The sequence below is a fragment of the Pan paniscus genome, chromosome 16, assembly GCF_029289425.2.
Source record: "Pan paniscus chromosome 16, NHGRI_mPanPan1-v2.0_pri, whole genome shotgun sequence".
Taxonomy (NCBI): domain Eukaryota; kingdom Metazoa; phylum Chordata; class Mammalia; order Primates; family Hominidae; genus Pan; species Pan paniscus.
This window is the reverse complement of record NC_073265.2, coordinates 67,644,334-67,776,191: the sequence shown is the minus strand read 5'-3', so window position 1 is coordinate 67,776,191 and position 131,858 is coordinate 67,644,334. Positions and strand designations below refer to the sequence as shown.

General features: G+C 41.2%; 3 protein-coding genes across 7 annotated transcripts; all 3 read right to left on the bottom strand.

The window, feature by feature from the left end:
* Positions 1 to 14,582: 14,582 nt before the first annotated feature.
* On the bottom strand, positions 14,583 to 23,395 carry PSMA4 (proteasome 20S subunit alpha 4). Of its 2 annotated transcripts, XM_003813814.5 has the most exons (9): positions 23,244 to 23,395; positions 21,855 to 21,880; positions 21,566 to 21,608; positions 21,140 to 21,302; positions 19,521 to 19,598; positions 18,832 to 18,920; positions 18,025 to 18,155; positions 17,089 to 17,212; positions 14,583 to 14,998 (listed from the first exon to the last, which is right to left on the bottom strand). In XM_003813814.5, exons 2-9 carry the CDS (start codon positions 21,855 to 21,857, stop codon positions 14,844 to 14,846), a joined length of 786 nt encoding a protein of 261 aa, XP_003813862.1. In that variant the 5' UTR covers positions 21,858 to 21,880; positions 23,244 to 23,395; the 3' UTR covers positions 14,583 to 14,843. The 2 variants fall into 2 exon arrangements, with proteins under 2 accessions (XP_003813862.1, XP_034795133.1); XM_034939242.3 differs by lacking the exon at positions 21,140 to 21,302 and having other exon boundaries at positions 23,244 to 23,376.
* A 3,019-nt stretch (positions 23,396 to 26,414) lies between these two features.
* On the bottom strand, positions 26,415 to 56,438 carry HYKK (hydroxylysine kinase). Of its 2 annotated transcripts, none has more exons than XM_055098866.2 (5): positions 55,391 to 56,438; positions 49,678 to 50,019; positions 47,825 to 47,964; positions 36,189 to 36,372; positions 26,415 to 30,562 (listed from the first exon to the last, which is right to left on the bottom strand). In XM_055098866.2, the coding sequence occupies exons 2-5, from the start codon at positions 50,012 to 50,014 to the stop codon at positions 30,102 to 30,104; spliced, it is 1,122 nt and encodes a 373-aa protein (XP_054954841.1). In that variant the 5' UTR covers positions 50,015 to 50,019; positions 55,391 to 56,438; the 3' UTR covers positions 26,415 to 30,101. The 2 variants fall into 2 exon arrangements, with proteins under 2 accessions (XP_054954841.1, XP_034795131.1); XM_034939240.3 differs by having other exon boundaries at positions 26,415 to 26,488; positions 55,391 to 55,827.
* Positions 56,439 to 61,622: 5,184 nt separating this feature from the next.
* IREB2 (iron responsive element binding protein 2) lies at positions 61,623 to 124,727 on the bottom strand. 3 transcript variants are annotated; one of them, XM_003813812.5, is made up of 22 exons: positions 124,474 to 124,727; positions 122,950 to 123,036; positions 99,753 to 99,918; positions 97,456 to 97,593; positions 96,355 to 96,573; positions 92,240 to 92,309; positions 90,914 to 91,097; positions 89,453 to 89,592; positions 86,746 to 86,917; positions 84,713 to 84,813; positions 79,657 to 79,773; positions 78,171 to 78,330; positions 77,245 to 77,380; positions 75,273 to 75,357; positions 74,754 to 74,910; positions 74,319 to 74,443; positions 72,569 to 72,673; positions 72,334 to 72,476; positions 69,023 to 69,170; positions 68,815 to 68,937; positions 65,762 to 65,947; positions 61,623 to 65,040 (listed from the first exon to the last, which is right to left on the bottom strand). In XM_003813812.5, exons 1-22 carry the CDS (start codon positions 124,490 to 124,492, stop codon positions 64,930 to 64,932), a joined length of 2,892 nt encoding a protein of 963 aa, XP_003813860.2. In that variant the 5' UTR covers positions 124,493 to 124,727; the 3' UTR covers positions 61,623 to 64,929. The 3 variants fall into 3 exon arrangements, with proteins under 3 accessions (XP_003813860.2, XP_057155900.2, XP_063452936.1); XM_057299917.2 differs by lacking the exon at positions 124,474 to 124,727 and adding an exon at positions 123,974 to 123,992; XM_063596866.1 differs by lacking the exons at positions 122,950 to 123,036; positions 124,474 to 124,727 and adding an exon at positions 101,838 to 101,859.
* Between the last annotated feature and the right edge of the window lie 7,131 nt (positions 124,728 to 131,858).

The following is a 131,858-nucleotide window of genomic DNA, read 5'->3' as shown; positions in this document are numbered from 1 at the left end:
CGCCAATTACTCATGGTTGCTGGATATGGTGCTACGCCTGACTCTGATAACAGGCATCTTCACACTGCTAGGAGACATTAGCTGACCAAATGACAATGAAAATTGCTGCTGTTGCTGCAGCCACCACCTACAAAGTTCCCGTAAAGTGGCATCTATCTACCAACTTTCTGAGACTTAGCCAAAGGGACTATTACACAGTTCTTGCATCCCAGACACCACCTTTTCCTCTGAAGATTGTGGAATTTTTATTACACTTTCCTGTCTTCATTTATCCTTCCTTCTCCCCTCTTCTGAATATCCAAACCCACGCTTTCTTCAAGGCTCATTCCAAATGCCACCTGCCTTCTCTTTATCTATTTCTCCATAATTATGTTCTCTACTAGATAATGGGTTTCTCAGCCTAGCGGCTATGTCTTTTTTTTTTTTTTTTTTTTTTTCCCTAGTAGAGACAGGGTTTTACTCTTGCCCAGGCTGGAGTGTGTAGCAGTGTGATGATAGCTCACTGCGGCCTCAACCTCCTGGGCTCAAACTCAAGCGATCCTCCCTCCCCTGCCTATCAATAGCTGGGATTACAGGTGTGCACCACTACAACCAGCTAATTTTTTTAGTTTTGATTTTTTTGTTTGTTTCTTTTTTTTTTTTTTTTGGTAGAGACAAGGTCTAACTATGTTGTCTAGGCTTGTCTCAAACTCCTGGGCTCAAGAGATCCTCCCACCTCGGCCTCCCAGAATGCTGGGATTAGGAGTGTGAACCACCATACCCAGCGGGGCTATGTCTTGTTCACCTTTGTAATACCTACTTGCCAGTCAGTACCTTGCCATAGAAAGTAGAATTTAATAATTATCTTAACACTGCTAAGTAATGGGGACTGTAAGAATTTAAACACGTTTTAATATGCTAGTTCATTTAATATCAATATTACAGGAGTGGTACTTTTATTATCCTTGTTTTGGCCAACACCTTCTCAGTTCTCTTGGCAGGTTCCTCCTCTTCTACCCAGGCTTTGCATGTTGGAAATTCCAGAGGCTCAAATCTGGGACCTATTATGTTTCTGTAAACTTCCCCCCTCAGTGATCTTATCCACTTCCCTGGCTGTAAATACCATCCATATATTGATGATGACCAGATTCATACTCAGATAGGTGCTGATCTCAAATCTGAGCTCCAGTGTATTTGACTACGTACTTTACATCATAATCACTTAGTTATGTCACTTAAGATGTTCCAAACCGTGTTATTCTCTTAGCCTTCCCATCTCAATCAATGGTACGACCATCTGACTAATTACTCAAGCTAGAAAACTGGAAGTCATCCTTAGTTCCTCCCTCTGCTTCACCCATCAAGTCTAATTCAACTCTAAGTGCTATTTACCTGGAATTTATTTATTTATTTATTTATTTATTTTTATGTATTTATTTTTAAGAAGGAGTTTCACTCTTGTTGCCCAGGCTGGAGTGCAATGGTGCGATCTCAACTCACTGCAACCTCTGCCTCCCAGGTTCAAGTGATTCTCCTGCCTCAGCCTCCCAAGTAGCTGAGATTACAAGCATGCGCCACCAGGCCCAGCTAATTTTATATTTTTAATAGAGATAGTGTTTCACCATGTTGGTCAGGCTGGTCTGGAACTCCAGGTGATCCACCTGCCTCAGCATCCCAAGGTGCTGGGATTACAGGTGTGAGCCACCGTGCCTGGCCAGCCTTGAATTTATTTTGAATCCATCTCTTGTATCTCCTTTCCACTCCTAGTTTATTCAAATGCATCTCTATCTTAGACTCCTGCCCCAGCCTCTCACTGGGTCTCCTTTCCTGCATCCTCCAACACACTCTGCAGATGGCAGCCTGAGTGATTGTCTTCAAACAGAAACAAAATCCCAAGTCCTTGTCAGGATTCTTAGAGGGGCCCCCGCTACCCTCACAAACTCCACATCACACCCCTCCCCTTTGCATACTAAATTCCAGCCATATGGGCCCCTTCAGTCCAGGAACCACCAAGCCCAGTCCCACCCTAGGGCCTTCACACATGCTGTTCCCTCTGCCTGGACTAGTCTCTCTCCACCCCTCCTCCTCCTCTGCCTTGCCTAACTCCTACTCCTCCTTCAGCACTGGGCTGATTGTCACTTCTTGTATGAAAGCAATCTCTCTAAGTTGGGCCCTGTACTCCCTCTGCTCATTACTTTCACTGAATAAATGAATGTTAACTGGTTTTCCAAAGATCTGAGAGCTAGCGAGCTAGAAAATAGTGGGCAGGGATTCAAATCCAGGTGACCTGACTTCAAAGACTTAACCATTCACTAAACTAAAGTTAATCTCTTTAAGCCCTATTACTAACTTTTTAAACAGTGCCATAAAACCTGCCTCACAGAATGTAAAGTTCATAAAGTCCTTAGCACAGTGCTTGAGTGTTCAATAGATGGTAGCTATTATTATTTATGTAGCAATTATTCTCTGACGTACTTTCATCCTTACAAAACCCTTAAGTAAAGGGCAGTTGGTGCTTTGGAGTTAAAAAGAGAGTGCATGGAAAGGGAATTAGGAGGCCAAATAAATAGCAGACATCAAAAATAAACATTGTCATCTGTGAGTGGTATGGCCTAATGAGTTGTCTTTTATATCAATGTTGTTCACTTTTCTTTTTTATAATGGGGTCAACTGAGCTAAATTCAGAGCTAGGCAGCTTCTCTGAATCTTCCATTCAGCACTTCTATTATGGCTTGGTGATAAATTCTGCCGTGAGCCTTTAAGATGAAAGCCAAACTGAAAAGTTAATTAAAGATAAAAATGGATGCTGTCAATTTTACTGCTGAAATTAAATTCATTTTCACAGATTAAAAGAAAAAAGCAAGTTTTGATGGGATATTAAAATTCAATCCTTCATAAGAAATGATATAAGAAGTAAAGGTCTCTTTCAAGGGCTATTTCAGTGACTACAATCAAAATGTAAAAGTACAGACATATTTTAATGTGGAGAGTTTTAAAAAAGAAAATTAATTTGCCACATTTTTATTAGATTGTAATAACTAAATAGTAATGCATAAAATCAAATATCACAAAAATATAAGCCATATATAAAACTAAGCCTTCTCAATAGAATTTAATAATAGCGTATATATCACACAATGTCACAGGTTCAATTACCAATAGAAAAATGCATGTTAATAAGGAAATGGCAATTCAGCTACCAAACATTTTTTTTTTTTGAGATGGAATTTCACTCTTGTTGCCCAGGCTGGAGTGCAATGGCGCGATCTCAGCTCACTGCAACCTCTGCACCCCAGGTTCAAGTGATTCTCCTTCCTCAGCCTCCCAAGTATTGGCATTACAAGCATGCATCACCACGTCTGGCTAATTTTATATTTTTAGTAGAGATGTTTCACCATGTTGGCCAGGCTGGTTTCGCATTCCTGACCTCAGGTGATCCGCCCGCCTCGGCCTCCCAAAGTACTGGGATTATAGGCGTGAGCCACCACACCTGGCCTACAAAACATTCTTCTTAAAAATGAAGATACTGTTTTTTATTTTAAGAAAGTGCAATACAATATCCCATGTCCCCTAAATGTTGAAAGCTTTTAAATCTGGGAGTGATGAATTACGTTATAAAATAATTTTTCTTTTTAAGACAAATATGAATTTCCAAAAAGTCCTTGAGTAATAATTTTTAATATGCAAAAGTTCAACATTTGTCTACTAAATAAAGACACTTTATTAGGAACATATAAATGTGTGTAATATAAATATGTATTGTCTGTTCTCCATAGATGATATCTATTAGAAATGTTAAAATGAAACTTATGCTTTTAATTTGATATCTACAAGATACAATTACAAATATTCAATTCTGTGCAAAAGGTAGAATTGGAATATTTTTCTAATATCAAATATCTAGCCTCTATCTCTCCCTCAGGCTTTCTATTCTGGACATGAGAGGTATTTATAGACACTGCTATGTATACCAGAAGTGAATCCAAAGTACAATTTATACTGCAGGTTTAGACCACAAATGTTCCAGATATTTGTGGCTATAGACCAGGAGAACTGCCATCTTAGAATTTAATGTGTTGATTGCCAAATTATTGGTTCCCAGATTAATTCCCCTTCAGTCAAGAGATATTATAAAATTCTGATCCTCAAAAGCACAAAAAAATCCAAAATTAAATATATTTCATTTCCATGTGTAATTTGTAAAGTGCCATATATTGCTTTTAGGGAAGTAATGGTAAAATGAAGATAGAGCTGCCTCTCTGATATGGTTTGGAATCTCTGCTTTAATTATCATCTCTTCTAATTTATTTAGCAAGGGTTCACTTTCTCATCTAGCTTCATTTCCCGTGGAATACTAATTGACATCAAGGTTTCTATAGGGATAAGAAACAAGACCAGATGAGCAACCTCTCAGCAATAGAAAAAGCTCCTTCGGAAGATTATGTATGGCATTGATTGTTCCAGGGAATTGATTGTCTTTAATCTAATTCTAAGCCACCTGATCCAAATCTCTTAAAATTGGAAATCATTTGGTAATTTCCAGTTCCACAGCTGTCTCACACAAGACACAATCTTTCCTTGCTCTTCTAGAACATGGCTGATTAATTTTAGGTGTTTTAAATTTTTTGAAAACTGAAGAATACTTCAAGTCACCTGTATGGAAAAGGGTATTTTGATCCTTGATTGTATCTGATCTTCTCAGTCATTGGTGAACCAGAATTGAAACTGCTTGTGTTTCTAACACACACATGATCTTTTCAATGCTTTATGGGATAACAGATTGGGAAATACAGAGAGCTCTTGGCATATTGGGAATCGCACAGCCTTTGATTTGTGGAGTCAGATAAACATGAGTTCGAATCTTTGCTGTCACTCCCAGCTATTCATTCATTTGTTCAACAAATATTTAAGAAACAACTCACGTATATACCAAATTCTAGGAATGATGCAGTGAACATGATAGTTAATGTCCCTGCATTCTTGGAAAGTACTGCCTTGGGAAGGAACGCAAACAATAAACAAGTAAACAAAGCCGGGCGCGGGGGCTCACGCCTGTCATCCCAGCACTTTGGAAAGCTGAGGTGGGAGAATTGTTTAAGGCCAAGAGATCCAGACCAGCCTGGGCAACATCAAGAGCCCCCTTATCTCTACAAAAAAATAAAATAAAATAAAATAAATTAGCCAGGTGTGGTGGTGTGCACCTGTAGTCCTAGCTACTTATGAGGCTGAAGTGGGAGGGTCGCTTGAGCACAGGAGTTCAAGGGTACAGTGAGCTATGATCATGCCTGCTGCTGCACCCTAGCCTGGGCAACAGACTGAGACCTTGTCTTTAAAAAACAAACCTTGGCCGGGTGCGGTGGCTCATGCCTGTAATCGCAGCACTTTGGGAGGCTGGCGTGGGTGGATCACCTGAAGTCAGGAGTTCAAGACCAGCCTGGCTAACATGGTGAAACCCCATCTCTACTAAAAATACAAAAATTAGCTGGGCGTGGTGGCACGTGCCTGTAATCCCAGCTACTTGGGAGGCTGAGGCAGGAGAATCGCTTGAATCCAGGAGGTGGAGATTGCAGTGAGCAGACAGTGCGCCACTGCACTCCAGCCTGGGTGACAAGAGCAAAACTCCATCTCAAAAAAAAATAAAAATAAACTTTGCCTTTAAAAAAACAACATAAGACCTTGTCTTTAAAAAATAAAATAAAAAACAAGTAAGCAAGATAATTTCAGAATTTGATAAGAACTATTGAGGAGGGCTAGGTGCAGTGGCTCATGCCTGTAATCCCAGCACTTTGGGTGACCTAGGCAGGTAGATCACAAGGTCAGGAGATGGAGACCATCCTGGCCAACATGGTGAAACCCCGTCTCTACTAAAAATACAAAAATTAGCTGGGTGTGGTGGCGCATGCCTGTAATCCCAGCTACCCGGGAGGCAGAGATTGCAGTAAGCCAAGATTGTGCCACTGCACTCCAGCCTGGCGACAGAGTGTGACTCTGTCTCAAAAACAAAAACAAACAAACAAAACTGTTGAGGAATAACTAGAAATTGATGCAGTGGGGGGTAGGGGATTTTACTTTTAATCAGGTGGTCAGGAAATGCCTTCCTGACAAGATAACCTGAGTTAGGACAGAAGATGGAGAAAGTGGCAGTCATGCAGGATGGAGGGGAAGAGCATTCCAGATACAGGGGTGATCTAGCTAAAGACCCTTTGGTAGAAAAGAGCTTGCTACGGCCAGGCACAGTAGCTCATGCCTGTAATCTCAGCACTTTGGGAAGCCAAGGCAGGAGGATCACTTGAGCTCAGGAGTTCACCAGCCTGGGCAACATAGTGAGACCTCATCTCTACTAAAAATAAAATAAAAATCATCCGAGTGTGGTGGTGCACACCTGTGGTCCTAGCTACTTGGGAGGCTGAGATGGGAGTATCACTTGAACCCAGGAGGTTGAGGCTGCAGTGAACTATGATTGTACCACAGCTGTGGTGACAGAGAACATATCTCTCAAAAAAAAAAAAAAAAAAAAAAGAATAAAGAAGTTTGTGAGAGGGAGGGGCAGAGAGGAACCAGGGATACAGATTCTCAACAAGATAGGGGGACAATGGAAAACTGGGGCTAATTCCGGTTTATATTGAAGATTGTATTATTTGGGCAGGTGGGAAGGAGTCCTCTTTAAGCAAAGAATATGACAATACAAGCCAGGTGTGGTGGCACGGGCCTGTAGTCCCAGCTACTGGGAAGGCTGAGGAGGGAGGATCACTTAAGCCCAGGAGTTAAAGTAAAGACTCAGCCTGGGCAACATAGTAAAACCCTATCTCTACAAATAGAAAAAGAATATGGTAGTACAAATGTGAAATTGCGTGTGAAATTGGATATTTACTTAGAACAAAAAAATTTTCAACAAATTACATTATTTTTTGGACCACAACACTCAAAGCCAGAACAAATTTTGTAAAAGTTGACAAACATCACAGTAACTAGAAAATGATAGTTTGGGCCAGGCATGGTGGCTCACGCCTGTAATCCCAGCACTTTGGGAGGCCAAGGCGGGCAGATCATGAGGTCAGGAGATCGAGACCATCCTGGCTAACACGGTGAAACCCCGTCTCTACTAAAAATACAAAAAATTAGCCAGGCGCGGTGGCAGATGCCTGTAGTCCCAGCTACTCGGGAGGCTGAGGCAGGAGAATGGCTTGAACCCAGGAGGTGGAGGTTGCCGTGAGCTGAGATCACACCACTGCACTCCAGCCTGGGTGACAAAGCAAGACTGTCTCAAAAAAAGAAGCTGCCCATGCTTGTTCCCCTCCAACCTATTCTCCCCTTCACTGCTAGAGGGATCTTCTTAATATGTCAATCGGAGCACATGAACACATGTCTTAAACCTTGCATAGGTTTCCCATCAGAGAACTTCCCCAATTTACTGTGAAGCTAATGCAGCTTAAGAGTCAAGCCTCTTCATTTGCACGGCTCCTTCCAAGGCCCTGGGAAGGACCCTAATAACGTATTGTTACGCTCATATGCAAAATATCTTTTTTTTTTTTGGAGATGGAGTCTCACTCTGTCACCCAGCTGGAGTGTAGTGGCACAATCTTGGCTCACTGCAACCTCTGCCTCCCGGGTTCAAGCAATTCTCCTGCCTCAGCCTCCCGAGTAGCTGGGATTATAGGTGCATGCCGCCATGCCCAGCTAATTTTTTTGTATTTTAGTAGAGACAGGGTTTCACCATGTTGCCCAGGCTGGTCTCGAACTCCTGAACTCAGGCAATCTGCCTGCCTTGGCCTCTCAAAGTGCTAGGATTACAGGTGTGAGCCACTGTGCCCGGCCATGGGCAGCTATTATAGAAGTCCAGGCAAGGGATGATAGTGATGGCTTGCATGGAATGATGGCACTGGAGTTGTGTGACTTGGCACAAATTACTCACCTTTTCTGATCTTTGGTTTCCTCAACTACACAATAGAGAGATTGCCTCTAAATCACTCAGCACAGAGTAAGCCCTCAAGGGTTTACAAGGTTGTTGTGAGAATTAGCACTAACATTTATAATGTAGCTGACACTTACTGTTTAATCAACAAATGATAGCTTCTACTCTGCTGTAAAGAGAAATGGGGCTTTCTAAGGCTGCAAAATACTTTAGAAAAGCAATTAGAGGCCGGCCGTGGTGTCTCTCGCCTGCAATCCCAGCACTTTGGGAGGCTGAGGTGGGTGGATCACCTGACGTCGGGAGTTCGAGACCAGCCTGACCAACATGGAGAAACCCCATCTCTACTAAAAATACATAATTAGCCAGGCGTGGTGGTGTGCATCTGTAATCCCAGTTACTCAGGAGGCTGAGGCAGGAGAATGGCTTGAACCTGGGAGGCGGAGGTTGCAGTGAGCCAAGATGGTGCCACTGCACTCCAGCCTGGGCAAAAGAGCGAGACTTCATCTCAAAAAAGGAAAAAGAAAAGAAAAGCAATTAGAAGGAAAAAGTATTTTCACATTTCTCCTTTAAGAGTATTTTTAGGCTGGGGGCGGTGGCTCGCGCCTGTAATCCCAGCACTTTGGGAGGCCAAGGCGGATGGATCACTTGAGGCCAGGAGTTTGAAACCAGCCTGGCCAACATGGTAAAACCCCCTCTCTGCTAAAAATTCCAAAAAACAACAGCTGAGTATGGTGGCAGGCGCCTGTAATCCCAGATACTTGGGAGGCTGAGGCAGCAGAACTGCTTGAACCTGGAAGGCGGAGGTTGCAATGAGTCGAGATTGTGCCACTGCACTCCAGCCTGGGTGACAGAGCAAGACTCCATCTCAAAAGAAAACAAAATAAAACAGTATTTTAAAATGGCTTGCCTATAATTTGCTGAAGGTTACCAGTATGCTCGTTCAGCATCTAAACTGGGCCACTGAGATAAGTTAATAGTGGCTAACTCTGGGCAAGATATTATGGGTGATTTTTATTTTATTCACTGTGTATTTTTCAAAGTGATCATGCATTGCTTTCCTAATCAGAAAAAGTAAGTTATTAGATTGTTTAGGAATCAGAAGACAGTTTACCCTGGATTCTCCCATTCCATGTGATTCCTAATATTTCAGAGAAGGTTATTACATAAGGCTCTCAGGTACAGAATCAAAGACTTGGCCTCTCACTAGAGAGTATAAAGTTAAGTATAAAGAAACTTAGAGAAAACATTCTTCCTGCCAAGATGAAAGGAAGTGAAAATCCTCTCCAACTGTGAGACCTACTTCTATAACTAACAGATTCATATACATTTACTCAAATAGTCAACCCATTTCCCATTTCTATTGGGTTCTTATAGGAGAAAATAGGGCAAAGTAGATTCTTTTAAAAATCCATATCACTAATGTTAATGTATGGCATAAAGATGGATTTTAAAATAAGCCAAAAATTCTACTTCAAGGTGTATACTCAAAATAAATGAAAACGTATGTCCACACAAAAAACTTGTACATGGGTGTTCATAGCAGCATTATTCTTAAGAGTAGAAATAACTCATATTTTTGCCAATGAGTAAACAAAATGTAGTATAACCATACAATGGAAGAAAAATAATAAATCTCTGCTTTTTTTCTCTAATCTAGTAAAGAAATTACTGATGCACACTACCACGTAGATAAACCTTGTAAACATTACGCTAAGTGAAAGAAGCCAGACACAAAGGATCACATATTGTATGATTCCATTTACAGGAAATGTCCATAATAGGCAAATCCATAGAGACAGTAAGTAGATGAGTGGTTGCCTAGGACTGGGCAGTGATTTGGGGGTGATGTCTAAGAAGCGTGTGGAGTTTTATTTTTGGGGTGATGAAGATGTTCTAAATCAATTGTGGTGATGGTCGCACAACCCTGGGAGTATACAGAAAGCCATTGAAAAGTATGTTTTAAATGGGCGAATTGTATGGTATGTGAACTGTATCTCAGTAAGGCTGTTACCAAAAAATAACAAAAATAAATGGAGAAAGGTAAATAACTATCATTTCACGTAATTCTGAATTCACTCAAGAATGGAAAATTCCCAAGTAGTCTGAACAACTGAATTAAAGTTTCATGATTAATTTAAATACTGCTTTTAAAAATAGATTGACAATTATATTTTGCAAATTGTGTATTATAAAGATGATTAAGCCACAAATTTACTAGAATAATGTTGATGTACTTTGGCATGGGGAATATTTTTATGTGCATTGTACTAACAAGAACTTTAAATGATAGCTTTGTCTACGTAAACACAAAACAACCCTTCGGTACATCAGCATCAAAATCAAAATCAAAATGCAAATGCTACAATGAAAAAAAATGTAACACAGATGACAAAGAACTGTCTTTAAAAGAGCTCATAAATGAATTTATAGAAAGTTAAATTATCTGATAGAAATTGGGCAAAAAAGATGATCAGACAGTGCATGCAAGAATACAAATGAATAATACCTGGAAGAAGAAGGGGAAAAAAGCATTTGACATGGGTTTACTCCGATGTGTGATATACAATGTTGTTTACAGAATTCTTCCCTACTAGGGATATTAACTCTAACTGGTTTCAGGTTATAACAATAGTAACAAAAAAGACATTAGGAAATTTTAAGAGTAGTTCATCATGTTCACTGAGTGCTTTTTTAGATCAGATTGTGACTACTTGAATTTGATGCCCTTGTCATCCCTTCCTCTTTCTCTGTCCTCCGTCACTCCGTGGCAGCTTCCCTTCCTCTCTGTTCCCTTTACTACAGTCTTACACCCTCATCCTTCCTTGCCTATTTCAGTAGCCTCCTAACTCACTCTGTCTCTTCCCACCTAGTCCATCTTCTGGGCTCCCAGAATCATTGTTCTAAACAAGTCAGAGTAATTGTTCTTCTCATTCACTAAAAAATCTCAGCTGCCTCTGCATTGCATAGAGCACAAACTTCAAGACTTGCAAAGCCGTCTTCTCATCCTAGTGCACATTTCCAACCTTCTCTCTTATTTCCCCAGCAAGCTGTGCTCTAGCTCTGCTTAGCTACTGTGAAGCTTTCCCATTGCCAAGCCTTTGCACGTGCAGTTCCTTCTGCCTTTACTCCCTACTCTTCGGCACACAGCTACCTGGAGTCTAGCACTCCTCCACAATATTGTTGTGGATTATCTGCTTTTCCTGCAAGGCTGCAAGTTAAGAGCCGAGGACGTGTCTTATCCATATATCCCCACCACCTAAAATTATCAGGAACATGGTAAGTGTCCAATAAAGGAATTAATCAACTTTCTGGTTTTGTTTTTCAGAGTATGGAATATTTTTGCACTGCTAAAACAAATATTCTCATGGAACTTTCAAAGTGCTAGACTATACAAATTCCAGAGTCTTCCTTTATTTTCTGATTAAGAAAAAACACCAGAAGTAAAATTATACACAGGAATACATGATTTTTTTACATAATTTATTTTTAAAAGCATGATTTGAAAGCTCACCAAAATGAAATCAACTTGACTTTGATTTTAAAGTTTTGACTCAAGATTTAAAACTTAGCTGTCTTTGGTTTTCTACTTATTTATATCAAGGTGCTTCTGAGCTGGTAGGGTCCCTGTGAAAACCCATGAGTTTTGCTCAGATTAATGAAATGCTTGCTATTAGTGATGGGCCCCTGTTCAGATGTGTATTGCTAAGGCAGCATTTGGGATGCATCAGGCAACACTCTGGAAACCACCTGTCCTGCAACTCAGGTTAAAAACATGCCACAGAGCAGAGGAAAGTGGGGCTAGCGTGAGAATCTAGACTAGGCAGCCAAACCCCATCGCAGGGAAAAAAAACTCACAGTTAAAGAGTAGCCTTTGCCTCACCTCCTGTCTTTTGCTTTTCCTCACAGTATGAATTTATTTCAACAAAAAGATGAATACGTTGAAATTTGCCTGCTGTTAGGGTCAAATTCTGAAGACTTTCCTAATGTGGCGGCAAACTATACCAGGCTCTCTTATTCACTATTGCCTTTGAAGAAGTTGTCCTAGCTTTAGGCAAATGTTGAAGGGGTAGTCAGGATACAGAAAATCCACCAGTGCTACTGATCTGGATGGAAAGCAGGTATTTTTTAGGATTTCACACCAGCATATCCAGGGTATTTATTCATTCATCAGTACTTATTTGTTGCCTAACATGTGCCAGTTTCTGTTCTAGCTACTGAGACACAACTATTGAATGAAAACAAAGTACTGCTCTGGAAGTCTGTATTCCAGTGGGGAGAGACAAGAAACAAATATGCCAGCTGGTGATGGGTGCTATGGAGAAAAACTCAACAGGGTATGTACAGGGAATAGAAAATGTGAGTGTGCAGGGGAAAGAGATTGCTCCTTCACAGAAGAACCCCAAAAAAGGTGACATGCAAGCAGAGACCTGGAGATGAGGGAGTGGGCAATAGATACCCAGGAAGAGCATTCCCAAGGCAGAGGGATTGGCAAGTGACGCGAGGGGAGCTTGGCAAGTGACGCGAGGGGAGCTTGGCACATTCAGGGAATGATGAGAAGGCTCATTTGGATGAACGAGTGAGGAAGGAAGCACATGGAAGGTAGCACAAGGCCAGAATACAGGATACCTCATGAACCAGTACAAAGAATTTGACTCTTACTGAGCAAGATGGGAAGCCATTGGAGAGTTTTGAGCCAAAACTGTGCAGTAGTACCGTTTTACATTTTGAAAGGATCACTGTGGCTGCTGCTGGAGAATTGACTGTGGGGAATGAAGGAGACCAGTTAGGAGGCTGTTGCAATAGTCCAAGTCAGAGATAATGGTGAATTGGACCAGCGTTCCTGCAGTGGAAAGTGGCTGGATTATGGGTAAATTCTGCAGACAGAGTTAATAAGATTTATTGACTACCTCAACCTCTGGGTGTAGCAAGACTGGAGGGTGAAGACGTGCCATTCATCTTCACTACTTGCTGATTCTGTACTTGTGAATTTGCAAAATTTGCATTCTTATAAAATGTACATGTAACCCCCAAACCAATACTTGTGGTACTTTTAGTCATTTGTTGACATGCAGAGTGGCGAAAATTTTGAGTACCCAGGTGCGCATGTTCCCAGCTGAGGTTGAGCAAGGCGACACTCTGAATTCTTGTTTCAGCTCTCACACCGTGTAAGTGTTCCTGCAGTCTACCTTGTGCCGTTTATTTTTGCATTTTTCTTAGTGATTTTACTATTTCAAATGGCACCCAGGTATAGTGCTGAAGTGCTGTTTAATGTTCCTAAGCACAAGAGGGCTGTGATGTCAGCACTTTGGGAGGCTGAGGCAGGAGGATCGCTTGAGTCCGGGAGCTCGAGTCCGGCATGGGAAACATGGTGAGACCTTCCCTGCTCACCGTCTCTATGAAGAAAACACTGTTTAGTGTTGTTCCTAAGCATAAGAGGGCTGTGATGTCAACACTTTGGGAGGTCAAGGCAGGAAGACCGTTTGAGCCTGCAGTGAAATATGATCACGCCGCTGCACTCCAGCCTGGGTGACAGAGCAAGACCCAGTCTCAAAAAACAAAACAAAACAAAAACATTCACGTAAAGAGCTGTTGGCTGAGTTCTATGTTAATGAATCCACAATACACATTTAAAAAGGTGTCTTTAAGTAGAAATACACAAAAAACAGGTTATGTACTGATCAGTTGATAAAAATGTGACCAGTGGCTTGTAGGACCCTAACCCAGTACTTTCTCTAGGTGCAAGAGTTCAGTATTTTGTTAGTTTTTGTGACTTTAGAACATAACTACCAAAAATAACGAGAACCTGCTCTACAGAGTAAGAGAATAATTTAGAAGTTCAAAAAAGTGCTGCAAATAGGGCTTGGAAATACTTTAGCCTATACAGAAAACTGCAGGGAGCTGCATTAAGAAAATCTACAATGAGAAATTAGACTGGGAGCCCATATTTGATTGACAACAGCTGAGAGAAGGGTAAATGATGGCTCAATGCACGCACCCTGGCTGATGGAAATCACCTGAAGAGTTTAAGCAATGTTAATATCTGGGTTCCACCACAGAGCTTGAGTTAATCGATACAGCATGCTTACAAGCTGCAAAAGCTTCCTAGGTGATTCTAATATACAACAAAAACTTCTTAAAGTTTTACTTAGCATTCCTAAGAATCACATGCAGAGCTTGTTAAAACAGATTACTGGGTTTCACCCTCAGAGATTTTAATTCAGTAGATCTGGGATGGGACATCAGAATCTACATAGGTGATGCTAAAGCACCATGGCTACACATTAAGTACCACTGCCCTGTATCACTTCTGTCATGAAGCCACAGATAGCCAAGGGAACTCAGGTTGAACAAACCCCAGCAACAGAGCTCCCTTCAGCCAACACGTAACTGTTCTCATCTCTTGGTTCCACTTTTCCTCTGTGGCCTTAACTTCTACACCTCATCTTCCGCGCAGCTTGAGCTGCTGCCTGTGGGCAGCCTCAGTCCTAGCTGCGAGATCCACACCCACACATCAATTCTGGCTTTGTTCAGCTCACGTGTTCATTCTCAAACCAATTCCTGCAGACAGAGACGAATAATCTGGCCAGCCTGAGGAACGTGCCCATCTTTGTGAAAGGACTGTAAGCCACGATGTGCAAAAAGTAATCGCCCTGTCAGTTTTTGTATATTTAACAATTACTGCTACAGAGAATTTATTCCTTCATTTCCATTTTCCAAATTTTATTCCAAAAAAAGGGGGTGTGTGTGGAAGATTAAGATGTCCATGAAGGGTAACCATCATCGTTACAATAAAGTATTCAATTGGACAGAAATGACAAGGATCCAATTCAGTATGTAATGTCCTATTTTCCCACTGCACCAGTTAAAAAAAGCCAAAGCCTTCCTAGTGTGGAAGAGTAGGACAGCTTTTACACTGAAATGGTGCCCCAAATGAGTAATAAAATCTCTGATTCTATTTATCCTTTTCTTTCTGTTCTTTTTCTTTCTTCTCACGCTCAGCTTTGGCTTCTTCTTCCTCGTGTTTTTTGATCAACTGCTCCACTTCTTTTTGTTTGAGAACTCTGATTACTGTCTTTCCATTCTCTCTTGTTAGTGTTGCAATTTCCACTAAAAACAAACACATACATTTATTTGTATTGCAGGCAGGCAGGCATACTTAGCAGAGAAGCTTAATAGGCACTCATGGTTTATGCTCGCCACATCATTGAAACGTTAGTTCAGCACTCTCCTATGTTTTATACTTAACATTATTCCCTTTTATGAGAACAATATACTTTTGATCTTGTAATGTTTTGATTATAATTTTTACTTAAATATCGTTCTCCTCAGCCATTTTGTCACTCCCTTAGAAAAAGTATAATCAACCAATTGCTATTGCTGGCCTGCTATTAGCTGTGCTGATTAGACGGAACTGTTGGAACCTCTGAGGGCTCAGCCAGAATCTTCAACTGGTAATAACAGCTTATTTTTTATGGACTTTTCAAGTCTCTTAAAAAAATAAATAAATAAAAGGCATGAAATGGCCAAGAAAAGCAGACTGATACCTAAAGGGGAAGGAATTTTTTTGTACCAGGGAAACTGAGTAGTGCTTCCATGAAACTGGGTGAAAGTAGACAAAAGAGGGCAATCTACATGTGAATGACATTTTCCTTTTTTTTTTTTTTGAGATGGAGTTTTGCTCTTGTTGCCCAGGCTGGAGCGCAATGGCACAAACTCGGCTCACTGCAACCTCCACCTCCTGGGTTCAGGTGATTCTCCTGTTTCAGCCTCCTGAGTAGCAGGATTACAGGTGCGCGCCACCACGCCCGGCTAATTTTTTGTATTTTTAGTAGAGGCAGGGGTTTCACCATGTTGGCCAACCTGGTCTTGAACTCCTGACCTCAGGTGATCCACCCACCTCGGCCTCCCAAAGTGCTGGGGATTACAGGCGTGAGCCAATGTGCCCGGCCATAAATGGCATTTTCTAAGGAACACCAGGAGCTAAACTGTCCTAACATAAAGCAACATGTTAATTTACCACAATTTCTGAAAAACATTTAGAAATATTCTTTTTTTTTTGAGACAGAGTCTCTCTCTGTCACCCACGCTGGAGTACAGTGGCATGATCTCAACTCACTGCAGCCTCCGCTTCCCAGGTTCAAGTGATTCTCCTGCCTCAGCCTCCCAAGTAGCTGGGATTTATAGGCATGCACCACCATGCCTGGCTAATTTTTGTATTTTAAGTAGAGATGGGGCTTCACCATGTTGGCCAGGCTGGTCTGGAACTCCTGGCCTCAGGTGATCCACCCACCTCAGCCTCCCAAAGTGCTGGGATTACAGGCATGAACCACCAAGCTCGACTGAAATATTCTTTTATATAGTCATATAGCTTAAGTTGAACAAGGTATTTGGAATTGCTAACATGAGCTTAAAATAAAAGATTAGTAGATTAAGAAGAACAGGAGAGGGTATCACAACCCACGCAAATGTTGTATCTCTGGTAAAGTATACCAAACCTATGTATAAATATATAACTACACACATATGCTTTATCATACATACACACAAGCAAAGATATCATTGATGAGAAGACTTGATAACTGTTAACTAAAAGTAGCACAGTGCAGGATGTCTATCTGTGAGTAATGAGATTGTTCAGTATCAAGCCTTTAAGTTTGGAATACAGTGTGAGATTGTGACTCCACAATTTACCAATGTTGATCTTGGTCAACTCACTTAACCTCATTAAGCCCTAGTGTCCTCAGTTAGAAGACAGGGATAACATCACCTAATTCGTAAGGTTGCTGTTTCAATGAACTAGGATGACATGTTAAAATCTTAACAGTTGCTGGCTGGGTGCAATGGCTCACGCCTGTAATCCCAGCACTTTGAGAGGCTGAAGCAGGAGGATCACCTGAGGTCAGGAGGTCATGACTAGCCTGGCCAACATGGTGAAACCCCGTCTCTACTAAAAATACAAAAATTAGCTGGGCATGGTGGCGCAAGCCTGTAGTCCCAGCTACTTGGCAGGCTGAGGCAGGAGAATCACTTGAACCAAGGAGGCGGAGGTTGCAGTGAGCTGAGATTGCGCCACTGCACTCCAGCCTGGCAACAGAGCGAGACTCCATCTCAAAAAAAAAAAAAAAAAGAAAAAAATCTTAACAGCTGCTAATTTCCCTCACTCAGTCGAAAGAATTAAAGGAGAGGATATGAATTACCTTTTTCAGCAGAGAGTTTACTAACATCCATGGTCTTATTTAGTACTTTGATAGCTAAAGCAAGTGCTGACTTCAAGGTCATTTCTCCTTCTTTATAGTCTTGTTTCAACATTGACACAGCTGCCTATAAAACATGAATCAACATAGAATTTTAAGTTTTTACATTTTTTAGAAACATGAATTGGTCTAGAAGAAAAATGCCTGAATTATTATTGGCATTACAAGTATAAACAATTTTTTTTTTTTTTTTTGGACACAGGGGCTCACTCTGTTGCCCAGGCTGGAGTGTAGTGGCATGATCTCAGCTCACTGTATCTTCAAGTCTCCCCAGGCTCAGGTGCTCCTCCTCCCACCTTGGCCTCCTGGGTAGCTAGGATTACAGGCACATGCCATGGCGCCCAGCAAATTTTTGTATTTTTTGTAGAGATGGGGTTCTGCTATGTTGCCCAGGCTGGTCTCGAACTCCTGAGCTTGAGCAATTTGCCTGCCTCGGCCTCCCAAAGTGTTGGGATTACAGGCATGAGCCACCATGCCTGGCCCATATACATAATTTTGATGACAGGGAGGGCACACATGGCACGGGGTGAGAAGAGGGGGTACTAATGCTCTATAAAGTGTGTCTTTAACCTGGGGTCCTCAGTCTCCCAAGGGGTCTGTCATAGAATACAGGGGGTCTGTAAACTAGATGTGAAACAAAATCACAGCTTCTAATTTCACAACTCCTAACTGAAAATTAGCATTTATTAATGTAGTTAACGAACTCCAGTATATTAGCTATATCAGCAATGCTGTCACCAACAGAAATCACAGATATTTCCATATCACATTAAGGTTGTTGCAGCTATCTTAAAATACTGTTTACATTCATCACCATGGCAAAATTATGGCAGTTATTAGACATTCTGCTAGATTTTATAGCACAACAAAAATACTCACAGCGCTATTATTTCCAATGCATGTGGCCTTCCATCCCCCGTAATTTCCACTAGGGTCACTCTGATAGAGCTGAAAGCCATAGTGCTTATCCCAGCCAATGTACAGCAATGAAACACCAAAGGGACGTTTTCCTTTAACAAAGAAAAAAAGCCAAACATATCAATAATCTAAATTTAGTATCACTACAGTTACTTGAGCTCAGTGAAGGTAGCTAAACCCTACTCCGTGAACTTAAGCATTCATAAACTGTTTTGTATTCTGGCTACCATAGATAAGCTCCAATACAAATTCGACTTTTGTTTCTACGATTTGGACACAGCCAGAAGAGGGAACAGACAAAGGACCAGTGCTGAATTTCATTATTATGTAAACAGCAGTTAGTTTCCAGATTTGAAAATGTTGTTTTGGACTTTCAATATCCTATGAATAAAACGAGGGTAATCTACATGGTGGAGGAACACGTTCATTCATGAAGCAAGAATGTATGAAATTCTAGTGTTCTATACCACTGTAGGATTAATATAGTTAACCATAACATATTAGTTTCAAATAGCTAGAAGGATATGGAAGGCTCCCAACACAAGTGTTTGAGATGATGAATGTGCCATTTACCCTGATCTGATCATTATGTGCACTGAAACATCATTATGTACCCCATGAATATGTACAATTCTTATTTGCCAATTAAAAAAATTTAATTTAATTTAAAACAAAGGGTCTATTTTCAATTTTTTACTACCTCAAAAGGGTTATAACTCATAAAATGTCTTAACTTTTTCGAATAAAATTTTCAAAAAAATTAAATACCTCCAAATTGTGTATAAGCTTGTTTGATATCACACAGCGCTGTAACCAACTGCTCACAAGGTATTGGTTCCTGATACTGTAATAAATACCTAGGATAAAGAGATGGGCACATTAGTAGTTTTCTCTAAAACACAGACAGACTCTAAGGAAAATATTCTCTGAAAAGCAATCTATGCCATGGGGACAACCTAACAGTCATTTGTAATTTGAAGGGGAGGGAACAAGTCAACATCTGAATATTCTCATAGTAAATAATATTTTGTAAGTTTGGTTGAAAAAAATCTGTAATTTTCAATTCAAAGATTTTTAATGACTTTAATCTTTGCAAAAGTGAGCTCTCCTTAGAAACATCAAAACTAGGCCAGGTACAGTGGCTCATGCCTGTAATCCCAGCACTTTGGGAGGCCGAGGCAGGCGGATCACGAGGTCAGGAGATCGAGACCATCCTGGCTAACACAGTGAAACCCCATCTCTACTAAAAATACAAAAATTAACCCGGTGTGGTGGTCAGCTACTTGGGAGGCTGAGGCAGGAGAATCGCTTGAACCCGGGAGGCGGAGGTTGCAGTGAGCCGAGGTGGCGCCACTGCACTCCAGCCTGGGTGACAGAGTGAGACTCTGTCTCAAAAAAAAAAAAAGAAACATCAAAACTAATTTCTGTATCATCAGTTATGCTATTTATGACCATACCTTTGAGCAATGAGCCTTAGTTCATTAGTCAGAACATTAGCATCAGAAGTTATGCCTGCCACACTGCAAGCCATGTCCCTTGAAGAAAAAAAGACATTGATCTGTAAGCAGGGAAGATGCTTGCAAGGAGTGTTTATAAGTATTAAAAAAATTCTAATTTCTATTAGAAATTCACTATGTTTGCTTCACAACAGCTACTTCCTTCAGAAAAAACCTACAAGTTTTATCTTTGTAGGAGACGTTTACTTGATGTCACTCAACATGAAAGATAAACAAATGCACCCTTTAAGTTATTTAATAGATGTATTTATCATTACCACCCTATGATAGGATAACAAAATTAACGCCAAGAAGCTAATGTAATCTCAAGAAGATTCAGCAACAAAGAACAAAAAGACAGGCTTGCCACAATGGCTCACGCCTGTAATCCCAGCACTTTGGGAGGCCGAGGTAGATGGAGGGCTTGAGCCCAGGAGATCAAGAACAGCCTGGGCAATATGGCAAAATCCCATCTCAACAAAATATACAAAAACTAACTGGGTGTGGTGGTGCGCACCTATAGTCCCAGCTACTTGGGAGGCTGAGGTGGGAGGATCACTTGAGCCCAGGAGGCAGAAGCTGCAGTGAGCCAAGATGGCGTCACCATACTCCAGCCTGGGTGACAGAGCAAGAATCTGTCTCAAAAAAAAAAAAAAAAAGATTTTGCTAGACAGACTGCTCTTGAGTAATATTCATTTCCTAAGGCCTGGCTTGACAGAGGTGACAGGGGACAATGGCAGGAGGGTTTACAAGCCTGCTTAGGAAGTACAGGGCTAGGCTCCTACTAGAGGTGCATTTCATTTTTTTGGGCCCATTTCCTGAGGGCTGCCCTGGCTCTCTTATAGCTGAGACTCGCCCTGTGACTACGCCTAGCCAAGCCTGCCAGCTGTTGAGTGGTCCCAACAGAGGCTCTGTGGAGGGGTGACACCACTTTGGACAAGTTTATCAAAAGGCCCTGATAATCAGCATTTACCAAGCCCACCACCACTGAAGGGAAAGTCTCTACTTAGCACGGCCAGCTCTCCATGAGCTGCAAAGTTCTGCACACCCATATATAACAAACATTTCACACAGTGTACAAGGCTTGGCTAAATTCTTCGAGACCTCTAAGAGGCTTGTTCTTTAGTAAGATTCAGTGTAATTCAACAAAATCCTGCGTAGCTATTCTAAACAATACTTTGAGGGCCTACTAAATGCCAGATACTATACTGTTTTATTTCATTCATTTTATTTCATTAAACTGCCACAACCACTTTAGGAGGCTCTGAGGCCCAAAGAAATTAAATAATCGGTGCAAGGTCACATAGCCTGCATGGGTGAAGCCTGGAGTTGAACCCAAATCTGTGTGACTACTAAGTCTGTACTCTTATCATTACACAATGCTAGTTTCTCCACTAAGTGTTTGCCCTGCACTTAAAAGGAGTAACACATGGTACCAGGCCTCAAAGAGGTTTCAAGCAAAATAAAGGCACAACTTCAATTCTACCACATCGCACGGAAGAGCCCTCCCAAATTACATAGATCCCACTTATGTGAGAAAGTGAGATTTTTTTTAAACTCTTTCCTAAAATCTCACTTACTCATTGAGTTTATAAATTTTTTCAGAAAAAAAGACTTCATCAAGAAGCTTGTGGATGTTGCGTCTCTCTGCTGCAAGCAAAACACCATCATTTGCTAAAATTCCCAAACAGGTGCCTGCATGTCCAATAGCTTCCATGGCATATTCAACTTGGTATAAGCGACCTACAAAACAAAAGCAGTGAGAAGCCAAGACTCTCCTCTGTGCTCCTGCACCACTGGCCCAAAAGAAATCAGCAATGAAGCAAGCTAGAAACAAATTTCCACTTTCACTCTTCTATGGTATAATCAACCTGGTGACCATAATTGCTTCAAAGTACAAAAAGGATGAACTTTGCAACTACCAAAAAAAGTTTGTAATTTTTTTTTCTAAAAGTCTAACACATTTATTTTTAAACTTGAGGCAGATTAAACAATTTCTATTTTACCTTCTGGAGAAAATATAGTGGTCCTGGAGTCATATCTTCGAGACTGCAAAGGAAAAACACATGAGTGATTCCTACCCACTGAAAGTAGGCCAACTCCTGCAAGCCTACAAATGATCTTACAAAACCTATCCTGGTATACAAAGTTCAATAGGTGAGAGGAAACTGACAAGAAAAAAGGCACCTTCTCACTGCTTTCCTTCTATTTCAATTTTCCCACACAAGTCTGTAAACTGAGTACAAGCAATACTGTTTATCAGGCAACCGTTTATTGGCATGTGTATTAACTCACCATGTTTTCTGAACTTTATATAGTTCCTGTAAAAAGAAAATCAGATCAACATTAAAATAAGATTCACAAATTAAAAAGCATTTGCTGACTTTACAAATCTGTTTTATTTACTCCCTTTATTCAGCTAAGTGTCAGGCATTATGCTAGATGCTGGAATACCAAAATGTGTAAAACCAGTTCCTGTCCTGAAAAGCTAATACTGGCAGTTAGGTGAGAGAGGCAGTCATAGATTATAATGTGGAAAGAGGAACCGGGGGTAGGGTTGGAAAAGGGATGATGAAAGAATCAAGAAAGTATTTTTTGAGAAATCGATACAGAAAATGAAAGTAAATGAGAGATGGGAAAGGCAGAAATAAGGCTGAGAATCCTTGGGTCTAAGAGAAAGAACAGGGGAAGAAAGAAGGGCATTCCACACAGAGCAGAAAGTATGAACAAAGGGTACCGAGGCAGGATAGTTTAGTGGGCATGAGACAAACTGCTGATGCTTTTAAAATATATATAAATAAGAGCTAAGCGAGTATCCAAATCACGCAGAGCCTTGAAAGCCAAGGCAAGAGGCTGAGGCCTTCTCCAGAGAGTGATCTGGGTCCTGAACTTGGGGGTGGAGGCAGTTATCTTGGGCACCATCAGTACCATTCGTGCAAAAGGCAATACTAGGTGCTCAGTGTTATTTGGTAAAGCCTCAGTCCAAAGCCCACATTTCCAAATACTGGAATATAGGGAATCAAGACTGGAAAGGTAAGCTGGAATCAAATCCTGGAGAGCCCGCGTGCCCAGGTAAAAACAGAATTTTATCTCAGCCAATGGGGCTCCTCTGAATGATTCCCAAGGCCCACAGGAACTGACTGGCATTTTAAATGATCACTCTGGCTGGTGAGAGACCGAGGGCAGCGAACTGGTTGAGGTAATTGCAATAGGAAGGTGCAAAGTAAGGATGGCACAGAGCAGAGAAGCAGGGAGGACACAGAGACACTCGCCGGGGATTTCTGATTCGAGCGTTAAGCACAACTTTCTGTTGTCTCCACGCCTGACGCCGGGCACAGCACGATTTTGAGTTCACCGGCACCTCCGGGAGAGCTAACTTTCACGTACCGAACTCCCGAGAACGGAAGCCACCCCAACTCCTCGGTCCTGCCCACAGACCCCCACCCTCAGCCCGCCCCCTCGCGGGCCCCGGCGTCCAGGCTTGGCACTGGGAAGCCCCCGACGGCGGCCGGCGGGGGCCATTCCCGGCGGCCGGTCTGTCACAGAGGAGGCGGTGCAGAGTCATCGTGCCCACGGCTCCTCGGCGGCAACTGCAGGCCGGGACCGACTGTCTTGACGTTCACGACCCCCGCCCAAGGGGAAAGCGGCCAAGCTTCCGCGGGCCCCAAGGGGCCAAAGGCTCACCAGATGGAAGACCCTGAAGACTTGAGATGTCCACGGAGCCCTTAACTCCACGGAAGAATAAACCACCAGCGCTCACCGAATAACCGCTGCTAATATGGCCCCCGCGCATGCGCAGAACCGCTGGTGGGGGGGAGCGGAGCGGGACGGCCGAGGACGCGGAAGTCCTTCTTGCGGGGCGGAGCTAGAACCCGTGGCCCTCGTGGGAGCTGGGTCGCGGGGGTGCTGAGGCTCTGGGGCGCTGCAGCTTAGGCTAGGGTCCTCAGCAGGTGGAGGAGTTGCTGTGCCATGGGGAGGAGGGCAGGAAGACAGTAGCCAACCAGGAGGTGGAATAGCTAATTTCTTTCTCTTACCCTTGGCGCTCTCCTTTCACTTTCTCTTCACTATTCAGACCTAGGATAGCAAATAGTGTGGACCGGCTTCTTAATTGCTATCATTCCTGTCCTGTTTCCCAAAATGGTTCCAACCACATGAGACTTTACCCCTCTCATCACCTTCCTTTTTCATTCTGGCTTTCACTTTTACTGCTGATGCATACATTTTGGACATACACATTATGATGAGGAAGGCCGGGTGGCTCATGCCTGTAATCCCAGCACCTCGGGAGGTCGAGGCGGGTGGATCACCTGAGGTCGGGAGTTCGAGACCAGCTTGGCCAACATGGTGGAACCGTCTCTACTAAAATTAACAAAAATTAGCCGGGTGTGTGGTGCACGCCTGTAATCCCAGCTACTTGGGAGGCTGAGGAACGAGAATCGCTTGAACTCGGGAGGCGGAGGTTGCAGTGAGCCGAGAGTGCGCCACTTCACTCCAGCCTGAGACTCCATCTCAAAAAAAAAAAAAAATTATGATGAGGGTCGAGCATGGTGACTCATGCTTGTAATTACACCGCTTTGGGAGGCTGAGGCAGGAGGATGGCTTGAAGCTAGGAGTTTGGAGGCTGCAGTGAGCTACGATCGCAGCACTGCACTCCAGCCTGGGTGACAGAGAAAGACACTGGCTCTAAAAATTAAATTAAAAAAATTATGATCAGGTTCACACTTTTGGGGGAATTTTCACCTTGGTCTCTTTCTCTGCTTTTCACCAGTCAGAAAGGATTTCCCTGACCAGCATAGTTAAAGCAATACCCTACCGTCAGCATATACTCGCACCATTTTATCTTCTTTACTGAAATTGTCATACTTGTTTATGTGTTCATTATCCACCTCTCCACCTTTTTGCTCATTCAGCCTCGGTCCGTATGTAAACTATCTACTATTCATTTTAGGTTTTTTCAGGCTAGAAGGTTGACTAGATCTGGGTTCATATGAAGTCATCTGCTCACAGTCTCTCCCAAAAAGCAGCCCATTGGGCAGAAACTCTGTCCTCTTCATGTTGGTTGCAAAATTATTGGGGGATCTGGGCTTTGAAAAGGAGATAGCTTGGAAGTAAGTTGCATTTTGAGGTCTCGCCTATCGTCTCTACTTTCCAAGCACACAGGGAAGTGAGCCAAGGCAAGATGGCAAAGAGCCACACGCAGGTGGTGCTCTGAAAGCATCCTCAGGTGGTGTAACTTATGGCATCTCTGAGGGCCCCTGCCTGCCACCTTAGTTCATTCTGCGGAATTCAGTGAACAGTCACTTTTAAGTGAGAGGTAGAATTTCTCAGGTCAAAAGAGGGATTAGTTGAGAAAAAGGGCAAGAGAAGAATGAGTCTGACAAGTGTGGGTGACTGAGTAGTTCGGTCTGATCTGAATGGAGGAGATAATACAGGAAGTAAGGAAAGGCATTTGAGGCCAAAGTGTAGAGTGCCTTTAATGCCAGAATTTGTTTTGGTCAGTAATGGGAAGACAGGATTAAAGTGATGTTTTAGGATGACGAACCCTCAACATCTCTCATCCCGCATGTTCCTCTTACAATGTGCCACAGATGGTTCCCACTGAGAGGTTCTGTGTCCCCTTATTCTGAATCTGGGTGAGCCTGTGACTACAATGGAAGTGATAGCATGTGACTTCCAAGAGCAAATCACAAATGGTGATATGGTTCTGTCTTGTCCTCTTGGGATGGTCGTTCTTGGGACCCAGGCACTATGCTGTGAGGAAGCAAAGGCCACATGGAGAGGTGTTTGGCCAACAGCCTAGATGAAGTCCCAGTGTCACCTGCCAGACAGCTGAGTGAAGATTCCTCCAGATGATCCTAGTACCCAGTTGTAACCAGGCAGCTTAGCTTCAAACTGCATTAAAAATTTTTTTCCCCTTTTCCTTAGGTTTAAAGATATAACCTTGAAGCAAACTGCAGAAACCTTTTCTAGAGTCCACATCCCTCCCTTTCTCATTGTATATACTCCCTTCACATTTATCTAACTGTCTACTAGTATCTAATTATGTGTCTTCTTAGAAGTTCCAGGGGTCAATCCTGAGACACACAGACCAAGTCTGGAGACCCAGCTGCAAAGTTCCAGAGATTACTTCAAGGCAGCTAGTTAACAACCTGGCTGTTGTTGAAATGCCATCAGCCCAGGGTCCAGGTGGACCAGGACCCAGGATAGCCACCAGAATAAGACACACAGACACTGTACTCAGCCCAGTTCTTGCCTGCCTTCCTTATCAAGTTTTCCCTTTTTAAACCCCTGCCTTCTTCCTAAAAATAGAAGCCGTTAATTTGGATAGGAATCCGATTGCTTTCCCTTTACTATTTTTGGTTAATAAATTCTGTCTTTCTATTATACCTCACCCTTGTCAATTGGACTCTGTAAGAAGCGAGTGTTCGGTTACACAGTGATTGAGTCTCTCCCAGGCATCAAATCTCTCCCAGCCTTGAAGTCTTCCTAGCTGAGGCCCCAACACTGGGGGGAGCAGAGACAAACTGTCCCAGGGCCTGCCTGAATTCATGACTGCCAGAAACCATGAGCTAATAAAATGATTAAAGTTTTAAGCCACAATTTTTTTGGTCATCACACAGCACTATATGTAACCAGAGTTTTTATCTGCCTACATAATATGAAGTGCAAGAGGTTAGGGAGACTAAGAACACCAGAAAGTGAAGTTCTGTTGTAGTCCAGGGGCGCTAAAAGCCTGGACAGAAGAAGGCACTTGCAAGAGCAAAGAGTCTTTGCCAGACATATGGTATTGATTCCTAAATCTGGAACTGGGTTTTCTCCACGTTGTTTGAAAGGACCAGGACCTGGCACTTGTAGTGGTGTGTTCATTCTTACAGTTTATTCAACAGATCTTTACTGGGTCTTCTAGGGGCCTGGCATGGTGCTAGGTCCTGAAAGTAAAGGAAAATAAATATTTAATTTATGTATTATATTAGGGTCTTCCAGAGAAACCGATCAATGGGATGGAAGGATGGATAGGTAGACAAACAGGAGAGGATTTATTATGGAAATAAATTATGGAGGCTAGGAAGTCCCACAAGTGCTGTCTGTAAGCTGAAGAACCAGTGAAGCCAATTGTGTGTTTCAGTTTGAGTCTAAAGGCTTGAGAACCAGAGGAGATGATGGTGTAACTCTCAGTCTGAGGCTGAGGACCTAAGAACCTGAGGGGCCGCTGGTTAAGTCTTGGAGTTTGAAGGCCAAGAACCTGGAGTTTTGCTATCTGAGGGCAAGAGAACATGGCTGTCCCAGGAGAGAGACTGAATCCATCTTTCCTTTGTCTTTTTGTTCTATCCAGGCCCTCAACAGATTGGACGGTGCCCACCCATATTGGTGAGGGGGATCTTCCTTACTCAGCTACTGATTCAAATGCCAGTCTCTTCTGGAAACTTCCGCACAGACATGCTTAGGAATAATGCTTTACTACCTATCTCTGTATCCCTTAATCCAGGCAAGTTGGCACCTAAAACTAACCATCACAGCCACCAAAGAGTTTATATAAACCACATGAAATTGATTGATTGGAGACAAGTTAGAACAAACACCAAATAGTAAAATATCAATGTAATGCAGCATGTAAACATCTAAACAGTGGTCAGCAATATTTGCATTAGGAATTGAGTGAAAGGAAATCCATGTTAGCAGGGGCAATCAAGAGGGAAATCTATACAGTTTCATCAATTCAGAGGATCAACACTGGTCTGGAAGTGAAACCCAAGTTTCAGTCCTTTATTCTGGTTCCCAGTTTTTAGCTTGAGTGGTCAACCTAGATAAAAACCACAGTCCCTTAAATTTCAGAAACATAAGTGCTTTCATGTGAATGATCTCATTTGTTCCTCCTAGTGTGTGTGAGTGAGTGTGCCTGTGTGTGTGTGTGTGTAGCAGGGACAGGAGAGGAGGGAGAGGGAGAGAAAGTAGCATGGAACTCTGTGGTAGTGAAGAGCATGGTCTACATCAGAAAGGCCTGATTTAAGCCCTGGCTGTCTTTGAGGAAATTATTTTTACTTTTTCAGCTGCTATTTTCTTATCTGAAAATGACGATTAATTATAACAGTACTTGCACATGGGTTTGTTGTAAAAATTAAGTGAGTTAATGTGTATAAAATACTTTAGTGCTGAATAAATGCTGGCTTTTATTATATATTGTTAAAAAACAACACAGGCTGGGTACGATAGCTCACACCTATAATCCTAGCATTTAGGGAGGCCAAGGCAGGAGGATTGCTTGAGTCCAGGGGTTTGAGACCAGCCTGGGCAACATAGTGAGACCCTATCTCTACAAAATAAAATAAATTAGTTGGACATGGTGGCACATGCCTGTAGTCCCAGCTACTCAGGAGGCTGAGGTGGGAGGATTGCTTAAGCCCAGGAGGTAGAGGTTGCAGTGAGCTGTGATCACACCACTGCACTCCAGCGTGGGTGACGGAGTGAGACCCAATCTCAAACAAACAAACAAAAAAAACCCAAAACAAACAAAAAATCCAGTAAAGACAGAGATTCCTAAAATTCTACGATTCTAAAAACCAGTAGGGCTACTGAATATAAGAGAGGCAAGCAAAAAATTACTCCAATATTTTGAGTTTGGGTAACCTGGATTATGGTTCATTTATTGAGTAAATAGTTACTGAGTCCTAACTATGTGCCACACACTGTGTTAAGCACTTGGCACTGTTCTCTTATGAAATCTTCACAATGAACTCTATTAACTCTATGAGATAGGTATTACCCCAATCTCTACAAAAAATTTAAAGAATTAGCCAGGCATGGTGGCACATGCCTGAAGTCCCAGCTACTAGGGAGGCTGAGGTGGGAGGATCACCTGAGCCTAGGAGGTTGAGGCTGCAGTGAAACCCTGTCCCTGCCGCCCCACCACCAAAAAAAAAAAAAAAAAAAAAAAAAAAGAAAAGAAAAAGAAATGAAATGAAATGAAATTGAGAGACAAAGAAGTGAAAAATGAACCATAGAAGACAATTTAGAGAAATATCTAGTTTGGGAAGACTAGGTAGGTAGACAGAAAGATGGAGATAGGATCAATGCCTGTTCATATATATAGAAAGATAACTATTGAGTATTTGAATGGCCAGGGTTCTAGACTCGAGTCATCTGTAGACAATGAATAGTTGAAATCATAAGAATAGCAAACAGCCATTTACTAAATCATACTAAAGGAGACATGAAGAGAAACCAGTGAAGGAAACACAGTGGGATACCTTCAGCCAAGTATACAGTGAGCTTCAGTCTACCCAATCTACTTCATAGTCATCCAAAAAGAAACAAATTATAGAGAATTAAAAAATATATGCTTAAGGAGGTTCCTGGTATCAGTCTGAAAGGAACCATTATATTTAAGTAGCTCAGGGGTTAGTGGCCTTGCCTGGATGTCATTATTTGCTTCCTTGCAGTTCCCAGGGTCTTCCAGCATCTATCTCTGGAGTTCCAGTTTCAACCACCCTCTCAGACAAGTTAAAATTTTTTCTCCAAGAATGCTGTCTATGCTTTCTGCTAAAGCATCTTAGTGTGTGCCTTCTCCATCCCTTCTTCTAGCACCCATTTATTTTCAAATATTTTTAAAGACCTCTGTAGGAAAGGCACTATAATAGCAGGTGTGATAAGAAGGGATGAGGATGCCGGGCACGGTGACTCATGCCTGTAATCCCAGCACTTTGGGAGGTCGAGGCGGGTGGATCACAAGGTCAGGAGATCGAGACCATTCTGGCTAACACGGTGAAACCCTGTCTCTACTAAAAATACAAAAAAATTAGCCAGGCGTGGTGGTGGGCACCTGTAGTCCCAGCTACTCAGGAGGCTGAGGCAGGAGAATGGCGTGAACTCGAGAAGCGGAGCTTGCAATGAGCCGAGATCGTGCCACTGCACTCCAGCCTGGGCGACAGAGCGAGACTCTGTCGCAAAAAAAAAAAAAAAAAAAAAAAAAGAAGGGCTGAGGAGACAAAAATAAGTTTTACATGGTCTCCGCCCTCAGTAGCTCTCAGGCAAGATGACTGCACAACCACGATCCATTATACAAAGTGATGGGCCATGAAAAAGACACAATGCACTGGGATTCTAGGGAAAGGAGAGATCAGAGGAGGTTTCATAGAACTGGTAGTATGTTATCTAGGTCAGTATGTTATGTCCAGATATTTAAAATATGTCAATATATCGATATGTATATATTATTTTTAAAATTAAAAAAGTCATTAATCTCAGGGCTGGAATAGATCTTGTGAGATTATCTGATTCAAAATGGTATCCTTATATGTGTTTTATAGACATGGCAAGTGAGACTCACAGAAAAATATGCTTGCTTGTGGTACTTTTGTGAATTTTTAAAAATTGTCATGAGATTGCTTGAAGACCTTAGGGATTTCATGTGCTCTGTCATATTCAGAATTGATCCATTCCATCAGTTGATTTTTAACTATGCAGGAAAATCCTTCCTAAAATTTGATTGGGTTCCATTTTAATTACCCAAGTTAAAGTGAACTTTGAGTCACATGGAGATCTCAGTCACATGGAGATCCCAGATTCATAGGATTTGGCAGTTTCAAACCAGATTTCTTCTACAGCTTTCTGACCCATGTCAAACATTTGCTGTAAGTGTTTCCACCCGGTTTTTGCAGTAAGCATGAGATAGTCTTTGTTCTCTGGGTATAGCTGGCAAGAGTATGCAGCCATGACAAGTGACTGACAAAAACGACTGCATACAAGTAAAAACAAAGCACCCTTCTCTACAGCTGTCAGTGGGGTGATGCTTTCAAACCCTGCAAGGACATGGCCTCCTACTTGTATAGGACTCTTGCTTTCAATCATCATGTACATGATGGTAATTGCCACTTCAAACACATAGTAGCCATAGCTCATGTCACCAAAGTCTAAAATCCCAGACACTTGATATTCAGCATTTCCAGAGGCTGACTTGCTGGACTCTATTAAAATATTATGGTCATTAAGATCTCCATGATTGATACCTGAAAGTAGAAAAATCATGTAAAAACAGTTATTGAATATCCCAATTCATTCCCCTTCCATTTCTCTTTCATAGGCAAAGCCATAATTTGATGAGCAGTCAGAGATAAAGGGCCAGGCCCTATTTTTCTTGAAATAAAATAATTTCCTCTGAAAAGAATAAAAGCAGTTAATTTGGGGTGATGGTTTTGCTTTTGCTTCTCATCAGTACAAGGCCAGAAGTTGGAGACTGCAGTTACTACAAATACCTGATTTTGGCCATTAGAAGAGTAAAGTGAAAAGAACTGCTTAAACCCAGAAATGTTTAAAAGAATAGAAACACATTCATATTGTTAGAAGAAACAAAGAGTCCTAGAATGGACCAGATTTACCTTTATTTTCATCTAGGATTTTATTTTATTTTTTAATTTTTATTCTTTGAGATGAGTCTCACTCTGTTGCCCAGCTGGAGTACCGTGGCACAGTCTTGGCTCACTGCAACCTGTCTCCTGGGTTCAAGCAATTCTCCTGCCTCAGCCTCCTGAGTAGCTGGATTACAGGGGTGCGCCACCACGCCCAGCTAATTTTTGTATTTTTAGTAGAGACGGAGTTTCACCATGTTGGCCAGGCTGCTCTCGAACTCCTGACCTCAAATGATCTCCCTGCCTCAGCCTCCCAAAGTGCTGGGATTACAGGCCTGAGCCACTGTGACTGGCCTCAGCTAGGATTTTAAACAAAATTTTCTGATAACATGGTAATTCTAAATTTCCCTTTTTTTGATTACTAAAATAGGTGGTGATATTTTAAGTCAGTACTATTCAAAGTGGGGTCCATGGCCAGTGCTGGTCTACAAAATGTTACTAGTCTCCATGAGATAAGAACAGAGTTGAGAGTGTTTAGAAAATTTTACAGGGATATGACATCCAAGAGTGTGATCAGTGGCCTTGTCTCATTGAACGGAGCGTACACGAGTTCAAGTTTTGTCAAACTCCCATGGTTAGTTGCATGTGGCATGAACTGTACGTGAATCATGCACAGTAGGACCATATGCCAGACTGTAATGGGTTGGGGGAAAAAAACCCACACTTGTCTTTTACCATAGATAGTCTAAGAAGCACGGATTTAAGCCACCAACTAAAGATTAGTAAGAGATGTAAGTGTCCATGAGCAATGAAGCCCTGAGTCATATACATGATATAAAGTATATAATTTTAACTTTTAAATATAATGCTGACTTTTTCTATATGATTTAGGATTGTGTAAATCATGCTTAAGCAATGTAACATAGTGAGTGGGCACATAGAAACAATATTACTGTAAATCATAGATTTTAAACTACGTATTTCTGAAATTGGGATATATTATATAATTGACTCAAAAATATATAAGGTAAAATTTGACCGGGCCCAGTGGCTCATGCCTGTAATCCCTTTGGCCACTTTGGGAGGCCAAGGCAGGTGGATTGCTTGAGTCTAGGAGTTCGAGACCAGCCTATCCAATGTAGTGAAACCCTGTTTCTATTAAAAATACAAAATTTAGCCAGCGTGGTGGTGGGCACCTGTAGTCCCAGCTATTCGGGAGGCTGAGGCAGGAGAATCACTTGAACCTGGGATGCAGAGATTGCAGTGAGCTGAGATTACATCACTGCACTCTAGCCTGGGCAACAGAGCGAGACTCTATCTCAAAAAAATTTTATATACATATATATGGCAAAATTTGACAGAAATACAAGCAAAAATAGGCAATCTGTAATCATAGTAGGATTAAAATATACTTTAACATGTGCTTTACTCAATAATTGTTAGAAAAAGCAGACAAAAATGTAAGTGAAAGTTACAGAAAATTTAAAAATGATTAACAAACTTGACCTAATGGGCATATAACTTTATGCCCAACACTGCAGAATATACTTTCTTTTAAAGCACACATGAACCATTCATAAAAATTTACCAAATACCACATGATAAAGTACATTTGAATTGACTGAAATCATATAGAGCTTGATTTGTCTAATATGGTAGCCACTAGACATATGTGGCTATTTAAATTCATTAAGATTCAAACTGAAGGGCTGGATATGGTGATTCACGCCTGTAATCCCAGCAGTTTGGGAGGCTTAGGTGGGCGGATCACTTGAGGCCAGGAGTTCAAGACCAACCTGACCAACATGGCAAAACTCCATCTCTACTAAAAATACAAAAATTACATGGTGTGGTGGTGCATAATTTCAGCTACTAGGGAGGCTGAGGCATGAGAATCACTTGAACCCAGGAGGCAGAGGTTGCAGTGAGCCGAGATCACACCACTGAACTCCAGCCTGGGCAACAGAGTGAGACTCTGTCTTAAAAAAAAAAAAAAAAAAAACCAAAACAGGATTTAAGTTGAGTGCATTGGCTTATGCCTGTAATCCCAGCACTTTCAGAGGCTGATGTGGGAGGATCGCTTGCAGCCAGTAGTTCAAGACCAGCCTGGGCAACATAGTGAGACTCCATTTCTATAAAAAAAAAAATCTGCTGGGCATGGTAATGCATGCCTGTAGCCCCAGCTATAAAAAATTTTTTTTTAGCTCAATAAGGTTAAATAAAATTGAAAGTCCTAAGGAATATCCTTAGTAGCACTAGCCACATTTCAAATGCCCATAGCCACATAGGAGCTATTGTATTGAACAACACAGATATAGAACATTTCCTTCATCGAAGAAAATCCTACTGGACAGCACTAATATAAAGTATGTTCTCTGATCACAATGTAATTACAGTAGAAATGAACAATAAGATATAACCAAAAAAGTTCATCATATTTTGGGGAACAGGATTTATACTTCTAAATACCCATGAATAATAATACAAAAAAAGTAGCCAGGTATGGTGGCACACGCCTGTGGCCACAGCTACCTGGATGGCTGCAGCAGGAGAATCTCTTAAACCCAGGAGGTGGACGTTGCAGTGAGCTGAGATTGCACCACTGCACTCCAGCCTGGGTGACAGAACAAGACTCCAGCTCAAAATAAATAAATAAATAAATAATGGTTGAATTTCCTGGTTTGTGAATTATATCTCAGTAAAGCTGTAAAAAAATAACAGGGGCCTGGTGCGGTTGCTCATGTAATCTTAGTGCTTTGGGAAGCTAAGGTGGAGGATCGCTTGAGCCCAGGAGTTTGAGGCCAGTCTGAACAACATAGAGAGACCCTATCTCTACAAAAATAAAAATATTCACCAGGCATGATGGTGGATAGCTTAGTCCCAGCTACTTGGGAGTCTGAGGTGGGAGGATCGCTTGGGCCCAGGAGGTCGAAGCTGCAGTGAGCTGTGATCGTACCACTGCACTCCAGCCTGGGTGACAGAGCAAGACTGCCTCAAAAAAAAAATTTAGAATTATGCATCCAAACATACTGTACCATGAAAAGACAAGCCACAGAATGGGACAAAATATTTGTAACACATGTAACTAGTAAAGGACTCATATCCAGAATATATTTAGCATTTCTACAAATCAATGAGAAAAAAAAATTTCAATAGAAAAAAGGCCAAAGACTTGATTTGGCACTTCTCAAGAATATATTTCAAATGGCCAATAAATAGAGAGATGGATTTTAAAACCATGATGTGATGATCAACTATTATGTACAAATCAGATTGAGAAAAATTTTAAAAGTCTGACCACACCAAGGGTGTAGAACAATGAAAACGTTTACACTCTGCTAGCTGTAGTATAAATTCATAGAACCACTTTTGAAAACATTGTTATTATCCAGTGAAGCTGAATATAGACATGTCCTATGACCTAGCAATCCTATCCCAAGGTATACACTCAAAGACTAATGAACATGTATACTGAGACTCAAGCATGTTCACGGCACCACTGCTCTTAATAGCCCCAAATAAGAAACAACCCAAATACCTTTTAAGAGTAGAATAATGTGTGGTATATTAGTGAATACAATATTCTAAAGTTATAAAAGTTAACCAACTCTAGCATATGCAATGACACGAAGAATCTTACAAAAGTAGTATTGAGAAAAAAAAGGGAAGACAAGTGAATATATATGGTAGAGAGGCAGAGTAGGAGCAGGGAGACCAGTTATAAGGCTACTGCAATCATCCAGATCATAGGCTCTCCTTTGAAGAAAGAATGGATAGAATTTGACTGGATTTGTGACATGAGAGAAAGCACAAAGTGAAGCCTATGACTGCTAACTTTTTGTCCAGATTAACTAGGTGAATGGTGGATACAACTTTAATGAGATGAAGAAGACTGGGGGAAAAACAGGTTTGAAGGGAAAAAATCAACTCTGTTTTTACGCTACACCTTACACTGTGTTTACACGGAGTAAGGAAACACTGAGAAACATATACTGCCTATCTTAGGCCTTGATAGAAATGCCCTTCAGTTCCTTGCCTTTTTTTTTTTTTGGAGACGGATTTCGCTCTGTTGCCCAGGCTGGAGTGCGGTGGCACGACCTAGGCCCACTGCAACCTCCACCTCTAGGGTTCAAGCAATTCTTCTGCCTCAGCCTCTGAGTAGCTGAGATTACAGGCACGCGTCACCATGCCCAGCTAGTTTTTGCATTTTTATTAGAAATGGGGTTTCACCACATTGGCCAGGCTAGTCTCAAACTCCTGACCTCAAGTGATCCTCCCACCTCGGCCTCCCAAAGTGCTGGGATTACAGGCGGGAGCCACCACACCCAGCCAGTTCCTTGCCTTTGACCAGTACTTAATGCTGGATGAAAAGGCTGGTTATATCTAGATATATAGCCTAGAGAAACACTTGTCTGTGTACACAGGGAGATAGATATATACTAGAGCAGTAGTTCCCAACCTTTTTGGCATCAGGGACTGGTTTCATGGAAGACAATTTTTCCATGGACAGGAGACAGGGTAAGGATGGTTTTGGGATAAAACTGTTTCATCTCAGATCATCAGGCATTAGATTCTCACTTAGATCCCTTGCATGCGCAGTTCACAGTAGGGTTTGTGCTTCTATGAGAATCGAATGCTGCTGCTGATTTGACAGGAGGCAGAGCTCAGGCAGTAATGCTTGCTTTCCCTCTGCTCACCTCCTGCTGTGTGACCCAGTTCCTGGGGTTTGGGGACTCCTGTACTAGAGGGTTCATTGCAGCACAATTTATGTAGCAAAGAAATGGGAAGCAACCTAAAATTCCATTAACAAGAGAATGGACCAAAAATTATAGTACATGCAAATAAATTATGGTATATTCATACTATGGAATACTATTTAGCAGTTAAAACTAATAAACTAAATTAAAACTACAAATATTCATATGGATCAATCTGCAAAACATGTTGAATAGAAAAGGCAGGTTGCAGAATAATAATACACAGTGTGATACCATTGATATAAAGTTTGAAAAACACAAACCCTACTATAAATAATTTATAAATCATACATATGTAATGTGCAGATTTAATGGGAAGAAGAGAGGTAGACTCATGTAAAGTTTAGAGGAGGCTTCAAATGTAGCAATTTTGAGGAAAGTAAAAATATTATTATTTAAAAAGCAATAGGAGCAAATACAGCAAAATTTTAAGATTTGATAAAGCTAAATTGTACCTCCATACTTTTCTGATGATATGAAATTTGACAGTTTAAATATCAAGAAAAATACTTAATTGGGAGAATACTCACATTCTCGAAAATGACTTAATTTGGTCATTACTTCCTCCTTGAACAGATGAATGACATGCTCAACAATCTCTCGGTTTCGATTCTGGCCCAGGGCATACAGGTATTTCTCCAGAAGAGGAACATTTTTCAGATTCCAGATGAAGTTCTCCCGATGAAGACTACTTAACTTTGGGTGATGGAATCTCTAAATCAAAAGCGAGATATTCTTAGTCTCTTGACAGAGCAACCACTGCTGAGAGAGGTGGGAAGTGCTGCACATTTTTTTTTTTTTTTTTTTTTTTGAGACAGAGTCTTACTCTGCCGCCCAGGCTGGAGTGCAGTGGCACGATCTCGACTCACTGCAACCTCCACCTCCTGGGTTCAAGCGATTCTTCTGCCTCAGCCTCCCGAGTAGCTGGGATCACAGGCATATGTCACCATGCCTGGTTAATTTTTTTTTTTTTTGTATTATTAGTAGAGACAGGGTTTCACCATGTTGGCCAGGCTGGTCTCAAACTCCTGACCTCAGGTGATCCACCCACCTGGGCCTCCCAAAGTGCTGGGATTACAGGTGTGAGCCACCTCGCCCGGCCGGTGCTACACATTTTTAATCAACCAGGTCTTGTGAGAACTCACTCACTATCACAAGAGATCTGCTGCTTCAGAAGACTACCTGCTCTAGACTGGCCAGGGAGTCTGTGAGGGAGAGAGCTGGCATTCTCTCATGGTCATTGACTTGCCCCATTTACTTTAACTCACAAAACAGTAAGCCTTCATATCTGTGCAGGATCTCTCAGTTTGGGGAGCACATTCCCAGCTCACTTGGTCCTCATAATTATGTAAAGATAGGCATTATTGCCCACAGCTTACAAAAGAAATTGGAGGCAGCTCTAAAGAACTCTGTTCTCACCCATGCCCCTTGTAACCTCTCTGACTTCATCTTCTACTGCCTTTGCTCACCTACTCCAACCACCCTGGCCTCCCTGTTGTTCAAGGAACATGCTAGGCACGTTCCCACCTCACAGCCTTTTGCTTTTGCTGTTTCCCTTTTTGGGGATGCCCTTCACCAGATATCCACATGGTTAGTGCCGTCATTTCTACCAGGTCTTTACTCAAAAAACGCCTTCTCTGTGAGAATGTCCTGACCACTCCATCTAGAATTTCAACCCTCTCTCTGATATTTTGTACCTGTCGTCTCTGCTTACTTTTTCTTCTTACCACTTATTGCTAACATTTGTCATAGTTCACTTACTTATTTTACTGTCTACTCTCACTAGAATATAAGCTCCATGAGGGATAGGGCTGTTATTTGTCTGTTTTGTTCACTCCCGTATCCCCACACCTAGAACAGTGCCTGGCACATTGAAGGCACTGCTTGAGCAATATTTGCTGAATTAAAGGATGTTCTTAAATTAAAAAATTCTGGAATTGGAAGGGCCTTTAGACTTTGACCACTCTATCTAAAGTTGTAAATAATTTTCACTATCATTGCACAAATGGGGAAACAGGTTCATAGAGGGATAACGACTTGTTATTATAAGGCTGAGGGAGGACCTGGATCTTGTGACCCACAGTTGAGACCTCTTTCACAGAGTGAGCGCTGGAAGATGCTTTGATGGTCATCCAGTGGAATTGATTTCAAACTTTTTTGCATGACTTGCAGTAAGAAATATATTTTACATCATAACCCCAGTATACAGGCACACACATATAAAGAAAAAGTCTCAGTAAACAACACTTAGACCATTACATGTGACATATTCTGGTGTTTTTAAAAATTATATTCTGGCTGGGCGTGGTGGCTCATGCCTGTAATCCCAGCACTTTGGGAGGCCAAGGTGGGTGGATCATTTGAGGTCAGGAGTTCGAGACCAGCCTGGCCAACATGGTGAAACCCCGTCTCTACTAAAAATACACAAAATTAGCCAGGCATGGTGGTGGGTGCCTGTAGTCCCAACTACTTGGGAGGCTGAGGCAGGAGAATCACTTGAACCTGGAAGGCGGAGGTTGCAGTGAGCCGAGATCGCGCCACTGCACTTCAGCCTGGGCGACAGAGTGAGACTCTGTCTCAAAAAATATATATATAAAAAATAAAATTTAAAAATTAGATTTCTTTTAAAAGTTCCTCTAGGCTGGGCATGGTGGCTCATGCCTGTAATCCCAACACTTTGGGAGGCCAAGGCGGGCAGATCACGAGGTCAGGAGATCGAGACCATCCTGGCTAACATGGTGAAACCACATCTCTACTAAAAAATACAAAAAATCAGCTGGGTGTGGTGGCGGGCGCCTGTAGTCCCAGCTACTTGGGAGGCTGAGGCAGGAGAATGGCATGAATCTGGGAGGCAGAGCTTGCAGTGAGCTGAGATCGCACCACTGCACTCCAGCCTGGGCGACAGAGCGAGACTCCATCTCAAAAATAAATAAATAAATAAAAATTTAAAAAAAAAGTTCCTCTAAATGGATTTCAGTACTCACTATTATGACCGGGAGTTTGAGAACCTTCCCCTGATAATTCTCTTATCAGTAGCATTTTCTTGCTAAATAGTCATGTAGCCTGTTTGAATACTTCTTGATATGTTTTGGATCTGTGTCCCCACCAAATCTCATGCAGAACTGTAATCCCCAATATCGGAGGTGGGGCCTAGTGGGAGGTGATTGGATCATAGGGGTGGTTTCTTATGAATGGTTTAGCACTATCCTTTGGTGCTGTTCTTGTGATAGTGAGTGAGTTCTCATGAGACCTGTTTTTTGTTGTTGTTGTTTGTTTGTTTGTTTTTGAGGCAGAGTCTCTCTCTGTTGCCCAGGCTGGAGTGCAGTGGCGCGATCCTGGCTCACTGCAATCTCTGCCTCCCGGGTTCAAGCGATACTCCTGCCTCAGCCTCCTCAGTAGCTGGGATTACAGGCACCCACCACCAGGCCCAGCTAATTTTTGTGTTTTTAATAGAGACGGGGTTTTACCATGTTGGCCAGGCTGATCTCGAACTCCTGACCTCAAGAAGGCTGCAGAAATTTGCATAAGTAAAAAGGAGCCAAGCGCTAATAGCCAAGACAATGGGGAAAAGTTCTTGAAGTCATTTCAGAGACTTGTGGCAGCCCCTACCATCACAGGCCTGGAGGGTTAGGAGGACAAGATGGTTTTGTGGGCCAGGCCCAGGGCCCTGCTGCCCTACACAGCCTTGGGATATTGCTCCCCACGTCCCAGTTGTGCCAGCTCAAGCCATGGATCAAAGGGGTATGGTACAGGTATAGCTTGGACCACTGCTTCAGAAAGCGCAAGCTAGAAGCCTTGGTGGCTTCCAAGTGGTGTTAAGCATGTGGGTGCACAGAGTGTAAAAGTTGAGGCTTGGGAACCTCTGCCTGGATTTCAGAGGATATATGGAAAAGCCTGGATGTTCAGGCAGAAACCTGCTGCAGGGGTGGAGCCTTCATGGAGACACTCTACTAGGGCAGTGTGGAGGAGAAATGTGGGCTTGGAGCCCCCACACAGAGTCCCCACTGGGGTACTAGTGAAGCTGTGAGAAGAGGGCCACCATCCTCTAGACCCCAGAATGGTAGATCCACTAGCAGTTTGCACCCTGCCCCTGGAAAAGCCACAGGCACTCAACACCAGCCCTTGAGAGCAGCCACAGGGGCTGAACCTTGCAAAGCAACAGGGGTGGGGCTACCCCAGGCTTGGGAGCCCACCCCTTGCATCAGTCTGCCTTGGATGTGGGACATGGAGTCAAAGGAGATTATTTTGGAGCTTTAAGATTTAATGACTGCCCTGCTGGGTTTTGGACTTGCATGAGGCCTGTAGTCCCTTCTTTTGGCTGATTTCTCCCTTTTGGAATAGGAGTGTTTACCCAATGTCTATACTCCCATTGTATCTTAGAAGTAAACACCTTGTTTTTGATGTTATAGGCTCATAGGCAGAAGGGTACTTGTCTTGTCTCAGGTGAGACTTTGGACTGTGGACTTTTGAGTTAATGCTGGAATGAGTTAAAATTTTGGGGGACTGTTGAGAAAGGATGATTGTATTTTGCATTGCAAGAAGGACATGACATTTGGGAGGACAGGGGCAGAATAATATGGATTGGCTCTGTGTCCTCACCAAATCTCATGCCAAACTGTAATCCCCAGTATTGGAGGTGGGGCCTGGTAGGAGGTGATTGGATCATGGGGGTGGTTTCTCATGAATGGTTTAGCACCATCCTCTTGAGGCTGCTCTCATGACAGTGAGTGTGTTCTCATGAAATCTGTTGTTTAAAGGTATGCAGCACCCCCGGCTTGCTCTCTCTTGCTCCTGCACCTGCCATTTAAGACACCTGCTCCCACTTTGCCTTCCGCCATGATTAGAAGCTTCCTAAGGCCTCCTCAGAAGCAGAAGCCACCATGCTTCCTGTACAGCCTGCAGAAGCATGAGCCAATTAAACCCATTTTCTTTATAGATCACCCAGTCTCAGGTATTTCTTTATAGCAATTTGAGAATGGACTAACACACTTCCCATGGTAGGTACTTTTTACCCTTATTGAGATGGCTTTGTGTTCTTCCTTTTGTGCAGTTAAAATCTGCCTCTGCCTCTCTAATAGTATCCATGCCACTGGTTCCAACTATGACCTCTGGGCCCATCTGGAATAGGATTAGTCCTCCAGATTTTTGAGGATAGTACTCCTGCTCCCTCGGAGTCCTTTCCCTCTCTCTCTCTTTTCTTTTTTTTTCTGAGACAGAGTCTCACTCTGTTGCCCAGGCTGGAGTCCAGTTGCACAATCTCAGCTCACTGCAACCTTTGCCACCAAGGTTCAACTGATTCTAATGCCTCAGCCTCTCAAGTAGCTGAAATTACAGGCATGTGTCACCATGTCCGGTTAAGTTTTTAGTATTTTTAGTACAGATGGGGTTTTATCATGTTGGCCAGGCTGGTCTGGAACTCCTGGCCTTAACTGATTCACCTACCTCAGCCTCCCAAAGTGCTGAGATTACAGGCGTGAGCCGCCGCACCCAGCTTTGGAGTCTTCCCTCTTTTTTTTTTTTTTTTTTGAGACGGAGTCTCACTCTGTCACCCAGGCTGGAGAGCAATGGCACGATCTCAGTTCACTGCAACCTCCATCTCCCAGGCTCAAACGATTCTCCTGCTTTGGCCTCCACAATAGCTGGGATTACAGGCACACACCACCACACCCGGCTAATTAAAAAAAATTTTTTTTTAGTAGAGACAGGGTTTCACCATGTTGGCCAGGCTGGTCTTGAACCGGAGTCTTCTCTTTTGTATATTTAACATCCTGTGTGTTAAATGCCAATGCAGATCACAAAAACACTGCATAGTAAGCACTGAAAAAACACTGCTAGGAGCTATTACTTTTGGAGTGTGGGATTGTGGAGGAATGGAGATGATGGTGGAGAGAAAAAATCTTCATTTCATACCTTTCAGTACTGTTTGAAATTTTAACTGTGCATATTTATTATTTTTATTTTTAAAGAAAGTAAAATAGCTGGGCGTCATGGCTCATGTCTATAATACCAACTAGTTGGGAGGCTGTGGTGAGAGGATCGCTTGAGCTCAGACTACCCTGGGCAACATAGTGAGATCTCACCTCATTACAAAAAAAAAAAAGAAGAAGAAGAAAGGAAGTGAAATATAATATTCTAGTTGGGTTTCCAGTGGAGTGACAGTCTACTCGGGGAAGGCTCTCAGTCAGCTTCTGAAATGATGGCACGATTGACCCACGCAGCCATAGAAATTCTCAGCTCTAATATGGGGTACTGGGAAGAATCCTGGGGTTCACTCAGACAGATCTAGGTTTCAACTGGCTCTACCACTTAATATCCCAGATTTTAGTTTCCTTAGATAGCAAAATCAAGCTATCAATTACCAGCTTTACAATCAATTGTGGATTCACTAAGACATGAAATGAAAACTTCACACATATAGGTGCTCAATACATGTTTGTTAAAATCAGTGTTGTCCTTGATCTGCCTGACTTCTCTGGCTTTTCTATCCACTTGACTCCTTGCTACACCAACCTGAATTCTGATAATTTAATCAGTACTCTCTATTAGCCTATCTTAGCCCTCCTCTTGTTATTAGGTTGGTGCAAAAGTAATTGCAGTGTTGCAATTAAAAGTAATGGCAAACCCGCAATTACTTTTGCACCAATTGAATAACTCCCTCATTTTCCACCCCATACCCCAGCTCCCATTTCCCATGCATCTTGTTTCCTCTAGTACAAAGCTTTGACCACAATCATACTCATAAGCCTGTCCTATACTTTCTTCTTTCTTATAATTAATGAAATCTGAGATTGACTTCCAGCCCATCTGAGGACCAAATGGCAACCAAATTCCAGTACTAGTTGGTCCCTTCACTTGTTAACTCCTCAGTTCTGGCCCCTACAACCCCCAGAACTCCTACCTACTTTGGATCCCACAGGCCTACCTGACCAACTGCTGGAAGCTTCAATGGCCCAACCAGGTCCCCAGCAGAGCAACCACAGCCTCAGCCATGCCTACATGACTAAAATACCACACTTGTGTATTATCTTTCATAGACTCTACATTCTTAGTACTTATAGAAAAACTAAGAACTCAGCTCCTGCAAAGGCATGGGGTGAGACTGGGTGAGGGGATGAGCGACAGGAATAATGCATGATAAAATGCATGTAATGCCAAATGAAGAATGCTTGGTTCCCTCTAGAGCTCCCTCATCCTCTGTAAGACAACTTAAAGTTGCACAGCAGAGCAGCAGGTGCCTAAATGCATAGCAGAATTGACTCACTGTCAGCAATGATGTGGTGCTATTTCCCTCTAAAACTGTATTGCTTTTTCAGAATATAGCAGGAAAAGTTGAAAGTTCAGTGGCCATAGGCATACAAATGAAGCCCACAGATAGGGCAGAAGGAAAGGTTACTGGTAAAGGAAAACTATTATGTAACAGACAGTCATTTAAACCTCAATAGTAGGTTTAAGTCTGAGGAAGGTAGACAGACTTTATTGAGCACTACAATCAGTTCAAAGGTTTTTGTTTTTGTTTTTGTTTTTTTTGAGACGTTGTCTCACTCTCTCACCCAGGCTGGAGTGCAGTGGTGTGGTCTCGCCTCACTGCAACCTCCGCCTCCCGGGTTCAAGTGATTCTCTTTGCCTCAGCCTCCCAAGTAGCTGGGACTACAGGCACCTGCCACCACGCCCAGATAATTTTTGTATTTTTAGTAGAGATGGGGTTTCATTATGTTGGCCAGGCTGGTCTGAAACTCCTGACCCCAAGTGATCCACCTACCTTGGCCTCTCAAAGCCCTGGGATTATAGGAGTGAGCCACTGTGCCCGGCCCAGTTCAAAGGTTTTTCTAAACAAAATTAATATGTGAAGAAGATTTCCTAAAAATATATTAATTAGAAAGGGCTATTTAAATCCAACTTATATTATTGTGAACAAATGAACATTTTAACAAAACTCCACAAATGAATTTGCTCAAACTTAATTGAAAACTATTTTGACGGAAATGTTTAATATGTTTACTACCCAAACCCTTGCAGAAGCTCAATAAATATTTGTTGAATAAACGGATAGAGTGCAATATAAAATGGTGATTATTGTAAGTATAGAAAAAGGTCTGTGGGTTTATAAACATATGCTGAGCACCAAGTATGCCCCTGGGGCTGTGGAATAGCGTGGCGCATGGAATAAATGGTTCAGAGAATGTCATCTCTGGATGATGGAATTAGTGGTAACTTAATTTTTCTTTGTATTTTTATCTGGTTTTCTTTAAATAATGGATCACGGAAGGATTTTTAATCAGAAAAAAAGGTTACAATATTTCTATTTGAGGATCTAAGGATAAATGAATACTATTTACACGGCAACAGGGGTTTCAGTTTTTTTTTTTTTTTAGACAGAGTCTTGCTCTGTCTTGTCCAGGCTGGAGTGCAGTGGTGCAATCTCGGCTCACTGCAGCCTCTGCCTCCTGGGTTCAAGTGATTCTCCTGTCTCAGCCTCCCCAGTAGCTGGGATTATAGGCGCCTGCCACCACACCTGGCTAATTTTTGTATTTTTAGTAGATGGGGTTTCACCATGTTGGCCAGCTGGTCTCTAACTCCTGACCTCAGGTGATCCACCTGCCTCGGCCTCCCAAAGTGCTGGGATTATAGGTGTAAGCTACTGCGCCCGGCCTGGTCTTCAGTTTTTGGCCAATAGGGGTGTAATGGGGGGCTTACCTTCCTGCCAGAAAAAGCAAAAACAGTGGACAAAATACGTTAAACACTGGTTTTCAAGTTATTAGATGTTAGGCAGTGAAAAACAGTGATCCCTGAGAGAATGAAAACAAACAAGGGGCCCAGGTGTGGTAGCTCACACCTATAATCCCAGCACTTTGGGAAGCCGAGGTGGGTGGATCATTTGAGGTCAGGAGTTCAAGACCAGCCTGGCCAACATAGTGAAACCCTGTCTCTACTACAAATACCAAAAAATTAGCCGGGCGGTGGTGGCAGTTACTCAGGAGGCTGAGGCAGGAGAATCCCTTGAGCCTGGGAGGCGGAGGTTGCAGTGAGCTGAGATTGTGCCACTGCACTCTAGTATGGGTGACAGAGTGAGACCCTGTCTCAAAAAAAAAAAAAAATAAAACACGCAAGGGCAGTTTGCCCCAGCTCACTGCCTTGACAGAGGATGCAGTGCAGAGAGGGAAGACCCAGGCGGAGCCCAGAGGACTCTCTGAGTTGAGGAGGTAGAGTTGAGAGTCTGGGGAGACCAAAGTAGTTTGAGTTTGCAGGACAGATTACCACGGATGGGAGAGCTGCAGAGAGAAAGCACTCCAGGGATCTGCATTATGTCCCCCTTGAGAAATTAGCAGATGGGTGTATGACCCATGTGTAAATGTGAGGAAACTACTCAAAACTGGGGAAAGAGCCACCTGAAAAGATTAGAGGGAAGAGTACATGGCACGCACAGGGCCAGGAAGAGTGCCTGTTCCTACCATCCACGCTGGAAAACCTCACAGCTCACAGGACACTGAAGGATTTTGATCAGTAGTAAATTGGTCCTTGGTCCCATCTATCAAGTAGTAAAAGCATGACCCAAAAGGATCAAACTGCTTCCAAGTAACTTCAGTATATCCACTCAAGGAATCCCAGTGAATGACAAGCATAACAAACATGAGGAAAACTATACAAGTCACGCCTTAATCAAACTGCTCAAAACTGGAGATAAAGAGAATTTTTTTCCTTTTTTTTTTAAGATGGAGTCTCGCTCTGCCACCCAGATTGGAGTGCAGTGGTGCAATCTTGGTTCACTGCAACCCCCACCTCCTGGGTTCAAGTAATTCTCCTGCCTCAGTCTCCAAAGCAGCTGGGATTATAGGCGTGCACCACCATGCCCAGCTAATTTTTGTATTTTTACTAGAGACAGGGTTTTGCCATGTGGGCCAGGCTAGCTGGTCTTGAACTCCTGACCTCAAGTGATCCGCCTGCCTCAGCCTCCCAAAGTGCTGGGATTACAGGTGTGAGCCACCCTGCCTGGCCTCAAGAGAAAGTCTTAAAAGCAGCCACACACATACAAAAGACACATTACATTCAGAGGGACAATCTGATGGCAGATTTCCTGTCAGAAATAATGCAATGAGCCCGGGAGGCAGAGGTCACAGCGTTGCACTCCAGCCTGGGCAACAGACAGAAACTCTGTCTTGAAAAAAAAAAAAAAAAGAAAGAAAGAAAGAAAGAAAAGAAAAGAACTGATGCAAGCAAGAAGTGGAGCAATGTCTTTCTTTCTTTCTTTTTTCTTTTTTTTTGAGACAAGGTCTTGCTCTGTCACCCAGGCTGGAGTGCAGTGGTGCGATAACTCACTGCAGCCTCAACCTCCTGGGCTCAGGTGATCCTCCCACCTCAGCCTCCCAAGTAGCTGGGACTACAAGCATGCACCACCATGCCAGGGTAATTTTTTGTATTTTTAGTAGAGACAGGGTTTCACCATGTTGCCTAGGCTGGTCCCAAACTCCTGGCCTCAAGTGATCCTCCTGCTTTGGCCTCCCAAAATGCAGGGATTACAGGCGTGAGTCACCACAGCTGGCCTAAACCTCTTCTCTGTATAAATTACCTCATCTCAGGTATTTCTTTATAGCAGTGCAAGAATGGCCTAATACAAAGACCAATCCCCTGGCTTTGCATGGGGTAGCTCATGCCTGTCATCCCAGCACTTTGGGAGGCAGAGGCGGGAAGACTGCTTGAGCTCAGGAGTTTGAGACCAGCCTGGGCAACATGGCGAAACCCCATCTCTACAAAAAATACAAAAATAAATTAGATGGGTGTGGTGGCACACTCCTGTAGTCCCAGCTACCCAGGAGGCTAAGGTGGGAGGATTGCTTGAGCCTGGGAATTCGAGGCTGCATTAAGCGGTGACTGTACCACTGCACTCCAGCCTAGGAGACAGAGTGAGACCCTGTCTCAAAAAAAAAAAAAAAAAGACCAACCCTTCTCTTCTTCCTCCTCCTCAGCCCACTCAAAATGAGGATGACAATGAAGACCTTTATGATGATCCATTTCCACTTAATAAATAGTAAATATATTTCCTTTGTCCTGTGATTTTTTTTAAATAACATAAAAGGTACTCAGTCAATATTGAATAAATGAAGATGTTTTATGGGTGGGTCTAAAAGGTACCTGTCATACATTATATTGTTTCTATAGGGCAAAAACATCCTTAACATACATTATTAATCCATTTGCAACCTAGCTATTGCTTTATATGGGGCTCCAGTTGATTATACTGTGACTGGATGAAATCTTCAGGTTTCTATTTGTGAATATTGACTGTTTTCAGTGAGCAGCATAAAGAATATCATGAATTTCTAAAAATTTAGGTAATCTTTCCAACACACCAGTAAGATTTATTTATTTTTTAATTTTAAAAAAATTTTTGGGCTGGCCACAGTGGCTCACGCCTGTAATCCCAGCACTTTGGGAGGCCGAGGCGGGTGGATCACGAGGTCAGGAGATCGAGACCATCCTGGCTAACACGGTGAAGCCTCGTCTCTACTAAAAATACAAAAAATTAGCCGGGCGTGGTGGTGGGCGCCTGTAGTCCCAGCTACTTGGGAGGCTGAGGCAGAAGAATGGCGTGAATCTGGGAGGCAGAGCTTGCAGTGAGCCAAGATCGTGCCACTGCACTCCAGCCTGGACGACAGAGCGAGACTCTGTCTCAAAAAAAAAAAAAAAAAAATTTCTTTGGAGACAGTGTCACTCTGTCACCCAGACTGGAGTATAGTGGTGTGATCTCGGCTCACTGCAACCTCCACCTCCTGGCTCAAGCGATTCTCCTGCCTCAGTCTTCCAAGTAGCTGAGACTACAGGCACACGCCACCATGCCCTAAATTTTTGTATGTTTTAGAAGAGATGGGGTTTCACTATGTTGGCCAGGCTGGTCTCAAATTCCTGGTCTCAAGTTAGATTCCTCTGCCTCAGCCTCCCAAAGCGCTGGGATTACAGGCGTGGGCCACAACACCTGGCCTACACCAGTAAGAGTTAGGTAGAAGTTAGCCTTACTGTCATAAAATGTATGCACTCTAGGACTCCATTCCCTTCATAACATACCTTAGGTAGCACCATACATAAAAAGAGAATCTGATCCATACTTTATTTTAAAAATAAAATAACAAGCAAACAAACATCCCTTAGAATAAAATAAAGCCCCAAATCTTACCTGCAGTGTCTTATCCAATTTGGCAGCTAGTTTTCCAATTTCATACAATAGCTGGGGGCTGATGGGAAGCTCAGCGATGGGTCTTCCTGGGAGGTAAGTTAGCAGCCTCACCACGTAGCTTTTGATTTCAGAGCCACTATCTAAATGGATGGAATAAAATATCCTTTGACTAAATTATTTATATATATATAGAGAGAGAGAGAGAGAAAGAGGTATTTATATATAACAGAATTAGAAGCTATTCTGCCTCTGCAAGTATTACTGAAAAGAACAGAAATTACAGAACAACAACAAAAATGTGCTAACTTAAAACAGCTCGGCAGGATTCTATGAAGCAGAGTTGAGTGGATGAAGCAAGAAGGTAGAATATACAAATCTTAACAACATTGGAACTGGCCATTTACATACCAATAAAATTATAGCCCTAACTCTGCTGGCCTTAGCTCTACACAGAAATTACTTACTGTGGTAAATGAAAGCAAAAACACATACTCTTTCATAAGTTCACAATTGAGGGGAGTGAGGTACAAATAAATGACTTCCAGAATCAGGCTTCTTGTGGGACAGCCTGTGTTTGCAACACAGGACAATAACTGTGTCTCAGGGACCACAATGGGCCTCACGTATTTGGAGCAATGCAAATTAAGAAAGAATGGTGAACAATTAAGAGAGAAAAAGACAATCAAGATTTCGAACCTTTAAAAAAATTTCAAGAAATTGGTTTTAGCCTGTTGCTTAAAGAGCTGAATTAGGTCCATTCTCAGCATTTTAGTATTTAGAGGTGAAAAGGGCTGTCTCACAGATGAGGACTGGCGGCCTTAGGGATTTAAGTGGTCTATGTGTCCAAGGTCACATATACAGTAATGACAAAGCTAAAATCTAAAATTCCTGATTTCCTGATTTCCAGTATTATATTCTTTCTACTATACCACAACACCAGAATTTATAGCTTCTCTAAATAATAAAAATGTTTTATTATTTTTCTGGTTAAAAAAAAAACAAAAAAACAGGCCAGGCGTGGTGACTCATGCCTGTAATCCCAGCACTTTGGGAAGCCAATGAAGGCAGATCACTTGAGGCCAGGAGTTCAAGACCAGCCTGGGCAACATGGCGAAACCCTGCCTCTACAGAACACTACAAAATTAGCTGGGCGTGGTGATGCATGCCTGTAGTCCCAGCTACTCAGCAGGCTGAAGTGGGAGGATCACCTGAGCCCAGGAGGTCAAGGCTGCAGTGAGCTGTGACTGCGCCACTGTACTCCAGTCTGAGTGATAGAGTGAGACCCCTGTCTCAAAAAACAACCAAACAAATAAAAAATCCCAAAACCACCAACAAAACAAACAAAAAATACGAAACAAACAAAAAATATTCCCTGATTTCCACAAGTCCCCTTAGTTACTATCTGTCAGGGCCTTTCTAAACAGAAAACTTATACCACATTGGGCTCTAACCACTACTCAATCAGAGGACCAATCACCACTTTGATGACGCTGTAGCTTCTCCCAGCACCGAAAACACAACCACCTCTAAGGGTGTACTATTGAGGTGCTAAAAAATAATAACAACCACATCTACACTTGGAATTATGAACCTGCTCTTCATAGTTCTACTTGTGGCCAAAATGCAGTGATGTGTCTGGATAGGTAATGGATCGGCGAGTTGGTCATCTCTTACCTACAGACACGAGAGAAGCTGTGTTGTCTCCTTTAGTGTGACACACAGAGGCGCTAAAAAATAATAACAACCACATCTACACTTGGAATTATGAACCTGCTCTTCATAGTTCTACTTGTGGCCAAAATGCAGTGATGTGTCTGGATAGGTAATGGATCGGCGAGTTGGTCATCTCTTACCTACAGACACGAGAGAAGCTGTGTTGTCTCCTTTAGTGTGACACACAGAGGCTGTTGGAAATCCAGCGGCTTTCAGAAACATGATGATGTGATTCTGCACTTCAATCAGGTCTGGATTTTTGCTAGCCTTGGTGTTGCTTATTTTGAGGACATATTCAGTTGGGCCATCTTTGGTTTTTGAAACGTAGACATGAAAGTTTTGGTCATCATAGCTAGGAAGTGGCCGGACCTTGGAAACTTTCAACCCAAACACTGACTCCACTAACGCAGAGGCTTGTTCCTCACTGAAAGTGGGTTTGCTAAGAGCCTCTGACTGCTGATCATTTCCACTTGACATTATGTCTAGGGGAACAAAAAGCAACAAACAGAAAGGGGACACAGGATGAACATATTTATTTAAATGATTTTTCTCAAGACAGACCAGTAATGTTTCTGTTGATTCTGTACTTCTTTTGATTGTTAAGTTTTACTCATAAAGTTAAAAAAAAATCAAATCAGTGAATAAGATCAAGAAGTAGATGATTTGACAACTGCATACAAATTCTTATAGGACAAATTATTTTTAAACTTACCTCCCAAACACAGACTAGGAAAGCACCTTGGTATCTCTTCGTCCATTCCCTCCCCCTCCCCCATTAATTTTATAGGGGAAATTTTGGTCCTGAGAGGTTAAGTGACTTGCCCAAAGTTACATATTAAGTCACAGTAAGAATTCAGCTCTGGGGCTGGACGTGGTGGCTCAAGCCTGTAATCCCAGCACTTTGGGAGGCTGAGGCAGGCAGATCACCTGAGGTCAGGAGTTCGAGACCAGCCTGGCCAACATGGTGAAACCCTGTCTCTACTGATAATACAAAAATTGGCTGGGCGTGGTGGTGGGCGCCTGTAATCCCAACTACTCGGGAGGCTGAGGCAGGAGAATCACTTGAACATGGGAGGTCGAGGCTGCAGTGAGCCAAGATCGCACCACTTACACTCCAGCCTGGGCAACAGGGCGAGACTCCATCTCAAAAAAAAAAAAAAAAAAAAGAAAAAAAGAATTCAGCTCTCCAGACTTCTAATCCATGATTATGTCCTTTTGACTATATTCCTACCGTCTTAGGTTAAACAATAAATTCAAATACAGCGATCTTTTATAGTAACAGTTTGGTTAAATTATAAGATCATCTAATTTATTACACATATTTCAAACAGAAAAATGTAGACTGATGAGCTAAGTATTGTGTGAGTCACTGGAGGAGATAAGGCCAGAGAACCAAAGAAAACCCTGTATTAACTATACGTATTAACCTGAAATGACTGAATCAACACTGAAGTGACTGAGTTTACCTTAAATTGTAAAGAATATGTTTTCCACTGCTGAGAGGAATAGGGGCTTAAAATTAAAATTAAGGTCAATTACAAAAAATATAGTTACATTTGAGTTTGTGACCTATGAAATTAATATCTGCCAAAACTGTGACAGAAGCTGAGAGGGAGAGAAATTACTACAGCTTAAGGGAAGACATTCTTGAGAAGATAGATTTGAATTTTTATCTTTAAAGATAGAGATGGGGGTCTCACTTTGTTGCCCAGGTTGGTCTCAAACTCCTGGTCTCAAGCGATCCTCCCACTTACGCCTCCCAAAGTGCTGGGATTACAGGTGTGAGCCACTGGACCTGGCCTGAATTGATTTTTTTTTTTTTTTGAGACAGGGTCTTGCTCTGTCACCCAGGCTGGAGTGCAATAGCGTGATTACAACTCACTGCAGCCTCAACCACCAGGCTCAATGATCCTGAACCTCAGCCTCCTAGGTGGCTGGGACTACAGAAGCCACCATATCAGGCTAATTTTTTGTATTTTTTGCAGACACAGGCTTTCACCATGTTGGCCAGGCTGGTCTTGAATTTCTGGGCTTAAGTGATCTGCCCGCCTCTGCTTTGTAATCCCAAAGTGCTGGGATTACAGGCATGAGCCACCACTCTGGGCCTTGAATTTTTAAGTATGATTTGGATACATGGGCGGGGGAGGAGACTGTTTTCTTTCACTTGGTAATTCCACCCTCTGCTACCCACACCTGGTATATTTTCTGAGCAGCCAGCTACATATGAAAGACAATGTAGGTCTTCTGAACATGCTTCAGGAACCAAATATTTAAGGTCGTTAGAATCTCATGCTGTTTTCCCAAAATAGTTTTATTCTAATCCTTCTTTCATACTAAGTTGTAAATAATTGATAACATCGTGAGGGTGAGCTGCATTTTAGGGTATGTTTTGATTGCTGTTCAGGGGATACAGTATTATATAAAAATAATCTTATGGGCTGGGCACAGTGGCTCATACCTGTAATCCCAGCCAGCACTTTGGGAAGCCAAGGTGGGAGAACACTCAAGGCTAGGAGTTCGAGACTAGTCTGGGCAACATAATGAGACCCGCTTCTCTATTTAAAAAAAAAAAAAAAAAAAAGAATCTCATGAAGAGTTAGCTTTTGTGGAAAGTGGAAGATGTATTGCTTCTGACAGGGAAGGGGCATGAGAGAACTTTCTGAGAGGCAAGTGTTCTATATCTTGATTAGGCTTTGGTGACATGGCTTACATTTGTCAAAACTTAACTTAAAACCTAAGTAAACTAGTAAGATCTGTGAATATCACTGAATGTAAAATTTACCTCTAAAAAAGAAAGAGCGCTTCTGAGAAATTGGCTAGGACAGAGGAGGTGGATCTCAGGACTTTCTTGGAACTCTAAAAATCAGACCATATGCCTGTTAATGCCTAATTTATTTGGCTGTACCATAGCAAAAACCCACCTAACTCCAGTGAGGGAAAGGGGATAACATTCAGGGAGATATACCAGAAATCTCCTATATGACCCCCTCCCTGCCTCAGTCCTAGGACTATAGCCTGATGACTCAAGTTAAAATAAGGGTAGGTAAAGACAGTGGTTCACGCCTGTAATCCCACCACTTTGGGAGGCTGAGGTGGGTGGATCACCTGAGGTCAGGAGTTTGAGACCAGCCTGGCCAACATGGCGAAACCCCATCTCTACTAAAAATTAAAAAAAAAAAAATTAGCCGGGCATGGTGGCCGGCGCCTATAATCCCAGCTACTCAGGAGGCTGAGGCAGGAGAATCACTGGAACCCAGAGGGGTGGAGGTTGCAGTGAGATGAGACTGCGTCACTTCACTCCAACCTGGGCGAAAGACCAAAATTCCATCAAAAAGAAAGAAAAGAAAAGAAAGAAAAAAGAAAAGAAAGAAAAGAGAGAAGAGAGAGCAAGAGAAAGAAGAAAGAAAGAAAGAAAAGAAAGAAGAAAGAGAGAGAAAGAAAGAAAAGAAAGAAAAAAAAAGAGAAGAGAAAATAATGGAGAGGTAACCCTCAAACGCTAACCACCCCCTAGCCCCTGCCACGGCCTTCCCTGATCCTCCTACCCAAAGTGATTGCTCCAGCCTCTTAACTTGCATAGCTTGTGCCACTGATCGGTTTCCATCACCTGTTACTGCAAGTTAATGCCTTCTTGACAATCATGTTTCCTGTTTACTTTCTAACCAGGCATTTGCTTTCAGAAGCAAGTTAAGCCGTTCAGATTTTGTTCACTGAAGGTACTGTGACAAAGCCTAAATGGAGTTTCAAAACAATCTTTGCACTTGAAACTTCTGGGAACCAACATATCCTGTCACACTGTATTTAGGCTTAAAACTTTACAAGGAATTTTAACATTCCTTCTGGAGATATGTAAACTGGTATAAGGTAAGTATTCAAAATGCAATATGGACTGAAGCATTAACTCCAAGATGAAATCCTGGAGTCATTTTCAACTCCCAAAGCGTTAAAGATGTCAGAACAATTCTGAATTTGAAATGAATGATAAGTTCTTAAAGTTGTAAGGAACCTTAGAGGCAACTGGTGAAGGCCAATCTCCTTTCTATTCCAGATGTTCCCATACAATCTTTGACTTGTTAAGCTCCTCTTAGGAGAGCACTGTTTTCCATAGCCACGTAAAGCAAGGTTGTTAGCTCTGGCCATCCAAATAGACTGATGTAATAAAAGGCTGTGCTGGGAGAAATAGGACATATTTTAGTCCCAGTTCTGCTACCTAACCTCTGAAACTCTGGACTAGTCATGTCTCCTCTAAAACAGAGTTGGATTAGATTATTACTAAAAGTCTCCTCTAGCTCTAGTATTCCATGCCGCTAAAGTTCTTTCTTTTAAGTTTGCCTTTTTTCTTTATATAAGTGCTCCATATCATAGAACTAATGGCACAGATCAAGTCAACTCTTGAGAGTAAATAAAAACAAAGAAAAAAATATGTTTATCAGACATGTCTGTCTTAACCAAATGTCTCCTTTGTATGAGGGGAATTTTTTTTTTTTTTTTTTTGAGACAAGGTCTCTGTCACCCAGTCTGGAGTACAGTGGCACAATCACTGCTTACTGCAGCTTCCAACTCCTGGGCTCAAGGGATCCTCCCACCTGAGCTTCCCAAATAGCTGGGACTGCAGGCAGGTGCCACCATGCCTGGCTTTTTTTTTTTTTGGAGAGAGAGGGTCCCACTATGTTGCCCAGGCTGGTCTCGAACTTCTGGGCTCAAGCAATCCTCCTACCTTGGTCTCCCAAAGTGCTGGGATTACAGGTGCAAGCCATCATGGCTGTCTTTTTGATTTTATTATTTTTATTTTTTTAGAGACAGTGTCTCGCTATGTTGCCCACTCACACATTTTTAAAAATTAACTTTTTTTTCCTACTTCATTCAAAGGGAGAGGAGGAATTCAGGTACTATAGGCTGTTGGTCTATATATCCGGCCAACAGTATTTAGCTCCTGAAAAAGCCCGCAGGAAGCAAGTGTGATTTCCAACTCCAAGATCTGCGTCAGAATCTCACCACCTTTGTCCTGCAGCCGGGAGGGGGCTGGAACTTAAGCTCTGTACTTTGTGCAAAATATACCAGACAAGAAACAGGAGTCATTCTTGATTCTTTCCTGTCCCTCACTCCCAACGTGTAACAAAGTCTAGTAAATTCTACCTTAGCATGTCTTCCAACTCTACCTTTCTTCTCCTACATTCCCTTTTGCTGCGTCCTTCCAAGGGATTATACCCAGTCAATCTCTGTATTCTCGGCCCCTAGGCTAGTCCCTTATTTAATATTAAATGGTGAACCAAGGGTGACCTTCATTCCACAGACTCACGGGGCAGTTCACCCCCAAGGGGATCATGAAACAGAAAGGTGGGGAATCTAGCATCTGCAGTTTTTCAAAGACAACAATGCATTACTAGGTGCTTTTAAGGGTCTTCCTGGTGGGTGAAGGGGAAAAAGTGGTGGGTGAGCGGGCTGCAGAGGGGTTGCTGAACCAAGAGGCAGGAAAAGAGAGGAGGAGGGCGCATGAGTAAGTGAGGTTCAGCGGAGCTCAGAGACTGCTCCCAGTAGACACCTGCCAGGCGCCGGCACAGCCCTCGGCCAGCGACCCCACACAGACCCGGGAGGGCTGGCCTCGACAGCTTCTCGGGTGCGACGCTTTCATTCTGGGGGCCCAGCTCAGCCCTCCTAGGTTACAGGTGAAGTGCGGGAAGAAGGGTGACTTGCCCATCACGCACGCAGCGAGCTGAGGATAGCGCGGGCTGGAGGAGCCTGAGGCATAGGACTCCCAGCTCCACACTTGCAGCGAGCCTCCCTGCCCTCGGGGGCGACCCCGACTCCCGCAGCGGGGACGCGGGGCTCGTCTCTGCTTCCCCCTCCTTGGCTCACCGGCAGCGACCCGACGTCCTGGGGTGGATCCCGCTTTCCCGCAGACAGGTAGTGCGGCCTCGGCCGCGCACTGGCGCTAGGAGGTAGAGCAGGGGCCGCAGCGCCCGCGCCCCTCCTCCAAGCCCCGCGAGTCCTGACTTCTGATTGGCTCCTCCCGGTCCCTCGCCGCCCAGTCAGCGCAGACTACTGGAAGGCGGGGCGCGGCCGGGAGCCAGGATTTTTTTCCCGGCCCCGCCTAGGAGGCTGCGAACAGAAATTCAGAGATTCGGCTTCTGTTGACTTTCTGCAACTCCGCCCAGCCTTCTCACAGTGAGTATCCCAGTCAGAATCCGGCTACCTTTTCATGAACCGGACTCCTTATTCCTGATTGGCTCTCCGGGTTGCCGCCCCACCCCGAGTGGGCAGGCTTTCGGCTCTTGAGTGGCACCTCCGAGTTCCGCAGGGTCCACGTTGTCGTGGCGGTAACACTGACAGCTCCTCACCCGCATCCACGTTTTTGTTTCCTAGCCTTCATTCCTTCTGTTGGAGGCACGTATCCTGGAAGTGATACGCTTAGAAAGCGTGGCCCCAGAGAGACTCGCAATCCCAGCCCCAGGAACTGTAAGGGTCCTGATTGGAAGGCCTGAGTAAGGCCTGGCTGCGTTCCGCAGGAGGATGCTGGAATGTTAGAACCCGAACAGTTTAGGCAGGGCGCAGATGGCTCACGCCTGTAATCCCAGAAATTTGGGAGACCGAGGCGGGAGGATCACCTGAGGTCAGGAGTTCGAGACCAGCCTGGCCAACATGGTGAAACCCCTCTCTACTAAAAATACAAAAATTAGACTCAGGGGGTATGCCTGCAGCTGCAGAAAGATGTATGGGAACAGACACACAACTCTCCCTCCGAGATAAGCACAACAAAGAGACACAGAAGCAGTCCAAGCCTCTGATAAACTCTCCCACTCCGAATCCTTAAAAACTTACTTAGTCTGTAAGAGAGTGTGCCTCTGACCTAACTTGGCCAGATGCCCCTCTCAGGTTTTCTCTAAAATAAACCTCTTATGACCACCAAGCCACTTTTCGTGTTTCTTTCCTCTTTCTTTAATTCTTACACCGAGTAGCTGGGATTACAGGGGCCCACCACCACGCCTTTATCTAGGTAGTGGAATCAGTGGGCTCTCTTTCTGCAGGAAAGTCCACAGAGACCCCATGATTTTCAGAAAGCTGCACGAGATTCATGGAGTAACAGCCAGGTTAGTTGGATGGTCTTAACTGTTAAGGGCATGAGGTGCTGATAAACAGCTTGATGCCCTTCTCCAGCCAAGCAGGACTTCTCCGATAAGTCAGAGCCCTCTATCTACTGTAGGCTACTGGAAGAGAGTCCTGGGTACTGGTCCATTCATGCCTGCAAATTGGTCTCTTATTTTGTTTTTGCCAATGCACATCCACCCTTTGTTTTCTGTCAGGATATAACACACTCGGATTATCTATAGTCACCCTGATTAACTTGGATGATTCCCAAACCCCTATCAACCACCTACTGAGGGAAGCTTCTTCCCCTGCTTTAGATATGGTTCTTACCTGCTTCACTTCTAATCTCCAAAAGGCAGGGCTGTTTTTCACAACCCCAGGGGAACATAATTAATATCTCATTCCTTTAGATTGTCAAAGAGTGATTTTGACTTGGATTTTTCTGTAACCAGAATTGGAATCCTATTGGCTCCCTTAGGCCCCTCTGCATGCTTTTTGCCTTGAGTGGCTTCTGAGTTATTTCCACCTGTCATTATTCCAGCTCTATTGGTCTTTCTCTACTTCTCTTGGGATGAGGGAATGGGAATTAAGATTGAATCTGGAAATTGTGAGAATTGGAAGCAGGGCTATTGGATCCACAACTGCCCTCTTTGGTATGTGCGTTTCCACTCCCTGAATTCTTCTGAAATATAGTATTTGGTAGGGTGTGGTGGCTCACGCCTGTAATCCGAGCATTTGGGGAGGCCGATGGAGGTGGCTTACTTGAGTTCAGGAGTTTGAGACCCGCCTGGATAACATGGTGAAACCCTATCTCTACGAAAAAGACAAAAATTAGCCGTGCGTAGTGGCTAGCGCCTGTAATCCCAGCTCCTAGGAGGCTGAGGTAGGAGAATCGCTTGAACCTGGGAGGTGGAGTTTGCAGTGAGCCGAGATCGCACCATTGCACTCCAGCCTGCATGACAGAGCAATACTCTGTCTCAAAAAAGAAAAAAAAAAATGCACTTTGTAAATTGCCTTTTTCACTTTAAGTGACCATTTCCTCGTTTTAAAGAATATCCTCGGCCGGGCGCGGTGGCTCACGCCTGTAATCCCAGCACTTTGGGAGGCCGAGGCGGGCGGATCACAAGGTCAGGAGATCGAGACCATCCTGGCTAACACGGTGAAACCCCGTCTGTACTAAAAATACAAAAAAATTAGCCGGGCATGGTGGCGGGCACCTATAGTCCCAGCTACTCGGGAGGCTGAAGCAGAATGGTGTGAACCCAGGAGGCGGAGCTTACAGTGAGCCGAGATCGCGCCATTGCACTCCATCCTGGGCGACGGAGCGAGACTCCGTCTCAAAAAAAAAAAAAAAAAAAAAAAAAAATCCTCATACATAAATCTTTCGTGCACTTTATGTGTTTAAAACTGCTCAGCATCATATTACTAGGTATAAGAGAATAAACACTTTTAAGGCCTTTTTATTTTTTGAGACAGGGTCTCACTCTGTCACTCAGGAGTGCAGTGGCGTGATCTCAGCCCACTGCAACCTCCGCCTCCTGGGGTCAAGGGATCCACCCACCTCAGCCTCCCGAGTAGCTGGGACTACAGGTGCGCATCACCACGTCCGGCTAATTTTTTGTAGAGACGGGTTTCGCCATGTTTCCCAGGCTGGTCTTGAACTCCTGGGTTAAGCAATCCTCCCACCTCAGCCTGGCAAAGTGTTGGGATTAGGGGCGTGAGCCACTGCACCCGGTCTAAGCCTCTTAATACATGTTGTCAAATCATGTTTTCCTCTCAATAATGCCAACATTGGATTTTAAACATTTACAACATTTACAACATTTTAAAAAGTTCCACCAATGTAAGACAAGATGCGTTGTCATTTTTTTTTTTTTTTTTTTGAGATGGAGTCTTGCTCTGTCGCCCAGCCTGGAGTACAACGGTGTGGTCTCAGCTCACTGCAACCACCGCCTTCTGGGTTCAAGCGATTCTCCCGCCTCGGCCTCCCGAGTAGCTGGGACTACAGGCACATGCCACCATACCCAGCTAATTTTTGTATTTTTAGTAGACACGGGGTTTCACTATGTTGGCCAGGCTGGTCTCGAACTGACCTCGTGATCCGCCCGCCTTGGCATCCCAAAGTGCTGAGATTACAGGCGTGAGCCACCGTGTCCGGCCAGATATGTCATTTTAAGCGGGGCATGGTGTTGCATGTCTATAGTCCCAGCTACTCCAGGAGGCTTGGGCAGGAAAAGTGCTTGAGCCCAGGGGTTCGAGGTCAGCCTGGGCCACATAGTGAGACCCGTTTCTAGGGGGGAAAAAATGTCATGTCATTGTATTAACGTTTCTTCAGCTGGCTACTGGAGCACTTTTAAGTAGTGGCTCTCAAACATAGCTCAGTGGCTGGTCATGGTGGCTCATGCCTGTAATCCCAGCAGTCTGGGAGGCTGAGGTGGGAGGACTGATTGAGGCCAGGCGTTCAAGACCAGCCTGGGCAACACAGTGAGACCCCCCACCTCTATTTTAATAATTTTTTAAAAAAAGAGCTCAGCAATTAAAAAAAAAAAAAAAACTGGAGTGAAACAAAATGAACAATTTGCAGTGAGATTATGGACATGATTTTACATTATAAAACAATGTCTCATAAAACAATATCCCAGCAGTTTCATGATACTTCTTTTATATATTACAAGTTGTTTAAAATGCTCAAAATTGGCTTTAGTCTCCACAGTGGGCTACAGCTAAAGCAGCACTTAGAGGAAAATTTAAATATTTACATTTACATTGGAGGAAAAGTGTTACAAAGCTGGGGGAAAGGAGGAAATTAAGTAACAGAAAGGAAATACTTCAGAGCAGAAACCAATAAAGCAAAAACAAACCGGGCACGGTGGCTCATGCCTGTAATCCCGGCACTTTGGGAGGCCCCGGTGGGCGGATCACAAGGTCAGGAGTTTGAGACCACCCTGGCCAACATGGTGAAACCCCGTCTCTACTAAAAATACAAAACAAATTAGCCAGACATGGTGGCGCATGCCTGTAATCCCAGCTACTCGGGAGGCTGAGGCAGGAGAATCGCATGAACCCGGGAGGTGGAGGTTGCGGTGAGACGAGATCGCACCATTGCACTCCAGCCTGGGCAACAGAGCCAGATTCCGTCTCAAAAAAAAAAAAAAAAATCCAAAACCAAAACCAAACAAAAAACCAGAAAACAATGGAGAAAATAATGTAAAAAATTGGCTCTTTAAAAAATTAACTCAATTTCTAACTCTTTAGAAAGACTAATCAAGGAAAAAAAAGAAAACACAAATTACCAATATTGGTAATAAAAAGGGACCCTGCCACAGATCATATATTGATAGGGAAATACTGAAAAAAATGCTTAAAATTCAGTACTAACACCACATAAACACAAAATTCACAGTGACAACACACTTATTTAAAAGACAGGGTCTTGCTGTCACCCAGGCTGGAGTGCAGTGGCATAAATCATAGCTCACTGCAGCCTCAACCTAGGCTCAAGCGATCCTCCTGCCTCAGCCTCCCAAGTAGCTGGGACTACAGGTGCACACCACCACACCAAGCTAATTATTATTATTTTTTAAGAAACAGGGTCTTGCTATGTTGCCCAGGGTGGGGTCAAATTCCTGACTTCAAATGATCCTCCTGCCTCCTGCCTTGGCCTCCCAAAGTGTGAACCACCTCGCCTGGCCACACTTGTCATTATACCAGCAAATTTTGTGAGAATTACATATGCATCTGCTTTTGCAATAAATGCATTTTTCAAGTATAGAACACAGGTTTACAACATACATCAAATCAAAATGGTAAATCTGAAGATACTTTGTAATTAAAAAGCAAAATTAGCATCGAGTGAAAACTGTAAACCAACTAAATGCTACACTGATGAAGCTCTTAAGTTTCCTCCTAGACTGCATATTCAAACTATCAGCTTGTGCCTATGTTGGTATTAGCCTTTAGGTAATGCAAACTTCTTAGGATACTAAATTGGAATCCTTAGAAAATTCTAATAAAGTGCCAATTATGGTTTATGATTACTGAATTCTAAGAAATAAACCTTACTCTTTAAGGTTGCTAATAATAGTGGGAAGAAAGGATACGTCTTTTTGGATGAGTGTCCCCGCCCAAATCTCATGTCGGATTGTAATCCCCAGTGTTGGAGGTGGGGCCTGGTGGGAGGTGACTGGATTATGGGGGCGGTTTCTTATGGTTTTACACCATCCCCCTTGGTGTTGTCCCAATAGTGAGTTCTCCTGAGATCTAGTTGTTTAAAAGTGTGTGGCACCTCCCCTGCCTGTTCCTCCTGCTCTGGCCATGTGAAGTGCTTGCTCCCACTTAATCTTCCACCTTGATTGTAAGTTTCCTGAGGCCTCCCCAGAAGCCAAGCAGATGCCAGCATCATGCTTCCTGTACATCCTGCAGAACCATGAACCAATTAAACCTCTTTTTAAAATAAATTACCCAGTCTCAGGCATTTCTTTATACCAATGCGAGAACAAACAAATACACCTGGGATCCTGGCTCCCAATTTCCGATGACTTGTTTCATGAACACTAATGAACAGGCAGCACAGGGAGCAGGCATCCTCAGCTGCTCCTGGATGGCATCTGGATGGCAGCACATTTCATTTTTGTTTTTTGTTTTTTTTTCTGAGACAGAGTCTCACTGTTTCGCCCAGGCTGGAGTGCAGTGGCGTGAACTCTGCTCACTGCAAACTCTGCCTCCCGGGTTTATGCTATCCTCCTGCCTCAGCCTCCCAAGTAGCTGGGACTACAGTCGCCCACCATCATGCCCGGCTAGTTTTTTTGTATTTTTAGTACAGACAGGGTTTCACTGTGTTGGCCAGGATGGTCTCAATCTCCTGACCTCGTGATCCGCCTGCCTCGGCCTCCCAAAGTGCTGGGATTACAGGCGTGAGCCACCGTGCCCAGCCGGATGGCAGCATATTTTTTACATCATGTTGTTTTATTTTCAACTACTACAAAATAGAACAAGAATCAAATGTGATAATACAATTTTCTTTATTAAAAATAATTTACAGCATCAGTAACATATACACAATTGTCATCAACTGAACTTTGCCTCCAATATATTTCTATACAATACTTAATATTATTGAACTTAAAACTGTTACACTGTTTTGTTGGCTTTAAATAATAGACAATGATTTTTGTCTATTACTTAGTGATAGACAAAGTGATTACTTTGTTACTTAAGTGAGATATATGGTTTCATAGCCACATATTATGTGTAAAATTGATAGAAACATCAGCAATATCACTCTTTAGGGGAAAAAACACTGAAAAAGCCAAAGTCCATCCTCTTCTTCTCTCTTATTACTCCAACCAAACTAAGATAGGATAAACATCCAGTATCTTAGTATCTCCTCCTAAACCTAAAGACAAAAGAAAGGTGTCTTCCATTCAACCACAGAAAAATGTCAAATAATTTCTTCTCATCCTCTCACTCATCACTGTGAAAGCAAATGCACACAACCTTGTTACCATATACGCAGGCAACTATGATTCTGATTTAGGTCCTAGCTTTACTTTCCTTTAGTACAACTGTTGTTTGATTACCAATGAAAAACTAAGCAATCTGGCTAGAGGGATACTAGTACCTTCTTTCAAATGTCAGCATGGAGATAAAACAAAATAGTGATAACTGTCATCTTAGAAACTTTTTAGATATAATAATGGCAATTCAGTGGCTGGATGACATTTCCATTGATTCCATTGTATAAGAGTAGCAAAACCCCAAAATATGAAAATGGCAATGATATGTAGCATAATGTTTTTAAAGTATTAAAAAACCCCTGCTGTTGGTAATGACCTTTGAAATTGTACTTTAAGCTTACAACACTGATTTGCTTTTCTTGTGTGTCTGACATTACACTTCCTTTTTTTTTTTTTTTTTGGTAACACAAAATTACCCAAGGTATAGTCAACAAAGAAGACACAGACAATAAAAACTAACAGATGCCACATTTTGCAAACATAGCATTTGGCTAGAGGCAGAATTATAAGGTATACATGTTAAAACATACATCCAAGACTCTCCTCCTCAATTTGAAACCATGTTTATCAAGTTTTTACTTCATTGTATATAAGCCAAAAAATTAAGAGAACCTTGATTTGTTCCTGAAATACAAGATTTGCTTGTATTATTACTGGACCAGGTAGACTGGATATGTGAATGTTTAATTCATAGTTAGCAAGCTTTACCATCATCTCCTGAATCAGCTGCTGAGGATGCCTGTGCCTCTGCCCATAAATATATATAGAGTATGCTTTCAAAACAATATAGGCCGGGTGTGGTGGCTCACACCTGTAATCCCAGCACTTGTGGAGGCCAAGGCGGGCGGATCACGAGGTCAAGAGATTCAGATCATCTGGCCAACATGGTGAAACCCCATCTCTACTAAAACTACAGAAATTAGCTGGGCGTGGTGGTGCATGCTTGTAGTCCCAGCTACTCAGGAGGCTGAGGCAGGAGAATCCCTTGAACCCAGGAGGCGGAGGTTGCAGTGAGCCAAGATTGCGCCATTGCACTCCAGCCCAGCCACAGGGCAAGACTCCGTCTCAAAAAACAAAACAAAACAAAATAGATTTGTTTCCCCCTGCACAATCTGGAATTACCATTTCTTCAGAGCACATACAGGCATTTCATCTTTCAACCTGTAATTTCTCCTAACTCATGTTTTCATGTAAATTAAAAACACATGCACTAACAAATAAATATACAGCATATATCAAGAACACAATATAATTTGAAAGTGTCGAAGAAAATACTTACACAAAATTTAAATAAAGAAATCATTTTGTCGAACTCTAGTCCATCTTATTGTCTAAACACATATTTGCAAAATATTTTCAAAAGATTGTATGATTATGTGCAAAGTTCTTAGTGGTCTTCATCCACTGGTTTGGTAGTTTCAGCATTTTGCTTAAAACAAGTAATTCTTTATGCAATGTGAACTAATTCTGAATTGCAGTAACTAACTAGGTCATAGAAAGATAGCTATGTGAAAAAAAATCACTACAATTAACCTTTAGCCTGCTAGATTTAGTTTCTTAATTAAAAAAACGGTATAGAACCTTCTATAATTAATTTTCCAACCTTTTTTAAAAAAATTACCAAACATCTTGTTGACAGAACATTTGATGTGATGGGCAGACATGCATATTGAGGATATATAGTACTCAGCAACAACTTAAGTGTTTTATCCTTATGGTCAGCTTTGGTTAAAACAGTAACATAACAAAATTAATAGAATCATGCATTGCAGGTGATAAATGATTCAAAATGACAGGAAATCAATTTAATTAAGAAATAGCAACACTTAAAAAATGCATAGGGTTGAGCACCCGTATTATTGAGGGTGGATAATTTAAATGTATAGAAGAAATCAGTTCAGAGTTTAATGATTGAATAACATTCTCTTTAGCAACTATGAGTGTGAAATTTTGGTTAATGATACCGAAAATATTAGGTTATAGGAAGTTACGGTATTACATAAGGTGAGCAAAATAATCTAATCCAATTAATATAATGCCATCTGGGGGCTTGCCAGACAGTCACAGTGGCAAACTGCTGAAACATGAAAGGCTGCATCATATGTGATACATATTCCCACTGCTAATACATGGTGCCACACAATCAGTTGTATCCTGCCATGGTCCATCTTCATATGTGGAGGGAACCTTGGCTGGATTGGACAGAATGATTGTGACCCAGGGCAGGTTCTATCCCTTGCAGTTAGACTAAGGATAAACTTGGTTATATGACAAACTAAGAATGCCAAATGTGTCCAGCTCAATTCTGAAGAGGAATTAATATACTTAAAAGGTCCATTTATAAATGAGATTCCAATGGCCACAATTTTAGAGTCTAATCTGGCTTCTTATATTTCAATCTGCTACTCTTAAACCAACAAACAGTAGTACACAGTTTTATTGGTGCAAAACTAAACAAATCCAGGAAGGTTATTCATATAAGAATCTTCAACACAAATTCTGCCTTTATTTACAAAATGGTCTGATAAAATATCGCCCCCCCCATACTTACAGATCTCTTCCACAACACACTTCACATGTTGATTTTAGCAGTATTAATAGCACCATTCGTATATTATTTAAAATCAAGAAGATTTCATTTCAGTTACTATGTTGATTCATCATCATTTACATCCATGGATGAGATAAGTGAGTATACTGGGACTATCTGCTGCTCCATGGTAAGGATTCCTGGGTCCAGCACAAAAGGCTTTGCAGTTACCAGTTATGAAAGGTATCTATGGTAAGTAGATACTATGAGAATTTTCGTGCCACAAAGTTTAATAATCCTCCATGTTTGTATAATGTTATTTCCACATCATCTTCAAACGAAGCAATCACGCTGAATACTTTTCCAGTGCTTGTCTTGAAAGGAGCAAAAACATCTCATGTGAGCAAGTAAATCTTCCAGGTGCTACTTGATGGTTAAGACCATTTGTCTTCATATTTAATGACTATACTTGCCACAGATTCTGTCTGATTTATCCTGGTTCTAATTTCTTATATTCTGATTGCCTGAAACTTTGCTGCTGCTTGAAAAACACCTGAGATACCTGACCATGGGCTTCATAGCTAAGTAGAAAAATAGCTGCATTTAGATTTTGACTTATTAATTGGGGAAGTTATACTCACTACTCATATTCATTTTACACCAAATATTGATTGCATGTAATCAATAACTCCTACTCTTTCCCCTTTTTTCTTAGTTGTAAAGTCTGTTTTGCTCTAACTTTGAACGCTCAACTTTGCTCTCTTTGGAGTGGTATGTATGCCTCGGTTAAAATTAGATCAGGACAGCAAAAAAATGACCACCATGAAAAGAAAGCTGGCACTTGTTAAGTGGAAGTCAAGATTCCCCTTCATGTGTTCTTTTTTTCTGGTATAAGCACCCAGTTCTTTCCACTTTTCCTCAGAGAACATGAACTATTAACATAGCTAGATCTAAGTATGGAAGAGAGAGTCATCTTAAATGGCAACTTAACATTCATTAAGTGACATTAGTATATAATTTACAGCAATTGATTCTTATTCAATAATTCATAAACATTTGAGTGCATAATCATATATTTGAAAAATTTAGAGATACCTGTATATTCAATGTAATTCCAGGAGACAGTTCTTCAGGAAATGTTAAAGAAAATGTTTCTCTACCGGAGAGGCCCAAGGAATCTGCATTTTCTCCTGGAAGGAACTGAAGTGGAGCTATGCCAATTCCAATCAAATGATCTTTGTGTATTTTTTCATAACTTTCGGCCAAAACAGCTTTCACACCCTGTAATAAATGTGCATTTTATTCCCTCTAATCACTTCTGAAAGTTATTTATTGAGCATTTAAAGGGGGCAAAAATCTACTTTGGCCTTTCTCTAAATACTTTTAGTCTAATACCTCATACTGAATCAATATTTTATCAAAGTATTTACAGAACCTTCTTACAGATTATTTTTCTGAATTTTTATGGAGCTCTCTAAATTATTCGGATCCCTTTCTGCTGCTCTAGGGTTAAGTACTGCTGCTGCCTACCACATCATAAGAGCTCTATAAATGGGCCGGCTCCCTTGACCCCAAAGTAGGGCTCAGAAGGATTTCTATTTAAACATGCCAGATCTAACATATGTTTTCAACACTCTTGAAATGCCACTAAAATAAAGGAATAAAGAAGGTATACAGGGCCAGGCGCAGTGGCTTATATGCTTATAATCCCAGTACTTTGGAGGCTGAGGCAGAAGGATTATTTGAGGCCGGGAGTTTGAGACCAGCCTGGGCAATATAGTGAGACCCTGTCTCTACAAAAAATAAAAATAAAAAATACAATAAAAAGTAACAAGAATAGGCTGGATGCAGTGGCTCACACCTGTAATGCCAGCACTATGGGAGGCCGAGGTGGGCAGATCACTTGAAGCCAGGAGTTTGAGACCAGCCTGGCCAACATGGCGAAACTCCATCTCTATCTAAAAACAGAAAAATTAGCTGGACATGGTGGTGCACACCTGTAATCTCAGCTACTATGGAGGCTGAGGCAGGAGAGTCACTTGAGGTTGTAAGTGGAGGTTGCAGGGAGCTGAGATCATGCCACTGCATTCCAGCCTGGGCGACAGAGTGAGACCCTGTCTCCAAAAAATACAAATAAGTAACAACAATAATGAAGAGGGTATAAGCCCATAGCAACAAAGGGAATAGGATGAGAGAATTCTATGAATATTTAGAAAACAGAGATAGGTAACTGATTTAGAAGACAATGCTGAAACCGCAGAATGATAAAACGAAATTAGAGAGTGATACCAGTAAGGTCTGAGTTAATGTGCAACACAAGACCCAGGAAAAGGATTGAGATTCAGAGGCATGAGGTTCTCAGAATACTCGTGGATACAGGTTACAAGGCCATACAAAGCAGTAAGATCCAGCTCAATCCCCACTCCACAAGAGTAGAGGTTTATTCTCTGGAAAAAATGAGCCAAAGGCTCTAGGACTTGTGTTTTTCAACTTTTTTCTCCACTGTCTACCTAAGGAGTCTTTTAAGACTTTTTTCCCCCAAATTGTGTCTTCCTGTTCACCTTCCTTCTCTCCAAAATTTTAGTACCACAAAGATGCTGTGTATCTTTTAATGTACTCTTATTTATCTGTACTTTATGTGCAAAAAGTAGAATTTTTTTTACCACCTGAGGACCAATTTTTGTTCTTTTTTACTCATTTTTAACAAATTTTTACTCATTTTTTGTTATAGCAGAAATAAGGAAGAGAATACATTCTCTAAACTGACAAACACTGGGCACAGGGGCTTGAGAATACCAGATTGAAAACAGGGGACTAAGTAGATGTCTACATACTGAATGAGTCTCTTTCCTTCAAGAAACTGAATGGCCTCAGAGAAAATACAGATAATGACATATAGAATCGCTTAATGAAAAAGGTAGCTTATCACCCAGTCACCTATAGTAAGGCCCAGTAACTGACACAACCCAGCCCCCATCCATGGCTTGTAATCAGTTTTTTAATGTCTAACAAATGGAGGGCCAAGCATCACCTGCCATATAAGGAAAGCTTCCAACATCAAAAACAAACACTAAAACAATTTCCAGGATAAAAATAACCTATACCTATCATTAATACTCATAATAATACTTAAAATTAGTATCTTAGAAGGATGAGATTTTGTTTTATTCCCATAGCCCCTCAGAGTATTTACATTTTAAAGGAGATATTAAAGATTAAAATAAGAATGAGGCCTGCATGGTATCTGTGTTTCAGCCAGCCTTTTTACAGCTACAATTGTAAAGAGAAGCATTTGTGAGTATGAAATGGCAAAAAGCACATGTCACATGACTATTCCCCCCCAGCAGATGGCCTATTTGCTCTGCAACAAGGAAACAGTCTCAGGAGAAATGTCCTCCTGGCAGACAGCCAGGCACCACAATCTCCTATTTAGGGGGAAAAAAGGTGAAACTTGGCCCACTACTTCTGAGTCTTTTACCCACTGATGGGGCAAATTGGAGAAAATTAAATCAAAAAGAGGCAAGTAAAATTAACAGTGGGGGCCGGGCACATGGCTCAAGCCTGTAATCCCAGCACCCTGGGAGGCCACAGCGGGAGGATCACTTGAGCCCAGGAGTTCAAGATCAGCCTGAGCAAAATAGAGAGATCCGATCTCTACAAATAATACAAAAATTGGCCAGGTGTGGTAACTCATGGCGTAGTCCCAGCTACTTGGGAGGCTGAGGCAGGAGAACTGATTGCACCTGGGAGGTCATGGCTGCAGCAAGCAGTGATTGCGCCACTGCACTCCAGTCTGGGTGACAAGGACATGGTCTCAAAACCAAAAAAACCAAAAAAAATGATCAATAGGTATAAATAATTATAAAACAATAGTTTAAAACAGAATTTCCTTTCCCTCTATTATACTGACTTCTTCACATAAGACTGATGTAGGTTTTACCAAACTCAGAGTATTAAAATGATACTAACTAGATGAGTACAAAATATTACCAAAGATCACTGAAACAAACAAACAAACAAAACCCTCTATACCTATAAGGTTCAAATAACTATAAAAAATCCAGATAAACTTTGACAGGATGTTACTGACAAAAGGGAACAGTTAAAACTCTTTGAAGCTTAAGATGATAAATTTTAAGATTCAATACCAGTAAATACGGTCCTTTGGCAGCCCAGTCTCTGGAGTTTCCTGAACCATATTTCTTTCCTGCTAAAATAATCAGTGGGATACCTTCTTTCTGGTACAGCTCTGCAGCCTCAAATACATCTAGCTGTAGATTAAAACAAACACAAAATTCTTTAATACAAATTTTGATCCAGTTATAAATTGTCTAAATACTTTGTGTGCATTCTCACCGTCTGTCCTGATGGAAAATGAATTGTTTTAGGAGCTGGTTTTCCAATAAACTTATTAAAAAGCTTGATATTTGCAAAAGTGCCTCTTGTCATTACAGCATCATTACCTCTTCGAGCTCCGTAAGAGTTGAATTCACGAGGGGTAAGGCTACAAGAAAGTAATGAAAGTCAGTTTTCATTACATGTGGAAAATAATCACATACTATTGAGTTGTAAGACCTATTGAAAAATTTTTTTATCACAGAAAATTTCAAACACAAAAGAAAACAAAACCATGAATGTCCATGCGCCTATCACCAAGCTATAACTTAACAGATGTTTGGTTTCTTCTACAGTCAACCCCATTAGATTATTTTGAAGCAAAACTGAGATATATTTTAACAGCATACTTTTCAGTACATTTCACTAAAAGATGTAGACTCTTAAAAAAAATCTTTACACCAAAAAAAAAATCACAATAATTTCTTAACATCAGATAGTCAATATTGTCACTGATTATTTCCAAACTACTTTAAGTTGGTTTGTTCAAATCAGGATCCAAATGCAGTTCATAAATGTGTTCAGTTGATCTCAAGTGTTTTAATCTACAGTTGACCTTTAAACATGAATTTGAGTTGTGTGGGTCCACTTATACATCGATTTTTTTTCAACCAAACACTGACAGAAAATATATTATTCACAGGATGCAGAAAACTGCAAATACGACTTTTCATATATGTGGCTTCTGCAAGGCTGACTGTAGGAATTCAGTATGTGTGGATTTGGGTATACATGGGTGGTCCTGGAACCAGTCCCACATCTATACCGAAGAATGACAGTATATGTTCCCTCTCCTTCCTCCTGCTTGTGCTCTATCTGATGCAATAAAGTTACTTGTATAGTTTTCTGTACCCACATTGTGTTGACTGCATCTCCATGGATCATTTAACATGTTCTTCTGCCTTCTGTTCTTGTAAATCACATGTCAGATCCAGTGGTTTGATAAGATTTGGGTTTTTAATTTTTGGCAACAATGCTTCATAGGTCATATGTACTTCTATTAGGAGGCACAAGATAGCCAACTGTCTTTTCCTGGAATGTTACCAGTGATTGCTCATTGTGGTCTAGATTGCTTATTAGAGACCGTAAAATAGTGATACTATAATTCACCCATTCCTTCTTCATTTTTTAGGTACAAAAGTTCTATAAAGAAAAACTTTCCAGCAGGTATGTTGGCTCTTGCCTGCAATACCAGCACTTTGGGAGGCCAAAGTGGGAGGAATGCTCGAGCCCATGTGTTGGAGACCAGCCTGTGCAACAAAGGGAGATCTCATCTCTACAAAAAATTAAAAATTATCCAGGCATGACGGTGCGAGCCTGTAGTCCCAAGCTACTTAGGAGGGTGAGACAGGAGGAGTGCTTGAGCCCACGAGTTCCAAGCAGCAGACGGCCAAGTGCCACTGCCTTTCAGCCCAGGCAAGAGTGAGACCCTGTCTCTAAAAACAAACAAACAAACAAATGACAAACTTTCCTTCATCAATGATTTGGTTATGCTGACATACATTCCATACATGAAAGGCTGGTTAAAGAATTGATTATTTACCAGTTTTCAAGCTAATGAGCTGGTCCTGACCCTGAGACCTTTAGACAGAAGCCTGATGGTCTGTGACCATCAGGTAATCTTTGTAATTTTATTTTTGGTAATCTTGGTAATTTTTTGGTAATCTTGGTAATTTTTGGTAAAATTGTGTACATTTTCCAGTCCCAGATCTGGAATCAATAATTTCTCCATGAAGCACTGGTTCACTATACTGGGAAATAGTATTTAGAAATCATAATCTGGGTGCGGGGGGTATTGCTACTGGATTAGTGACCACATATAACTTTTTAGGGAAAAATAACTGAACATAAGTATCTCAATAATCAACAACTGACTTTTATCAGCCTCTGATTTGGTCTTTTATGCAGAGGCAACAATACTCTAAATTTGTGCATTTAAATTCTTACTTCAGGATGGGAGTGGTAGGAGGTTTGAGTGTCTTTATTTTTAGAAAATTCTAATTGATGAGCACTACTGGATTAAATGTGCTAAGAAATACATATCAGGAGGCATAATAATTACAAAAATTGTACATTTGAGAGAAGTGTGGACTGTTTTTCTTTTTTGGAGGTATGTCACAATTATGATGAAGATGGAAATCACAACCAGAAAAATATTTACAGGAAAGGAAACTTATTTCTCACCACTTTATAATAAAAGCTATGCAATATTATCACATGTCAACACAAGCTACATTGACATTTTGGCTGGGCACGGTTGCTCATGCCTGTAATCCCAGCAATTTGGGAGGCCGAGGTGGGCGGATCACTTGGTCAGGAGTTTGATACCAGCCTGACCAACATGGTGAAACCCTGTCTCTACTAAAAATACAAAAACTTGCTGGGCATGGTGGCGCATGCCTGTAATCCCAGCTAGTTGGGAGGCTGAGGTAGGAGAATTGCTTGAACCCGGGATGCAGAGGTGGCAGTGAGCTGAGATCACACCACTGCACTCCAGCCTGGGTGACAGAGTGAGTCTGTCTCAAAAATAAATACATACATAAATAAATAAATTTCAATGAAAAAGCTTGTCATTTTAATTACTCAAGCATCAAACAAGCATCCAATAAGCTAATCAGGTAGCAGTACTACAAATCCTGCTTTTAACAAAACTTTGTCTCTATTGTCAAAACAGTCCTTTGATAACAGGGCAACTCTACATGTTTAATCATGTAGAAATGAAATAAAATCTTACCAGTTTTAAATTTATATCTCCAATATAAATGGCCTTTACGTTTATTGTTCCTATAAAATTTTAGGCTCATGAAGCAGAAATTCATTGTCTTTTGATTTGTACATATCATTCCCAGCCTCACACATGTACATGTTATAGCCCATAAAATACACATTTAAATTCCTTACTCCAATAATGGGAAGCTGGTTTTAACCAAATGAGCAGGCTTCATTTGGTAGGTAAAACCAAGCTGACTTTTCAATAAAGTAGCACTGAAAAAGAAAAATCTTATTTCCAATCAGCTGTTTATTTAGACTATAAGGGCTCAATTTAAAATTGCAATTTCATTTTCTAAAGTCACAAGCAAAGACAAGTACAGAAGGTACCCCCCGCCTCCCCACCCTGCCACTCTCCATTCTTGCTTAAGACAAACCACATTGGCAGTCAGATATCTACGATAGCATGTATTTACTGGAAAAAAGGAACATGACCAATAGAAGCCTCTTAATCAGTAAGAAACAAGAAAAAACAAAAACACTCTAAAGCCATGTACACATACCCTCTGTTTGTCAAATACTTAGCGGCAGCACTATTCCTAGCGATACTTCCTGCAGGTGATATATGATCTGTTGTGACAGAGTCTCCCAAATATAATAAGACATGGGCATTTTCAATAGCCTGGAGTGCAATTGGCTCTTTGGTCTAGAAGGTAAAAGTTCAAGGCATTTAACTCTTTACAAGACTTCTTAGTTTATAACAATCTTTAAAAGATCAAATAGTAAAACAGTACTTACAAGTTTATCAAAAAATGAAGGGCATCTGATATAAGTAGACTTTAAGTCCCATGGAAACAAAACTGAATCCGGTGCTTCTAAGGAATTCCACCGTTTATTCCCCATCTGTGAATACAGTTTTCGTTGATGAACCAAAGCAAAGATAAAAGGACTCAGAAAAAGAGGCGCATGAAAATGATCAAGGGAATAAAATAGTACTTAGGTCACAACAACAACAACAAAAATAGGCCTTATCCATTTGGAAAGAAAATTAAGAGTGTATTCTTTTCTTTTTTTAAAAAAATTTTAAATTTTTATTTTTGCCCAGGCTGGTCTTAAACTCCTGAGCTCAAGCGATACGTGGGCCTTGGCCTCCCTGAGGGTTGGGATTATAGGCGTTAGCCACCATGCCCAGCCAAAACAGTGTGTTCTAAAAAATCATGATGTTTTTGGACAGAATGATTAAAAATTTGCTCCTCAAATTCTAGCATACCAGATCTTCAGGAACACTCCAAGGGGCAAGTTTCAATATAAAGTGAACATAAAGACTTCACAGAGTCCAAAAAAGTTAAAGAATTTAGAAAGATTTCTATATGTTGCTACGGAGAGATTAAGCATGTATGAGGTATGCTGTTAATGTCTAAGAATGTTATAATGGAGAAAAACCTCTGCTTTTTCAATGTATTTGTTCCACATCAAAGCCTTCAAACTACAGCCAAAAATCTCACCATTTCTTAGGCCAGGCACAGTGGCTCACGCCTGTAAACCCAACACTTTGGGAGGCTGAGGTGGGCGGATCACTTGAGTCCAGGAGTTTGAGACCAGCCTGAGCATTTTTTATTTTTTATTTTACAAAAAATAAAAAATGAGCTGGGCCTGATGGTGAGCGCCTGTGGCCCCAGCTACTCAGGAGGCTGAGGAGCAGGATTGCTTGAGTCCAGGAGGTTAAGGCTGCAGTGAGCTGCTTCAGGCCACTGCACTCCAGCCTGGGTGACAGAGTGGGGTGCCATCTCCCAAAAAACACCAAAAAATAAATAATAAAAAATAATAAATATTGCATAATTTAGCTAATTATTCTCTTTACAGCTTATTTGCCTCTCCCCAGAAGAATTTTGTGTTTTGTTCAATGATGTATTCTGAACACCTAATCAATTCTTTCTTTTCCCCCCTCAACTTTTATTTTAACTTCTGGGGTACATATGCGGGATGTGCAGGTTTGTTACATAGGTAAATGTGTGCCATGGTGGTTTGCTGCACAGATCATCCAATCAACACTAATGAATTCTGATCCTCTAAGACATTTTCTTTCTTTTTTTTTTTTTTTGAGACAGAGTTGCACTCTTGTTGCCCAGGCTGGAGTGCAGTGGCACGATCTCGGATCACCGCAACCTCCGCCTCCCAGGTTCAAGTGATTCTCCTGCCTCAGCCTCCTGAGTAGCTGGGATTACAGGCATGCGCCACCAAGCCTGGCTAATTGTTTTGTATTTTTAGTAGAGATGCGGTTTCTCCATGTTGGTCAGGCTGGTCTTGAGCTCCGGACCTCACGTGATCAACCTGCTTCAGCCTCCCGAAGTGCTGGGATTACAGGCGTTAGCCACTGTGCCCAGCCGCCATTTTCTTTTTAACTACAGATTCCAGATACAAACTTACTATTACACATTAAAAACTGTATTCAAAATAATGTAATTTTAATTTTTATTCTATTCAGAAGATATATGAAATAAAAGAACACTGCAAATTGATTAAACTAAGAAACACATAAGACTCTTACTTCTATTTTATCTTTTAATGCTTTAAACATGGATAGTATAACATGTTCTTCCTCTACTCGATGAACTTCTTCTCGACTAGGCCAAATATCATGCAGGTAAATGTTCTTGCCGGTGGGGTCAGTACCTGGTTAAAATTTTTGAACATGATACTCAGTAAAAAAATAACTCTGAAAATGTTCATACCTTTTCAAAGACATATCATGGAAATCAAGTAAATGATTCAACAGGGTGCTTCAGGCTTAAGCGGCTGGAAGAACTAATTACCTGCACATTTTATTTTCTTCACATAAACACAGAAATTAATAACTATACATTATCATACGTCTTCCTGAAATAATTCAAAGAATAGATGGTCTAAGAAACGTTTCAAAAATATAACGACTTCCATTGGGAAAAGTATGTGTAGGTATACATATACATAAAGGAAAAGATACCTAAAGGTTCTGTCTGGAAATCTATATTCACTGTGCCTGCTATGGCATAAGCTACCACTAAGGGTGGAGAGGCAAGATAATTGGCACGAACACAATCACAAAGACGACCTTCAAAATTTTTGTTTCCAGATAAAATTCCACAGGTAACCAAATCACCCTGAAAAAAACACAAACACACAAACAAATAAATTCAATTCTAGAGATGGTACAAATCTGGATAATCATATATAAGCAATCTTAAAGTCTGAGGGCGAGATTAACCAAAAAACATATTACTGATTTTTAAATATAGAACTATGCATCTTGCAAATAAACTAAATCAATTCCTTGTATTATGAAGGAATTATTTCAAGGATCTACAAATGATTCATTGAATCATTTAAAGATTCACAGGTTACTATTGCCAAGAGGTGCAGAGTTTACAGAAATATAAACACATCAATATATATTTTCTATAATTTAGTAACAAAACATAGTTAAGAAAATCATTTAGATGTCTTGCCAATCCACACATTTTACCTGTTTTACTGCATTTAAAACTGCGTCTGATAAGGGTGCTGTATTTCCCACACAAGTTGAACATCCATAGCCAACGATTTCAAATCTGCATTTCAAAAAAAAAGTGACTGAATAGCACATCACAACATTTATAGAGAAAGGACAAGTCTTATCTTATATTTCTATCACTGTAATAAGATTACTTAAAAGACTATTCATGACACATGGATTAACCTTCATCAATATATTCACCCCAGAAGATTCTGAGCAATCAAGTCTAACTCTCAGGCATGCTATTTGAACCAGCTCACTGCAGCCTTAACCTCCTGGGCTCAAGCAATCCTGCTCCTTGGCCTCCTAAGTAGCTGGGGCCACAGGCGCTCGCCACCAGGCCCAGCTAATTTTTTTATTTTTTGTAAAATAAAAAATAAAAATGCTCAGGCTGGTCTCAAAGGTGAATGCAAACCTTTGAAGAGCCTTAATAGCACTTATCACTGTACAAGAGAATTCCCCCAAATACTACTTGCTAGGAATATAACATGACCTTTTAAAATAATTGATACTGTACTTCCATCCAAGAGTTTAAAATGTAAAGAGGACCTGGCTATAATAACCTGACCAAAGGTCCCAAAAGAGGCATTGTAATTGGGCACTCTGATAGGAGTAGTCTCTCAATTATCAACCAGTTAAACCCAAGAAGAGTCTCTGACAATAAATCCAAGATAATATAACCAAAAGATTACAGGCACAGTCCTCTAAATTACTTTCAGATGCTATTCTAAAAGCAAAAAAATCTAAAATTTATCAGTTTTGCAATGGAATTGATAACTCATATGTTCCAAAATACACACCGAAAATATAACTAGGCTGGGTGTGGTGGCTCAGGCCTCTAATCCCAACACTTTCGGGGGCCAAGACGAGCCGATCACTTGAGGCAACAAGTTTGAGGCGAGCCTGGCCAACACAGTGAAACTCTGTCTCTGCTAAAAACATAAAAATTAGCTGGGTGTGATGGTGCACACCTGCGGTCCCAGCCACTCAGGAGGCTGAGGTAGGAAGACTGATTGAGCCTAGGAGGTCGAGGCTGCAATGAGCTGTGATTGCACCACTGCACTCCAGTGTGGGCAACAGAGCAAGACACTGTCTCAAAATCAAAAAATCCCCACACAACTAGCATCAATTGTTTTGGATTACATAAAAAACGTAGGTTACTTTTTTTTTTTCTTTTTGAGATGGAGTCTCGCTCTGTCGCTCAGGCTGGAGTGCAGTGGCACGATCTGGGTTCACTGCAACCTCCGCTTCCCAGGTTAAAGCAATTCTTCTGCCTCAGCCTCCTGAGTAGCTGGGACTATGGGCGTGCGTCACCACGCCTGGCTAATTTTGGTATTTTTTGTGGAGACGGGGTTTCACCATATTGGCCAGGCTGGTCTCAAACTCCTGGCCTCATGATTTGCCTGCCTCGGCCTCCCCAAGTGCTGGGATTACAGGCGTGAGCCACCGCGCCCAGCCCAAAAAACATAAGTTACTTTCTCCAAAGTTCAGGGACAATGTAAACTTATGTATTATAGACCCAATAACCTCATAAAACTAAAATTAAGACAATTTTCAGTTAATAAATGCAAACTATAAGATTTCTTTCTTTTTTGAACTGACCTACACAACTCACAGAAATTGTGCATACTTGGTATTGTTTCTTACACTGTAACTGTTATTTGGTTGTACTTGTTTGTCTTGTCTTCCCAACTAAGTATCTTGAAGCTAAGACCACATCTCCTACTTCTGTGTATCCAACCTGGTGCTTTGCTCATTTGATATGCCCAATAAGTGTTTCCTGAGTGATAAGGCGTCAAAAATTGTATGGTAATGGCAAGGTAGCAAGTAAAACTAAAGCATATTTTTTCTATCTTCTCTTTGTATATGAAAGGCACAAACAAGCAGCTTCAGTACCTACTGAACACCAATATCAATATGAAGCGCGATAGCTGTTACTTACCCAAGCTTACTGAGATATGGTAATACTCCACTTGAACTGAGGTAATGTGTAACCATCCCACTGCCTGGAGATAAACTTGTTCTTATATAAGGTTTAACACGCAGACCAGCTTCAACAGCCTTTTTAGCCAAAAGACCTGCACAGCCAACAAACAATGATTTATTATGGCAATGTTTCTTTCCCTCTCTCACCCATATTAAAGTAAAAAGTGAGAAGTAATTTATTTAACAGATTAAAGTATGAATTCATAAACTTACTGTCATTATTTTGTCCACTTTATTCTACTGATTTGCTTCATTTACAACAAATTTAAAATTACAGCCTTTATGTTGAAAATTATTAAGATACAGGCTGACATCATTCACACAGAGTAAACAAAAGGTGCACATATATAAGTACACGTTAACAAAACCTTTTTTTTCTCTTTCTTCTTTTTTCTAAAGCAAACCATTTTAAAGTCATAATTACAATAAGCTAAGGGCAATGTAACACATTATACATGGTTTTATACAACTAAGGAATTGTTCCAATGGGCATACAAATTAATTTCATTTACAATCCTTGCCAAGACAATGATCTTTTACTACTTTTATAACTTTTAATGAAAGCTACCACACTGTTATGGTTAACTTCTAGATAATCAAGAAACACCTGCTAATTAACTATAGTTCTAAATTAACAAGAGAAGCAGATACAACCTAAAATTAATTGACAGGTAAGTTATAGTAAACAGTAAATTTACCTTCGGTATAATAAAAACAACATAAATCAAACTCAGGCTCCTTAAGACCTAACTAAAATACTAGAAAGTCTCTCAATATCAAATGTAGACACTCATGCATCATCTAAGAAACAAAGTTACAATAACAGAAAAGCTAACAATAATTAAGGAAAAAGAAAAAGTATGGCCATAAACCATAACCCACCTGCAGCAAGCATGACAGATGGATTGCAATTATTGGTACAACTGATAACTGCAGCAATGACCACTGATCCATGAGACAGCTTATATTCACTTCCTTCATAATGAATGGAGACAATATCCTTTTGTTTTTCAGCTGCAATTTGGAAGCCTTTAAATCCAACCTATACAAATTTCCACAAAAATATAAACTAAATATTCTGGGTATGTACAGAATAAAAGACCGGCAGAAACCATAGCAGACACCGGACATTTGATGATTTAACATTAAAAATCCTTTTTGTGAGTGATGCTAAAGGCTCATAACATTCAGTAGTTGTAATTGAGCTGAAGCATAAATCTGCATGGGCACGACAGGAGTCTGGTGATGTTCACAAGCAAAACTTTTATCTACTAAGCGAGTACAGCCTACCACCCAGAATCCAGATCTTATTTGGCTTTGTTGTTCTTAATCATCCCTGTTTATAGCAATTCTCAAGAGATGGCAGAAATGTTTTTCTGTTAAAATGACCCCGAAGATTTCCTCCAAAGGGATCCTATGTGTGTGAGTGTAGCATAGCTGAAACAAGATTGGCTATGAGTTGCTAATTATTGAAGCTAATTGACAGGTACATGGCAATTCAGTGGACTATTTTGTTTTTGTACAAGTTTAACACTTTCTGAACAAAAAGTCAAGAAATCATAAAAAGAAAGGCTCTGAAAGGAAAGCCAAGTACTAGAGATCTCAGAACAGAGAAAGTGACAAGACTAAAACTGTGATTCTCAGACAGAAAATACAAACCCTCAAAAGCCAGAGACAACTTGCTACTCGGTCACATTTACCAAATTTTATGACAGTAGGCCAGGTGCGGTGGCTCATGGCTATAATCCCAGCACTGTTGGGAGGCTGAGGTGGGCAGATCACTTGAGGTCAGGAGTTGAAGACCAGTCTGGCCAACATGGTGAAACCCTGTCTCTACTAAAAATACAAAAATTACCCAGGAATGATGGTAGACTCCTGTAATTCCAACTACTTTGGGGGCTGAGGCAGGAGAATCGCTTGAGCCCGGGAGGGGGAGGTTGCAGTGAGCCGAGATTGTGCCACTGCACTCCAGCTTGGGCAACAAAGTGAGACTCTGTCTCAAAAAAAAAAAAAAAAAGTTTCTGTGATGATGTAACTATTCAATTATCTATGCTGTTCATCAATACAAGACCCATATGTATTCAGCATTTAAAAATGAGACTACTGTGACTAAGAAACTCAATTTTAAATTGTATATAATTTTAATTTAAATAGACACAATCAATCTCTGATTCTCAAAATGGAACTGGGAACAAGCTTACCTAATGACTGACTTGCACATTAGACAGAAGGAAAATAAGGGGGCTGCTGGTGTGTGCCATAATATATAAAACATAGCAGTGAATTGAGTTTATGGGTCACCTTGTTGGTTCTTTACTACTTAGCACAAAGCGGGCTGAAAAACACGGATAAGAATAAAGTAACCTACCTTTTCATTTAAGCAAGCCTGGAAATCGCTTTTCATATCTGTCACAGCAACTCTATCCTGAGGTCTTTTTGGACCACTAACAGATGGAACTATTGAATTCAGATTAATCTGGATCACCTAAGAAATGAGAAAGAGAAAGAACAAGGAATTAGAATTAATTCCTTACGACAGATTCCAATTGAAGCATTACTTTCTAAAGCAGAGTAAGTATATTCGTATTTATTTTAATGCAATTTATTTTAATAGTATAATACACCCTCAACCCCAAGAAATAAAGATTTTAAAACAAGCACATTTAAATGTACGAAACATGAAAATTTGCTAAAATCAAGACTAGTAGATCAGTATGCAATTAAACTACCACAACACCAATTGTACTGCATATACAAAATCTGGGGCCGGGCGCGGTGGCTCACACCTGTAATCCCAGCACTCTGGGAGGCCGAGGTGGGCAGGTCACGAGGTCAGGAGATCAAGACCATCATGGCTAACACAGTGAAACCTCGTCTCTACTAAAAAATACAAAAAATTAGCCGGGCGTGGTGGTGGGCGCCTGTAGTCCCAGCTACTCGGGAGGCTGAGGCAGGGGAATGGCGTGAACCCAGGAGGCGGAGCTTGCAGTGAGCCAAGATCGCGCCACTGCACTCCAGCCTGGGCAACACAGCGAGACTCCGTCTCAAAAAAAAAAAAAAAAAACCTGGTTTCCCAAGTGTTTTTTCCCACAAAGATAAACACTGTCTTAACAGATGTCCAATGATAAAATAGATGCCTATGCCAGCTATCAACTTATTGCCTCTGAGCTCCAAATTTACCCTCCTGCCCGCTCTGTGATCACAGAGGTAAACGGTTAGTAAACATTTCTCCTTTGTCAGCACACATGATGTGAAGACTGGTCACTAGAGGGTGCTGAAGGGACACAGCAGAGAAAGCGTTCTTTTTCCTGTTCCAGAGGGTTTCACTGGCCAGCCTGCTGCAACTCAGGGTTCTATTCCTTGGTTAAGAAATGTATTTTCTGTTAAAAATCCCACTTCCAACTAGATTCCTATTTATTTCTTCTGGCATTTCTATCGTTTCCTTCATGCATCTTATGTGAATATAACCATCTTGAAACTTTTCATCATGGCTTTCAACATTATTTTATATCCGTTTATTCTGACTGATCCAACTACTTACACTGTATTTATTTATTATTATTATTATTTTTATTGTGAAAGGGTCTCACTCTGTTGCCCAGGCTGGAGCGCAGTGGCACAGTCAGAACTAAATGCAGCCTCAACCTCCTGGGCTCAAGTGATCCTCCCGCCTTAGCCCCACAAGTAGCTGGGACTACAGGCATGCACCACCACGCCTGGCTAAGTGAATTTTAGCAGAGGTGAGGTCTCACTATGTTGCCCAGGCTGGTCCTGAGCTCAAGCAATCCTCCCGCCTCAGCCTCCCAAAGTGCTGGGATTACACGCAAGAATAACCACACCTGGCTTACTTATACTTTCATTTAATGGATTCAGGCGATCCTAGTCTTTGCCCATAAATATCCATTTAAGAAGTTTCTCTTGAAATCAACATCCTAATGATTTTAGTTTTATTTCTTTACATGGTCAGGTTTGTTTTTGTTTTTTTCTTAAGAGACAGGGTCTTGGGCTGGGCGTGGCGGCTCATGTCTGTATCCCAGCAATTTGAGAGGCCGAGGTGGGTGGATCACTTGAGGTCAAGAGTTTGAGACCATCCTGGCCAACACGGTGAAACCCCATCTCTACTAAAAATACAAAAAATAGGCCGGGCGCGGTGGCTCAGGCCTGTAATCCCTGCACTTTGGGAGGCCGAGGCAGGCGGATCATGAGGTCAGGAGATCGAGACCATCCTGGCTAACACGGTGAAACCCCGTCTCTATTAAAAATACAAAAAAAAAAAAAAAAATTAGCGAGGTGTGGTGGCGGGCACCTGTAGTCTCAGCTACCTGGGAGGCTGAGGCAGGAGAATGGCATGAACCTGGGTGGCACAGCTTGCAGTGAGCCAAGATTGTGCCACTGCACTCCAGCCTGGTGACAGAGCGAGATTGTCTCAAAAAAAAAAAGCCAGGCATGGTGGCGCATGCCTGTAATCCTAGCTACTCAGGAGGCTGAGGCAGGAGAATCACTTCAACCCAGGAAATGGAGGTTGCAGTGAGCCGTGATCACACCACTGCACTCCAGCATGGGTGGGTCTTGCTATCGCTCAAGGCTGGAGTGCATTGACTCGATCATAGCTCACTGCAGCTTCAAACTCATGGGCTCAGGCCATCCATCCCCTTTCTCTAGGGACAGGGCCTTGCTTATGATGCTAGTCCTGAACTTCTGGCCTTAAGTAATCCTCTTGCCTTGGCCTCCCAAAGGGTTGTAATTACAGGCATAAGCCACCACACCTGGTCTGCTGGGAAATTTTTTTTTTTTTTTTTGAGACAGGGTCTAGCTCTGTTGCCCAGGCTGGAATACAGTGGTGCCATCTCAGCTCACTGCAACCTCTGTCTCCCAGGTTCAAGCAATTCTCCTGCCTCAGCCTCCTGAGTAGCTGGGACTACAGGCGCATGCCACCATGCCCAGCTAATTTTTTGTATTTTTAGTAGAAATGGGGTTTCACCGTGTTACCCAGGATGGTCTGGACCTCCTGACCTCATGATTCGCCCGTTTCGGTCTCCCAAAGTGCAGGCCTCCCAAAGTGCTGGGATTACAGGCGTGAGCCACCACGCCCGGCCAGACATTTTTTTTTTTTTTTTTTAAGACAGTCTCACTCTGTTGCCCAGGCTGAAATGTAGTGGTGTCATCTCACCTCACTGCAACCTCCGCCTTCTGGGTTCAAGCGATTCTCATGCCTCAGCCTCCTGAGTAGCTGGGATTACAGGCCCCCACCACCACACCTGGCTAATTTTTTTTTTTGTATTTTTAGTAGAGATGGGGTTTCACCATGTTGGCTAGGCTGGTCGTGAACTCCTGACCTCAGGAGGTGATCTGCCTGCCTCAGCCTCCCAAAGTGCTGGGATTACAGGCGTGAGCCACCGCACCTGGCCAAGGGTTTTTAACAGGCATATTTATTTCATTTTATTCTACCACCAAAGTTTTCCCATTGTTCTTATTCTTTCCATTTATGGATTTTAAAAAATGTGAACAAGGAAAAAAAATGGACAAAGCACTAGATCTAATAGAGGTGAAAATGATTGGAAAATGATCAGAAGTAAAAAGATTTGCCCAAAGTAGCATACAAATTCAATTTCTATGGGTCCTATATGGATTCATTTATTCACCTAACATGTTTACTGAATATCTACTATGCTACTATGTGCCAGCAATTGTTCTAGGAGCTGGGGATACAATACCAAACCAAAGTTCCTGTCCTCATGGAGTTTAATGAACAGTTTACCAAAACTGTAAAACCATGTTGTTAGAAATCCTTGACGCACTCCTAGAAAATGAATTTTATTAAAATTAAGGCTTCCCTGGAAGTGAATTCTGCCTATTTTGATATAAATTTCCAACAGATTTTCTTTTTTTTTTTTTAGACACTGTCTCATTCTGTTGCCCAGGCTAGAGTGCAGTGGCATGACCACAGCTCACTGCAGCCTTGACCTCCTGGGCTCAAGCCATCGTCCCTACTCAGCCTCCTGAGGATGTGGAACCACGGGAGCATGCCGCTACTCCTGGATAATTTCAGGTAAGTATTTACTTAGATTGTAAAATATCTTTAAAACTAACACGTAAGACTGCATAATAGTGTATACCTTTAATAGCGGAATTTTGCAAAATACACAAGTAAACCAGATGCAGATAACATCAAAACTGATTATTCTGAAGGGAGATATTACTCTTATCATAAAGTAGAAATAAATTAGAGCAAAGAATTAAGAGTCACTACTATTATTTTAAACACTAAAAAATTAGACTTCATAGGCTGGGCTTGGTGGTTCACACCTGTAATCCCAGCAATTTGAGAGGCCAAGGCAGGAGGAATTGCTTGAGGCCAGGAGTTTAAGACCACCCTAAGCAACACGGCAAAATCCTCTCTCTACCAAAAAAAAAAAAAAAATCCAAAAACCACAACTAGACTTCATAAGATATTACAAAATTCACTATAATAAAACTCTATGTAAAATTAATGAATAAAACAAAAGCACTGGGCTACAATAACATTACTTAAATAATAATAATAATGATAGCTACCCCCTCAGCCAGGTCCAGTGGCTCATGCCTGTAATCCCAGCACTCTGGGAGGCCAAGACTAGAGAATCCCCTGAAACCAGAAGTTTGAGACCAGCCTGGGCAGTAAAATAAAATGAGACCCTGCCCAGGGTCCAAAAAATAATAATATTAAAAAAATAGTAATATTAAAACAAAACAGGGGTTAAGCATGGTGGTGGCTCATGTCTGTAATCCCAGCAAGGTGGGAGCTTGAGCCCAGAGGTTGAGGCTACAGTGAACCATGATTGTGCCACTGCACTCTAGTCTGGTGAAAGAGCCGGACTGGGTCTCAAAAAGCAAAACAAAAAGATTAGCTACCCCTTATTGAGCATTTACTATGTGTCTGGAACTATTCTATGAATTTGTTTTTAATATCTAAGAATCCTTAGAGGTAGATATTGTCATATCTAACAGATGAGAAAACTGAGGCAGAAAGGCTAAATAAATTGCCCAGGGTTATACAGCTAACACGTCTTAAGAGCTGGGATTCAAACCCAGGTGGTCAGGTGCTCCAGAATTTATTATTATTATTTTTTTCCTTTTTGACACAAGTCTCACTCTGTTACCTAGTCTAGAGTGCAGTGGCACAATCTCAGCTCACTGCAACTTTCTTTCGCCCCACAGGCTCAAGTGATCCTCCCACCTCAGCCTCCCAGGTACTTGGGACCACAGGCGCAAGCCATGCCCAGCTAATGTTTGTAGTTTTTTTGCAGTGACAGGGTTTTACCATATTGCCCAGGCTGTTCTCAAACTCTTGAACTCAAACAATCAACCCACCTCAACCTTTCAAAGCGCTGGGATTACACCACAATTTACACTCTTTACTACGAGGTGGGTTATTCTGCATATACCTGGGAGTATTCAGGTTCTCCTGAAGAATTCTGGTCATTTCGAAACAATTTCACAGCTTTAAGGTATGTTTCCATTGATTCGAGTTTGGCTTTGCTAAAACCTAAAACGAAGATGAACAAAACAACAAAATGCAGTGAGAAATTTATTTAGTTATTATTTTTTTCAGACAGGGTTTCACTTTGTTGCCCAGGCTGGAGTGCAGTGCTGCAATCACAGCTCACTGCAACCTTGACCTCCCGAGCTCAAGCAATCCTCCCATGTCAGCCTCCCAAGTAGCACCCCGCCGTGCCTGGTTAATTTTTTTTTTTTTACAAATGTTTTGTACAGATGGGGTAGCGGGAGGGTCTTGTTTTTTTTTGAATAGGGTGGTTTCAAACTCTCAGCCTCAAGAGATCCTCCTGCCTTGGCCTCCCAAAGGGCTGGAATTATGGGTATGAGCCACCACACCCCGCCGATAAATTTATTATTTTTAGAAACAGGGTCTCACTGTGTCACCTAGGCTGGAGTACAGTGGTGCCATCATAGCCCACTGCAGTTCTGAACTCCTGGGTTCAAGTGATTCTCCCGCCTTAGCCTCTCAAGTTGCTAGGACTATAAGTCTGTACTGCCACACCTGGCTAATTTTTAATTTTCTTGTACAGATGGGGGTCTTGCTATGTTGCCCAAGCTAGTCTTAAACTCCTGGACTCATGTGATCCTCCCGCCTCAGCCTCCCAAAGTGCTAGGATCATAGCTGTAAGCAACTGAGCCTGGCCTCAGTAAGGAATTTTGAAATCTTTGGGGGTAAGGATACTGAATTCCAGTGATGAACAAGAAACAAATACTATTTACATATTCATTTACATTTCTCTTTCTCCTAACCCTTGAGAATCTACCACATGAGCAAGCCCAGACTACACGGAGAAACCACATGAGGGTGTTTTGCCTGATAGACTTACCTAAGTCCTCAGCTGACAGCTCATAATTTGCTGTTAGACATGCAAGCACAACAAGCCTTCAGGATTGCAGGGCCTGCCTTTCAAATCTTGCAGTTGAGGCTCAAGACATGAAACAGAGATGAGCTGTCCCCACTGTGCCCTGTCTGAATTACCGACCCCACTGAAACCATGAGCTAGTAATTACTGCTTGTGCAAGCCACTAAGTTTTAGGATAATTTGTTACACAGGATCACTAAAACCTTAACTCAAGATTAATATGCAAGGAATGAGGCACTTCTAACCATTTCTACTTTGAATGTTCTACTAACTCAAATGCAGAAGTTTTGCATTTGGGGGGATCATTCCCTCCAGGATTCTATATAACCATTCATCAATTTTGCTGTCTGATTAACTAACATAATAATCTGCCCGCACACTGAAGAATACTAGAATATATCCTCCAAATATATATCTATACTTAGAAATGAGTAACTCAGCAATGATTACCTCATTAAGAGATTAAAAAAAGAGATCTTACTTTTTAAATAGCAGACTTATGAAATATCAACATATCTTGTTTTGTAGATACTTTCTGTTTTAATCTAAACAGCCAATGGAAGAGTGGCCAAAATTTCTAGTTAATCAGGTTACAAAAAGATTTAGAAACTGTGGTCCTATGTTGTTTTTTGCAAAATTTTGCGCTTCTTCTTCTTCTTTAGATAGAAGACTGGTCCCCAAACCCCTTTGTCTGATAGCTCCTCTACTCTTGGTTGTAGAAGGGGACTGCTGTGAATATGTTTAAGGCTGACTTCCATTAAATTGCAACCTATGACCCCTAAGTAGAGGTGGAGGTATCCATTATTATGGGGAAACAGTCAAGTCAGGATCAATGGTTTGAATAATTCCTTTAAATTGCTTTCAATGCGTCACAGGGAACTAGGGTTTGAGGACACAACACTCTTTAAAGACATCTGATGTTTGCTTGAAAGTTGTTGTTTCAACATAATGTAATTTTGTGAATAGTAAATAACATGGATAAGGTAGTAATTTATAAAATATTATCAAACACATTGGAAATGTAACATGTTTATTCTAGTGATCTTTTATCTTCTTACCTGTATGTTCTAAATGTTTTAATGTCACATTGTCAACAGGGAAAAAGCTGAGGATAGCACCATATTCCGGACACATGTTTGCTATTGTAGTTCGATCAACTATAGATAATTGTGAAACTCCACTTCCAAAAAACTCAACAAACTTTCCAGCCACTCCTACTTGCCTGAGGTGCTATATAAGGAATACACAGAAACACATACAAAATTGCAAAGATAAGATTAGCAACGATTGTCTGAAAACTATAAAATATAATTTTTAACCAATACTAGTGATGGTGAAGGAATGAGATCCTTCTTTGTCCTTATGAATCAACTCATTCTGGTTTTGGGGGTATTTTAAGATAAGAAGTAAAGAGAAGACTGGTCCAATGTCACTGTTAATCAGGGTAGAAAGGGGCCTGAAAGCTCAAGGTGGCTATAATTAACATTTTCATGTCTTTGAAATCAGGGTACCTCAACTCAATAGTGTGTCTGTTTAGCTGGCAGCCCTTTTTCTTTCTTTCTTTTAGAAACAGGGTCTCACTCTGTTGCCCAGGCTGGAGTGCAGTGGTGTGGTCACAGCTCACTGCAGCTTCCAACACCGTGGCTCTAGCAATCCTCCCACCTTAGCCTCCAGAGTAGCTGGAACTACAGGCATGTGCCACCGCACCCAGCTAATTTTTAATTTTTTTTTTTTGTAGACACAGGGTCTTACAATGTTGACCAGGTTGGTCTTGAACTTCTGGCCTCAAGTGATGCTCCTGCCTTGGCGTCCCACAGGTGTGAGCCACTGCACACAGCCCTTTATTCTTTCTTAGCAGTGCATAAAACAGTGGTGTTTGCTAACCACTGATGGCATCTTAGACTTAATGAAATACTAATAGACTGATGAAACTGTATATTTAAATAAAAAATTATATATTGGCTATAAACATTTTTCAAATTATAACTACTGGCCCAAATGTTTACAGCATCTTTAATCACAGGCAAATCCCACTTTGGTAGAATTTGTTAATATGTGGTTTCAAACTTAATTCCTTCTAAAATTATTTTTCTTGGTTATTATACTATCAAGTAACCCAACCAGTTATTTGTCTTTTCTAAATTGTAAAATGGTCTCAGATTGGTATAGGAAGAGTGACTAAGGAGGCGACTAAGAATGAAACTATCCTCGATCTATGAATAATATTAAGCCCTAACATTTTATAAGTGCCAGGGATCACTTAATCCAAACCCTTTTTTATAGATACAGAAACTCAAACCCTAAGTGTAAAGATGTTTCCTCATTTATGGTTTTATTTTTTAGGATGAAAGAAACACAGATTAGATATTACAAACCAAATGCTGCTCTCATCAAAAAAACAATACAGGATTACTCCTATAAGGATCACAAATGGAACAGGATCTCAAAAAAGAAGTAATAATATATTCAATAAATGTAAACATATATAATAGATTAATTTTTTAACAATAAACTAAAATGTCAAAAAACACACAGTAATATTGTCAGGAAAAAACAGCTAGAGAAGGCTAAAAAGCAGCGTTAATTTTCAGGATGTCTAAAGTAAAGAATTGATTTCTGTAAAAACATAATGGGATACTCCTTTTCCTCTAGGAATAATCCTGCAATTCCCAATTTACTACTTGATCTTTTGGTGTCATACGTTGAATCAATAATTTCTCTAAGATGCCAAATTCTTTTCTAATTAGGGAAGAAGGATCAATACCAAATGCTGAGAGGGAGGCATTATCATTTCCTTACGCTGGAGTATCCGGAAAGCCTTCGTACCAATAATCTAACCAAAAATGCTGAGATTGATACTCCTGAAAGCCTTCGTACCAATAATCTAACCAAAAATGCTGAGATTGGGACTCAAATTGGAATTATATGTGGAACATTTTCCAGGTACATTCATTTAACAAAATAGGACTTAATCATTAAAATAAAGTTAGCAAAGGCCAGATATTTAGGAAGAAGAGTTACAAATTATTGTGCACTAGGAAATCCGTGAGCCTGTGTATTAATATGCTTAAGAAGCTCAGTGTATGTATTGAAGTTCTGAAGCCAGTATTTTAAAAATTCAGAGAGAAGATTTTTACATAATAATCCAGAGAAATGTTAAAACGGCAACAGAAAAATGATATATCACATTTCTACAGTCCATGTTTTTGAAAGCATTACTTAGTAGAGCAACAGCTTCTAATGGGCAAATAATTTAATTAAAGAAGACACAATCAACTTTTGCTAAACATTTTTTTAAAATTCACGTAAAAAAGAGAAAAAAAATAATGTAGTCAAGTGTTTATTAAGGCAACAAGGCACTAATAAGGCATAATGGTTAAGACAATGGACTCAAGAATCTGACTGCCTGGAATCTTTGCTCTACCCCTTACTACTCAGGCCTTCGACCCTTTGGTAAGTCACTAAACCCTACTGTACCTTAGTTTTCTCAGAGTTACAATGAGAATAGTAATAGTATCCATCTCACAGGCTTGTTATAAGGACTAAATGAGCTAACATAAGTGAACACAACAAATTTCTTTGTATTTATTAGTACAAACTAAATGCTCTGTTTGTTGTTATTACTATGGTAACTATGATGACGTGGCTAACGTCAAGAGACCTGAGGATGCAGTAATGAACCCAAATCCCTGCTCTCATAGAGCTCTTCAATTTTTATAAAAATAATGTTCAGTAAGTCATAGAGCTACCACAACTTTAACTTACCTTTGTAATACCAAGAACAACATCTATGGATGTAACAAAAGGGTGTGATGACCCAGTTAACTCACATCCAACCACCTCTGGTAAAGTAAGAGAAACTGGCAGACCAAGCATAACTGCTTCTGTTTCAATGCCTCCAACCCCTAACGTAATAAAGACAGGTATATTAGCACAGTATATTTAAAGATCATTTATCTCTGTAACATCTGAATCTCTAGGTGTTTCATGAGCTTATCTTACACAGTACTTTGCAGAGTTGCTATATTGCTATTAATGTGGACACTGAACCCAAGGCTTCCCAAAAGAAATGATTCCACTTGCACGGTCGAAAAACTATTATTTTACCTTTATATTCAAGGTAAAATATTAGTTTTAAGTATATTCAAGTTAAAACATTAGTTTAAGTATTCATTATGTTAGACACTGCACTGTATTCAAGATACAGATATAAACAGAATCCAGTCCCTGCCAACCTCAACAAGTTCAGTCTAATGAAAAAGCACAAAAAAATCAACAATTATAACACCCTGTGAAAGAGTAAGCTTACAAAGTGAGGTACACTGAACTCAGCAAGGGAGTTAAGACTTTCAGAAGATAACTGAGGCCAGTCTTGGATGAGTTAATAGTAGCCACATTTCAACAAAGTCACGGTCGGCAGAAAGCATTCTTCCAGAAGAAATAGCCTATGCAAAGTCATGGCGTATAAAAGAGCATAGCTAGCTGGGCTCAGTGGCTCACCCCTGTAATCCCAGCACTTTGGGAGGTCGAGGTGGGTGGATCACTTAAGGCTAGGAATTCAAAACCAGCCAGGCCAGCATAGCAAAACCATCTCTCTACTAAAAATACAAAAATTAGCTGGGCGTGGTGGCACGTGCCTGTAGTCCCAGCTACTTGGGAGGTTGAGGCACAAGAATTGCTTGAACCCAGGAGGCGGAGGCTGCAGTGAGCCAAGATTGTGCCACTGCACTCCAATCTGGGTGACAGAGCAAGATGCTGTCTCCAAAAAAAAAAAAAAAAAAAGAAAAAAAAAAAGAAAAGAGACAGCCCACGTAAGTAAAGAAATGACTAGTCTCTCTAAGATGGGTGTGGGTGAGTGGCTAAAGGGACACGCCTTGTATAAAATGGCAAGAAATCTGGACTTATAAAGAAGACCAGGAGAAGCCACAGAAGTACCTTACACAAAGAAGCAAACTTTGTAGACGTATCATCATCATCATTCAATTATTCAATTACTTCACAAATGGTAGTGCTGTGCTAGACACTGTGTAAATTTCTTTTCATAAATCCTCTTTTACAACACTGATCACAAACTCTCAATTAGGATTTTGTTGTTGCTGCTGTTATTACAGATGAAAAACACAGAGCCTCAAAGAGGCTATACAAACTCAATAATTTATGTTCTTTTACAATGTTCTTGACATCCTTACCCCAAAAGAAATGAAACATATTTAGTCATTTACTTACCCCACCCCAGAATCCCTAAACCATTCACCATCGTTATGTGTGAATCTGTGCCGACCACACTGTCTGGGAAGAGGAGGACTTTTTCTTCAAAAACCACTCTTGACAAATATTCTAAGTTTATTTGATGAGCCATTCCAGTTCCAGGAGGGATCACTGCCACATTCTTAAAAACTCTTGAACTCCACTATATTTTGTTTAAATTTAAGAAATACAAATGTTAGTATATAAATTTGTGCTCACAATCGAGGTGTAATATTAACATTAAAAATATTTTAACTAATGTTCAATATGGTAAATACAAAGTTCATATCACATAGTTAAAAACAAATATACAGATACTGAACCTAAATATATTTTTTATTAAGACAAAATTAATTTAGGTCAAATAAAAATGTTCAAAAAGTCCAGACAAATGGCAGTATTCAACTGCGTTCCAAAGATTCTCAGGAATGAGAAGAAAGAAAGCCTCAATGTACAAGGCCCTCCCTCCAAGCTCTCTCTCCTAAACTAGAGCCACTGTTTTCATCTTTCTCTACACAATAGGGTTTCCAATTAACATTTCATTTGAGGAACAAAAGCGTTCTACTACTATAAAATCTTTAGAAACTACTAAAGTGGCTGGGCAGAGTGGCTCATGTCTGTGATCGCAGCACTTTGGGAGGCCGAGGCAGGCAGATTGCTTGAGGCCAAGAGCTCAAGACCAGCCTGGCCAACATGGCAAAACCCCGTCTCTACTAAAAATACAAAAATAGCCAGGCAGTGGTGCACACCTGTAATCCCAGCTACTCAGGAGGCTGAGGCACAAGAATCGCTTGAACCCAAGAGGTGGAGGTTGCAGTGAGCCAAGATCACACCACTGTACTCCTGTCTGGGCAATAGCAAGACTCTTCCTCAAAAATAAGTAAATAAATAAATAAAATAATAAATACGGCAGGCACGGTGGCTCATGCCTGTAGTCCCAGCACTTTGGGGGGGCTGAGGCAGGCAGATTGCCTGAGGCCAGGGGTTCAAGACCAGCCTGGCCAACATGGTGAAAACCTATCTCTACTAAAAATACAAAAATTAGCCAGGCATGGTGGTGTGCGCCTGTAATCCCAGCTACTCGGGAGGCTGAGGCAGGAGAACTGCTTGAACCAAGGAGGTGGAGGCTGCAGCAAGCTGAGATCACGCCACTGGACTCCAGCCTGGGTAACAGGGCGAGATTCTGTCTTAAAAAAAAAAAAAAAAAAAAAAAGGAAAAGAAAAAGAAACAACTAAAGATATAAAAATTGTACCTATCATTAGTTTATATATTACAATACAAAAATTTCCCTGAATCATTTATACCTTAAAAAACTGAAGCCTCTCTCGATTTCTGCCGAATTCTACTTCTTGATTTTTTAACACTGTTTCAGGTCTAAAAGGAAGAAGAGCTGGCATTAAACGTATGTATTACAAAAGAGACTTGCCTTGTTTCTAAGTCATCGTTCTTAGGCATATATATACACAAATATATTCTTAAAATCCTTGGAAGAACTATTTACTAGGTTTCTCAGAATTATTTTCTTTTTCAACAAAGTTCTGCTTTAAAATAACACACCGGAAAGCTACAAAAGTGAGTTGTATTTTACTGAGTGTAAGAAAGCCACATTACACCAATGTCCAAAACTGTACTTAAGTGATAATAAAAACACACTTTGTTGGGTTATCCGCTGCAAGAAAAGAGGAAAGTAGTAGCTTCAACGACAAGCATGTACTTTCCTCCCCACCTGGCTCTTGTGCCAATTAAACTAGGAGATGGGCGCTGATTATTTCTATGCAACATTGACGAACAACATCTCAACATCATTTTACAGTTTAAAAAGAGCTTTTGGCAAAAATCTTTCATTCATCTCATACCAAAAGAAGGCTCTACTTTATGTATAAGTAGCAGTTCACTTTACATGGATTATAAATATAGTTTACATGAATTATTTAAACTGAGACAAAAATAATTGACCTCTAACCAGTAACATAGTACCATTTTTAAAAAATTATTTTTATCTAATAGTTATTTTTAAAAATTATTTCAAACAGCTTTAAGCTGCTTCTTTTACCTGCCAGCTGGTGACTGGGTGTTGACTAGAATATCAATATAACTTAAATTATACGTGTCCTCCAGGGACCAGATAATTAGTCCAGATAATTACAGTTGTTTAATTGTCAACCTTTTTTTTTTTGAGACGGAGTTTCGCTCTTATTGCCCAGGCTGGAGTGCAATGACATGATCTCGGCTCACTACAACCTCCGCCCTACCGGGTTCAAGCGATTCTCCTACCTCAGCCCCCTGAGTAGCTGGGATTACAGGTATGCACCACCACACCCGGCTAATTTTGTACTTTTAGTAGAGATGGGGTTTCTCCATGTTAGTCAGGCTGGTCTCAAACTCCCGATCTCAGGTGATTGATCCACCCGCCTCAGCCTCCCAAAGTGCTGGGATTACAGGTGTGAGCCACCACACTCGGACAACTTTTTTTTTTTTTTTTTTAAACAAAGATTACTTTAATAATTCATAGTTGAGTCATCTTTTGAAGCCAAGCATATCTTAGTGAGATTTTTCTCAGGGCCTCAGGGAAAACAGCTTTCTGAGCCACTCCAATTATTTTACCTTTTAATAGCACTTATGGCTACAAAGTGCCATACAAACATTTATTGGCTCATAACCTGACTTCAAACTAGGGGGTAATTTGAAGTGCCGAAGGTTATGCTCTCATCTTTCTACTCAACTTCTTAAGTCAGTAATTAATACTTCACTGACATATTAAAAGATACAAATGAGTAACTATTATCACATAGCCAGGAACTACAATATAATCTATCTTAATACTTTGTAATTCGGAGTCAAAATTATGGGGAAATGTTACAGCAGATTGGATTTTTAGAAATAAAAATATAGCACTAAGCACTTACGATGTGCCAGTTATAAAAAGAAACAAAAACTAAAGAAATCAATGATTTTGAATCAATAAATCTTCCTTTTCAGGAAATTAATTTCTGTATAAGAGGTGTTAATCTCAAAAGTCAACATGCTCCTAACAACCAGGACAACTAGGCAACAGGAACAAGAAAGTGACTTCATAAAACTGTCAAAATTTGATGGCAAAAGACTCAGAGATTATACTGAATCCTTAGAAAGGAAGAGCACACGAAGTCACTATAACCTGTGGCTTCATAAAAATATTAAGCCCAATATTTTAGAACTAGACAGAATTTGGAAGATCCAGTCAGGGACAAAGGAATTAACATATTATTTGGTACTTAGGATAAATGAATGGACATTACTCTTAGCTACTCTAAATCTTAAATGTGTTAAACTTTTTAAAACCTAAAGTGTAAGTAATTTTTTACTAAATTAAAAAAAAAAAAAGCCAGGTGGAGTGCCACATGACTGCAGTCCCAGTACTTTGCGAGGCCAAGGTGGGATGACTGCATGAGCCCAGTTCAAGACCAGCCTGGGCAGCATAGTGCCCATCTCTACCCCAAAAAAAGGTAGATAAAATAAGTCAGGCCTGACAGTGTGTGCCTGTAGTCCCAGCTACTCTGGAGGCTGAGGCAGGAGGATCATTTAAGCCTAGGAGTTGGAGGCTGCAGTGGGCTACAGATGGTGCCACGGCACCTCAGCCTGGGTGACAGAGAGACCCTCCATCTCAAAAAAAAAGACAGTTTACTAACAATGGGATAAATTGTTATATTTTACATGAATTATTTAAACTAAGACAAAAACAATTCACATAACTCTCTTAAAAATAAAAATATGGCTGGGCATAGTAGCTCATGCTTATAATCCCAGCACTTTGGGCAGCCAAGGTGGAAGCATCACTTGAGGCCAGGAGTTCGAGACCAGTCTGGGCAACACAGTGACACCCCCTGTATACAGAAAAAATCAGCCAGGCATGGTGGTGCATGCCTGAAGTTCCAGCTACTTGGGAAGCTGAGGTGGGAGGATCACCTGAGTCCAAGAGATCAAGACTGCAGTGAGCCATGCTTATGACACTGCACTTCAGCCCAGGCAATAGAGTGAGACTCTGTCTCAAAACAAAACAAAACAAAAAAACCAACTTTGGAAGGTCAAGGCAGACAGATCGCTTGAGCCTAAGAGTTTGAGACCAGCATGGGCAACATAGTGAGACCCTGTCTCTAAAAATAAATAAATAAATTTTAAAAGTTTGGAAACTTTATAGTACATATTTTAAAAAGCTGTATGACTTTTTTTTTTTTCTGAGACAGAGTCTTGCTCTGTCACCCAGGCTGGAGTGCAGTGGCGTGATCTCGGCTCACTGTGATCCCTGCCTCCTGGTACAAGCGATTCTCATGCCTCAGCCACCCAAGTATCTGGGATTACAGGTACCTGCCACCATGCCTGGCTAATTTTGTATTTTTAGTAGAGATGGGGTTTCGCCATGTTTGGCAGGCTGGCCTCGAACTCCTGACCTCAGGTGATCTGCCTGTCCCGGCCTCCCAAAGTGCTGGAATTCCAGGCATGCGCCACCGCGCCTGGCCATAGAACTCTTTTTCTTATTTAAAAAAATTACCCATTAGGAAATCTAGCCAAATCCTAGGAATAGAATTCTTTTCTAGGCATGTTTACTACTTTCCATGTTACCATATAGGAAATCACTTATTTAGAAGGACTTACTAGATTTGAAACATACAAAACAAAAATTTTATCGTTAACATACGGCTCTTTTTTTTTTTTTTTTTTTGCGACAGTCTCACTCCGTCACACCCAGGCTGGAGTGCAGTGGCATGATCTTGGCTCACTGCAACCTCCCCTCCTGGGTTCAAGAGATTCTCCTGCCTCAGCCTCCTGACTAGCTGGGACCACAGGGGCGCGACACCACACCTGGGTAATTTTTTGTAGACACAGGGTTTCACCAATGCTGCCCAGGCTGGTCTCAAACTCCTGAGCTCAAGTGATCCACCTGCTCTGGCCTCCCAAAGTGCTAGGATTACAGTCATGAGCCACTATGCCCAGCCAACATAGAGCTCTTAATGCAATAGGAAAAGATAAGAAACCCCCTAGTAGGAAAAAAATGTTAAAAATATATACAGGGAATTAACATAAGAAATATGAATGACTAACGAGTATACGAATGGTACAAATATACTAAAATAAAAATTTTAGTTTAAAATGAGATCCCATTTTTCTGCTTACAGTCGTCAAAAAGATGAATTCTATTTACAGACAAATCTTAAGAAAAGTTTGCTTTCTTAGTAATGGTAAGAGAGAATGGTACTTAGAGATCACCATTTTCACTAAATTTACTTCTTTTAGTATAACAGGGAATATATATAAAAATTCAATTCAGTACTTAAGTGTGAAGGTAACATAATAGTAATTGGGTGGGAAGGAGAATAAATTTGATTTTCTTAACTGGAAAATAACCTGGTATTAATAAACATTAAGAAAAACAATCTCATACTCAGGCACTGGTTGCAAATGAAAAGGACACAGGATGGGTGTATTCTCAATCTGCGAAGAAAATGTTCCTGAGTTTCGGCCTAGTTCTCCAGAATCACAAGATCCTCGGCAGGTAGTCTGGCCTCTGCAGGGAAGCTTCTTAGGCTGCACTTTAAGTGGAGAGAGCTTTCCTGCTTTCTGCAGGTCACCACCTCCAGGATTTGGTGCATTCTGTATTGCACTGTCATTCCAAAAAGAAAACAAAATAAAGCCATTTAAAAGGGACACAAATTTAGCTCTTAAAAAAAAACGCACATTAGCAACGCTATCTGGAAGTAACTGAATGATGTTTAAAGGCTAATGTATCATTTAACTCAGGTTTCAAAGGCAAATCTCAGATTATATATATATAAAAAAAGAAACAGGTCATTTAAATTTACAGAAATGAAAACAGAATTCTAAGCGTCCAGTAAAATCACTTTCATATACTCTACTAATTTAAATAACTTTTAGCAAGTACTGGAATAGATTTTTTCCCCCTAACAACTTAAAAGAAATTTAGAGCTACAGTTTATCTCGAGGGCAAAACCTCTCTCATGGGCTATAATAAATTGCAGTCTTATTCTACTACTCCAGGGAATGTTTTTAAAAAGTTACTTTATGGCAACAGAAATATGTCTTCTCTAGTTTGGTCTTGGTCAAAGGGGCCTTATAAATACAAGAAACTTATTTCAGAGGAAGGAAAATAGAGCTTTAGTGAGTTCAATGTTTTTAATCACCAAATAATTAAAAACATTCATGACTCACATCTTTCGATTCTTTCAGAAAGACAAGTAGGTTAAAAAACAAAAAAGGAAACAAAGACTGAATACAGAGGTTCACTCCAAAAAGCAGGTCCTAGGCTTATTCATTTCTATCAAAAACGGCAGCAGAAATACACGAATATGAAAAAAACCCCACCACTCCATAAACTTTTCACCAGTTTTAGCTTTTATATACTAGCCAATACTAAATTTAGCATACTTTTCTCTGCCATAAATTATCTCTATTCCTTTTCCTCTACATGACACATTTCCAGCCAATTAACTTGCATGGCTGTCTATAAATATCTGCATTGAAGTACCATTTACTGAAGTCAATTTGTAAAGAATGGTCAACTGTAAGATCTGTCGGACAAGCAGGATGGACTTTCTCAGGATCACCTCCAAGAGTTTTCACTGCCTCCCTCATAGCAGCAAAATCCACCATTGCTGGTATTCCACTAAAAAATAAAGAATGGTCAAATTATAGTCCAAATTGTTTTTTATACATGCTTAATAAATGATAAACTTTTTCATTTTCATATTTTAAAAGGTATCCCTGTCTAGTTTACATTCATTTTTCATAATGTACTTTATAAGTTAGGAGTATCCTGTTTAATGAGAATTAACATTAAACATTATCTGAGAACTGAAGTACTTGGGCAAATATGCCAAAAATAAGAGATAATTTTTGAGGCATAAGCAAACTTCAGGGAAAATGCCTGTGAAACTCTTGCCATGTATTTTTTTGATGCACCCTCCCCTTTCCCTAGTTCCAACCCCTTCCCCCTAGTGCCTTCGTGTTGCCCCAAAGCTATCCACAGTAGCTTCTGCCATTTTACATTCATCCACCCATCTATCCAGCCAACTATACAACAAGCATTTATCAAATGCCTTCAGTGTGCTAGACACCAATGGTACAAGGCCAAATAAGACATAGTTCTGGCTCTCAAAAAAATTTTAGGGAAGATAATGATTAAAGAATAGTATCGTAAGTACTATAATAGCTGCATACAATAACAGCTTGAGCCCAGGAGGTCGATGCTGCAGTGAACTATGATCACATCACTGCACTCCAGCCTAGGTGACAGAGTGTGACTGTATCTCAAAATAAGATCAAGTTTTCAATATGTTAAGTTTGAGAAACCAATTGGTTATGTGGAAATCATAAGCAGGTAGTTAAGAAAAGCAGTTTCTGAATAAATGGTGTAAGAAATATCATTTATTTCTTATGCGGCTATGTATCGTTAAGTACCATAATAGCAGCATACATAGGGTACAAAGAGCTGTGGCACACAAACCAGATTTGAGTGGGTGGGTGAAGAGGATGTTCCAGCTAACCTCTACGCCTCTTTCAAAACTCAGCTCAAGGTTAACTCTTCCAATAAATAATCCTTGGACACCTAGATCAGGCAAAATCTTTCAGAGTATGGTAAAGGCTCTGGATTTTAAGTGTGATGGAAGCCAACTGGTATATGGAGGGATAATACGACTTAACATTTGTAACCAAGTCACTCCATCTACTGTGTAAAGAACAGACTATTGATTGCAAGTGTGACAGCAAGGATACCAGTTAAGAGACTATTGCAGTTATAGTCCAGGTTAAGAGAGAATGGGACTAGAACCACAATGACAGTGATAGAGATGGAAAGAAATAATTGGACACAAGATATATTTAAAAGGTAGCACTGACAGAGCTTGCTGATAGACTGGGTTAGAGGGTATTAAAGAAAGAGAAAAATCAAGGCTAACTCCTAGATTTGAAGCCTAAACAAATGGGAGTGTATGGTGCCATTTACTATAACAGAAAAGACTTAGAAAGAAATAGGTGAGTTGAGATAGACAATCAAAAACTCAAGTTTTGATGGCTGGGTACGGTGGCTCATGCCTATAATCCCAGAGCTTTGGGAGGCAGAGGCAGGAGGATCGCTTGAGCCCAGGAGGTTGAGGCTGCAGTGAACTATGACTGCATTACTGCACTCTCGCCTAGGTGACAGAGTGAGACTACCTCAAAATAAAATCAAGTTTTCAATATGTTAAGTTTGAGAAACCTATTGAGAGATCATAAGAAGGTAGTTAAACAAAAGCAGTTTTTGAATAAATGGTACAAAACAGTGCCTAATTTTTAATGAATTGCTTCAGTTTAGAAAGGGCAAAATTTTTAAGTTTATAAACTAACCTTAAAAAAAAAACAAAAACAAAACAAAACAAAAAAAACAGACCCATCCATTAGGAAGTCTGATTTTTTATTTTATTTTTTATTTTTAGAGACAGGGTCTTGCATTGTCACCCAGGCTGGAGTGCAGTGGTGTGATCACAGCTCACTGCAGCCTCAACCTCCTGGGCTTAAGTAATCCTCCCACCTCAGCCTCCAGAGTAGCTGGGACTACAGGTATTCACCATTACATTCGGCTAATTTAAAAAATTTTTTTGTACAGACAGCGTCTCACTATGTTGCCCAGACTGATTGCAAACTCCCAGGCTCAAGTGATCTTCCTGCCTTGGCCTCCCAAAGTACTGGGATTAGAGGTATGAACAACCACACCTACCCAAGAGTCTGAATTTTAAAAAGGAAACACACTCTAAGAGTTCATTCACAAAAAATAAACCCATTACTCACGTAAAATCTTGAAGAAGAACACGGGCAGGGAAAAAGGGCACTTCAACATTGCTTTGTTTGGTTTTCCAGTCTAAAATGTTCATAACATCTTCCTTCGTCATTAAAAAGCCATCACAATTTCGTACAGCAGCTTCCAACAAGACCCGTATTGAGTAAGGCAGAACATCTGATTCAAGAAAATATTACTATGAATAAGCAAACAGTCATACCTATATATTATTTTTTAAATGCCATAGCAAAAAGTTAGACAAAGACAAAAATGCACTGTTTTCTCAATTTAAACAATTCATTTTTAGCCTGACAAACTAGAGTATAACACCATTCGTGTTAACATCAGGTGTTTTGTAACTGACTTTCCTGTACATAACCTCAAAGCCTTGAAAAAAGCAGAGATAAAAACCTTCATACAAGAGCTGCATTAATTTAGGAATATCATACTGCAACTATGACAAATACTTCACATTCAAGGAATTCACAGAAAAACTAAAAAAAAGCACAGAATATCAGAATTCAATTCAATAATGCAGACATCCCCTGGTATGGCAAAAAGAAAATGATTAAACTGTATAAATGTCTGTAATAAACTTAAAATTTTCCATCAAAAATGATTAAAGTTTAAAAGTAAATTGGAATGCCTGAGTGAGTAAAATTCATTTCACGAAAACTTTGATTCACTCTTAATTACTTCAAGGACACAATTGAGAAAGTGATTTCAATATTTTTAAATTTTCAATCATATTAAATTCTCACACCAGACTGTGCCACACAAAAGTGTTTCCTTAGGATTTAAAGAGAAGACTGAATTAATATGGGGTTAGTTGAATAAATCACTGTAATCCACACAATGGATTACCATGCAGCTGTTTAAAGGAGTGAAGAGTTACATGCTGATAAACAGTGAGCTCCAGAATATATATCATTAAGAGAAAAAGCAGGGCAGAACAGTGTTTATAGTATGCTAACTTTCCTGTAAGAAAGAGAGTTTAAAAACATATCCATAATATATTATTTTAAAATAAACATAAGATCATCAAATGTGTATTATGAGAAATATAATTTTAAAAATATATTAGCATGCATATTTTAATAAAAAGAAACAATGAAAGGATAAACAAAAAAACTAAGCATATATCTCACACGGTATTTCCACTGTACTTCCTTATTGGGAGTACCTTTTTGGTACAAAAAGGTATCACAAAGAAAGAAAACTATATTCAGTCATTAGTGCTGCTATTCAAAGATTGTGACTGGTGTAACAAGCAGCAAGCAAAAAAGTACTTTTTGTTACTATGGTTTCAAGAGCACAGAAGTATAAAATCAGAGTAGCTAATGAGAGCTAAAGTAACACTAAGTATTTTTTTGTTATTTCACAGGAGCGTTTGCATTTCCTGCTCACTGGGTGAGGTGGAGGGGGGCGAGGAGGAGGAAGCATGCAGAGAGAAGACTTCTGGGCCTGTGAGTTACATTAGTTCAGATTGTCTAACCATTGTTCTACATATGTAATTTAGTTAATACTGTTGTGTGTAAAGGATAAACAACTCCTAAGGCTCAAAGTATGTTAAAAGTAGAGGCAGTAAAATAATCCGTTTTTAAACATCCTTTTTTTTAGGAAGGCCTGTCTTCTGGGAGTGGTATTTGTTAACCTACTCCTAAGAGCTAGATGCAGTAATGTACTTAGTCACTGAAATGATAGAAGAGGGAAAAGGGGTGAAGGGTAAGGCTCTTTACTAGTGTCTCCATATCCAGAGGACAGGTTTTAGATTTTAACCATAGGTCTCTATGTGCATTTTTGGTAACTCATCTGTTTACTGTGAACAAAGTTCAATCTTTATTTTGCAACATCTAAGCTTTATAGATGTCCTGAGGTGACAATGTATGATAAAAAGCAGAGATAGTGAGTTAGCCAATTTGTAAATATCTTGGTATAATTGATGGAAAAGACGCATCTTGAACATGGAACTGTTAAACCACCTAGGTAGCGTGTATCAGGACTCATTCAATAGGTTGGCAGCTGAACGGCAGAAGGTAGCTTTGGGGTTCTGAACTAATAAATATTCATGATATGTGAAAAAGCATGATACATACTGTATGATCTCAATCACATAAAAATGGATGTTATGTATATACACACACAAGACCTAGAAGGGCATGTCAAACTGCTTATGATTGTGGATGACTCTGTTCCTCATTTCTTGTGTTTTTCAGTTTCCAATAGCGCACGTTAATTTTTTTTTAAATGAAGCTTATTTTTAAAATCTGGAAAAAAAAATCACAGTAGCCAAGTTAAGTCCTTACATTTCAATTATAAACATGGATACGAACTCACGATTTATTTTTCTCTTCCTAAAAATTAGGTATTTTCTAGCTCTGTCACTGAAAATGCCTAGAATAACAACCCAACAGTAACAAACCCTTAACAACTGTTTGTTGTTTCTAAACACTATTTCCTAAACACACACAACAGAACAGTTTTTCAGAGAAATGACTGATTCTAATCTGGAGAAGGATTTGTACAAAATGAGCCTGGGATATCTTGTGTCCGAAACCAAAGAAGTTATCAAAGACTAATGGGGACACTAACGGGTCAATCTGAGCATCAAAATGAGTAATAACTATAATTCACCAAAATACATCAAATATATAAATAGCCCTTAGTTCATAATGACTCTTAAAAAACCTTTCATTGATCACCAATGAGAGTTGCTAGGGCATCAACTCATTACTCTGAAAACTGACAAATAAAGGGGGAAAATCAATAGTTAATATTATCTTTCCTTCTTTCAGGTAACCAAACAGAGAAAAGTACTTTGTTATAGAAGAATTACAGCTAGTAAATGTGGAAGAAATGATGTAATTTGAAAGATCACCAATGTGCAACACCTAATGAAATAATGGATCTAGATAATGGTCACAAATGGGTGCTAAAATCATTAGGATTTATGTGGATGGGGAGCTTACAAGCTGGTAACACTCATACCCACTTAGCATCACCAAAAGTAAGATATTAGAGATATTATTTGCCTCCTGATGAAACAAAAAACTACATGTTCCAACTAGGAAGTGTTCTTGCAAAAATAAGGACATAAATAAACCTGAATCTAATTAAACCTCTAGCTCTAACTTCCAGTTAACTGAAAACATGGGGGTTAGTAGGAAAGTAAAATGAAACCCCAAAGAAGCTATCAGCCAAATCTAGAATGTAGGACATTCTACAGGATAAAGAACCTAGGTTTTTCAACATAAAAATGGCACGAAAAAAGAGGAGAGGAAGACTATTACAGATTACAAGAAACTTAAAAGACATAACAACCAAATACTGTGTTGGCCCTATTTGGATACTGTTTCAACAAACCAAATGTAAAAATGTATTTTTGAGATAACCAGAAAAATCTGAATATGAACTCAGTTTTAGATTTTATTAAGTGGCCAGGCACGGTGGCTCACCGCCTGTAATCGCAAAATTTTGGGAGGCCGACGCAGGTGGATCACTTGAGGTCAAGAGTTACAGACCAGCCTGACCAACATGGCGAAACCCCGTCTCTACTAAAAATACAAAAATTAGCCTGGCATGGTGGCATGCGCCTGTAATCCAAGCTATTCAGGAGGCTGAGGCTCAAGAATTGCTTGAACCCGGGAGGCAGATTCCACACTGAGCGGAGACCTTGCCACTGCACTCCAGCCTGGGCAACAGAGCGAGACTCTGTCTCAAAAAACAAAAACCAAAAAAACCAAAACAAACAAACAAAAAACCCAATTATATTAAGGGATTACTTAATTTTGTTAGGTATAACAATGGCACTGTGATTTTTTAAAAAGTCCTTTTATATACCAGCTATGCATATGGAAGAATATTTACAGGTTAAAATATGGTAAAATATATGAAACAAAAGATTGGCAAAATGCTGATAAATGGCTGACAATTACATGGTGGGTTACAAAAGTATTCTCACGCTACTTTTTTTTCCCATTAAGAATATACTTACTGGCCAGGTATGGTGGCACATACCTGTAATCCCCGCACTTTGGGAGGGGGGATTGCTTGAGTCCAGGAGATCAAGACTAGCCTGGGCAACATGGTGGAAACCCCATCTCTACTAAAAATACAAAAAACTAGCCAGGTATCCTGGTGTGAGAGTGTGGCTCCAGCTCCTTGGGAGGCTGAGATGGGAGAACCACCTGAGGCTGGGAAGTCAAGGCTGATCTTGCCACTGCACTCCAGCCCGGGCAATGGGAGTGAGACCCTGTCTCAAAAAACAACAACAAAACGAATATATTTATTGACTTTTCTAGTATGTTCCAGCACTAGGTGAACAAATGAGACGTGGTATCTGCTCTTATGAAGCTGGCGCCTACTAGGAGATTCAGACCATAAACAAGTAAACAAATAAATATTTAGCAACAGTGGCAGGTGCTATGAGGGAGGTGAGTAGGGTTCAGGACAGAAAATAACACCCTTAGATGGGGTGAGTGGTGAAGGCACCTCTGAGAAAGCGTGATGACCAGCTGGGAACGGTGGCTCATGCTTGTAATCCTAGCACTTTGGGAGGTGAGGCTGGAGGATCATTTGAGGTGAGGAGTTTGAGACTAGCCTGGCCAACATAATGAGAGGCTTAATTTTTTTAGAGAAGTTGTAGGTTCACAGCAAAACTGAGAGGAAGGTATAGAGATTTCCCATATACTCCCTACTCCCACACGTACGTAGCCTCCCACACTATCAACATTCCCCACCACAGCTGTATATTTATTACAATTGATGAACCTGTATCAACATATCACAATCACCCCAACCCCACAGTTTACATTAGGGTTCACTCTTAGTGTTGTGTATTTCCCTACCTTCATGTTTGAAATTTTTCACACACAAAGACTCATAAAGTTGTACGTAAAGTAGAAAAAGGATTACAGTTATCAGAAATACTAGATTCAAAGCCTGTATTTACTACAGGTATGGCCTTTGGAAAGTGACTAAGTTGATACATTTTCTCACTAAAATGGGACTGTCAGCTACCTAACAGAGATGTGAAGAATATCTTCCTTACCTCATCTATCTAGTTGGTACATGTAAAGCTCTCAAATTACAATAAATAGTTGGCACTTAACCAATATTAGTTTCCATCCTTACTTCAATCAGAAACATAAAAATTCCCCAAACAAGGGGAATTACAGGGGAAAAAATTTTTAATAGAACATTTGGAGATAATGAGAAGGAAAATATTATCACAGAAATTATATACAAGATTAACCTTTTATTTAGATAATTATTATGGAAAAACAATCTCAGGAATATTTTTTGTTTATAAAAGTTATAAACCCACTAGAAAAAAAGTGACAGGGTGAGGCAAAGCCAACAAAATTTTGAAAAAGTATTACTAGATGGATGACTGGTAATGGACTGAGCAGAACAGAGGAGAGACAGCTGAAACATAAATATCTACATGGGGGAAAGGCAAGCAGAAACAAAGCTTAGGAAATCAGGATTGCCTGAGATTTCTTATGAGGAGTGTTAAAAGCTAGCAGACAATGGAAAAATGCCTTCAAAATTCCAAATGAAAATAATTTCCAACCAAGAAATTTACACACAGGAAAACTATCAATTAATCAAGCAAGGTCTCAAAAATGTATTTCTCAGGCATCGTTTCTTAGGAAGCTAGTGGAGGACATGCTCTATAAAATCAGAGAGTAAACAAAAAACAGAAAACCACTACATCTTGGAGAGTCTCCAAAACAAAGAGAGAGCAGACTCTTCTACAACGGCTGTGCAAGCTACAATGCAGTCAGTCCCAGATGGACCAGAAGATGAAGTCCAGATAGCATGTCATCAACAGAAGAAAAAAAAATAACCGATAGATTACATGATTATACCAGGAGGAGGAATTTAGTTCTTTTGGAGAGTTCAGAGATGATTTATTCATAAGGACATAGAGTACTAAGCAAACAAAAAAAGGCAATCCATTAATCCCAGGAAAAATACAAAGTTATATGAGAGATGAGATACAATCATCATTACTACAAGGATTGGCTAAGAACATTTATAGTCATAACATAAATGCTCAACATTGATTCCACCAAAAATTATGAGTTGCATAAATATACAGAAGAAGTGCCAAATTACCATTTTCACAGTACAAAACTACTAAAGTCTAAAATTGGAAAATCAAGAAAGAGTAGTATAAGAAGGGCAATTTAACAACATGGAGGAAATTACCTGAAGAAACAGTCAAGAGAATTGAAAATAGTATTCTCTGGGGAGTAGAAATTGGGGACAGGGCAAAAGGCTACTGTTTTAGTTATAACTTAACAAGTAGGGTATTAAAAAATTCTTATTTAAAAATTAAAAAGCAATTATCAAATAAGAGTGCTACGAGAAAACACTAATCACAAATGTATTTTTTTTTTTTTTGAGATAAGGACTTGCTCTGTCACCCAAGCTAGAATGCAGTGGCACGATCATGGCTCACTACACCCTTGACCTCCTGGGCTCGGGCAATCCTCCCACCTCAGCCTCCAGAGTAGCTGAGCTACAGGCGTATACCACTACGCCCAGCTGATTCTCGTCATTTTTTTTTGTAGCAATAGGGTTTCGCCATGTTGCCCAGGGAGTTCTCGAACTCCTGGGCTCAAGCAATCCTCCCACCTTGGCCTCCCAAAGTACTGGGATTACAGGCATAAGCCAGCCACCACACCTGGTCCCACAAATGTTAACTCAACATTTTGTCATGAAGAAGCACCAACTATCTCAAATTTGTCTAAATTTGTAAAAGTAATGACTAGAGACCTACTGCCAGGGAAGATGCAAATGAATAAAAATACCACTGTCTCTCAAAACAAAAACAAAATTTCTTATTTCTCCCTGTGGTAGCTAATCTCCAAGATGATACCAATAATACTTGCCTTCTGATAGTCATGCTCTCATATAATCTGTACTGAAATCAGTTCTGCTTGTCTGACTCAATAGAGTATGGCAGAGATGACAGTGTGAGCCTTCCAAAGCTAGGCTATAAAAGTATTTTGGCTTCAACCTTCCTCTCTTAGATTACTCGGTGAAAAGCCAGCAGCCTATTATGAGACTATTGAGCAGCACTGAGGAGAGGCCCTTATGGAAAAGAACTGAAGCCTCTCCATCATCAGGGAGCGCCAGCCTGTCAGCCATGTGAGTGAGGCCTTGGGCCAGGACTATCGACTAAGCCACTGCAAATTCCTGACCTACAGAAACTGTGACTGTCATAAATCTTTACTGTAGCTTTTGGTTTGTTACGCAGTAATAGATAACAAATATCTTTTCTTCCTCAACTTTTCCAACAATATCATCTGCAGTTGTTTATTTAGGACTAAGGGGCAGATGCAGAGGTGCTTTATATAAATTATTCCATTTAACCCTTAAATTAAACCTACAGGTAGATATTCCAGTAGAAGAGTTACAACAATAGAGAGTAAATTAGCAGATGTGAAAAATGGACATATGCTCTGGTTTCTTTCTTTTTTTTTTTTTTTTTTCAATAGAGATGGGATTTTCCTATGTTGCCCAGGATGGTCTCCCGACTTCTGGCCTCAAGCAATCCTCCAGCCTTGGCCTTCCAAAGTGCTGGGATTAAAGGCAGGAGACACTATGTCCGGCCTTGGTTTGCTTTTTCAACAATATTAATTCTACGTCCCCACTTTCAAACAGGTATAAAGTTCAGGAAGGCCCATTTATTTCCTTTCTTCCTCCCTACTCTCCCCATCTCACCTCTACATACGCTCTTGTGCTCCAACTATACCATCTTGCAAGCTTCCTAAACTTCAGAACCTCTCTGATCCCCACTCTTACCACATCTGTTCTTCAATACTGTGGGGACTTTCTCCTTACTTGTTGGCACCAGCCTATCCACGCTTTCCTTACTTAGGCAGTTAGGGTCAATGTGGTTCAATCTCTCACTTCCCCAAACTCTACATTTATTTCCTCTTTGTTCTTTTACCCCATTTGCCCAAGAAAACACCAATCCTGTTCTTTTTTCACCCCGTCCCCGCAGCTGGTCCACTCCGCATCACCTCCCTGCTTAAGAACTATTCTCTCTTTTTTAAAACTAACTTTACTGGCTGGGCACAGTGGCTCATGCCTGTAATCCCAGCACTTTGAGAGGCCAAGGTAAGAGGATCACTTGACCCTAGGAATTCGGACAACCTGGGCAACATAACAAGATCATCTCTACAAGAAAATAAAAAATTCATCAGGCGCAGTGGTGTGCACCTGTGATCCTAACTACTAACGAGGCTGAAGCGGGAGGCTCCCTTGAGCCCAGGAGGTCAAGGCTGCAGTGAGCCGTGATCATGCCACTGCACTCCAGCCTGGGCGACAGAGTAAGACCCTGTCTCTAAATAAATAAATAATAAAACAAGTCCTAAGTTTATTAAGGCATATTGTATATATCTTATAATTCATCCTTTCCAAGTGTATGATTTAGCAATTTTTGTAACGTAAGTTTACCAAGTTGTACAATCAACATCATAAATCAGTTTTAGAACATTTTCATCATCCCAACAGATCTCTCATGCCTATTTACTGTTAATCCCTCTCCCCCTCCTCTCCAACCCAAGAAACCACCAATCTACTCTATGCCTTTCCTGGGCATTTCATATGAATGAAATCATAAAATAAAGTTTCTTATGCCTGTATTTTTTTCACTGAGCCTGCTTTTTACAGTTCATCCACATTGTAGCAAGTATCTATAGTTAATTTCTTTTTACTGCCAAATAGTATTCCATTGTATACCAAAGTTTTGCCTATTCATTCACCCACTGCAGGACATTTAAGTTGGTTTCAATTTTCGGCTATGAATAACGCTGCTAAGATCATTTGAAAATCTTTGTGAAATAAATGTTTTCATTTTTCTTGGATAGATACTTAGGAATGATATTGCTGGGCTACGTGGTAAATTTATGTTTAACTTTTTAACAAACTGCCAAATTGTTTCCCAAAGTGGCTGCACTATTTTACATTCCCACTAGCAGTGTATGAGGTTTCCCATTTCTCCATATCCTCCCCAACATTTGTCACTGTCTGTCTTTTATACAGTACCCATTCTAACAGGTATGAATGGTAATTTGTTGTGGTTTTAAGTTTTATGTTGAGGAGGAAGAATGAGGAAAAAATTCCTAAAACATCAACGCAGAGAAACTGGCACTAATGTAAACACGTGATTATAACCTCAATCAGGTCCTCACTATTCACCCAGAAATCCTAATGTTTCTCTGATCTGCTTATTTTCCCACACTCCACATCAATTAATTCTTATCTTCATCCACTCTCCTTAAAATTTAATCTCTTTTTATCTTCTAGAGGACCTAGCCCCATTTCCTACCTCACTGATAAATAGAAACTAACAGTTCCTACCTCTCAACTTCCTCCTACTATACCCACAAGCCTTGCTGCCTCTGGATTCACCCTTTCACCAGTTAAGGGAGCTGTGGACTTCCTCCTACTAAATGATAACTTCTCTATAGGAGTTTTGCATCCTATTTCCATTAACCATTTTAGGACTCAAGAGTCATCAATCATTTCCTCTCTCCTTTTTTTGCAAACTGGTTTGCAATTCAACTGGTTTCTTCCCATCAACATTTAAACAGCTCCTAGCCCCAGTTGACAACAAAAGTACTGCTTCCTTCAAATTCTCTAAAAGTGCCCACTTTTCTACCTTCCACTCACCTTAGCCCTAATCAATATTATTTCTATCCTTAAACACGAATGAAGCAGGTCTAGCTAGAATCCCAACAGCCTTGTAGCAATATTCAACAGAGCTAATAATTACCTCCTTTTTGAAACACTCTTTCTACTGGATTCCACAGCACCATCCTCCAGTTTTCCTTCTAACATATTGTTGGAAGACAATTTTCCATGTCTCCCATCTCACATTTCTTCAAGACTTGTGAACAGAGGCAATGACTACCTTTGTTCCAGACTATTTTTTCAGATATGTCTATATAGTGAATAGTTTTCAAATACACGATAGCGTCTTGCTCTGGAGCAAAGAGCAGGCATGCTTACTACCCATTATAAAAGACTTGTGTTTCCTAAGCCACAGTTCCTTTTCTGTATGTAACACAACACCTGTGTGTGCAGGTGTTACCTGGCCTTCTTCAACATTACCCTATAGAAACTAGAGCTTGGGAAACCAACATAAATACTGTTAATAAGGATAATGCTTTGCTGTGAGTAATAAACTGTCCATTGTCTCTGATCCAGGAGTTGGGTGCCTCCTGCCAACATATATGAAACTACGTCAGGCTAATTTGTTAACTTCCAAGGAAGGTAAAATTTTAGATCCTTTATAGTTCTTTTTCATTTTTTTAAAATAGAAATGGGGGTCTCACTATGTTGCCCAGGCTGGTCTCAAACTCCTGGGCTCAAGAGATCCTCCCGCCTCAGCCTCCCAAAGTGCTGAGATTACAGGTGTGGGTCACCATGCCAAGCCTCCTTTATAGTTCTTAACACTTCTAGGTAGGCCTATCTTCCTTGTTAACCTCTACTCCTTTATCTGATATTTAAATGTAAGAGTTCCTCAGAGTTCATATTGAGACTCACTTTTTTTCTTACTCTATACTGCTTCCTCCAGGGAGTACAACTGCTCCTATGGCTTCAATTATCACTACATCTACACTAATAATTCCAAAATATTTTCTGTAGTCCAAGTCTGTCTTCTAAGCTCCAAAACCACATGCCCGATTCAGGAGGTGAACATGTTTACTTTAATACTGGTATGTTCCCAAATTCACTAGTACCTAAACTTGAACTCAGTTATTTCCCCTCTGCCCCTTCCCCTTATCATCACCTCATCTTCCATTCCCTAGCACAGTAAATAGCACCACCATCCTTCCAGATGTTTATGCCAAAACATCGAGGCATTTTCCTCAATGCCTCTCTCCTACATCTTTTTGTCTTCTATCAATATCACCATTAAATCTAGTCCCAACCACCAGTACATCATCTCTCACTTAGGTTCCCTAGGTGGTCCCCCAACCCTATACTGTGATTTTCGAAATGTGGTCCTAAACTGCTGATGCCTTAGCAGGACTCAAAGCAGTGGCACCAAATTGTACTACAGGTTGAGTATCCCTAATCCAAAAATCCAAAATCCACCAGGTGTGGCGGCTCACTCCTGTAATCCTAGCACTTTGGGAGGTTGAGGCGAGTGGATCACCTAAGGTCAGGAGTTTGAGACCAGCCTGACCAACATGGTGAAACCCTGTTGGACGCAGTGGCTCACACCTGTAGTTCCAGCTACTAGGAAGGCTGAGGCAGGAGAATCGCTTGAACCCTAGAGGCAGAGGTTGCAGTGAGCCAAGATTGTGCCATTGCACTCCAGCCTGGGAGACTAGAGTGAAACTCTATCTTAAAAAAAGAAAAAAATCCAGAGTGCTCCAATGAGCATTTCCTTTGAGCGTCAGTGCTCAAAAAGTTTCAGATTTCAGATTTTCAGATTAGGGATACTCAACCTGTAGTACTCGTATTGTTTATTGTCACACAAAATACCAGTTTCACTTAAAAATGTCCCTAAGAAGCAGAAAAACTGTTAATTTTATTAAATCTCAACTGCTGAGGTCAAGTCTTAATATTCTGTGTGACAAAAATGAAATATATTTATACAATATTTCTACTTGAAAACAAAGTACATCAGTTGCTTGCAGAAAAACTCTTGTATGATTGAGCTGCAAGCTAAAATTAAGCTTTTTTTTTTTTTTAAAGAACAGTTTTTCACTTGAAGGAACTGACAAACTATGGTTATTCAAATGTGTACATTTGGCAAAAAGTTTCTCAAAAGTGAATGAAGGCTGAGCACAGTGGCTCACACCTGTAATCCCAGCACTTTGGGAGGCCAAGGTGCGTGGATCATCTGAGGTCAGGAGTTCGAGACCAGCCTGGCCAACATGGTGAAATCCCATCACTACTAAGAATACAAAAAATTAGCCAGGTGTGGTGGTGGGCGCCTGTAATCCCAGCTACTTGGGAGGTTGAGGCAGGAGAATCGCTTGAACCTAAGAGGTGGAGGTTGCAGTGAGCCGAGATTGAGCCACTGCACTCCAGCCTGGGCAACAGAGCAAGATTTGAATGAAATAAGCTTCTACAGTCTGCTCATTACATTATTGGTCTTTGAGAAATAAGAGTTCATCAAGTTATGCAGAACTTCCAAATGTGGACACCATTACATTATATATTAAAATACACACACACACACACACACACACACACACACACACACACACAAATTTGTTAATATCACCACAGCCCTCTCAACTTAGGAGCCGGAGCTCCTACATAGCTGTACGCTCTGAAGGCATCCTGCCTGTGCCAGTACCTGGACTGAGGCACCCCCGTAAAGAAGGCCTGCTGCTCTGACAGCATGTGGACTACATCTGTAAGCTGCCTCGAGGGTCATATATTGAGCTGTCACTCCTTCTACAAGCCCCGACATGGCCCATGAGCTCTGAAGGGCTCTTGCCCCCTACCAGCATCTGTTTTCCCAACGCATGCCCACACCACTAGTTCCTGATCATCAGATCCCTGCCTGCACTCCAGAGGGTGGCCTACTGCCTACCCAGCAACTCCAGACCAGCTCCAACCTGGCCAAAACCAATATACTTCTCTGTTATCTGTGGGCCAACCCACACCTATTCCAGTGAGTTCTGAACCTCTTCCAAGTTTGTCCTTCCTTGGGTATTCTCCCTTAGCCCTACAGTATTATATACAATTATCCCGTATTACAATTACTCTTACCATGGTTAATAATTATGTATATTAAGCTTCCTCTGTTTAACCTATTATGTGGTTTCTATCTCCTGACTGGACCCAAATTGCTACAACATAGTATTGTACTTCACATATACTTTCCATGTATGTCCCCATTACTAAACCGTGTCTTTTCTTTAGCACAGATGCTATCTTAGCCATCTTTCATTTGCTAGAAATATACAAGTACTCAATAAATATTAGCTCAATAAATTAAATCATATTGTTGAGAGACTTATGCAACAAGTAAAAAAAATGCACTGGATTACGTCTGCCTCTTCTAATCAGGAATTTCTAGAATTCTATGAATCCATAAAGCTAACCCTTTAAGGACAGGTAATTAAAAACGCCATGGAGGAACTGGGATGCTGGTAATTTAAACTGGTTAAGTATAGTAATTCGTGTCATCACACTTCTAAAGTAAGCTGATAACAATAAATATCCTTTTGATCAGTTACTTAGTGGAAGATCCAATAGGTGGTTCGGCTCTGAAAAAAAAATGCTGAGGTCTGCTATTTGTATATGGGAAGCATCCGATGAAAGGCAAACCAAGGCTCCCAAGACTGCAGATTCTACTATTCAAGGCTAAATAGCTGCTGCAAAGATTAGAAAACACAGTGTATCTCTCAGTACAGAGGTCACAAACTGTTTCATGTCTGCTGGCTTGCAGACATGTTTTGCTTGTTCTGCAGAGTTTTAACATTTTAAATTTAACTGCCAACATTTAAAAAACTACAGGTCTTTCAATCAGAAAACTTTACAATACCAACCTTGTACTTCTGCTGGAACTTAGTAAGCACCTACCTCTCTATATAGGACATGTGCCTTCCTGTTTGCCACGCAATTCCCAGCAGAACATTTCACTTGTTTACGTTGCCTCTCTGATCCCTATAAACATGAGCTTGCAACCCCTGCTGTAATAGGTTTTTACAAGCATAGGTTTTGGAATCAAGATTTTTGTTCATGCTTCTGTTCCACCACTTAGTAGGTAACGGTAATTAGTTGTGGGACCTTGGCCAAGTGTATAACAGAGCTTATAGAACTGGATACGGTAAATACATACTCAACAAATACTTAAAAAAATTTTTTTTATTACTGACATTACTAAACCGGGAAACAGAATGGTATTGGAAAGAAAAGGCGTTGGTCTTGAAATCAGAAGATATGAGTTTAAGACTAAGTTTCCTCACCTAGAAGATATGTTGTGACCTCAGGCAAATTACTCAGATTTTTAACCTTATCTGTATTATCTGTACACGACAGATTTAAAACTATCTTCCGTGCTTATCATGAAGCAGCACACTGAAGTAAAAGGGTTTTGATATTTGCAGAAATGGAAAATTCCAAGTTCAAGCAGTAGTGAAGAAATTACCCATAGGGAATATTAGTACTCTAGTAAGCAGGCTTTAGATAACTACATGTAACAGAGAAACCCATCAGCCTGAAGGAAGGGGGAAAGACTCTGAAGCCACAGGTTCTCTAGGCCTGCCAAAAGCCCTCAAAGAGATTCCATCTTTGGAGTCCAGACTGGGAAAGGGGGCTAGGACACCAGAGCAGAAACCAGCCAGCATAGCTACAGGGTAAAGCTAACCCTGCTGAAGGCTAGGGGCCTGGAGAAAAGATAAGGAAGCTGTTCTAGAAGGCCCTGTAATCCCATCAGGCCTGGCAACAGGACTAACCCATGCCTATGTCTGACTAGAGTCAAGTAAGTGTTTCTGTCTCTAACCAGAACCAGGCGGGATAGGGCTGATTTCCAATAAAGAAAGTCTGACCTCCACAGAACAAGACCTTGTTTCTTCAAATAAATAAATAAATTCTGACCTTTTTTTTCTCTCTTTTAAAATATATTGCCATTGGGCCCGGCGCGATGGCTCACGACTGTAATCCCAGCACTTTGGGAAACTGAGGCAGGCAGATCACATGAGGCCAGGAGCTCGAGACCAGCCTGGCCAACATGGTGAAACCGCATCTCTACTAAAAATATAGAAATCAGCCGGGCGTGGTGGCGTGCACCTGTAATCCCAGCTACTTGGGTGGCTGAGGCACAAGAATCACTTCAACTTAGGAGGCAGAGGTCACAGTGAGCTGAGATCATGCCACTGCACTCCAGCTGGGATGACAGAGCAAGACTCTGTCTCAAATAAATAAATATATACATACATACATACATACATTGCCATTGAGAGAGTCTGAGGAAGCAGAAAACAAAACAGATTCCTGCATAAGATTTTGTTTTTTCACCTGTACTGGCACGTCCTCAGAATGCCTATACCACAGCCCTCTTTCTAAAAAGTTCCTTCTATACCAATTGCTGGTGGGCTCTGTGTAGCCTTGCCATCCTGGCATGAATAGCTGGGACCTGGAGCCAGCCTTCCAACAGACAACCAATTTACAGTCTGGCCAGTGGCATAGGGAGTTCGCCAAGCACAAATGTCACGTCCAATAGGCTGCCTCAGCCTCGTTCTGTGATACCTTGAACTTGACTTAGGGAGAAGGCAGAAAACAGATGGAAACAAAAAAGAACCAAGAGAAAAAGAAAAGCAGAATAATGGGCCGGGCATGGTGGCTCACACCTGTAATCCTAGCACACTGGGAGGCCAAGGCAGGAAGACTGCTTGAGGTCAGGAGTTCAGGAGACTCCCGTCTCTATAAAAGATAAAAAAAAAATCAGGGCGGGAGTGGTGGCTCACGCCTGTACTCCCAGCACTTTGGGAGGCCGAGGCAGGTGGATCATCTGAGGTCAGGAGTTTGAGACCAGCCTAGCCAACATGGTGAAATGCCATCTCTACTAAAAATACAAAAATCAGCCAGGTGTGGTGGCACGCACCTGTAATCCCAGCTACTTAGGAGGCTGAGGCAGGAGAATTGCTTGAACCTGGTAGGCGGAGGTTGCAGTGAGCCGAGACCAGCCAGCCTGGGTGACAGAGCAAGAGTCCGCCACAAAAAAAAAAAAAAAAAAAAAAAAAAAAAAAAAAAATTAGCCAGGTGTAGTGGTGTCTTCTTGTAGTGGGAGGCTGAGATGGGAGGATTGCCTGAGTCCAGGAGGTTGAAGATGCAGTGAACTATGACTGCATCACTGTACCCCAGCTTGAGTAACAGAGAGATCCTGTCTCAAAAAAAAAAAAAAAAAAAAAAAAAAAAGAAAGAAAGAAAGAAAAGAAAAAGAAAAAGAAAGGAAAGCAGAAATAGGGAAAATCAGCTGAGCCAGAATCATGGGCTCTACGCATGCCTACTGAAGGGAACAAAGAGTCTGATCTGACCACGCACTCAGATCCCCTCAATTTCCTTACTTCCTTCAAATCTTCACAATAAACCCCCCAATTTAATGTAGAAGAAAGTTTTTTTTCTTCTCTTCATTCACTGACAGAAATTGAGCCAACAAGAAAAATAATATCTACTATTGATGAAGGTGCAGAAACACATAGTCTTCTCATTCACTACTGGTAAGCATGTAAACTGGCATTATTTGCTAACACTATACAACAGATGTCCTTCATGGTGCCTGTCCAAACTGCTACAGTTCTCGGTGGCCTGTGGCCTCCTTGGCTACAGCAGCGACACAAAAGCCAATCCCCTGGTAGGCTGATGACCAAAAGTCTTGTGAGAAAGGAGACACTGGGGCAATTAGATTCACCTCTCAGAAATGTGTAATCAGGACACAGAGAGACTGAACTGGAAAGGTGTTGAGAGCTAAGCTAGGGACTGAGGTTGCCATTTGAGGCCATGTACAAAGTGAGCAGGCAGAGGAGGCTTGTCTATAGTGAAGTGGAGGAAGCAGAAGAGTGGAACAGGGCAGAAATCTGAAGTTCCTAAGAGAAAATAATAAACAACTTCCTTAATTCTGGGCCACCACCATTTTCTTGAGAGACAGCCACATTTCATTGGCCTGGGGAGCGCTGTATCATTACAATAAATCCTTCTTCACTCGAGCTAGTCTCTGTTCCTTGGAACCAAAAGGGCCTAATCTAGAATAGAAATTGGCAATAAAAGCAAAGTTGAAATGTGGAGGGTTGGTGAGCACATGGCTATACATGGACTAGTAGGATGATGTTAGGTAAAGGTAATCCTTGGAAAGTTATGTACTATGTGTACAAATTACAAGCAAACTGTTACATTGCTTACCCAACCCAGTCTTTTCAAGAGTCCACATAAAAGACAAGATGAACAGATTTGTGTCTCTACCAGCAAGATCACCGGACTGGCAATAGACTCCTGACAAGTGCAGTCAAAATAGGTTAAAACAACAGGTGAGCTGGATACAATGGATCACACCTGTAACCCCAGCACTTTGGGAGGCTGAGGCAGGAGGATCACTTGAAGCCAGGATTCAAGACCAGCCTAGGCAATGTAGGGAGACCCTGTCTCTACAAAACATTTAAAATTTAGCCAGGCATGATGGCATGTGCTTGTAGTCCCAACTACTTGGGAGACTGAGGCAAGAGGATCACTTGAGCCTGGGAGGTCCAGGGTGCAGTGAGCCATGATCGAACCACTGCACTCCAGCCTGGGCAACAGAGCAAGACCCTGAGGGAAAAAACAAAACAAAACAAAACAAAACAAGTAAAAAAGTCACCTAGAGGTACAGTCTTAACCGGTTAGTAATCCAGTCATAACATACAAGAATGGTCAGCAGTGGCCATATTGGGCATTATACAAAAATGAGTAAGTAAAGTAGGCTGTAGAGATGGAAGACTGGATATTCAAAAAGAAACAGAAAATAAGGAAACCAGGCAGCCTTTAAGTGACAAACAGAACACTGCCTCTGGCTTAGAAATTCTGGTTCCCTGAAACTTGACTATGCTTTCTTCCTTTGTCTTTGGATGTCTGGAAACTGCAACCTATTTTTTACTTGAGTGAGTTTTTGTTCTTTTTAGTCCAAGGTAAAGACTGGAACCAGACCGGGTGCAGTGGTTCATGCCTGTAATCTCAACACTTTGGGAGGCCAAGGCAGGTGGATCACCTGAGGCCAGGAGTTCCGAGACCAGCCTGGCCAGCATGGCGAAACCCTGTCTCTACTAAAAATACAAAAATTAGCAGGGTGTGATGGCATGGGCCTGTAATCCCAGCTACTCCAGAGGCTGAGGCAGAAGAATCACTTGAACCCAGGAGTTGGAGGACGCAATGAACTGAGACTGTGCCACTGCACTCCAGCCTGGGCAACACAGCAAGACTCTGTCTCAAAAAAAAAAAAAAAAAAAAAGACTGGAACCAACAGTAAATAGTGAAAGTATAAAAATAAAAGTGTGTGATGGGGTGGAGGAAATAACATACTTTCAATACAACAATTCTATATAATGATAAGTTTGCACAAAAATGTAAGTATTAGCACATACAAAGTTTATTTATAAATAGAGAAAAGTTACTATCAGCCTCAATATTCAAAGGTCTGTTAACTAAACCACAATGCATTCATACAGGCAATATTGTGCAGCTATTAGAAGCTACAGAGAAGCACAGGTATCCCTTTCTACCTGAACTCAAGCTCCCTGACTCAGAAACCAAGTAGATTCAGATAGCAAGGGATACCTGTATTCAATGACATGGAAAGATGTTCATGATATATTAAGTGAAAAAAAGGGTTACAAAACAACATATACTTTATTTTTATTAAAAGTAGCATATTTACATATATTTTTGTATACACATAAAAATGAGACTTTCTGTACCGTCTGCAATGTTCTTGTCTTTTTGTGATTCTTCTAAATCATAAAAACTCTCCTAAAAAATTAAATACAGGATTTTCTTTCAAAGGCTGCAAGGTAGGATTTGGACACTAAGTCCCGGCTCTACTGGAGGACTAAGCAGTACTGTGGTTAAAAAGGCAAGCAGACAGGAAGGACAAAAGAAAGGGTGAATAAGATGACCTGAGATAAAGGGTGCCTGGGGGCTTTACACCACCAGAGGCCCTGTTGCCCAGTAACAGGTACTCTCTCAAAACTACCTTTCACTCCAGCCAGGCCAGTCTCTCCACCATCTTCCCCTTCATTCAACATAGTCATTCATGTTTCCATTATGCTGTTCATTCTAATTCTCTGATGTTGACTGTCCGCCATCATACATGGAGACACCACTGATTTCTCCTCTCCTTAAAAATAGCAATAGTTTCAAATTCAGAGATCTACTTAAGAGAGTCACCCAAATCAGCTACTTGAGAGGGTGAGGTGGGAGGATCTCCTGAGCTCAGGAGTTCAAGGCTCCAGTGAGCTATCATCATGTCAGAGCACTCCAGCCAGGTTGACAGTAAAACTCCATCTTTATAATTTTTTTTTAAAGAGTTACTCAAAATCTACATTTTGAGACTACCTAGATTTTGACATGTTTCTAGTCAGCACATTGGAGTGCCAGACAGCCAGCTCCAGAATATTAAAGAGATTCCCCACAACTGGCTGCGTGCAGTGGTTCACGCCTGTAATCCCAGCACTTTGGGAGGCCAAGGCAGGAGGACTGCTTGAGGTCAGGAGTTTGAGACCAGCCTTGTTAATATGGCGAAACTCCATCTCTACTAAAAATAAAAAATCAGCCGGATGTGGTGGCGCACACCTGTAGTCCCAGCTACTTGGGAGGCTGAGGCACGAGAATCATTTGAACCCTGGAGATGGAGGTGGCAATGAACCAAGATCACGCCACTGCACTCCAGCCTAGGTAACAGAGCGAGCCTCTGTCTCAAAAAAACAAAACAAAATAAAACAAAAAACAAAAAAAACCCCACAAAAAATAAAAAACAAAGGAGATTCCCCACAAGCAAAATCATACAAGATCAAAATGTAATCAATGTCTAAGATGTGCCCACTTCCATAGAGATACCCTGAGCATAAATTTGGGAAGCAAAAGGATAAAATGGCAGTAAAAAAGCAGAAATCAAATAATCTGTGTTGAACTCTATCTAAAGTCAGAATAAGAGAAGGCATCAGGTTGGTAACGCAGATAGACTAGGCTGGTTCACTCACCACCCACTCCCAACCACTTCTCCCTTTCCTTTCTCTATTGTAAAAGATGTAAAGGTAAAATACAGTACCCCATCTTATCTATGGTTTGGCTTTCTGTGGTTTCAGTTACCTGCAGAACAGCACAATAAGATATTTTGAAAGAGAAAGACCATATTCACATAACTTTTATTACAGTACATTGTTATAACTGTTCTATTTTATTATTAGTTATTGTTAATCTCTACTGTGCCTCATTTATAAATTAAGTTTTATCATAGCTATGTATGTATAGAAAAAAATATATACCAAACAGTACATACACGGTTTGGTAGTACCCATAGTCTCAGGTGTCTACTGAGGGTCTTGGAACATATCCCCCATGAGTAAGAGAAGACCTTGATTATTCCATCTTTCAGCCTTCTTGAAGCTAAGAGTGGCCACTGATACTTTGGCCAAAGAGGCAAAAGCCCCTGGAGAGGGCTTTTATCATGGTTATAAAAACTGGTAATTCTGGAATTATGTTAAGTACACATGTACTCTGTACAGTTATGTACAAATTCCCATGACAGCTTATTTCCCAGGGAAAATTTAACTTGGACATAATGCCTGGAGGTGCAACCAAAAGAATAAAAACAGAACGGGAAGAAAGGATGAGCCTAGATCCTTGCTGAGATTGGTGCTGCACAGCCCCAGTCTGCCAATCTCCACACTTCGTTATGTTAGAAAAATAAACTCCTATTTCTTAAAGTCATTGGACAGCAAGTTTTCAGTTCTTTGCAGCTGTAGGCATCCCTGACATAGTCAGCATGGAGCTTAGAACAGTGTTTCTCAACTATCTTTACTCTGTAACATTTATGAGGGATAGAATCCATTCCCTTCATTAATCGTTACTCATTACAACAGTCATTCTCAACCTAGCAGGCATCAAAATGTGGAATGGAGGTGGAGAAGACTGGCTCTGAACCTTAGTGACTACCAAAGCAATGTCTTCTTGTAAGCATATGTCTAGGAGGCAATTCAATCTGATCCTTTCAAAAATGCAATAAGGATTTTTTGTTCTAAGGTTAAACAACCAAATACTTCCTACCTAACTTGTTCCTTTCTTTCAAAGTCAATTCTTCAAATTTTATTCCTTATTAGGAAATTACTTAAGTAATTATTACTTAATAACCTCTCATAATAAGCACTCTATTAAAAAAGCAGGAGGGGCTGGGCGCAGTGGCTCACTCCTGTAATCCCAGCACTTTGAGAGGCTGAGGTGGGTGGATCACTTGAGGTCAGGAGTTTGAGATCACCCTGACCAACATGGTAAAACCACCGTCTCTACAACTAGCTGGGTGTGGTGATGCACGCCTACAGTACCAGCTACTTGGGAGGTTAAGGCACAAGAATCGCTTGAACTCAGGAGGCAGAGGCAGCAGTGAGCTGAGATCACACCATTGCACTCCAGCCTGGGTGACAGAGCAAGATCCTTTCTCAAAAAAATAAGTAAAATAAAATAAAATAAAATAAAATAAAAACCAGGGTACTGACCCCACATAAAAACCAACTTTCTGTTTTGAAAGTATTTATAGTCACAGGTATTCTATTATTACATTTATCATGGTTATAAAAACTGGTAATTCTGGAATTATGTTAAGTACACATGTACTCTGTACAGTTATGTACAAATTCCCATGACAACTTATTTCCCAGGGAAAATTTAACTTTCAAATTATCAATCATTCCCTTTCAATGCATTTTACAGTTGTTTTTGATAGTTTCCTACTGATTCCTTAAATTTGAGAAATTTAGGTCATCTTCAAGTAAGCACATTTCTACAGATTATACACAGAAAGTATTTATACTCAATTTTCAAAACATCTTATGTGCTCCTTTAATTTATTAAACTATGAAATTTGGGTTAAAAGACTTCCAAGCCAGTATCACTAGATTATTTTGGAGAAGTAAATGGGAAATAAAATGACTATTCTTGTAAACGATCAATCTAGCTGTTTCTTTTCAAAATTAATGCAAACTCATCATCAGTGAAGGGATAAAATTAATGTGAAAGACATAAAGAAAATGACCAACTTCCTTTAACAAACGTATCAACACAAATCACTGCAGCTAAACATGCAAGGTAAAGGATATTGCTCTCAATTTGGCAAACTGTTTATTTTTAAATGACAGCCTAATTCTAAAATGGGGATTCTTTAAGATACTCCAAAATAGCTGTATTTCACAATACACAAAAAATATTGCACACAGCAGTCAAGAATATTTAAATTCCTCAAAATCTACAGAAAAATCACAAGAACAATCGTCTTAATTAAATAATGCAAGAAAAAACAAGATTAAAGCTCCTTCCAAAACTGACTGCAACAGATGTGGCATTCAATTTATCTTTTCATGTCATTGTCATGGAAAAGTTCACAAAGAATAATCAGTCTTCTAAAGAGGTCTCTCTATTGGCCCAATTGAGATAGTTACTCAACTGTTAGTAAAGTCAAAACTTCCATTCAATGCCCTATAGGTCGCCCACATTCACTCTTCTGAGACCACAGAGAAAGGTTTGACCCTGATAAGGTCAATGAGAATGTCTGCCAAAACTGCAGGTGTGCAGGTTGGGGCAAACCATGCCCAATACTTCAGAACAATTCAAATCAATGGGTCCTGTTGGTGATTCCTATTCAACAGATGGCAAAAAGAATAGATGTGGGCACTGTTCATTTGACAAAGTAAAACAGGCCAGGCATAGTGGCTCAGGCCTGCAATCCCAATACTTTGTGAGGCTGAGGCAGATGCATCACTTAAGGTCAGGAGTCTGAGACTAGTCTGGGCAACACAGCAAGACCCCAACTCTACAAAAAATATAAAAATATGTTTTTATATAAATGTGTTGGAATGCACCTGTAGGCCTTGTTACTTGGGAGGCTGAGGCAGGATTGCTTTAGCCCAGGAGTTCAAGGCTGTATGAGCTAAGATCACGACACTGCGCTCCAGCCTGGGCAACAGAGCAAGACTCTGTCTCAAAAAAAAAAGAAAAGAAAAGAGAAAATAAAATATACATTTAATTGGTGTAGAATTATCATCAGTCAGTCAGGTTCTTCTAAAAATCACATTAGGCCAGGCGCAGTAGCTTACATGTGTAATCCCAAAACTTGGGGAGGCAGAGGTGGGAGGATTATTTGAGCCCAGGGGTTCAAAACTAGCCTGGGTAACATAGCAAGACCCCTGTCTTCACAAAAACAAGAAAAAAAAAGTTTGAAAATTGCATTATTGGTTTCTTTGAGGGGAAAAACTAGTGCTTAATTAACTTAGGTTTTTAAATGAGAAGTTAAGGTGTGGGCCTACATCTTCCCTGAACAGAAGTTGTCCCAGGAGGAGTTTTTAAAATGGTATAGGTACGTGTAGGTGTACCTGTTACAATACGGTGGAAATACATTTAAAATTTCTTCAGCTCAGCTTGACAAATGCATTTTCATTATTAGAGACTAAACAAACCCAAGAAAATGTAAAGCAACATTACCATACTTGGTGCCAAGTTTAGATACATCGAAGAACTTCTTACGTGAACTGTCATTTAATGTTTCAATAAGGTACTCAAAGGCGTATCCTGAAAAAAAAATTGTATTTTCATTAAATGCAGCAACAAAATATTTTATTCAGCTGAAAATACCTGGAAACTAGCTTTATCCAATAGAATTTTCTGCAATGGTAAAAATATTCTATGTTTGAGCTGTCCAGTAAAGTAGCCATTAGCAACGTGTGGCTATTGAGCACCTGAAATGTGGCTATCGTGCCTGAGGAACTGAATTTTTAATTTATTTAATTTTGATTAATTTAAAGTCACACAGGGCTAGTATCCACCACACTGGAAAGCATAGCTCTAAACCATAATTTGTCAAGTAAAAACTAGTAAGATAATTCACTCCTGAAATGTGTTAAGAATACCTGGAAAGGGACAATAAGAATGATTTAAATAATCCACGGGGACGTTTTGGAAAGACATGTCTTGAAAACTGCAGAGACAGGAATTTGTGAATTCCACAATTAACATTAGAGGGACTGATTAAAAAAAAAAACAAAAGACGGATTTTTACAGAGCATTCAATAAACCAAAACAAAAAAACTTCTCAGTTAAGTCCTTACCAGGGCTTAGTACTGAAAATAAAAGTAACAGAATCTCTAGGAAATTAGCATATTCTCCCCGAAAGAGACAAGTCTTCTGGTTTTGCACGAACTGAAGCTGAACTACAAAGTCAAAGATCCAGAGGTCTCATTTAAACGTGCCTCAGCTCCCAACATTCTAGGGGGCAGTGGCGGGGAGGCAGCCTTGAGGTTGAAAAGAACCTTCAGATCTTTTGTGCAGACTCATAGCGGTGGGTGGCCAGGACCCTCAACATTGTTAAGGCTTTCATCCAAAAGGAGAAAACATAAGCACAGCCCATTTCCAGAATGAATAGTATTTTGTTCTCTTTTTTTTTTTTTGTAGAGGGAGGTGGACGGGGGAGGAGACAGCGGTGCAATAAATGGTCGGAGAACTGACTGACCAATGTTCAACCTTGACTGCCCCTCATTCGGCTTCCAGAGGCACAGAGAGACTGAGGGGCCTTAGGCTGGACCGTGGAATCAACATCTAGCTGCGTGAGACCCGAACACGGAGACGCAGGCCCCCGCCTTCATCGCTCGCCAATGGGGGGCGGGCAGGAGAAGACGGTGGGCCTCTCCCTGCCCCTGGTGTTGCTGACGGGGGCCAGGAAGCCGCTGGCAGCAGGCAGCGGCCACCGGAGAGAGAGGGGTGCGGGTCAAGGCCAGCGGTGGGGCGGCCCGCCCTGCGGGGGTCGCGCAGGAGGGTGGGGATCGGGAGCCCCAGCTTCCGCGGCCTAGGCTCAAAGGGCGGCCCAGCAGGCAGGCCCCGAGGGGAGCACAACCCGAGCCCCGAGGGCCTGGGCGCCTGCCGAGCGACTCCAGGCGAGAAAAGCAAGGAATTCGGCGCCTAGGCAGCGCGCGTTTCCAACTGCCAGACCCAGCTCGGAGGCCCGAAACTGACCTGCTTTTGGGGCGTCCATCGCCGGAGACCATATTATCCCTCCGGGGAGGGGGCCAGCGGGAGAAGAAGGGGGAGGCCGGGCAGGGAAGACGGGGAGGAAGACAGGCGGACTGGCAAGGGAGGAAAGAAGGAAGCAGGCTCGCGCAAATATCGCGAGAGCCGCAGAGCCAGCCCGGGTCTGCGCTCGCGGGATTTGTCGCCTAACTCCCGCGAGATCGTCGGACAGGAAAACAAAGAAAGAGAAGGGGCGGAGCTAACCAGAAAGCGATTTCTCGCGCCGTCGCCGCTGTTCTCGCGAGCGGGGGCGGAGCGCTGGGGAGGCTCCAGTGGGGGCGTTGGCGTGGCTAGTTTGGCCTTCGCAGCGATCCGTTACTTAGTTGCGGCCTTAAGTTTTCTATTGGGGTCATGAATTCGAGCGGTGTTTACGTTCCCGCAAGATGTCTGTCGGAGTCAGGGTCGGAATCGGAACTACTAGGAGAAAGAGCTCAAGGAGAACCGCTTTCCCCTAACTATAAAGCCATGCATTAACTTGTCAGACGTGGGCGGCCCACACGCGTGTTTTCAAGTGGGGGCGGCCATACTGATCGGGCGCGTGGGAGGCGCTCAACTGTTGAATGAATGAATTTTTTCTTACCCTCCGGTAGCTTCCGTGATTGCCGACTTCTTCCCAGTGGCAGTTAACACATGCTTAAGCCTCTCCATTCTTCCGCCTCAGCTCCTCCGGTCCCTGTGTTCTCCACCTACCCAGCATTATCTCCTGTCGCAGCAACTTACCAGAAAGAGTCGCTCATACTCGGCTCTCCCCCACCCACTTCTTATCCTCTTCCAGTCTGGCTTCCACTCCCAGAAATGCCTTTAGCCAAGGCCAGCTATAACTCCACTTTCTAATCTCACATATCTCAATCTTGACTGGTTCTCTCCCATTGTTGAAAAATACTCTTCCATCAGGTTCTGTGACCTCAGACTCTACTTTTGTTTCTTCTCCTAAGGGTGCTTGATCTCAGGCTCCTCTGCAGACCTCTTCCTCCGCCCAGCTTTTAAATGTACTGGGCACTTGATGGGCACAGTAGCTCATGCCTGTAATTCCAGCACTTTAGGAGGCCAAAGTGGGAGGATGGCTTGAGCTGAAAAGTTCAAGACCAAACACAGCAACGTAGTGAGACCCTATCTCTACAAAAAAAATTTAAAAATTAGCTGAGTTGTGGTGGCATGCACCTGTAGTCTCAGCTACTCAGGAGGCTAAGGTGGGAGGATCACTTGGGCCCAGGAGATTGAGGCTGTGGTGAGCCATGATTGCACCACTGCACTCCAGCCTGAGCAACACAGCAAGACCCTGTCTCAAAAAAAAAATATATTGGACATTAAATGTGTCCCACGGCTCTGGCCTTGTACCTCCTCCCTCTGTCCATTTTCCCTGGCCCATCTCACGCTTCCTTTGACTTCAGTTATTAGTTAATATGTTGATGCTTCCCAGTCTGCCTGTGACCTGAGCCTATCTCCTAAACCCGGAGGTGTATATCCTAGTACCCATGGGATGCCTCCACATCCCAAGGCACCTCAAACTAAAAATCTCCAAAACTGAACTCGTCATTTCCCTCCTTAAACCTACTATTCCTTTTGTATTGCCTGTATTAGCGAATGGCGCCACCATCCACCTGGTTGCCCAAGCCAGAAATCAACACATTATACCTGACTCCTTCATCCACTCCCTTTAATCATTGATCCAAGCCCTGTCAACCCAAACTCCAATATATTTCCTTTATTCACCTTGCTATATTTTGTAACATCTCCTTTACAATCCCAGCATGAAATTCATAGGTAATATAATCTACATACACGATAAATAATCTACTTAATGACCTAACTGTAATATAAAGGAGAAAAATAGGAAAGTAATTTATTAGAAAATAATATGTATTACAATACGTAGCTGCACAGGCATGTCTATATTAGATGACAAAATTGAGTAGTCAGATGCTTGTATCTACTTATAACGAATGAGTTTGGTTTTACAGGACATATAATATTCGACTGGGCCAGGCACAGTTGGTGGCACAAGCTTGTAATCCCAGCACTTTGGGAAGCCAAAGCCGCAGGATCGCTTGATGCTAGGAGTTTGAGACTAGCCTGGGCAACATGGTGAGACCCTGTCTCTACAAAAACTTAAAAGAGTTAGCCAGACATAGTGGTGCATGCCTGTAGTACCAGCTACCGTGAGACAGAGGCAGGAGGATCACTTGAGCCCAGAAATTCAAGATTACAGTGAGCTATGATTGTGCCACTGCACTCCAACCTGGGAGACAGAATGAAACCCTGTCTCAAAAAAAGATAAGGCCTGGGCGGTGGCTCACGCCTGTAATCCCAGCACTTCGGGAGGCTGAGGCGGGCGGATCACGAGGTCAGGAGATGGGAGATCATCCTGGCTAACACGGTGAAACCCCGTCTCTACTAAAAGTACAAAAAATTACCCGGGCGTGGTGGCAGGCACCTGTAGCCCCAGCTACTCGGGAGGCTGAGGCAGGAGAATGGCGTGAACCCAGGAGGCGGAGCTTGCAGTGAGCCGAGATTTCACCACTGAACTCCAGCCTGGGCAACAATGCAAGACTTCGTCTCAAAAAAAAAAAAAAAAAAAGATAATATTCAGCTGAATATGGTCAACACTTTTTATGTCTGACATTGCAAAATAAGGATTCAATATATACATACATATCATGCATAAATATATATTATGAATGCATATATGGTAAATGCACATATGTATAAAATGTACATATATATCATGAATGGCCTCTAAAGACTAATGAAAATATGTTAGAGACTCAAATATTGGAAGTGTTGTCACTATTGTGATTTTCTGAAATGGTGAATAACTCTTGATAAAGTTCAAAACAAAAAAAAATAAAACCTTTGCTTTTTTTATGCAATAGTTGTATTCCTAGAAAATTCCGTATATATTAAAACCATACACAAATTACTTTTGTTTTTACTTGTATATGGGGTTAAACTCTAGGCTCAGATAATTATAAACAAATTTGTTGTTATTGTTTTTATGTTTGTGTGTATGTTTAATGTACTTGAATATCTGACAGTATGGGTCTTGTTTGATTCTTTTTTTTTTTTGAGACGGAGTCTTGCTCTGTAGCCCAGGCTGGAGTGCAGTGACATGATCTTGGCTCACTGCAACCTCCGCCCCTCGGGTCCCGGTTCAAGCAATTCTCCTGCCTCAGCCTCCTGAGTAGCTGGGAATACAGGCACGTGCCATCATGCCCAGCTAAGTTTTATATTTTTAGTAGAGACGGGGTTTTACCATGTTGGCCAGGCTGGTCTTGAACTCCTGACCTCGTGATCCGCCCATCTCAGCTTCCCAAAGTGCTGGGATTACAGGCGTGAGCCACCGGGCCTGGCCCTTGTTTGATTCTTTGTTGTGTAATTCTATAGTGTGGAATGCAGGCAATCTAACATTCATTGAATCCCAAAAGTGCCCCATGATGGTGACAAACAAAAACACCCATTTTCTCAGTGTCCCGCTTCCACTGAGAAGCACTAACTTAGAACAATCATGATATGCTCCCGTGTGGCTGGACTCATTACTTTTTTTTTTTTTTTTAACAGTTTTATTTACTTTTTGAAAATTTTATTTATTTTAAGACAGAGGTCTGTTTATTTGGCCTGGACCGATCTCAAACTCCTGAGTTCAAGGGATTCTCCCACCTCAGCCTCCCAAGTAGCTGGGACTACAGGCATATGCCATCTCAGTCAGCTTTAACAGTTTTATTGAGATTTAATTTAAATATCATAAAATTTACCTATTGTTAAACCTTCTTATTTTGTGACAATTGTAGATTTACATGTAGTTGTACTAAGTAATAAAGATCCCATATACTCTTCACCTAGTCTTCCTCCATGTAGCATAGTACAATATAAAAACGAGCAAATTGACATTCATACAATCATTCCACCTTACTCAGATTTAGGCAGTTCTACATGTACTCCTTTGTAGGGGGGGTGTGTGTGCGCACGCGCACACATGCGCACATGCACGTGTGTAGTATTTAGTTCACATGTGTGGCTTTGTGTGGCCATCACTACAGTCAAGATATGGAACATTTCCAAGGATCCTTCCTGTTGCCGTTTTATAACCACAGCTGTTTTCCTCCTAGGCTGCCATTTCCTCATCCCCTACACCCTATTTTGAATGCTATGCAAATGGAAGCTTATGGTATGTTTTCACTATACATTTTTTTTCAAGTTACATTTCCAGTGAGATTTTAGCACCCTTTTAGATCAGTGTCTCGGGCAATGTCCAGGCTGGTTCACCTCTCCTTTTTTTTTTTTTGAGAGAGAGTCTCACTGTGTTGCCCAGGTTGGAGTGCAGTGGGGTGATCTCGACTCACTGCAACCTCCATCTCCTGGGCTCAAGTGATTCTCCCACCTCAGCCCCTGAGTAGCTGGGACCACAGGCGCACGCCACCATGCCCAGCTAATTTTGGTATTTTTTGTAGAGACAGGGTTTTCCTATGTTCCTTAGGCTGGTCTCGACTTCTGTACTCAAGCTGTCTGCCCACCTTGGCCTCCCAAAGTGCTGGGATTACAGGTATGAGCCACTGCACCTGGCCCATCTCTACTTTTTAAATTAAACATTTTATTTTGAAAAACAAAATTCAAGAATACAGAAGAATTGCAAGATAATTATAATAAAACTTCATATATACCTTAACTAGGTTTATTTATTTACTGTTAACATTTTGCCACATTTGCCTTGTCTCTCTCTCCTTCTCTGCTATTGCAGAGATAAGATCCTCATTATTTCTTATTCTTTTTCTTTTTTTGAGACACAGTCTCACCGTGTTGCCTGGTCTGGAGTGCAGTAGGTATTCACAGCAAGATCATAGTGCACTGTAGCCTCCAACTCCTGGATTCAATCAATCCTCCTACCTCAGCCTCCCAAGTAGCTGGGGCTACAGATGTGTGCCACTGCACCTGGCTATTTCTTATTCTCATTTTTTTGGTACCATTTCAGAGTAAATTTTAGAGATTATGACCCTTCAGTCCTGAGTACTTTATCATGTATCTACTAAAAATGATCAAATTCAGGAAATGTAATTGATACAACACAATCAATTGTATCAATACAATTCATATCCAAATTTTATGAACTTGAATCATCAAATTTTATTAATAATCCACATTCAAACATTGACACAGTTTACAATCCATATTTAAATTTTGTCAATTGTCCCAATATTGTTCTTTCTAGAAACTCTTCTCCAATCCAAAATGCTATCCAGGATAAAGCATTGGATTTAGATGTCGTATCTGTTTAGTCTTCTCTAATTTGGAACAGTTCCTTAGCGTTTCATTTTCTCTTATGGTATTGACATTTTTAAAGAGTATTGGCCCATTGTATTGTGGAATGTCCTTTAATTTAGGCTAGCCTGACTGTTTCTTCATGATTAAATTTAATTATGCATTTTTGGTAGGTATGCTACATAAGTCATGTTGTGTTCTTTTTGGTGCATCATATCAGGAGGCACCTGCCTTTACTTAGTTCCTCTTTTTTTTTTTTTTTTTTTTGGTAATGGAGCCATCACTTAACTTAAAATCAGAGCAGAGTTTTAAGCCCAGGTCCATGAGACTCTATTTTTTTTTCTTCTTTTGAGACAGGGTCTTGCTGTTACTGAGGCTAGAGTGCAGTGACACAATCACAGCTGACTGCAGCCTTGACTACCTGGGCTCAAGTGATCCCCCCATCTCAGCCCTGCAAGTAGCTGGGACTAGAGGCATGTGCCACCACACCTGACTAACTTTTAAATTTTTTGTAGAGACGGGGTCTCCCTATGCTGTCAAGACTGGTCTTGAACTCCTGGGCTCAAGTGATCCTCCCACCTCAGCCTCCCAAAATGCTGGGATTACAGGCATGAGCCACTGTGGCTGGCCTCCATGACACTCTAGAGCCCATGTTTTCACCCAGCCACACCTCTGTGGTTAGACATGGTCTCAGTTATTACAGGGGATGAGTTGGAGGCTCCCATGGCCTTTCTAAATCTCAGTATGATCTCTCAGTAGCTAAGTCCTCAGTGATGCTCTGTTCTTTCAATCTATGTTTTAGTTCTACACAGAGAAAGTCTGTTTGGTTATTGATAGTTCCAAAATAAATGTCTTATCTTCAAGAATCAAAAGCATGATAAACAAGATCTCCTGCCATTCTGTGGCTGACCTTTGTAGCCACTGCTGAGCCTGATCGTGGGTAAGAGGAGAGCAGTTGGCTGCCAGCCTTTGGCATATGAAATTAAAGGGAACCATTGCTCATCCAAAGCAGGTAACTGTATGTTCTGCCTATCAAGTCAAGAGGAATGCAGATAAGAGTTTTTTCTCTTCACCAATGAGAGTAGACCACACATTAAAAGGTTTTGTTGTTGTTGTTGTTTTGTTTGTTTGTTTGTTTGTTTTTGAGATGGAGTCTTGCTCTGTTGCCCAGGCTGGAGTACAGTGGTGTGAACTCAGCTCACTTCCACCATCCACCTCCCGGGTTCAAGCAATTCTCCTGCCTCAGCCTCCCAAGTAGCTGGAATTACAGGTGTGTGCCACCATGGCTGGCTAATTGTTTTATTGTTGTAGAGACAGGGTTTCACCATATTTGCTGGGTTGGTCTTGAACTCCTGACCACAAGTGATCCTCCCGCCTCAGACTCCCAATGTGCTGGGATTACAGGTGTGAGCCACCGCACCCAGCCCACACATTAAAAGTTTTTAGAAGCTCACCGAAATCCCTGTCTGTTGCCAGCAGGTGATTAAGAATGTTGATGCAGGCTTATAGAGCAGAACACTGTCCTTGGAACTGTGTCAAGATATGGAAATGGAAAAGACCCTTATTCCTTGGACCCTAATTCCGTTTTCTAAGGGAAAATGCAGAACTGCCATCAGTAAAATGACAGGGAAACATAAATTTCAAATGTACTGTTGTTATGGTTTGAATTGTGCCCCCACAAAATTCATATGTTGAAGTCTTAATTCCTAATACCTGTGTATGTGACCTTATTTGGAAATAGAGTCATTGCCGATGTAATTAGTTAAGACGAAATCATACTGGAGTAAGGTTGGTCCTAATCCAATGACTGGTGTTCTCCTAAGAAGAGAAAACAGGCACATAGACACACAGGGGAAAGCCCATGTGAAGAAAGTCAGCACGCAGAGAGAAACGCTGTGGGATCATGAAGATGGAGATAGGGCTGACAGGTCTACAAGCCAGGAAGAGAGGCCTGAAGCAAATTTTTCCCACAACTCCTAGAAGGATTCAACCCTGCCAACACCTTCATTTCTGACTTCCAGCCTCCAGAACTGTTAGGCAATAAATTTCTGTTGTTTAAGTCTCCCAGTTTGAGTAGT

Excerpts from the sequence above, each read along its gene's own strand:
- HYKK (XM_055098866.2), bottom strand. The coding sequence starts at position 50,014 with ATGTCAAGTGGAAATGATCAGCAGTCAGAGGCTCTTAGCAAACCCACT. Across the intron at positions 36,373-47,824 it reads AATTGGATAAGACACTGCAG|AGATTCCATCACCCAAAGTT; the intron begins GTAAGATTTGGG and ends CTTTTGATTTAG. Across the intron at positions 30,563-36,188 it reads ATTAAGTCATTTTCGAGAAT|GTATCAATCATGGAGATCTT; the intron begins GTGAGTATTCTC and ends TTCTACTTTCAG.
- PSMA4 (XM_003813814.5), bottom strand. Across the intron at positions 21,303-21,565 it reads CACTATATTTTCTCCAGAAG|GTCGCTTATACCAAGTTGAA; the intron begins GTAAAATAGAAA and ends TTTGTTTTGTAG. Across the intron at positions 19,599-21,139 it reads AAAATTTATAAACTCAATGA|GGACATGGCTTGCAGTGTGG; the intron begins GTAAGTGAGATT and ends TTTTTCTTCAAG.
- IREB2 (XM_003813812.5), bottom strand. Across the intron at positions 78,331-79,656 it reads AGGCTTGCTTAAATGAAAAG|GTTGGATTTAAAGGCTTCCA; the intron begins GTAGGTTACTTT and ends AAATTTGTATAG. Across the intron at positions 68,938-69,022 it reads ATTTTCCATCAGGACAGACG|CTAGATGTATTTGAGGCTGC; the intron begins GTGAGAATGCAC and ends TTTAATCTACAG.